The sequence below is a fragment of the Nelumbo nucifera genome, chromosome 1, assembly GCF_055504915.1.
Source record: "Nelumbo nucifera cultivar China Antique chromosome 1, China Antique-T2T, whole genome shotgun sequence".
NCBI lineage: Eukaryota > Viridiplantae > Streptophyta > Magnoliopsida > Proteales > Nelumbonaceae > Nelumbo > Nelumbo nucifera.
In genome coordinates, this window is record NC_142649.1 from 144,023,846 (window position 1) to 144,144,894 (window position 121,049).

Sequence of the window (121,049 nt, forward strand, 5' to 3'; positions counted from 1 at the left end):
GCTAAGGCAGCACTCTTAACCCGAGGAGTGGGGTGCAATTGATGGAGGATGATTTGACCCGACCTACTGAGACGATGATGCATGGATCTGACTCAGAACGAGCAACGGCTCAGCGTCATGGCCTGACCACAGCTAAGTAACGAGCCTATAGAGCAGCTCGCTACGTCATAGCTCGCTATAGGGGGAGCTCGCTACAACGCGAGCTCCAGGTCCCCTGACCGAGAAGAAGGGAATACTCCAAGACTATTTCAGCTCGCGAGCTAGGAAAACCAGCTCGCTCCAGCAAGAACTGCCCCAAAGACCAACCTTGATGAGGGTCACCGCGAAATACTCCTAAGAGCTTGCTACAAAGTAGCTCGCGACTAAGCAACACGACGCTCTCAGGAAGCTTCTATCTGACAAGACCGTACTCGTCAGGCTGCACCACATCTCTCGACTGACGGCGCAGCCCCTACCCATTTGACAGTCTGCACCCACGTCTCTCGATAGATGGTGGCGTGCCTGTCCCTCCAAAGTGTGTCACTCATCCAAGCGGGTAGTACATTGTAACGATCATCTGTGCAGCCCTGACAGGTAACGACTGCGGTAGGAGCCCAGTGGCGGTTAAGCCCAATTTGACAAGAACGCCCCTATAAAAGCCCTTTTATCGAGGGGGAGAACTCTCTCTCGAATTAGATCTGAACTTGAACTCTTACTTGCTCACGAGCTAATCTCGAGACACAGTGATCTAGCGCGACCTACACTCTTAGCCTTTTATACTCTTTTCTTCTTCCCCAGCGTTCTAACTTAAGTTTCAAAGTATTCCCACCGGGTAAATCCCCCGAGAATCCTTCACCTTCGTCTTCTTAGGTGTCATCCGTTACCAGTAAGGAGCCAGTCAGCAAAATACAAGATTTTGCACTCTATATATTTGTATTTGTACTGTTTGCAAATTAAACCTATGGCTGTGTTTTGCTACAGTGCAATTTTATTTGTACTAGTACAAATTCATGGGAGTGCGAATGAAAATAATGCAAATTCTAGTTTGGTTTTGTTTTGGGTTTTACTTTATTCTGCTTTGAGTCTTATTTTACTTTATTTGTATTGCAATCAAACAAAATAAGATAAATTTGAAATAAAAATAAATCATAATTTTGCACCAAAATCATTTGGACTACCATGGTTTTGCATCAGTGCAAATCAATTTGGATTGCAGCCAAACGTAGCCTAAGGCTCAGTTTGGAAGGAATAAAAATACAAATATGTAGAGTGCAAATCCTTACATTTTCTGTATGTATTTGTACTGTACACATTTGTATTGTACTCTTTCTAAACTAAGCCTAGGGCTCCTTTTGTTTGCAGTACAAGTGCCGAACCGGGGTATTTATGTACTGCAGTTCGTGTTTGCGAGCGTTTGTTTGACATGTAAAAAGTAATGATTATCGAATCAAAAATGTATTTTCTGATATTTTTGTACTTTGAAAAGAGAGCATTGTTGTACCTATTTTTTGGATACAATTTTGTATTCTTTTGATAATCAACTTTTTAACCAAAGTTAAGGCATTGGAGCATTTAATGATGGAGTCCACAGTTAACATTGATTTCAAACAAACAAGATGAGTGCAAAAATGGTTTAAAATCTGAACCATGTTTGCATTTATAAACCAAAAAGAGAGTAAATATGTAGTATATATATTTGTGTTTGCATTGCAACCAAACACAGCCTAGAGAACAAATTCCGGCCCAAAAGAGCTTGCCACATGATCACAACCACTCGGGATCTACAGGCATGATCCATTATTGGATAGCCAATGCAAATTAACCTTCAACCGTGATCCATTATTGGATAGCCAATGCAAATTAACCTTCAACCGTTTAACTACTGATTACCACATAAATACAGTATGCCATATTTCTCCAGATGATTGTTGGCTTGTTGCTAGTGTAGAGTTCCAAATCAGAAAATCTTCTTTCCTTGGCTCATGGAGAGGAAGAAGGGTATCAAAGCCCAAACCTATGCCTTTGAACCATATAATTTTTCCACCCTTAATTTATCGTTGCCTGATTTCTGCAAATTATATTTAGTTCTGGACCCTTCTGGTCCATCACTAACCCATCAAGGCAATAGCCTATAATTAGCGCATTGCAAGAAACTTCTGCCATATTGCTTTACCTGTATGAGCATCTCAAGTGTGGCCCATAAGATGTTCCTTCAGTACCATAAGGTCCATTGTTGCTCTCTTCCATTTACATGAACATCTCAAGCTTCTTATCATCAATGAAATCAAAGGTAATCAGATAATTTTCTAGCTCCTGTTCAACTGCAATGAAACCATTATGGTTTTTCATATCCTCATGAATTTCTTTCTTTCAATGTTTTGAAAACTGGACTCTGCCAAGGCCCAAGCGTGGCCCAAACCTACAGAATGATGTGGTAGTTTGTATTAATGTTACAATCAAACCGTTTTGTTCATCTGGTTCATCAGGTTTGTTATCAGACTGGTTCAATAACGAAACCGATCCGAGATGGTGGTGGTGCTTCTAGTCCAACCACTTGGTCTGTAGGAGTGGCAACCAGTCAGGTTTGGGTTGGTCCATGTATGGCATATGAGGTCTTTAGATCCATGTATAGAATAAATGACCATCTTTATATACATATATATATATATATATAACAGTGATTCGTGGATGGCCTGAGCGTAGAGTAAATAGAATCTACAGGAGTGGAGAATAAAGTCAGCATGCAAAAATATTCTTAGTCTCCTAGGTGCGACTCTCCCACCCCGTTTCTCTCTTTCCGCTTTTTACCCTGTCTAGGTTCGCTCCCCTTTCGTCAAATGACAATAGATTTTTCCTTAATGTATATATATACTTCATTCAAAATTCTCAAATTAGAAGAAACAAATATAAGCAATTTTATATAATTTATCAGCCACTATTTTTGGGTTGACGGTTCTACTGTCTAGTTTAAACGGATAGTCTATTTTGACAACAAAAATTATAGGCAAAAAATTATGGAACCGTTCTTGCCCCAAGTTTTTGGGTCGACAGTTTGATCATCCGGTTTGAATAGACGGCCCGTTTTAACAACAAAAATTACAAGTAAAAAATTGAGTATGTGAAGTCCATTAAATAGTACCATATGTGTTATGTCATTCGAGCATTTGACTCATATGACCCGAAAACGGAACCGTTCTGACCACCGGTTTTCAGGTTGATAGTTCAACCCTTTGGTTCGAACGGATGGCTCGTTCTGACAACAAAAATTTTAAAAATAAAAAACGGCCAAAAACCATTGAACGGGTCAACGGGTCGACGCTTCAACCACTCGGGTTAATGGGTTATTGACCCATTCAATGGTTTTTGGCCGAGGACCAGGATTGGGGTAAAATGGAACCGGTTGCTTGGACGATTCCCAATTAAAAAAAAAATGGCGGTTCGACCGCCCGATTTGAACGGACGACCTGTTCTCACAACAAAAATTACAAGCAAAAAATTGAGTATGTGAGATCCATTAAACAGTATCATACATGTTATGTCATTCGAGTGTACGACTCATACGACCCAAAACGAAACCATTCTAGCCATCGGTTTTCGAGTCAACGGTTCGAATAGGCGGCCCATTCTGACAACAAAATTTTTAAAAAATAAAAGAATACAGCCAAAAACCATTGAATGGGTCAATGGGTCGATGGTTCAATCACCCGAGTCAATGGGTCATTAACCGATTCAATGATTTTTTGCCAGGGACCGGGATTGGGATAAAACAAAACCAGTTGCTTGGACAGTTCCCAATTAAAAAAAATAAAAAAACGGCCAAAAACCATTGAATGGGTCAATGGGTCAACGGTTCGATCGCCTGGGTCAATGGGTCATTGACCGATTCAACAGTTTTTGGCCAGAGACCGGGATTGGGGTAAAACGGAACCGGTTGCCTAGACGGTTCCCGGGCCAAAATGTCCATTCGTCCAGGTCAACGGTGGTTCAAAAACCATGGTTTTTTATGCTTTTGGATTTTCACTATTCAAAGGTTTCTTCTACTATGGGCTTTATTCGAGTGTGTGCGGTATGTTACATTTTTTTTCATTTTCTACTTTTGTTTTTTTTGTGTTTGGTCTTCTTCTTCAAGATCCTCCAAAATGGTCTAGGATTTACCACCATTTTATTTCTTCCCTTTTGTTTTTATTTTTATTTTTTTGGGTTTTCTTGTGTAATGTTTTTATTTTCTTACAAGATGCTTTGTATCTTTCTTTGATTCCATGTATGTTTAGCTCCGTCTCAAAGCGGAACTTTGAACTCGATTTTTTTTATTTTTTTTCCTTGGTTTTTCCAGTTTGGTGGATTTATCGCCAATTTTCTTTTGTGTTTAAGGTCACTTTGGATTTATCTTTCAAGGTTTTGGGATCCCTTGCAATGCCCACCCTTCCCATGGCTATGAATACAAAGTTATCTCGTCTAATTATTGACATCTAGAAAAAATAACCCGAAAGCGGCACTGTTTTGGCCATCGGTTTCCAGGTTGACGGTTCGACCATCCGGTTCGAATGGATGGCCCGTTCTAACAACAAAAATAAAAAATAAAAAATGGCCAAAAACCGTTGAATGAGTCGACGGTTTGACTACCCGGGTCAACGATCATTGACTGATTCAACGATTTTTTATTAGGGACCGGGTTTGGGGTAAAATGGAACTGGTTGCCTGGACATTTCCCGGGTTGAACGGTCCTACCGTCCAGGTCAACTAGGAGTTCTCGATGTGAAACATAGGACAACTGTGAAGTAGAATTCAGAACTATCACTGTATGACCGTATTCTTTTATATGAGATGCTTTGCTAAAGCAATATTTAAAAAACGAGTACATGATGATCTCTTTTAAGTCTTTATATTAGTTTCAAGACTTGAGTACTTATAATTGCAAGTTTCTTATTAAGAAACCATTGTCTTTTTGGATGTAACAAATAGCAATGTTACAATTTCAATACAGCCCTGGCAAAGCAAGGCCCCTCCGCTAGTTTCTACTTAATAAACTAAAAACTTTGAATCTAGAATTTGAACATTATCAAAGACATATTCACAAAAACTAAAACCAAAGAAAAAGATACTTATTTTCCTTTCATGTATTTGAAAGTTCATGTATTCATACATTCTTTATCGGGTACCCACTAAAAAGTTCCAAACTAGACCTAATTCCAAATCGGTTGTTTGGACTTGAAGTGGACTCTGGACCCTATCATTATCGGGCCAACGCGTTGGATCCAGGTTGTAGTCATTTGGGCCAAGCATGTGGATGAAAAGACCTAGTCACTTAGGTAGTGGTTTGAAAAACTGTTAAAATAGTAATGAAACTGGAGACTCTAGATCTCCTGCCCACAACAATTCTGCCCACGTCTACCCACAACACAGTACCCCCCGTGAATTGGGAAGATCTCCCCATGCATAATACTATGTAGGAGGATGAGATGTTGTCCATGTGTGGCTGCGATATTATGTGGGTAGACGTGGGCAGAGTTTGTGTGGGTAGAAGATCCAGACTCGAAAACTGGAATGCATAAAAGATTCACAAAACTTAATCTAGGTGAAGGTAAAATATGAAGGGATGAAATATTTGCCGCAACGTCAAAGTTTGGATGTTGTACTTAAACCATTCTATCATTCTATTTTTATTTTCTTTCAAAAATATTATTTGATCAGTAGATGTTAGTGTATAAAATTTTAATTACCAAGCAACCAGCTATAACTAAGGGCCCACGGGAATAGGGGTTTGGACTTGGAATTAGAATGGGCTATTCTGATTTTAACTATTTGGTTGGGTGGAATTAGAATTTCATTCCCATTCCTGGTGGAAATGGTATTCTTCCATTTAAGGGAATTAGTAAGTGTACGTAATTTACACATGGTAATTCTAGATGATGATAATCATAATAATAATGTATCCAAAAATTTTTATAAATACATTTTTTTTTGTTTTTATATACTTTTTGCTTTTATTATTAATCAAATGCATATTGTAAAATCCAAATCTGATTACATAAACACCTCATCTAAATATGTGATAATCAGATTGAGTTGTAAAGTTTGAAATATCATTAAGAGGTCTACCTACTTGGTTAGATTCTTCTATTTATAATACTTTATCTTTTTGGTGTTTTTTCCTATTCATTTATCAAAAATGTAAGATTTAAATAAAGGGAATTGAATGAGGTGAAAAGTAGTAGTTTAATTTACAATTTAAACCTCACAATTAAATAGAGACTAAATTCAAAAATGAGTATTTTAGTTAAAAGAAAGTTCCATAATCTTATTTATATTTTTAATAGCAGGGTAAATATAGAACTATATATGTGTTCAATTTTTTATATTTTTATGTAAAAATAATTATGATATGTCACAGTTACTTTTTGTTTAATATGATAATTAATTAATATTATACATGTGCTTGAATGTATTTTGCAATATTTATGTATTTTTTTCGTTTTTTGTATTCTTATATTTTATTAATTTTTTATTAATTTATGACATTAAATGTTAATACATTTGATTATTGATCTTTGTCAAATAGTAAAGTAATTTCATTTTTTGTTAGTTCTAAAATATATGTATTTCATTTTCAATATCAATAAAGTTATTCTTTTTATTACACTTTTTTTTTAATTTTATTAATAAAAGTATCATAATTAAATGTGTCTAATTTTTGTAATTTTCTATATTTATTTCTATTTTAAAAATTTTATTACTTAGATAAAGAATGTTTTTGTTTTTTTAGACAGTTTTAAAATATATGAGTTTATATTGTTAAAAATATTGACATAGATCTAATTAGTACTATTTATTGGTGAAAATAACTTAAATATGGGATTTAATAAGAGAAAATAGGAGTTAATACCTTTAAGTATAAGACTTAATTAGAGATGATTAAATAAGGTGGAAAGTAATAATTGAAGTTATACTTTTAACCCTTATAATTAGAGATTGACTAAATACACAAATATGGCCATTATAGTAGCCATTAAAGCTGACATTAAATATATAATAAAATGACTTTTACACCCTTTCTCAAACAAAAAAAATAGAGGGTAATTTTAGTCCAAAAACAGTTTCACTACATTCACACTTTTATATATAGTATAGATGATTATTTCTTCCCCCTCCTTTGGGAATGAAATCTCATTCTAGCTGATTTCAATTGTCATTCCAATTATATTCCTATATAAATCAAACAATAGAAATAGACCATTCCAATTCTGATTCCAACAAATTTTGATTCTGATTTTGATTAAGTTCCAACTGTGAACCAAACAATTCTAAAATCCAGCCTATGCCTAGATGCTTCATAGGGCTACAAAATTCACTAGTTCTCTTGTTAATAGGAAATTGTTCATGCTGCAAACAAAAATATATTAGTTTTTATTGGTCTCATGGAGCTACTCAACAGGGTAACCCATCTCCCAAACCCATGAGATAAACTCCCTAGCCTAGGAGAAGGTGAGATTCGATCTAAAGTCTAAGTCTCCACTACGACCAACCAGAGACAAAAATATATTAGTTTAGGCTCAGTTTGGAAGGAATACAAATACAAATATGTACAATACAAATACATGCAAAATAATATAAAATACAGGATTTTATACTCTATATATTTGTATTTGTATTCCTTCCAAGCTTAGCCTTATGAGAGAGATTCCTCCCCAACATCCGCACACATAGGAGTGGGGCATATGATGGATAAGAATGAGTCATCATTAAATGCATCAAATCCCTTTCTTTTCCTTTACTTGAGTAAATAATGATAGCAGCCTATTTTATCTTTCAAGATCTATCATTTTCAAAGCCCAGATACCAAAAATCTGAACCTGAGGGGTGAAGTTTTGGCTAAAAAGAGATCATCTGTATTGTTGCAATCAGAGGGTTTGAAGGTATGATTAGAAGGAGATTTGTTGACAATCATTAATAGCATTTTGAGGACAAAATCAGTAAAACACCAATGAATCATTAAAAGGGCATTGAATTGTTTGATTCTAGATGAAGTATTATCAAGACTTACTAAAGGCTAATAACCAAGCTGCAAACTTCTTTGACCAACCGATAGTAGAACAACTAAATAGGGGCTAGTGAAATATAGGTTCTGTTTGGAAAGAGTATAAATACAATTATGTACAATATGAATACATACAAGATAATACAAAATCCAAGGTTTTAACACTCTACATATTTGCATTGGTACTCCTTTCAAATTGAGCCATAGGAATGTAAAATAGTTTTTTGTTTAATATAAATTTGCCTTGTGTATTCATAAAAAGGCCAAAAAGACCATTACCCAATATTGGCCCCACCTCACTGGGGTCTTGGCAGGGATAGACTGAGTACAGTCCTACTGTTTGCACAGTGGCTGTCCTGAGACTTGAACCCACGCTCTCATGTTTATCAGTATGAGATTTTACACCATTATTACACCACATACACCACATAATGATCCATGAAAGTTTCGTGATAAATATATCACGACTACATGACACAATATCACAGAATATCTTCAGTCATGTCTTTTAAAAATAACCAAGTTATATAATACAACATTGCCAAATATCTCCATCTCTTAAAATTAAATAAACAACATCACAACATCTGCCCACGGGCTTCAAAAAAAATCACAACATTTAAAACAAGATGGAAAGAAAAACTGAACTTGACTCAGCAGGGATATCAATATATAGGTTGGATTCGGTACAAGTTTTCCTCAACAAGAACCTAATCCCAAGGCCATGTTTAGTGCTTATGTTAAAAATAACTGTTTATTCAAATAATCATTTATTTAAATTTGGCATTCAATTTTTTCAAGTGCTATTAGATGTTTGATAGCTTTTTTCTCCAAATTTAAATAAGTATTTGTGACTATTTTGTCATTCATTTTTTTTTCAAAATATGCCCTTATAAAAGTATTCTTATTAAATTACTTTTATAAAAATACTTTTATGAAAGTACTTTTACGAAAATATTTTTATGAAAGTACTTTTACCAAAACACTTTTATAAAAGTAATTTTATGGATAGTACTTTTACATGAAAGCACTTTTATGAAATAGACATGTTCATGGGTCGGGTCGGGCATTGTCTGTGTCAACAAAAAAACATTTAGGCCCGAGCCCAAGCTCAGCCTGACCATCGGGCCTAGGTCTTGAGCCCAAGCCTGGCCCTCATATAAAGCCCGAAGCCTGGAAATAGAATTTTTTTTCTTTTGTATTCAATAAAATAGTGTTTTATTTATATTAAAAATCCTCAAAACTCAAAAATAATAAAATATCTCACTATTACTTGAAAAAAGAGAAGAGGAACAAGAAAAATACCGTATATATATTTTTTATTAAATATTTTTTTTATGTAATATATATTATCAAGTCGGGCTCAGGCTCAGGTTTTTTTGAGAAAGACCGAGCCCAAGCCTATACGCCTAAAACCATGTCCAAACCCAACTTAGAATTGATCGGGCCAGCCTGTCAGGCTACTCGACCCATAAAAAGGTTTATTATAAAAGCACTTTTATAAAAGCACTTTTATGGAAGTACTCTTATGAAAGCACTTTTATAAAAACACTTTTATAAAATTCAACTAGGGATAATTTTGGAAGAAAAAATTGAACAAGTGTTTATTATATAAGCACTTAAAAAAGCAAGAAATTTGGGCTTAAAAAAGACGCCCTTATTTTTAAAATAAGTACTTATTTCGAGCTTTTCCAAACACCAAAAAGTCTTTAATGGTATAGTCCCAATCCAAATAAGCACTTATTTCGAATAAACACCTATTTTTAAATACTCCCAAATATGGCCTAAATCCAATTAAAGTCAAGCCAAACCCAACCTAAAAGGGTCGGGTCAAGGCAGGTTTACCATTTAACCCAACCCATTTACATCCCATTGAAGTTATCACCATAAGACTAAGGGTGTAAGTTGAACAAGGTTAGGGCAGGTTGAGGTCAACCTTAGCCTGTTAGCCCAATCCTAGGTTCTGAACCTCCAACCTAGTCGACCCTAAACTCTAACCCAACCTAAAATCCCTCAACCCTAACCCAATCCAACACAATCAAATGTTTTAAAATCTCATAAGATGCCTCAAATTCTCTTAATCTTGGAGTAAGATATCTACATTGAGCTTTTATAATAATATACCGATTATTCTATTGATTTTTGCTTGTTTCATGTTTTTATTAGTTTTTTTAGTAGAAAAGTGAAAAGCAGGAAAAACTTTCAAATGATCATAATCTATTTTAAATTACAATAGATCTTCTATTGAAAATCTAAAATCATGAAATTAATAATAATAAAACATAAACTTAAGGTATAATGTCAATCTAAAATTGCTAATGTCAATGTCAGTGGGGTTAGGGTTAAGGTTAGGACTTAGGAGCTAATACAAATTGATATGATTATATGTACCGAAACTATAATACATATGTACATGTGCAATTGTAGAATTGAGTTCAGATTGGCAAAATTCAACCCTAACCCTAACTCAAGTGTCAATCCAACTTTTGTCGAATTGGGTTCGGGCTAACCCGACCCAAGACATCCGATTATTTGGTACATTGGCCACATGCACACCTGAATAAATCACTGCAGTAGGCAGGAGTGCAGTAGTCAAGTCTCCACCAAAGTCCCTACCTTGGATTCCAGAGCCAAGTATCAAGTATAACAAACCAAGAAAGAATTCAGCAACGCAGACAACCAAGAATCACAAGAGCCAATGTTAAGAAGGTCATACCGTAGTCCCTCCATGACTTTCTATATCGTAAAGACACCCTTCCTCGATAAATCCAAATCTCAGCATCTCCCCCCACTCATTATCACTGCCGCTGGACGTTGGTGTGTTGATTCAATTGACTCCTCACTGTAAATTTCATTCAACTGTTTGAGCCTTTGAGGTCCAAACCCGGAGCCGTTTTGTTTGTGCGGTGAGGCCAGTACTTAATAGCTACTTACCTACTCCATTAAAGCTTAATTGCAGATCTAATCAAACATTTTAAAATGAGTTTACCTTCAAATACCTTGCTTCTTCTCCCCGCCCTCTCTCTTTCTCTCTCTCTGTTTCTCTAATCGTCAGATCTCGTAGTGGGTCTCATTTCCTTTCATGTTTGGTACTGAGTAGCCATTAGAAACCTTAGTACTTACACTATCTCTCTCCCTCCTCTTTCTCTCTTTCTCTGTCTCTCTCGGGCATAAGCATCCGGATTTGCTCTCTCTCTCTCTCTCTCCCAGATAAGTAAAGCAGCAACTTTTGCTGTATTTTGCTCTCTGCAAAAGCAACAATGAGTTCGCAAGCTTCTAAACCGTCAAAATCCTCAAAACCTCCAAACACTTCGACGACATCAGCATCATCACCATCATCAATTACAGCTTCATCGGCTTCGAGATCCTCCTCTTCTCTTTCCTCCCACTTCGCCATGATTGAGCTCAAGCAGCGAATCCTCAACTCCCTTTCTAAGCTCTCCGACCGAGACACCCACCAGATCGCTGTCGAAGAGCTCGAAAAAATTATCCAAACCCTTTCTCCTGACGGTGTCTCCATGCTCCTCAATTGCCTCTACGACGCTTCCAATGACCCCAAACCCGCCGTCAAGAAGGAAGCACTACGCCTTCTTGGTTTCCTCTGCACCTCTCACGCCGATTCCACATCGACCCATCTCACCAAAACCATTGCCCACATTGTAAGGAGGCTCAAGGACTCCGATTCTGGCGTTCGGGATTCTTGTCGCGATGCCATCGGGGTGCTATCGTCGCAGTACCTTCAAGGCAGTGGCGATTGTGCGAATCTTGGGTCGGTTGTCTCATTGTTCGTGAAGCCTTTGTTTGAGGCAATGAATGAGCAGAACAAGGTGGTCCAGGCTGGGTCAGCAATGTGTATGGCCAGGATGGTGGAGTGTGCCACAGACCCGCCGGTTGCCGCCTTCCAGAAGCTCTGCCCCAAGATCTGCAAATACCTTAACAGTCAGAACTTCCTCGCCAAGGCCGCGCTCTTGCCTGTTGTCGCAAGTCTTTCTCAGGTTTGGTCAATGTTGGTTATCAATTTACTTTGTGCATGAAACTCAACTCTTCTGCAATTTTTTTTTCTATCTATTGTTTAAGATTGGATTGAAATGTGTTAGCCTTTAAGCGTCATGAACCAGTCATATCCATTTTTTCTTGATCCAGTTTCTAAAAACGATAACAAAATAGTTTGGTGATCCGAGAAGAATCAACCTTGCGCCTTTTGTGGCCTCAAAGAAAATTTTTTGTTTTGAGAAGGCTGTAGAACATGATTCAATAAATTAAGGCATATTAAATAGATGTTTGCATCATTTGCTAGTAAACTCATGTTTTAAGAAGATTTTTGATGAGATGTATTTGAATGAAACGAGTAGGATTATTCATTTTTTCCTTGATTTTACTATTTGTTTTTATAATGGTTTTTCTATTTGCACATGTATTATATGGTATTCACCCAGGGTGTTTGATAATGGTTTGTTAAGGCACTTCCGGTGATAGCTACAAATATATAGCAGGCAAATGATAACACCCTAATTGAATGCAGAATGAGCTAACCTATAACATGTATTACAGGTCGGAGCACTTGCACCTCAAAGCTTACCAGTATTGCTTCAAAACATTAATGACTGCCTTGAGAGTACAGACTGGGCAACACGTAAAGCTGCGGCAGAGACATTAACTGCCTTGGCATCTCATTCAGGTCATTTGGTTGCAGATGGCACCACTTCCATAATAGCTGCACTGGAGGCATGCCGCTTTGATAAAGTACCCTATTCCATCTGTTTTACCTAATCGGCTTCAATGACTACATTATGCAACTCAAAATCTTCTTTTGTTTAATATTTGCAGTAGTAAGATGCATTATGCTTATAGGGATGTATACCTTATAAGTTCTGATTAAAAGTGCTTTAATTCATATTGTAAAACTTTACACTTCTAATATTTTAAACTAGAATGTCTGCAGACACCCTGTGCACATTAGGGATTTAGTAATTGCCAAAATATGAACCATCTAACCACTTTCTTTCTATTGTTAACTCACATGACATCCCACGATTACTCACTTAAAGAATAGAAGATGGGATAAAGCTTCTAGACTTCCTTGTTGGCACATGGGCACACTATTTCATTGCTCCAATCAAGGGGGTTTATTGGGAAAGAAGTTAGTCAGGTTTATTGATCCTAGTGTTCAAATATGAGCCTTTCTCCCCTTTGGTATGTGTAATGCCTTGACTGAAGGAAAGGAAAATGAATTCTTTCTAACACCTTACAAGTTACACCAGTGATCTATATTTCTGACAAGAAAATACTAGCCTTCAAAACATAAAATCTTAAAAATTAGAGAGTTCATATTAACTTCTGGGGCAGTTGGTACATGTAGAATAAATTCATATACCTAGTTTCAGAGTAAAATTATAAGAGATGATTCCTGCTTTCAGGTGAAACCTGTTAGAGATAGCATGACAGAGGCACTTCAGCTATGGAAGAACATTGCAGGGAAAGCAGCTGATGGAGGAGTTCAGGATGAACCAAAAGCCATTTCTCATGGTAAGTAAAGAAATAATACTTTATTCTCATATAAGATCCTATAGTTTTCTCCTCTCTCTATCTTTCTCTCTTGTTAATTTAATTTTTATCAATACTCCAGATGTCAAAAGTTCAGAAACAACTAAGTTGGCAGAAAAATTGGAACCAAACAAGACAAATCCTAGTGAGAGAACAGAGGAATCTTCAGCAAAGGAGACATCTATTGGCTCTCCACCTTCTTCCAATTCCCTTTCCAAAGTTAAGGGTAGTAATATCTCAGACAAAGCAGTTGGTATACTAAAGAAGAAAGCTCCTGCACTAACTGACAAAGAATTGAACCCGGAATTCTTCCAGAAGCTCGAAACAAGGGGCTCAGGTGATTTGCCTGTGGAAGTGGTGGTTCCACGTAGATGTCTTAATTCTGCAAATTCACAAGATGGGGAAGAATCAGAGCCAAATGATACAGATTCTAGAGGCAGATCAAATCACCATGGGAACCCTGAGTCGGATGCTGTTCATGGATCTGGGAATTTTAAATACCAATACCTGGAAAGAGGAACTATTGGCATGTCTAATAAACAACAAGACTTTGACGATGTTGCCCGGGATAAATGGACTGAACAAAGAGTTGTTAGGGGGAAGGACTTGAAAACAAGAGGTTTTGATGCTGATGATAGAAGTGGAATTAATCAAAGGGACAGTTCGGGTGCCCGTGTGGGTTTCCCTAGAGCTGATGGTTATTCTGAAGGATCTTTCATAAATAACAAAGGAAATTGGTTAGCTATCCAAAGACAGTTAACACAACTGGAGAGGCAACAAGCTCATCTCATGAACATGTTACAGGTTAGTTAGTTAAGTTTCATTTAGAAAATGCTTTTTAAACTGGTTTTTACTAAAATGTTTCACATTGTAGGACTTCATGGGTGGGTCCCATGACAGCATGGTTACTCTAGAGAATAGAGTGCGGGGTCTTGAGAGAATTGTTGAAGATATGATACGGGATCTGGCAGTGTCATCAGGTAGGAGAGGTAGTAATTTTATGGTTGGTTATGAGGGATCTTCCATGAGGCCTTTAGGCAAGTATAATGGGCTCTCTGACTATAGTAGCAAGTTGGGTAGGGGTAGTGATGGACGTATCCCATTTGCAGATAGGTTCCTTTCCTCTGATGTTAATATTTCAGGAATGAGGGGAAGGGACCCACCTTGGAGATCTGATGCATCTGAAGCATGGGATTCTTATGCATATGGCTCTTCAAGAAATGGGCATATTAGCTCTAGAAGAGCTCTTGGTGGTGATGGCAGATCACCTAGGGAAGAACATGATAGTGATCAGATTAGTAACAGAAGAGCTTGGGATAAGGGACAAGGACCTGTTAGGCTAGGCGAGGGGCCCTCTGCAAGAAGTGTCTGGCAAGCTTCAAAAGATGAAGCTACTCTGGAAGCAATTCGTGTGGCTGGGGAAGACAATGGAATATCACGAACTGCAACAAGAGTTGCTATACCAGAATTAACAGCTGAAGCTTTAGGAGATGAGAACATGGGGCAGGAACGGGGGCCAAACTGGGCTTCTTGGAATAATGCTATGGATGCACTTTACATGGGAGATATGGATTCAGCATATGCTGAAGTTCTGTCCACAGGGGATGATCTCTTGCTTGTGAAACTGATGGAAATATCAGGCCCTGTAGTGGATCAACTCTCTAACGAGATTGCAAATGAGGTTCTGCATGCTGTAGGCCAGTTCTTAATGGAGCAGAATTTGTTTGATATTGGTTTGTACTGGGTTCAACAGGTATGCATATTGAACATTGTTCTACATCTCCCATTTTCTTTTGTGAGTTTGATTATTTTAACTCATGCCTGCCTAATTTCATATCATTATTATATTTCTAGATCATCATTATCATTATTATCATCATTGAAGCCTTGTCCCAACTATATGGGGTTGGCTGCATGAATTCTGTTTTGTTAGGATACAACAGGAGGGAGGGGTAAAATCCCTTAACCCTCCCAAAAGTTTACTTCAGATTACAAAGTTGCCCAGAAAAGAATAGCTCTTCCCACCCCTTGCTTAGCCAAAGTCCACTGAAACTGAACTTCCATGTTTTGAATCAAATGTTTAATTCTCTTTTTCTCATTTAGGTATTTCCACAAACTGAAGTCTTCCTTCTGCAACCACCTAATAACCAGGCTCGAATCACCTTCCACCACCAGTTTTCTGATATTCAGCTGCCGTGCTCTTTTAATCCCTTCCAAGACTGCCAGTATTTCAGCCCTCAGAGAATCCCCCCATCCAATAGGCCCCGAATACATTCCAATAATTTGACCTTCTTCATCCCTGAAGGCTCCACCTATACCTGAAGGACCTAGGTTTCCTCCGCTGCTTCCATCAAAGTTCAACTTAGTGTAGCCCAAGGGTGGAGGAACCCAAACTGGAGAAGGGGCAGTTCTCAAGGGAGCTGACCAAGCCACTTCCAACCAGTTCTTAATGATATCTCCTGCTGTGTAATCTTCAAAGAGCTTCAAGGTCTTAACCCAATGAGCCACCCTAATGGAAACTACTTCAATGATAGCTTCCTTATTTCTTTCTTTCTCAAGGGATATTCTTTGATTTCTTTCCTCCCACACTGTCCAACATATTGCTGCTCTTACACATCTCCACAGAAATTTACCTCTCTTTTTTAACTCTCTCACTAACAAAATGTTAAACAAGCTTAGAAATTCAAATATGATTCACTAGCAAGGTTTAAAATGTTGATGTCAATGGAAATGTCGCTTACCAAAATATAGGACATATGTCGGAAATGTCGTGGGGAAATATTGTAAAAATTAGAGACATTGTGGAAATATTATGAAATATGTGGAAATATGCAATGATATTTTGTAAAATGATAAAAGAAGCATTAATACATATTTCTAGACTATTATCTTATTCCCAACCATTATATAAAGCTAAGAAACTAAGATCAATAACAAATTAGTAAATGACGATTTACTGATTTATTATGCATTTTGATGTTTTTACAAGGTTATCTTATATTTTCTTTTCTTATTTTTAATTCTGATTTATTATAAATTCTAATATATTTATTTCACACTAGTAAATAGAAATACATTTATTCTGATTTTTTAAATATTAACGTTATAATACATTATGTTTTATTATAAATTTAATAAACTGATTGTCCTTTTTGTAGTATTAAGATTATGATAAACTCTGATTTCTTATAAAACGTAATGAATTTATTATGATTTTTAATACTAGATTTATAATAAATTATGATTTAGTATAAAATTTAATAAATTTATTCTGATTTTTTATATTAAATGTAGAATATGATTTATTATAAAATTTAATAAACATTTTCTGATTTTAATAAATGTTTTAAAAAATACTAACTAGTTAATATTTTATTACTTGAGAAATATTTTATGTTTTATATTATAAAGTAATTAGTTTATTCTTTTGTTTTTATATTTTGTTAATTCTTTTTTATAAATACTTTATTTGAAATATTAAATAGAAATTATTAATGGAATAATTTATATTAATATAATATACTAATATATTATATTATTAATGTACATTAGTCGACATCCTGTCGACATAATAGGAAAAACTGTTTTTTTTTTTTTTGTTATTTGGACCGATTTGGTCGACATTTCCAAAATACCGAAATAATGTAATTTTTATATTACCATCCATTTTCATGTTGGTGAGCCTCAACACCGACATATGTCGGGCGACATTAGCGACATTTGAAACCATGTTCACTAGCTTGTGCTCTTTTTGTTATTTAACCTTCTTTTGTTGATGTTTATCAACATTTCAGCCATACCATAGCATGTATGATGTTGATGCTGATATATGATTGCAAATGAGTGGGTAAAAACTGAAGTGTAATTTTAAAATTTTAAGTGTTATTAAATTGGTTGATTCATATAACCATTTTGACTGTCATGTCACCAAATTGAAATTCAAAGGAGCACCTATGTTTTTTTTTTTTTTTACTTTCAATTAATTAAGAACAAATTGCTACAGCTAACTGATCCATCTTTAATTGGGACTTGGCTGATTGTCTAGAAGTTATTGATTTTAAATATCTATTTAATTTAGGATAGTTGCTGATTGAAAAAAAAATGACATTTTATTTAGTAGAATTTCATTTGAAGCAGGAGGTATTTTTCAACTGGTTAAAAATAAGAGATCAAACTAATGAAATGGGATGCATGTGAATAACATAAAAGATAAAATACATGTTCTATTTAAAAAATTGGCATTGTTTCTAAGAAATTTTGCAAGTGAAGTTGAGATCAGGGACTAACATTTCTAATGGTACATTGCAAAAATCTTGTCTTTTATTTTGATTCTGTTCAGCAGTATCTATTTTTGTCTCGTGGGTTGCTCTCTATGTGACAAGGGGCATTCCATTTTAATATTCAGAAATACATACATACATACATTTATGTATTTATATGTCTTACCATATACCTCTTGTTTTCAATTTTTAATAATTTGCTGTTTTTAATATTCAGGTACATACATATTACAAGTATATGTTTGTATTATAGAAATATAGGGAATATACCAGACAAATGGATTTCTTAATACTTATCTTGATGAATACTCTTTAGGAGCACAAATCCATGCTCTTAATTTGCTAAAATATGCATATATTGATGGTTGTATTTCTATTTTTTTCTCAATTTATATATAACTGCACTAAAAAGAATAATCTGTTTCACATAACCATTGAATATTTGAATTTCGCAGTTAAGGGATCTGGTGATGGAAAATGGACCGGATGTTTTGGGCATTCCCATGGAAGTCAAGAGAGAGCTTTTGCTGAGTTTGCAGGAGGTGTCATCAGCCATGGACCCACCCGAGGACTGGGAAGGTGCAACACCAGACCAACTAATGTTACAGTTAGCTTCAGCTTGGGGAATTGATCTGCAACAGCTCAAGTAGAGTTCTGTGATTTAATATATGATCTCTCATGTTGGCACTTGTATATTTCTTTGTTTTTATTTTTATTTTTTATTTTTTTGGTGTAAACTTCTTGGAGGCTGGAGTCACTTAATCTGTTTCAAATGTAATTTGGATGATTTTAGCAAAAAAAATGTAATTTGGATGATCCATGAACATACTGGATTTAAAGCATTACATATCATTATTTCAATTAGAATTAGATTAGAACAGGAAAAGATTTTTCCTAATAAATCAGGTATTATTCTAGATTTAGCAGTTGGGATTTCAACATTCAAGTGTTAAAAGGCTATGCTGATGTGCTTGGGGATTTACCCGTGTGTACACGCGCAGAGAGAGAGAGAGAGAGCGCTAAGATTTGACATATTTCTATATTTCTAATAATGGATCAACATCTGAATTGCAAGTGTTCAGCCATACTGGATTTGGCGGAAGCCGTGGAACAATAAAGTATTTTTGATTTATGCAGAACAATAATGTAGCGATAAAAAAATAATAATAATGAGATCAAACCTTTATTTTTATTAAAATAAATAGCTTTTAAGGGATGATATCAGATGGGGCTTTAGGCACGACAAGAACAAGTTTTGGCAATTTATATGGTAGCTGAAAGGTATCATACCTAAATTTTTAACCAATCATAAATGATAAATCCACGTGAGTTTGAATGAATACCAGATGATTGGTTATTCAGCTTTTATTGGGTACCATAGTTGGACTCAGCATATTGTACATATTCCACCTGCTGGCTCGCTGATATGATAAACCACACTTGGCTAAAACTAACAAGTGAAAACACTATTGATCAAAAAAAAAAAAAAAAAACAAGTGAAAACACTCCATGAAATAAGTTGGGATATGAGGAAGTACCTAAGGGTAAATGGATTCGATCTGATCTTATTTGGTCGAATTCGGATCACCTCTAGTCAGATCTTTGGATCGGATTTGGATCACCCCTATCTGATTTGAGAAGATCCAATCCGATGTATTATATATTTATAAATATAAATATAATATATATATATTATTTATTTATTTATAAATATATTATTATTTATATTGTATATTTATAAATTTGTTATAATATTTATTTTTTTTATAAAAAACATGTATATATATGACGAAAATAATTAAAAAATACTTGTATTTTTTGTTTTTATTTAAATTGGTATACTTTATTTTTGTTTTAACAATTTATTAATTTTTAAAGAAATCAGATCCAAAGATCTAATAGGATTCAAATTCAGATCGAGTCCTATTAGATCCAATTGGATCCAACACATAGTATTAGATCGAATTCAAATATACCCTAATTCGAATCCAATCCGATCTGTTTGCATCCCTAGAACTAGAAGTACCCTTAACAAGATATGTTCAAAGTACCAAAACAATCAATGATTCTTAGGGTTGAACAATCGGTTTATTCAATTAAAAACCTAATCGAATAAATCGAATTTTTTAAAACCAAATTTTGTTGTTCCGTTTTTGGTTATTTTGGTTAAAACTAAATTTCTTTAATATATTAATATACATTAACATATTATTATATATTATATAATATATATAATACTATATTTTATAATATATAAATAATATTTTTATGACTAAGTAGGCTCCTATGCAACATGCATGGGCCTCAATTCATTCGTAGACTGCCCAGTACAATCAAGTAACAAAGTTGCAGACAAGAAATGAGGGCCCAGACCCCAAGTGAACATTCTAGGTAGTGAAGAGCTTTTTTCAGTGTTTTCCAAACCGGACTGGACCGGATGATCAAACCAGAAAAATCAGGAACCGGTCAGGCAAGCAATTCCGTTTCACCCCAAAACTACTTTTTAGCCAAAAACTGTTGATATGGTCAAGTGGCCCGAGCGGTCGAACTGTGGAATCAGACAACAGTTTTTTACCCTTTTTTTTTGTTTTATTTTTTATTGTTAGCAGAACAGGTCATCCATTTGGACCGGATTGTCAGACCATTCGACCCAAAAACTGGACCCCAAAATGGTTCCTTGTCCAGTCTGGTTTTAAAAACATTGCTCATTTTTAGCTAAAACATGAGCAGCTTCATTGCATTCTGGGTACCGAAATGACAGCATGAGAGCTTGCAATCCGCAATAATAGTTCATATGCGCCATGGAGAAAAATTTGCCCCCAACACTCTTGATTACCATACGAGAATCTCCCTCTATAATAACAGAAGACACACTCACAACCAACCTCCAATGCAAATTGCAAATTAGATAGAGCTGCCGTTGCTTCCACTTCCATGTAAAGGAATTTTTATGGATTTACCAAAACAAAAGTCGGTTATATTATAATATAATTTAAAGGAATTCATAACCTGAAAACCGAAACCGAAACCGAAACCAAAATTTTGTAAACCATATTATCTGAAAACCGAAGCATTTACCTGAATATTCCCAAACCCAAATAAAAAGAAAGATGTACACTGGGCAATCTGCCATACTTTTCTAACCTGCAGACTGCAGCATGAAATTATGAACGTCTGATGATATTGCTAATTACAAAATGCGGGAGACCCTCGTTTGACGTAAAGCAATATAATACAGTAACAACTCCCCCGCCCTTCTCTTCACTCACTAAAAAGATTTACAAAATAATTAAAAGGCAACTCACTACATGTCTGCATGAATTACAAAATGCCATAAAAGCAGCAACCAACCCCCAATACATCATGCCCACTACCTCAGGACTAACACGCAACTAAAAACAACTTATGTTTGACCGAAGACGCCAACACCACTGCAGAATACCTTAGCAACATCAGATGAAATTACAGCAGTAGCAGCAGCAGGAAATCTTGGATAATGCCATCCTGAGACCGGAAGAATAAGAGGGCATGGGCAACAAAGCACTTTTACTTAGCAGCATACCAATTCCTTGCACACTTGGCATCAACAGATAGGTCAACTTTGAGAAAATTGGTGCCATAGAAGGGTTTGGACATGCACTTAACAACAATGGCTCTAGCCTCCTCTGCTGATTCATTTGGTCCTTCAAGTATGACTTCATCATGAACCTACATTTATAATGATGTCAGTTCCAGTCAGTTTTGCCAAAAAAACAAATTCAAACTAGCAACTTTCAGTATTTCTACTCTTCCCTCTGTGCTTAGTGTTCAGTCTGGGGCCCAAGGAACCATGTATGGAATGGGCCCCCCATATCTTGTATTCCAGATCATATTCTGTTTTTTCCTCATTGTTCAAATAAATGCAGTATTTTTACATGGTGATAATCTATTTCAAGCTGAACTTTTCAAAAAGAAAGTATATTTTTACGGTGGTCCAGGTACCAACATTCAAAACTTGGTGAACCATGTTGACCTTAATCCATCCTAGTGATCCTATAGCACCAAGTTCAAAATATTGATCTCAATCAGATAAGTTGGGCTCATTAGGTAAAATAGCAACATTGAAATTGGTGCCAGTTATCCAAAATCCATAGCTAATAAGGTTGCACATAATACAGACAACATGGTGCTCTCTCTCTCCATCTGGTAGGGGGGAGGGGACGTGGGGTGTCAGTATTAAAAAGAGGAAACAAACCGAACCTGCAGAAGGAGTCTCCAACCAAGCTCCTTCAGACGAGCATTCCTTGATATTTCTAACATGGCACACATGGCAACATCAGCAGCACTACCCTGTTGAAGTTAGGAAGATCATTAGTTGGAGAGAGAGAGAGAGATTTCCTATTTCCTTTGCTTGCACAAAGGAAGAACCGAAGAAGTTGGGGACAGTGGCAGTAGTTGGCAAGAAACCTAGGGTTCCAGAAGGAACAGGGAATAACCTGAACTGGGGTATTGATTGCTGCTCGTTCAATATGTCCACATTGAGCATTACTAGCATGATCCATAGATGGAAAGCGGCGAGAACGTCCTAGCAATGTATACACACACCCCTTGGCTGCTTCCTGCTTACGTTCCTCTTGCCAATGTAAAACTTCCTGTCGATCTTTATACCAGAGCTTTAATGTTTCCTTTGCTTCTGTAACAGAAACCTGAGAATAGATAGAGATAACCATAACCACATCGATTAATTAAATTTAATCAAAATCTTGGGAATTGCCCATTTACCGAGTTTATAGAAAATGTACCTTCCAATCTCGAGCAAGACCAACTGGGGTTTTTCCATATGCAATGGAAAAGTTGAGCATTTTGGCCTTCCTTCTCTCAGAAGCAAAAGCATCCTGAAATGAACAGCATAAATAGAAAAGTAATGATCTACAATGAAGACTTCTTTTTAAATAAAACTATCATCAAAACAATTCCAGTAGTTTCTATGATAAAAGCTTTTCAGACCATTATTGATAAAAAATAATTTTATATATTCTTCAGCAAAAGGATGCACAAAAACATTAAGGCAAACCCATAGTGAACCAAATAAAACCAATTATGCAACATCCTAAGATTTGATGACCAATAAAGGACCAAAAACACACCCCCAATTAGGAAGAAAAACAAAAGAAAAAAGAAATAGGTAAACCAAGAAATTAGAACTTATTAAAACTAGTCCCAAGAGAAAAAGTCATGACCATCAAATAGCAAAGGCAACGGCATGATTCAATATGAGTTAACCCCAATATTCAAGGGAAATAGTATAGTACCAACCTACAGGGTTGTTGGAGACCTTAAATTGTCAACCTTGATAAAGGACAAATACATGAAGGTCCAGATTGAATTTTAATGGAAGAAAGCTAAAAAATGTTCTTGTGACTCAAGAGATAAAGCTAGGATGAAATATGCAAAAAGGAACGAAGCATTAAAAGCACGGTGAAATGATTAAAATCCTGTTTTTAGACAGTTTTGTGCAGTTTGTAGTGGTAGCTTTTGATTATTTATTGTTTAGATAGGAAGTAGGGACCACAGCACTCTTGTTGGGTCCCTTTTGAACAGTTATTTTAAGTGTTTTATGCTGTTTTTTGTGTTAGTCACCCTATAAGGGCATATTGGTCTTTGTACTCTTTATTATTTTAAACTATAAATAATAGTGAAGAGGGCAGCCAGAATTATTGCTCTCTTTTCTCTCAAATCTCTTCTCTCTTTCTTTTTCAAGAAATATTCTTTTTCTTTTACAGATTTTTATTTCAGCAATCTTCTACTTGTGACCAGAGCTCAGCTAGGATTTCTTGGAGTCCTTCCATGCTGTCCTAGATCAGCCGATTGCATGAGAAGATAAAGGGTTGATCGATCTACTTCAGATTGCCCAGTTCTTGGTTTTCTGGTGTTTTTTAGTCATCAGGAGGGTGATCTATTGGCATCAAAATCAGGAAGAACTGGAGTGTCGGGAAGAGTCCTAGTCAAGTTGGACTCTTCAATCTTGATATGATCTTGGGCGCTCAGGTATTGTTGGACTTCTCTAGGTCTTCTATAGGGACGGTTAGATTTCTGGGAATTTCTGAGCCCTCTGGAGTGACCGATTCATATTTCTCACTAGTGGGAGACAGTGGAAGGAGAGAGATTTCTCTCCAGATAGGGTTTTCTTCTTCTGGAAAAATCGGCTACCCTTGTGTGTGAGATCGATTTGATCTTGGAGGCTTTCTACCTAGTTATTTCCTGGTTTTGAGCTGTTTGAACCTAAATGGAGAGTTGGAGTACTGAACAGAAGTCCATCGGTAACATGGGTCTAGGTGCTAGAGGTAGTAGTGATATTTCTGGGTCTGGAATTATTACTACAGTAAATTTGATAGTACAAATTACCTAGAATGGGCACAATCAGCCAAGATGGCCATTGGTGCTTGTGGGAAACTAGGGTACATCTCTGGGGAGGAGAAGAAACATGATACAGATCCCTCCCGGTGGGTACAGGAAAATTACATGGTGATGGCCTGGCTATGTAACTCTATGTTACCTCACATTGGTAAAAAGTTCTAGTGGGCTAATACTGCAAAGGAGATATGGGATGGAGTGACTGAAACCTATTCACAAAAACAAATGTAGCTAGAGCCTATCAGTTAAGGAATCAGGTGATTAGTACAAAACAGGGAGATAGACCTCTTGCCATGTATTTCTCCACGCTAAAAAACTCTTTGGTAGAAGATAGACCACTTAGAAATTGTGATTTGAGAGAGTATGAAGGATGCAGCAACCTATCAATGGTTGGTAGAAAAGAATAGGGTTTTTAGTTCTTGGTTGGGCTGAACCCTGAATCCAACATTGCTAAGCAACACCCTTTTAGAGAAAGTGTGTCTCTTTCTCAGGCTTATGTGTTTGCCTATAAAGAGGAGAGCAGGAGCAATGTCATGTTGAGACAGCCTGGGATTGATCAGTCAACTATGATTAGTATAGTCAAATCTAAGCCAAATGGAGACAAGGGGAGTGGTGAGGCTAGGAGGGAGGACAAGAACTTGGCGTGTGACTATTGCAAGAAGACAAAGCATACCGGAGACACCTGTGACTTGTTGGAAGCTTTACTCTCATCTCAAGCCAGCACGGTTCAAGAACAAGAAGGGAAATGCAAATGTGGAAATTACATGAGACTCTTCTGGACCCCTTTCCCAAGTTGATTTGGAGTCCATTGTAGTAGCAGCAATGAGAACTGAATTGGAGAATTATGAACAACTTATGAACAAGAAGGATTCAGTCAGTTCTAGTTCTTCAGACGGGCAGCATAATGCAAGAGTCAATCACACTATTTCCTTTGCTCATATAGGTAGTTCATATGTGGTTGCAAATCATGCATCCACCTCAAGTAAGGAGGAGCCTCCCTAGATTATAGACTTAGGAGCATCTGAGCACATGACTAACATATCTACCCTTTTTAGTTCTTACCAGTTGTGCTCTAGTAGAGATAAAGTCTCTACAGCAGATGGTTCCCATATTCTCATTGTTGGAAAAGGGACTATTAGAGTGACTAATGACATTACTTTATCCTCTACCTTACATGTCCCTAGACTCCATACTAATCTCCTTTCTGTAAGCTCTTTGATAAAAAAATTGAACTGTTCAATGACCTTCCTTCCTGGTAATTGTGTTTTGTATGATTCGGAATCAAAGAGGACGATTGGGAGTGGTCGTGAGGTGAATGGAGAAAAGGAAGACAAGAAGAAGAGAAGAAGAGAAAAGGAAGAAAGAAGAAGAGAGAGCAAAGGAAGACCAAGAGAGTGAAGGGCAAAATCACTTACTGCCGCCCAAGGCAGCATTATTTATATGTTCAACATAACATTAGGTAAAAGGACAAAAATGCCCTGCTACCTATAATAGTACAAGTAAGTAAGTATAAAGACAAGAAATAAGAAATAAGACTGAACTTATGGGACCATATAAGCAAGAAACATCATGTCTAGTCCACTGTATCACTACACTCCCCCTCAAGTTGGGAATAGATATTTATCATTCCCAACTTGCACAAATCTGATTCTAATTTGACTCTGGTGACTTCTTTAGTGAAGAGATCAGCAAGCTGCATATCAGAGGCGACATAGGGAAAACAAACATCTTGAGAAGCAACTTTCTCGCGGATGAAATGACGGTCAACCTCAATATGTTTAGTTCTGTCATGCTGGATGGGATTATGAGTAATATTGATGGCAGCTTGATTATCACAATACAACCTCAAGAGGCTCACCCCCTTCAGCACTTATCTTATGATTCAGCTCAATGGGTGTGTCTGCAGGTTTAACCCCTAGTTTCCCAGTGTCCTTAAGAAGATCAAGAATATATTTCCTCTGGGAAATAAAGATACCATGTCTAGAGCGGGCCACTTCAATTCCCAAGAAATAGCGTAGATCACCAAGGTCTTTCACTTCAAATTCCTCATGAAGGAATTGTTTGAGAGAATCAATCTCATCAGGATCACAACCAGTCACAACAATGTCATCGACATACACCGCAAGAAGGGTGAGAGAAGCACCATTTCTCTTAATGAAAAGAGTATGATCGGAGTGGGCCTGTATATAGCCAAACCTTTCAAGAGCCAATATAAATCTATCAAACCAGGCTCTTGGAGATTGCTTTAAACCATATAAAGCCTTTTGCAATTTGCAAACTTTCTTTCCTATAGCAACTTCATAAAAACCAGGATGTAGTTCCATATACACTTCTTCCTACAAGTCTCCATTAAGGAAAGCATTCTTGACATCAAGTTGAAACAAAGGCCAGGAGAAATTTGCTACAAGGGATAGTAGAACTCTAATGGTATTCATCTTGGCAACAGGTGCAAAGGTTTCAAGGTAGTCAATGCCATAAGTCTGAGTATACCCCTTTGCCACCAACCGAGCCTTATACCTCTCAATCGAGCCATCTGCATTATGCTTCACAACACCCACCTGCACCCAACTAGTTTTTTTCCTTCCGGCTTGTCAATTAGCTCCCAAGTCTTATTTTTAATGAGAGCACTCATCTCTTCTTCCATTGCATTCTTCCACTCAGGTACTGCAAGAGCTTCCTGTAGAGATCTAGGAATAGGTATAGCAAAGATAGATGCCAAGAAGGACCTATAGGATGGTGAAAGATGATCATAGATGATAAACTGAGATGTGCAATGAGCAGTAGATGAAGTGCACCAACGCTTTCCCTTACGGACAGCAATGAGAAGGTGAAGATCATCTAGAGGGGGTAGAGGCTCAGAAGATGAGGGTAATGCATCAACAAGCAAGGAGGGAGAAGTACCTGAATCTAGAATTGCAAAGGGGAGAGGAACTAGCCTGGACTAGTTATGAGCACCGAAATCAACCTGCCTCCACCTCTTGTGGTAAACTCTCAACTCCCTACACCTCTAACAAGTACCCTCATTACACAACTCTCCTTCAATAATAAGGATAGGTTGAGGAACTCCAAGACAGGGACGATCCTTCTCATTATTCTCCCCCTGAAAAGAAACACCTGGGTAATAGGGGACAACCTCAAAAAAGGTAACATCCATGGATACAAACCGAGAACAAGAACTAGGATCATAGCAACAATATCCCTTTTGATTTTGTGCATAGCCAAGGAATATACATTTTGCAGCTTTAAGATCAAACTTAGAACGATGGGGTCCTAGAATTTGAACAAAACAAGTGCACCCAAAAACTTTAAGAGGGATAGCGTACAAATCTTTCTCAGGATACAACAATGAAAAAGGAGTTTTCATATCCAGAACATGGGAAGGGATTCGGTTGATGAGTACACAACTGTATTAATAGCATCCCCCCAAAAACGAATGGGAACATGAGAATTCAGCATAATACTTCTTGCAACTTCTAAGATATGCCTATTTTTCCTCTCAGCTACCCCATTTTGCTGAGGTGTATGAGGACAAGTACTCTGATGAACAACCCCATACTCAAGAAGATATGAATTCAAATGTTTAGTGAAATATTCTTTGGCATTATCAGATCTGAAATTTTTTATTCTAACCTCAAATTGAGTGAGAACCATTTGATAGAAGGCACGGGTTAAAGTAGGAAACTCATCTCGAGAATGCATAAGATAAACCCATGAGAAGCGGGAGTAATCATCAACAAACAATAAGAAATACTTGTACCCCCCCATAGCAGGAATATGATATGGCCCCCATACATCAATATGCACAATTTCAAAAGGAGTATTGCTTCTTTTATTACTCAAAAAATATGAAGATCTACAATGTTTTGCAAGTTCACAACTCTCACACTTCAAAAAGGACATATGAACTGACTTAAACAAAGTAGGAAACAAGTTTTTCAAAGATCCAAAAGACAAATGACCTAAACAATTATGCCAAAGCATAATCTGACTCACAGGTTGAGAAACAAAAGACTTCGCAACTCCTTTATCACTTCCAGGGGGTGCTCGAGCAGGTAGATTTCATTCATCTCATGGCCAGTCCCAATCACCTTCCTTGTTACCAAATCCTAGAAAATACAATGGTCAAGAAAGAAGGTTATTGAGCAATTTTGGCTTTTTGTAAGGCTACTGACTAATAGTAGATCAGTGCTAAGCTTGGGTACATGCAAAGTTGAGGATAAAGTAATGGCATCAGAGATTTTGATGTTTCCCTTGCCAGAAATGGGAACAAGGGAGCCATCAGCTATGGATACCTTATCCCTGCCTAAAGACAAATTGTAAGAAGTAAATAATGAAGACAAACTTGTCGTATGATCTGATGCACCAGAGTCAATAATCCAAGTAGGGTTAGTGTTACCTGGAGTAGTGGCATGAAAAACAGTGGCTCTTGTACATGAGTAGGCAAATGTTGATGTGGAGGAACGAGGTGTAGTAGTAGTAGAGACAGACTGAGATGATCCTACAATTCCGGTTTCATTCTCCAACTAAGTCAATTCTGCCCTGACTGCAGCAATGGCCTCTAAAGAAGTGGATCGAGGCCCCTGAAGAGAAGAACCATCTGATGTAACAGCAGCATTTGCATTCCCTTTCTTATTCCTAAGTCTTTCCGGCACAAGATTCGGGTGAAGCTTCCAACAGGTATCTTTTATGTGCCTAGGTTTCTTGCAATACTCACAAAACACACCCTTCTTTCCTTCATTCTTCATCTCTTTCTCCCTCTCACCACTATACTTGTGTCTTGCAGCTACTAATGCCACTTCCGTCTGAGAATTTTGAAACGTAACCTTCCTTCTACTCTCTTCACTATGTACCAGAGAGTAGGCTTGGGACAAGGTAACATTTTCCCTAGTGAAAAACTGTTGTCTGATAATGTCAATATTAGAATTCAGACCTGCAAGAAATTCAAAAGCTCTATTCCTTTCAACCAACTTGTTATAGGTTGCTGCATCTTTATTACTCACCCACTCGATTTTTCAAGGTGATCTATCTCATGCCATAGGGATTTCAGAGTGGAGTAATAAACTGATACGGGTTTCTCCGCCTTCTTCAGATTGTTAACTTCCATTTTCAACTCAAAAGCCCTAGCCACATCAAGTGGCTGGGAGTAAGTTTCTTTCACATTGTCCCAAGTATCCTTGGCAGTCTTTGCCCAAAGATAATTTCTGCTAATATGGGGCTGCATCGAATTGCACAGCCATGTCATCACAAGATAATTTTCTTGAACCCATTTGGAATGGGAAGAGTCATCCTTGGCTGGCTCCTTAGTATCTCCAGTCACATAGCCTAACTTTCCTCTTCCTCCAATTGCCATCATGGTAGATTGAGACCACTCCAAATAGTTAGAACCATCAAATCTGATTGTAGTAACCTAGAAAGGGTTGTTATCAGTCATACTAACAGCCCTTTCAGCACCCTCTCCAGTAGGTTTCTGTTCACCCCCAAAGAACTCCATGCTGAAACCAACACAAAGAAGAATAAAACCACTCAGCTCTCCTTCTAAGACAAAAACAGATAGAATAGAAGAACATCAACTATTCAGTCCAGGAAAAAACTTCAGAAAAATGAGCACACTGCTCAGATAAATCAGAAACCCTAATCAGTCCATACACTGCTCAGAGTAATCAGAAACCCTAATCAGTCCAGTGAACTCCCAAAAAAACTATCGCACCTTTCAGAGGTTTCAGAAAAGAGAAACTTCAGAACCCTAATCAGTCCAGTAAACTCCAAAAGGTAGCCGCACCTCTCAGAGATTTCAGAAAAGAACACCCTTCAGTAACAGTCCTTTGGAGGGTTAAGGAGAAATAAAACTACCCAGAAATTTCTGGGCGGCACCTTCAAACTGAGATTTAAACCCTAAATCTCACCTCAAAAATTTCTCTGATTCTTCCTGACTGCTGGGAAAACTCCAAGAACAGAAACGTCCTGGGCAAGGCTTCAAACTCCACCAATCTCCAAGAATCAGGCCAGGAACAGAACTAGAACTCCAGCCCTATCAAACTCTCATGTAGCCAGCTGGGAAGAGCCTACATGAGATTCACGAGCAGACCTAAACCTGCTCTGATACCAACTTGAAGTTACTGCTGTTAGCAGAACTTCTGGGTACAAAATAAAAACAGAAATCAAAGAAGAAGAAGAGAAGAAGAGAAAAGGAAGAAAGAAGGAGAAGTGAGAGCAAAGGAAGAGCAAGAGAGTGATGGGCAAAATCACTTACTGCCGCCCAAGGCAGTATTATTTATATGTTCAACATAACATTAGGTAGAAGGACAAAAATGCCCTGCTACCTATAATAGCACAAGTATAAAGACAAGAAATAAGAATAAGACTGAACTTATGGGACCACATAAACAAGAAACATCATGTCTGGTCCACTGTATCACTACAATTATAAAAGTAAAGGTGGCACATTGGGTAAAAACACTCTCTCTTCCACAATTTTATATTGATATAGCAAGGGAATGGAATGAAGTGGCACACTCCTCCAAAGAAAAGGAAAGAAAAGTGATGGAGTGGAAACCCCAAGCAAGCAACAAAATTAAGCTAAACTTCAAATAGGAGTTCTATGGGAAACCCGAGAATGGCAGGTATTAGTCGTGTCTTCAAAGACTCATCAAGCAAAGTGATGACCTAGCAGGGGACCTAAATGCTAAATTTACTTGGATAAGGACTGCAAATGGGATGGATGACACATTACCTAATCAGGGGGCCTATAGGCAGTGGTTGTTGTGGGCTTTATTGTTGTAATCCTTTGGGCTCTACTTCTTAGTTTTCTGTATCTTGGGTGAAAGGACACCCTCTCTTATGTAGCTTAAACTGTCGTACTGATTATATATTTCCTACATTTTAAGCATAACACATAAAACCCTGCTTATACCATACTATGATAATAAATTGATTTGTTGCTCTAGTGCCAACCATTTCTTTAGATAAGTTGGGGTTTTTCATATATTTACCTTCAATAGAGGAACAGGTGGTTTCACTTCACCAGTTTGAGGGTGCCATTCCAGCAGAACTTGTTTTTGCTCCACTGCTTTACGAATATGTGGATACATATTCATTGCTGTCCTTGAGTGGAAATCTCCTCCAGCTTTAAAGGCATCCAACATGCTCTTACAGTTTGCAAGATGTGCTAGAATCCTAAGTTCCAGCTGTAATTAAAAAAAAAAGTATATTTCTATCATGAGATCAAATAATTAAATGTCATGAAAAGTATGTCGCTAGTTGATATAACACCTGTCCATAGTCAGCAACAATGAGAGAGTTTCCGGGTGCAGCAATAAATGCTTGGCGGATTTTGTAGCGGTCCTTCTCCAAAGCAGGCTGATTCTGATTGAAAAAGGAGGAAATATCAATAATATAGTAACATCTAGGAGGCAAAGGAACAACAAATTTCTCTTTGTGATCTCAAGGATGAGGACATAAGGATATTTGGAAAACCAACTTGAAGCTGAGGGCAAATGGTGCAACTAGGGGTGGCCACAAGCCGAGCTTTTCATGAGCTATTCAAGCTCGACTCAGCTCAGTCTAAACCGAGCTTCGAGCCAAACTCAAGCCTAGTATATACTATATAGGCTTGTTTGCTAGTCGAGCCAAGCTCGAGCCTAGTAAAGCTTGGCTCGTGAGGCTCGCGAGCCTAATCAATCTTATACATACATACATATATGTATATATATTAATATGTATATAAAATAATATATTAATATGTATATATATAAATTAATATAAAAATAATATATGTATATTAATATATACATATAAAAATAATATATATAATTTTAATTTTTTATATAATAATAATTAACTTTTGTAATTCTTATTTTTTATGTCAAATAAAAAATAATTTTTTATTTTTATAAAACATTTAATTCACTGTCGTGCTCAAGCCGAGCTCGAACTTCTGAGCTTTTAACTCGAGCCGAATTCAAGCTCAAGTCTCTAGCTGGAATCGAGGTCGAGCCTGATAGTCTATTAGCAAGCCAAGCTCGAATAGCCAAATATTCGGCTCGGCTCAGCTCGAATCCACCCCTAGGTGCAACCCACAGTCCTTATCACTTTCAAAGAAGGAAGAATCCAGATTCATTTCAATTTGGAAAACTTGAATATCTTGATTCCATGAGATTCAGAATTTAGAGACAAGATGATCATTTCCATAGAGGACCATCTGAACTATAGTTTGGTTCTTTGGCTTGAGCTTAAAAGAAACTTCTGTATTTTGGTGATGTTAACCATTAGAAGGGTAAAGCATAAAAACTAATAGCAAGGTACAATCTATTCATGGATAAAAATTAAGGACATTGCAAGGATTTAAAAACTTGATCAAATTTGCAAACAAAGTTAGCCAACCCCATATAGCTAGGAAAATGTTTAGATGATGATGATTTGTAGATAAAGGCGTTAACATCTTTGAACATGTTTAGAATTTACCAACTTTGGGTGATGGGCTAACTTTGGGTTCGGAAACAGGTGGTGTAAGTGGGTGATGGGCTGCATCAGAAAATGCCATTACTCCATATTAGTAAATGGGACATTGGTAGATTTCTTTCCAGCTTTGAGAGGGATAAGACTAGGAGATCCCCTTTCCCCTTTTTTATTCACGATGGTTGCAGAAGTTTTGGGGAGACTAATTTCTAGAGCAGACTCCAGGGACTTGATAAGAGGTTGGAGAGTTGGAAGAGAGAATGTGCCACTCACACATTTGCAATTTGCAGATGACACAATACTCTTGTGTGAAGGAGGGGAACTTAATAGGATAAGAAACCTGAAGCTCACTATACAACTCTTTGAGCAAATGTCAAACCTTAAGGTGAATTTTGAGAAGAGTTGTATAGTTGGGGTCAATATAGGGGAGGGAGAGACGTCGGAGTGTGCAGACATTTTGGAGTGCGCAGTTTCTAGTTGGCCCTTGTTATAATTTGGTTCTGCCTTAGAGTTTTGTCTGTCTAAGATCAGTTATGTAGAAGGAGAAAGGTGGAAGAAAGAGAGAAAGAGAGGAGAGAAATTCTGGTTCGAACTGGAAGACTCAACATGACATCTCCCAGTCGGCTAGGCAGTATTTATATTATTAAAAATAATTGAAAAGACCTATGTGCCCTTACTTAAGTTAGGAGTGTTGGTTCCAACACAACATTACAGATCAACAACATTAATCTAGGTATAAAGACAGAAATACCCCTAAGCTAACACTCCCCCTCAAGTTGGTGAGTATATATCATATACTCCCAACTTGTTACATATGTAGTCCACTCTGCCCCGACTCAAGCCTTTTGTAAATAAGTCGCCACTGATTTCCTGCATTAACATGTGTAGTGTCTAACTCTCCATTCAGCACCTTCTCCCTCACAAAGTGACAGTCAACCACAATGTGCTTGGTTCTTTCATTAAACACTGGATTAGAGGAGATATGAATTGCAGCCTGATTATCACGATAGAGCTTCATTGGAGTGTTAATGTTGTACCCTACTTCCTGTAGAAGGTTCCTTAGCCACACTAATTCACAAGCGGTGTGCGCCATAGCCCTATATTCTGCTTCTGCACTGCTTCTTGCCACAACCATCTGCTTCTTACTTTTCCATGTCACCAGGTTACCTCCCAGAAACGTGCAATAGCCTGTAGTAGACCGCCTATCAGACATAGAACCGGCCCAGTCAGCATCAGAATACCCTTCTATTTCAAGTTTTCCACCACTCTTGTATATCAGACCGCGACCCGGAGCCCCTTTTAGATACTTCACAATTCTCAGAACTGCATTCCAATGAGGAATCAGAGGTTTTTGCATGAACTGGCTTACCACACTAACCGCAAATAAGATGTCTGGTCTAGTAATGGTTAGGTAGTTCAGTTTGCCCACAAGTCGTCGGTATCTGCCAGGGTCTTCAAACACTTCACCCATATCACTGCTTAGCTTGGTATTTGTGTCCATGGGTGTTTCAGCTGGTTTGGCACCCAACAAGCCTGTTTCTTTCAGCAAATCAAGCACATATTTTCTCTAGCACAGGTTAATACCATACTTGGATCTTGCTATCTCTATCCCCAAGAAGTATTTCAGCTTACCCAGATCCTTTGTCTGAAAGTGATCCTGCAGATAAGTCTTCAGCCTGTCAATACCAAAGTTATCATTCCCAGTAATAACAATATCATCTACATACACCACCAACAGTATTTTTCCTCCCGGAGAGTCATGACTAAATACAGAATGGTCAATTTTGCATTGTTTCATACCAAACTTCTTTACCACCTCACTGAACCTACCAAACCATGCTCGAGGAGACTGTTTAAGCCCATATATAGCCTTCCTTAGTCTGCACACCTTACCATCCTCCCTCTAAGCAACAAACCCTGGAGGTTGCTCCATGTAGACATCCTCGAGTAAGTCACCATGCAAAAAGGCATTCTTGATATCAAGCTGATATAGTGGCCACTCATACATGGCTGCAAGAGAGATCATAACACGAACTAACCCTATCTTAGCAACCGGTGAGAAGGTCTCTATGTAGTCAATACCATAGGTTTGGGAGTACCCTTTTGCAACCAATCGCGCTTTCAGGCGTTCAACACTACCATCAGGCAGATACTTAACCGTATAAACCCATTTACAACCAACAGCTTGCATCCCAGGAGGAAGAGCAGTGAGGTCCCAAGTATGATTATGATGAAGGGCTGAGAGTTCTTCTTCCATGGCTCGGCACCACCCTGGAGAGGCAAGGGCTTCCTGGACATCTTTAAGGACAACAACTAATGATAACAGGGTGACAAACTGGCGATGGGAAGCGGAAAGGTGAGTAAGAGAAACATAATTAGAAATGGGATGAAGGGTGCAAGTACGTTTACCTTTCCGCAAAGCAATGGGTAGATCAAGCTCAGATGCTAAGTGCGGGTCTGGTGCCGGATCCGTCGACGGAGATGTAGCCGGAGTAGTAGCTGGTGCGCGTGGGCGATGTGTATACACATGACGAATAGGTGGGCGTTCAACAGGTGGTGGCACCGGAGGCAAGGATTTGGTCACGGCTAGAACAAAGAAAGAAGGGTCGACAACGGGAAGTGGAAGAGGAGGAGGTGATGAGGAGGAAGAAGAATCACCGGACCCCAAAAAGAACGGAGTAGACTCAAAAAAGCTAACATCAGCACACACAAAGGACCGTCGAGAACCAGGATGGTAACACCTATACCCTTTCTAGGTCTGAGAATAGCCAAGGAAGATGCACTTGAGAGAACGGGCATCGAACTTGTCATTCCCGGGACCCAGATTATGGACGAAGCAGACACACCCAAAAACTCTCGACGTAAGAGGAAACGGAGACAAAGTGGGAAACAAGACCTGAAACGGAGAATGACCATCAAGGATGAACGTGGGCATCCGATTAATCAGAAAGCAAGAGGTAAGCACTGCATCACTCCAAAAAGGTTTGGGAACATGTATGTGATGCATGAGGGATCTTGTTGTTTCAAGGAGATGGCGATTCTTTCTCTCAGCCACCCCGTTTTGTTGTGGGGTGTAGGTACACGAGGTCTGATGTATAATGTCGTGTTGGTCCAGGTATTCCTGAAATGATGAGGATAAATATTCGCGGCCATTATCAGAACGGAAAACTTTGATGTGGGTACCAAATTGGTTACGAATCTCAGCATAAAATTTCTGAAAAATGGTAAACAGTTCACTTCTTTCTTTCATTAAATAGAGCCACGTCATCCTTGAAAAATCATCCACAAAAATGACAAAATATCTGTATCCATTATATGACCACTTTATAAGGACCCCAAACATCTAAATGAACTAAAGAAAAAGGACTCGACACACAGTTATCAACCCTAGAACTAAAGGGAACACGATGGTGTTTCCCAAATTGACACGACTCACAATCCAAAACAGAAAGCAGACTCAAGGACGGAACCAAGGACTTCAAGACTTTTACAGACGAATGACCAAATCGGCAGTGCCACTGGAGAGGAGAAAGAGATGACTGGAGAGCTGTTGAAGTTCTACCGCCACCACCGTCAAGATAATATAGTCCACCTGCTTCATGCCCTCCACCAATCTTCATCCCCGTCTTGAGATCCTGAAAAACACACATAGAAGGATAAAAGGTAATGGAGCAGTTAAGTGATTTGGTCAGCTTACTAACAATTAAAAGGCAATTTAGGAACATACAGAACTGAGGAGAGGGATACAGGATCTAGGTCAACATTACCAACACCACAAATTGAGGATGTGGAACCATTAGCAAGGGTGACAGATTGTGATGTTGAGCAATGAGATAAGGAGGAAAACACACCTGGAGTTCCAGTCATGTGATCGGAGGCTCCAGAGTCAATGATCCAGGGATTGGGTGTGGATGCCAGACAAGCCATACCTGAGTGAGCGAAAGTCGCCATGTTCTGCTATGATTGGATAAACCTCTCATATTCATCACGAGGAACACTCACCATCTCCTTCACGGGACCATCTGTGGATGTAGGAGGCATCTGATCAGATGAATGATTCTCCTGTCTAAAGCTGGAACTTGAGTCATCGGTCGTGGCATGATTGGCCCAGGTTGAGAGAGGACCATGTAGATCATAACAATAGTTGATGGTATGTCCATCCATACCACAATGAGTGCACTTCCTGAGCCACGTCCTCTACCACGGGCTCCCCCTGAATCTCTACCCCCAGTACGACCACCACCACGATTATGAGTAGACCCACCATTGCCACTTCGGCCATACGCAGAACCACTACCACCACCACGGCCTGACTAAGCTCCCCTAGCTCCACCTCTAACACCACGGCCTCTCGATACAGCAAAGGCAGATCTATCTGAGATATTAGAGTTCTCAGTAGATCCGATAGAAATTCTTGGAGTCGAGCAAATACCTCTTCTAAGGAGGGAAGAGTTGATCCTCCTAATATCTGAGCCTGTACTGGTTCATATTCAGACTTTAGTCCCACCAAAAATCTAATCACATCAAGCTATTCTCTCTGTTGTTGCTGAATCTTGACATCAGAAGTGAGGATGATAGACATTCAACTCATTACGTATGTTTCTCATGTTGGCATAGTACTCCTCAAGACTTTGATTGCCTTGTTGCAGGTTAAAGTACTCTTGATACAGCTGATAAACTCTGGTTGTATTGTCTTGCCCCGAATACAATTTCTTCGCATGGTCCCACACATCTTTGGCAGTATCAAGAAACATGAAGTTCACACTAATCCTGGGTTCCATACTGTTCCACAACCATGAGATGATCTGAGCATCCTCTTGCTCCCAGTCTTCATACTCGTGAGAGTCAGAGGAGGGTTTCTCCTCTCTGATGTGTTTTACCTTCTTCTTTGCCTTCAGAAAGACTTCGACGGATTTAGCCCAAGGCACATAATTCTCTCCATTTAATTTAATGGAGGTCATCTGAACATTTAGGTAGTCTGTAGGCACCACCACACTAGGTTTATAATCACTATTCTCTCCCATTATGTTATCACTGATTCTGCACACTTGCTGAATTCTATTATCACTGAGATCTGCACACTACACACCACTAGGTCACACCTGTCACACTGATTGCGGCACTTATTGTTGCTGGAATGTGTGCTCTTTAGACCACAAACCCTAGATAACACCTGCCACACTGATTTCAGCACTTGTTGCTGAAAAAGTGTGCTCTTTACACCACAAACCCTACTCCTACAACTACCTGAAATCTCACCACTATATGATCATATCTCTTCCTTCGAAATGCACAAAGAAACCAGCATAAACCCTAGCACATTACTGTCTGAAACCCTAGCATATGGTCTGAAACACACTTCCTATTTAATCCATAACAAATATCATTCACTGAGATCTCTTACCTTATTACTGAAGTAACAACCATACGAGCAGGAAATCAGTCCACACACGACAGCCACTGCACACACAATTCGGCCCTCTATTCTTCCTCTACTAGGAGAGGGCGATCTCAGAAATCATAGCAACCGACCACATACAACCCGACTGGAGGCATAGAAACCTCCAAGGGAAGAGGGCGATCACTCCTTTTCAGCCCTTTCCCTTATCTCCAATCGAATGCAGAAAAAAGAGGAAAAACCCTAGATAGGGTGCGCAGAGAATAGAAACCTAGGCAAGCAGAAATCTAGGCAAATTCAATGTAGCTCTGATACCATGTTATAATTCGGTTCTGCCTTAGAAAACTATCTGTCTAAGATCAGTTATGTAGAAGGAGAAAGGTGGAAGAAAGAGAGAAAGAGAGAAGAGAGAAATTCTGGTTCGAACTGGAAGACTCATGACATCTCCCAATCGGCCAGGCAATATTTATATTATTAAAAATAATTGAAAAGACCTATGTGCCCTTACTTAAGTTAGGAGCATTGGTTCCAACACAACATTACAGATCAGCAACATTAATCTAGGTATAAAGACAGAAATACCCCTACGCTAACAGCCCTTAAACTACCTTGGTTTGCCATTGGGAGATAGCCCTCAGAAAGATGAGTTTTGGGTTCCGGTTGTGGAGAGGTTTGAAAAGAGACTAGCAACTTAGAAGAAGAATTATTTGTCTTTTGGTGGGAGAATCACTTTAATCAGGTCTACATTAGCTAACTTTCCTGTCTACTTTTTATCAGTCTTTAAGATTCCAATTATGGTGGCTAGTAGATTAGAAAAACAAATGAGAGACTTTCTCTGGGAGCCGGGGGAGGAGAAGAAGGACCACAAGATTAGGTGGGAGATGGTTTGTAGGAGCAAGAGGGAGGGAGACTTGGGTATTAGGAACATAAGGAATAGGAACTTGGCACTACTAGGGAAATGGTTGTGGAGATTTTCATTGGAGAAGGATAAACTTTGGGTGAAGATAGTGGGTAGTCTTCATGGGGTAGCAGACAATGGATGGGATTCTAGGATTCTAGCAAAGACTACAAGAGCAGCACCTTGGAAAGCTATTCAAGATATTTTGCCATTGTTCTCTCCATGGATCAGGTATGACTTGCACTTAGGCAATCTCATCAATTTTTTGGAACATATTTGGATTGGGGATTCTCCCTTAAAAGACCAATTACCGAGTCTTTTCACTCTTTCCACATTTAAAAATGAACCAGTTTCCTCCTTCCTTGTTCCTTCTAACTCAGCTTTTGGGTTCAACTGGAGCTTGGGCTTTAGAAGGGAAATCAGGGACACAGACTTTGATTGTATTTTATCCTTGTTATCCATCCTTGAAGGGGCCTTCCTAGAGCCAACAAAGGCAGATAGTAGAATTTGGACACTTACCCCCTCGGGTTCTTTCACATGTTCTTCTTTCTTTAAAGCCCTAGCACAACCTTCTTCTTTGGGTTTGTCCTTCCCTGTTATAGAGGTGTGGTGTCTTCCTATACCTCCAAAGGTTGGGAGTTTCTGTTGGGAAACCTTTCTGGAAAGAGTTAATACAGGAGATTTACTTCAAAGAAAAAGACCCAATAGTTGTTTGTGTCCTCACTGGTGTGCTCTCTATAAAGTTGATGGTGAATCTGGATACCATTTACTAATTTCCTATCAGTTTACTAAAGTCATTTGGGAATGGTGTACTTTTTTTGGGTGCAGGTGGACCCCCCCTTTGAATGTGCAAAGTTTATTCAGTTCCATGCCGAGTTGGCCAACAAAAAGGGCCAATATTATGTCGAGATGTATGAGGGCTGCAGTTTGTTGGACTGTTTGGGAGGAGAGAAACTCACGGATCTTCTCAGAAAAGGAGAGAAGCTTGGAAGTAATATTGGAGGTCATCCATATTAGGGTGATACATTGGCTGAAAACTTTGGCATTGTTTGCAGAATTCTCAGTAGATGAGATGCTAAGAAACTGGAAGGAGATTGCAAAATTAGCTTCAGCTAAGAAGGCATCAAACTCTTGTTGGATTCCTCCACCTCATGGCTTTATTAAACTGAATTTTGATGGCAGCAGTATGAGTAATCCAGGGCCATCCGGAACAGGGGGAGCAATAAAAGGTGAACATGGGAATCTGTTAGCTATGTTTTCTAGACTAATAGGGGAAGGAGATTCCTTTAGGGCTGAGATACTTGCAGCTCTTGAAGGGGTACAAAGAGTCAAGGATATGCAATTTAGTAAGCTGATCATAGAAGGAGACTCTGAAGTTGTGGTGAACTGGTTAAAAGAGGATAACTCTAGGATATGGAATTACAGCAATGAAAAGAGAAAATTTAAGTGGCTGACTAAGGATGTTGAAATTCAGTACAAATGGGTAAAGAGAAGTGCAAACTCACTGGCAGATGGTCTAGCTAGGCAAGGGGTGAACAGAAACTCTATATTTTGGGCCGTATTGTAATTGTATTTTGGTGTTCAATGGTTGTTCTCGGGAGCTAAGATTGTTTAGCCCCCTTGCTTTGTAATTTTTCTTAATCTTAATTAATATAATTCACAGCTATTGATCAAAAAAAAATGTTTAGAATTTACCAACATCTTATATGGCAAGAAGTGATAAGCAAGAGAAACAATCAACCTGCAAATTTGGTCTCCTTGCTGACAAACGTCCAGTCTCAGTATTGATATTTAAGGAACAATGGACACGCCCATTTTTGCCTAATATGTGACTACCCTGCAACCACAGGAAAGAATCATGACCAACCACCTCATAGATTGGAAGTCAGAAACTTCCTGCTTAAACAAGCATAAGAAACAAGAGAAAAAGGGAAATTACAAGGGTTAAGATCTGTTGTGTCTAAGAGAGATGGAGAAAGCTGTCTCAAAATACCGAAATATAATTGGCTCTGCACCTTGTCGTTGATCAAGGCTCACCCCCATTCTGCCTGTATTAAATTTTGTTTTCAATCAATGCTTCCAGAAAGACATCATGTGACATAGACATGAAATAAGGAAGTTATGGGCTTATGGCTGGTTTACAGACATCCAATGAAACTGTGGTAGGATTTTTTTTTTTTTTTTGTTATTTTGAGTTTTAAGTTAGAGTTCTAGTAGTATTAAGATTTATTTTTGTAGGTAATATTTCCTTGCTAGAAATTCATGTCAAAGTTGTGCTTGGACGACTTGGAGTGGAAAATCTGGTAGTTGAAGGTGATTCCAAGGTCATAGTTAGTTGGTTGCAGAATTCAGACACTGTCACTTGGGGCTACAGGAATCTTCTGAGGAAAGTAAAAAGGATTACAAGCATGACAGTCAATTTCCAATGGGTCAGAAGGTAGCTATGCTTTGTCAACTCTTTGGCTAAGCTAGGGGTTTCTCGGGTATCTTTGTATTGGGCTAATTTATAATTTCACAGTGCTTGGGTTTGTACTCATACCTTTGGGGAGGTAGTATCTCGTGCCTCCTCCAAGGTTGACTCTCTTTAATAAAATTGCCTAATCATTCACCAAAAAAAGTTGTGCTTGGACAAAAGTCAATTTTTAAAAGGTTTATAGGAGTCATAGTCAGCTTGAAGTCAGTCCAACTAGACCGAGGTATGAATTGGAGTTATTAGACATCTTTCGATTATGGAAATAAGTGTACATAAGGTTCATATTGTTGCTCCAAAAGAGGATAACATTTGAAATATAATTTTGCCTTTAGCTTAATTTTCTTTGGTGCTAATGCCGAATTTTCTTTATGGTTTCGATCCCTCTCAGTGTTTTAAATGTGACCTAAAAACAGAACTGCTTTTCCCTCCACGCAGTGGGTCAGAAGTTAAATCATCCAGGTTAAATGGATTACCCCTAGCATCAAAAATCAAATAATAAAAAATATAGAAAATAGATAAATATGCAGAAAAATTGGGCATGTCTCTAATATATATATATATATATATATATATATATATTCATCATATTAAAGTGTGATAAATAAGAATTACTATTACTAATAATGGAAATGGATAAAAATACAAAAAAAAAACAGAAAAGAGAGAATTAACGTCTAACCTGTGTCTATGACCTGCTGACTGAGTCAAACAGTTCGACAGTTCAACCAGCCAGTTCACCAGGTCCTTGACTGAGTCAACATTTTTTTTCCAATAAATGGTTTGGGCCTTTTTCGAAAATAAAATGCTTTGGGGCTAAACAGACCCGGAAACCTGGCCCAGTGACAGGTCAGCCAGATCGATCATGGGTTGAAATTGTTGAATCTTCTAGGTGCTGATTCTAAGGTTACTTATTCTCTCTTTATCTTATTTTACATGCCCATCCTGCATCAGACTAGAGATAGGTTCCCCAGGGGGTACATATTAGGATAGAGGGGGTAAAGTAGCATGCTTTGTACTCTTGTTTTTGTTCCAGCACGTCACACTACACCATCGCTGATCCCTTTTTATTCAGTGGTCAAAAGACAGGCCTTTCCAGATTTGTACTGCCATGAATTTTTATTTTCATCAACAGGCATATGTTCCTATACATATAAAGTGATTCTATGAATGCATGTTCCCACTGAAATATGATGCCATGCTTGAGCCTGAATTAGTCCTATCCCCTTGGTCAAAGCAAAAGTGAATTAACAAGAATGTCAACCAATAAGAATTCAAGTTTCCTCTCAGTCAAGTGAAGGAACCATACAGGGATCTGAATAATAAACTACGTAACTGGAAAGTATAATATGGTAGAAGAAACAACCTGCAATGGAAGGATGAAGTTGGAAACCAAAGAGTCTATAGAGCAGACTTCACATAAAGCAGCAATGGCATGACAAGCCTCCCTCCCCTCCTTCCCCCCTCCAAATGCAGTGTAAGCTGTTCCATAAGCAGATATATCTGTTTCCTCTTCACTCACAGAGGTACCTTTTCTTTTCTCAACTTCGTTGACTGTTTGTTCGGGTAGAATATCATTACTTTCAGATGATTGAGAGCTATAATCAGTGAAGTCATATTCTGCTGAGACTTTTCCAGAAAGGTTTTTCAGAGCACCCATGCTAACTGAAGGCCAACCTGTAGCCGTGTACATCTCAGTTTGCATTTCATTCCCAAGTTTACATAGTGTGATATTACGATATTTTGGGGGCGCCTTCTTGCCCTTTTGAGTCACTTTATCAACATTAAGCACTCTAAAAGTCCTCTCCAGTGGAAGAGACTCATCAGGGTTCTTTCTGTAAAGGAAAAGAATAAGATATATATAAATGAGTAAATGTGTCTCAAAAGTAATTGGTAAAAGGATGAAATACATTTCAAGAGCAGTAGGAAAAATACAAAGAAGAAAAGAAATTGTTATGAACAAACTATCACTTTCAAGCTTCAATATGCAAACGAAAACAGTAACACCACTAGTACAGTGGGTTGGAGGAGCCCTATGGGAAATAGAGAAAATATATATCTTTGTAGAATTGGGGAGTAAAAAAATGGATATTTTTCTAGAGTTTTGGATTTAGAAGTTAACGAAGGTTGCTGAGAGGGGGAGAGGGTGAAGCAAAGAGAAGATTGCTGAGAGGGTGAGAGGGAGAGAGGGTGAGAGGGAAAGGAACTGTGTTTTCATCTGGTGCCTTTGTCTGAGTTGGTGAGAGGGTGAGAGGGTGAAGCAAAGAGAAGGTTGCTGAGAGGGTGAGAGGGGGAGAGGGGGAGGAGCTGAGATGGGAGAATTTGTGAAGGTAGGCCGTTGAAAAAAGTTTTGAAGATTGAATCTAAGGAACTCCTATTTGAGGAACAGAGAATAAATGGTCAGCTGAGCTTGAAGATCAGGGAAGCAAAGAGAGGGATGGTGCTGCTAGAAGGACTGGGGGTAATTGAAGGGCTCAAGGAGTTTGTGGAAGGTGCAAGTAACAAAGGCAAGCAAAATAATTGGAAAGAGCTTTTCTCAGAATCTGGAAGAAGGGTTGTTGTAGAGTGTAAGAGAAACCTTAAAGGTTATTTTATCTCCTTGACAGAATTTTTTGGCAAGGGTAGAAAGCAGATGATCTGCTTTCAAGAAGGAAGGAAGAGTCAGGGCTGGAAGGCAGTTCTTGACGCCTTATGTGAACTGCTGAAACGCATGGGTGTAAAAAGAGAAGCATTAGTTAAAAGGAAGATAAGCAGGTCTTGTAGTTTGGTGAACAAGACTAAGCAAGAGACTCCTTTAGTGTTAGCTGGGGCAGGTAATTTCAGAATGGGAGTAAACATACAGAGAGGGGATTGGGAAAGTAAATTGATAGTTGAAGCTTCAGCTCCCATTCTTGACTGGAGGAAAGCTGCAGATATGTTAACAGCAAGGTTAAAGTTGAAGAGCACATTTATTTTAACATCCTTTGAGAAGAACAAGGCTTTGCTGGATTTGCTTGAGAACAGAGTAGAAGTGGAGGCTTTAAACATCCAAGCTAAGCATGGAAATTTCACAGTATCAAGATGGTGTCCGGGATCAAACTCCAAAGACTTCTTTGTTGAAGATGGAGTGGTGGTGCGTCTGTTAGGTCTTCCCTTTCTTTTGTGGAAGCAAGAAACTGCTGAAGCCATTGCTTTGATGTGTGGAGGATCACTAGGAGGGGCCTTTTGGGGAGACCTTCGTTCAGCTTCCATTTTATTGAATGGAGTAAAACCTGAGGAGATACCTCGGAAGATAGAGGTGCTTGTCGAAAGGCAGTGCTACTCAGTGTGGCTGGCTTCATCCACTGAATCGATGCTCTGGAAAGAGGCTCGTAAGGAGGGAGATGAGAAGGTTGAAGAAGAAGAGCTGCGTGGCAAGAAAGGGTTGGAGAATTCAAACCAGAAAAGCACTTTCACTAAAATGGAAAAACATTTGCTGGAGAAACAAAAGGGTAGTAGGCAGGGGGTGGGATTTTCGCGTGTGGAAGAAGTGAGCAGTCTGGAGGGTGGCAGGACCTTTGCACAGGTTGTAACTGGCGCCAAGACTGTTCTGAACAGGGAAAAGGGGTTGGGCCAAGGAAGACTTGAACTTAAACCTGTTAGAACCAAACCGGGGCCGGGGCTGGAAGCGCATGACCTTATTAAAAATCACGTGAGCCCGCGGGTGCTTACAAATGGGCCAAAGCAAAAGCCCAGGTGGGCTGCTAATGGCATTCTTAAAGGCCCAAACAGGCCAGCGGGCCCGACCCAGTTTGTTTATAAGGCGCGTGAGCCACTAAAGCAACACGTGACTGGGGTTTCAACTATGATAGACTTCGGTTTCGGTCTATCATCGTCCCCAGCCACGAGCCAAAAGGGAGAATGCGCGCAGCGTCGGAAACCAGAAAAGAAGAGGGCGTTACAGTGGGTCTCCCGACGTAGCTTGAAGGAGCTTAGCCCCGTGCGAGGCTTCTCAGAGAGGCCGGAGCTAAGTTTCACTAGGGGAAGATCTGAAGAGAAGAAAGAGAAGTTTGAAGGGTGGGTGCAGTGCGGTGAAGACGATGGTGAACCGGAGGACTTTTCTGTCGATGGCTCTAGCGTGGGCAGTGTAAACGATGAAGGCAGGTGTGCTGGAGATGATATGGAAGGGTGGAATATTGCAAGATTATTCCAGGGTGAAGACTGCAATCGGATTATCTCATTCCCAAGACCACAGTGCGCAAGGTTTATCAGAAGGGGAAAACCGGGAGAACCGGAAGCAGAGCAGGAATATGCTATATAGAGGTGACCCAGGGGTAGAGTGGAAAGATCACCAAGTTGACCAAAGGACAGAAGTACTTCCCAACCAACTCAGGAAGATAATTGTTTACCAACCTTCGGAACAAGAGAAGGAGGCCGGGAGCAGTCCTATTCTAGCTTGTCCTTCAGTCCCAGGTAACCATGTGATTTCGGTTTGTGCTACTAATGTGTCTCCTGTGTCTTTGGTTCCAGATTCCATTCCTGTACCATGTCCTGTAGCCCATGAATATGCAGCCGAGTTAGTAGGCAGGCTCTCTGAGGAGGGGGAGAGGGGAAGGAAGGATTGTGGGGAGGCGCGGGAAGAAAGGTATAGAAGTGGACAAGTGTGGGAAATCATTGAAAGAGTGTTTAAGGATGTGGAAGGGCAGCTGATATGGAGGAGGGAAGGGGAGGAAGGAAGAGAGGAGGGGTTAATGGAGAAGAGGGACAGGAATGAGGGTAGAGATGGAGAGGTTTACGGGGAGGAAGCAAGGAAGGAGGGAGGTAACAGTAAGGGGAGGAAGGTTGGAGAGGAAAGAACTGAGGTGGGAATAGAGGAGAGGAAGGAAAGGCAGGTGGATAGAGATGAAGGGGATTCTGTAGGAAGGGTAGGGGTGGTGGAATCGATGAGAGAAGACACGATTGCAGAATTTGTAGGGAAGTTGGGCTATAGGCTGGAGGATTTGAACGAGTTGAAAGAAAGTTTACAGAAGAGGAAGATGCAGATCATAACAAAGAAGAGGAGGTTGAGTGAAGTAGAGAAACTAAAGAGAGATGTAGAAGGAGACAACAAGCTCGAGGTAAAAGGAGATAGAAGGAAAGGGGGAAAGTAGCGGGTAGGTGGCAAGGGGTTTGTAAAAAGAAGCGGAATGAAGATTCTTAGTTGGAATGTGAGGGGAATTGGGAGTGCGAAGAAGAGAGCAACAATAAAAGAGGTAATAAGACGGTATGACCCAGATATTGTGATGTTGCAAGAGTCTAAGAGAATGGAGTTTAGTGACAAATGGGCAAGGAGTTTATGGAAAGCCAGGGGGATTAGCTGGGTGGCGGCTCCATCGTGGGGTGCTTCCGGGGGGATTGTAACAATGTGGAAGAGGGATGTGGTTGAAGGGATGGAGGAGTTGATCGGAAAGTACTCGGTTTCCATGAAGTTTAAATAGCAAGAGGATGATTATATGTGGGTGCTCACAAATGTTTACGGACCGAATGATTACAGAGAGAGAAAGGAGCTGTGGGAGGAACTGGCTGATGTTAGAGGGTTGTGGGATGGGCCTTGGTGCATGGGTGGGGACTTCAATGTGATAAGGTTCTCGGAAGAGTCCAATAAGATTAACCAGAGGGTGACAAAAAGCATGAGGAAGTTTAATAGTTTTGTGGATGCCTTTGAGCTTAAAGAGATTCCCCTAGCGCATAAGGCATTTACATGGTCAAATCTCCAATCTAGACCCATTTGCTCTAAGCTAGATAGATTCCTGTTCTCTTTGGATTGGGAAGAACATTGGGGAACCTTGAATGCTAGAGTTCTCCCAAGGGTGACCTCGGATCACTGGCCCATAGTGTTATGCAAGGAGGAAAGAAGGTGTGGAGGTCCTACTCCCTTTAGATTTGAAAATATGTGGTTACTGCATCCAGGGTTTACTAACAAAGTGAGGGAGTAGTGGCATGAGTGTAACCCGTCGGTGGAGTGGGAGGGGATAAAATTCCATAAGAAATTACAATTCTTGAAAGCAAGAATTAAGGAGTGGAACTTGATGGAGTTCGGGAGGACAGAAGAAAGAAAGGGAGACTTGATGAAGAAGATTGAAAGCCTTGACTTTAAAGAGGAATGGGGAGAATTTGGAGAGGAAGACAATGACCTCAGAAGAGAATTGAGAAGACAGTTAGAGGATTGCCTGCACAAGGAGGAAATTAGTTGGAGGCAAAAATCTCAGTGTAAATGGCTGCAAGAGGGAGATAGAAACACTAGGTATTTCCACTCTCTAGCAGATGGCAGGAGAAGGAAGAGCTTTATCTCCAAATTGGTAATAGATGGAGTTGAGTTAGTACAGCAAGAGGAGATTGCCAGGGCCTGTGGGGAGCACTTCAAATCTATTCTAAGAAGGCCTGTGAGTAGAAGGGTGTAGGTAGAAGGTTTGGATTGGCCAGATGTAGGGGTGGAGAACAGGAGAAGGATGGAAAGAAGCTTTAATATAGAAGAGATTAAGGAGGCTATGTTTTCTATGGATAGAACAAAAGCTCCAGGGCCGGATGGGTTTACAATGGCTTTTTATCAGGATTGTTGGGATATTTTGAAAGATGATCTCTTGCGGGTGTTTGAGGAGTTTTTCAAGAGAGGAATTGTCAATCCGGGTGTGAACTCTACATTTATAGCCTTAATTCCCAAAAAGAAAGATGCATCCCACCCGAAGGATTTTAGGCCAATAAGCTTGGTGAATAGCTTATACAAGATCATTGCAAAAGTGTTGTCTTTGAGGTTGAAGAAGGTAATTCCGGATATCATTGAACACTATCAAGGAGCTTTTGTGAGTGGAAGACAAATTATAGACCAGATTTTAACTGCTAATGAGAGTGTGGAGAACTTTAAGAGGGATAAGAAGAAGGGAGTGGTCTGTAAGCTGGACTTGGAAAAGGCTTATGACCTGGTGGACTGGGAGTTCTTGAGGAAAGTTTTAACCAAATTCGGGTTTGGGGCTAGATGGAGCAAGTGGATCATGGGCTGTGTCCGGAATTGTCATTATTCAGTGCTAGTGAATGGGATAGTGGTAGATTTCTTTCCAGCCAGTAGGGGTATAAGACAAGGAGACCCCCTTTCTCCTTTCTTGTTCATTTTAATTGCGGAGGTTTTGGGGAAATTGATTCACAAAGCAGATTCTAGGGAGCTCATTAGAGGCTGGAGGGTTGGGAGGATGGAAACCCCCCTCACACATTTACAGTTTGCTGATGACACGATTCTGTTTTGTGAAGATGATAATGTGAGGTTTATCAGGAATTTAAAGTCGGTGATACAACTGTTTGAGCAACTGTCCAATTTGAAGGTTAACCTTGGGAAAAGCTGTGTAGTGGGGGTGAATTTGGAGGAGGGAGAGATTAGGGAGAGTGCTGAAGTTCTGGGGTGTGAAGTCACGGGGTGGCCTCTGAACTATTTAGGATTACCATTAGGTGATAATCCCAAGAGAGAGAGCTTCTGGAATCCGGTGATGGAAAAGGTTTGAAAAAAGATTGGTATCCTGGAAAAAGAATTACCTCTCTCTTGGCGGGAGAATTACATTAATTAAGGCCACGCTTGCTAACTTACCCATCTTCTTCATGTCGGTGTTTAAAATCCCAGTGAAGATTGCTAACAGATTAGAGAAGTTAATGAGAGATTTCCTGTGGGAGTCGGGAGAAGAGAAGAGGGATCATAGAGTTAGCTGGGAAATAGTGTGTAGGAGTAAGTCGTGTGGTGGTTTGGGGCTGGGGAGTATTAGGAGAAGGAATATGACTCTGCTGGGGAAGTGGTTGTGGAGGTTTCCTATGGAGAAGGAGAAGCTATGGGCTAGAATAGTGGCAAGTATTCATGGGCTGGAGCACAACGGATGGGACGCTGGAATCAGAGCTAGGATCACAAGCAATTCTCCTTGGAAAGCCATTCATGACCTGCTACTAGTTTTCATTCCTAATATCAGGTATGATTTGAATTCCGGTAACTCCATAAAATTTTGGGAACAAACCTAGGTGGGGAGCGCTCCTCTAAAGGATCAGTTTCCGTCTTTGTACGCTCTTTCTGATTTGAAAAATGAGCTGATCTCATCTTTCACCACCCCGTCCTCTTCCACTTCTGGGATTGGGTGGAACTTGGGTCTAAGAAGGGATTTGAGGGATTCGGACTTCGACTGTATTTCGAGCCTTCTTGCACTTCTTGATAATGTTGTCTTAGACCCCACTAGAGCGGATTCTAGAATTTGGACACCTAACCCCAATGGCATTTTCTCTTGTGCTTCGTTCTTCAAAGTCTTAAGTCAGTCCACCAGTCCTACCCAGTTCCCTTTTCCTGTTGGTGAGGTTTGGTGCAGAGCTATACCTCCTAGGGTTGGTAGTTTTTGTTGAGAAGCCTATCTGGAAAGAATCAACACTGGTGATCTACTCCAAAAGAAGAGACCCAATACTTGCTTGTCACCTCAGTGGTGTGTTCTGTGTAAAGCCGATGGGGAAACTGGTTTTCACCTAATGGTGTCGTGCCACTTCGCGAGGTCATTGTGGGATTGGGCTTTCTCCTTATTTGGATGCAGCTGGAATCCCCCATCAGACATGCAAGGCCTTTTCGCCCCCTCCTTCTTCAGGTGGCGGTTAAAAAGGGGAAGGACAATGTGGAGAGGACTAAGGGCTGCAGTATGTTGGACACTGTGGGAAGAAAGGAACTTCAGGATATTCTCAGAAACTTAGAGAGGGACAGCAGATTTGAGGGCTATCATACAGCTTAGGGCGGTACAGTGGTTGAAATCTCTGGAAATATTCACAGATTACACTGTGGATGACATGTTGAGGAAGTGGGGTGAAATTGCAAGTTGCACGCAGACCAAGTCAGTAATGAGCGTGGCTTGGACCCCCCCACCTAGTGGATTCTTGAAATTAAACTTTGATGGATGCAGTAGGGGAAGCCCGGGACAATCAGGGATCGGGGGTGTTTTTAGAGATGAAAATGGGGTCATCTCTGCTATGTTCTCAGGCCCAATTGGAGTGGATGACTCCCTTAGAGCTGAGATATGTGCAGTTATGGAAGGAGCCCGGAAAGCGAAGGAATTGAACATCAAGAAACTTATAATTGAAGGGGATTCAGAGGTGGTGATAGGGTGGCTGACCAAAGAACAAAATGATCTTTGGAAGTATAACAATGAGAAGCGGAAATTCAAATGGCTGGTGCGGGAAATAGAAGTTAAGACATGTTGGATTAAGAGATCAGCTAATTCCCTAGCTGACGGTTTAGCAAAACAAGGGGCAGAAAGGGATTCCTTGTTTTGGGCTAAGTTGTAATGTTAGTGTCCTTGTATCTTTGTATTTTCTTCTTTCCTTTCTTGAAGTTCTTTGTGACTCTTGGAAGATAAGTGTGTTTGTCTTCCACTTGTAAATTTTCTTGATGAATTAATGAAAGTGTTATTGATCAAAAAAAAAAAAAAAACAGTAACACCACTCTTTGTTTTCAGCAATCATCTGCCACTTAAAACAAAAACTGAGGTGCAATTTAGAAGCACAAAGAACCAATTCAAAAGCTCTTGTGGTGGCCAATAGCCCAAAAACATTTATCCTGCAACCAACATTTCAAATGCGACGAATTTTCATGAGAATGAAAACTGCCTAATAAAGACTGAGATACAATTTGATAATACAAGGTTCAGCAATGCTTCTTGGACTTTTTTTTAATATAAGTAAAAGTCATCAATTTTCTAGAATGAGGAAAAGAGAGGTGATTACTACCACTGAGGGATCTTGCAGCAAGGGAAAATACATATAAATGTGCAAACAGCAATAAGCTGAACTGAATAGAAACAAGAACAAAAAAAGCTATTACATTTGGATTGCTGCTCACCCCAAGGCCCAGAGCTGCCCCCCCACACACACATGCACAAGATTTGATCGCCCTACCCCCTCCTCTGGCTGGTAGGTCTGCCTAAACATTTGCTGATCATGGAACCCACTTGAACAAGATGCACATACTTCATAGTGACACAATAGATTTTGCCTCTGGTGGCAAATTTAAGTGCCCGAGGACCTTCTCCTGCTGAAACCATCCAATCAATGACTACCTAGCAGTGATGAATAGGCCAAATTTGAAGCCTTGAAAAAAGAGAGCTAGAAATTCTGCTCTAAGAGAGTTTCTTTCACCAATGGGCCCTTAGAAACTCAAAAGAATGGTACCAGAATTTTCTCTGAGAATATCCTCCTATGCTGGAAGGACCAGGGTCATCTAATGCAAAAGTCATCATAATTTGAAGTAATCATACCATCTTCTGGTGCCACCAGTTGCTCGACGACATGTTTTCTATGTTGGGCATAGCCTACCACCAATTTTCAACCCCTTGGAATAGAATACAAAGAAACAAAATCCATGAACTTGACTCTTCTACTTGGGACCATTTAATTTCCCTTATTAAGTCAATGGGACTTATTAACTTAATGGACCAACAAGCAGACCCTATTCATAAAAAATAAAATAAAATAAAGGAAAAAAAATTAGATGTAACCTGGTGTGTAGTCCCTATTTCTAGAAATACAGCCGACCATCAAGGATTGATAATTAAATTATATCAAAATCTAAATTCCACTTCAACAAATACAAACATCACTTCTTTCAAAAACCTTGGTTTTGTTAGACAATGTATGCCCTTAGCTCCAATCAAATTGATGTACAAATACATTTATTGTAAATAAATAAAAGTGCATTATTGTTTCATATTGATATCGGTATGTTTCTGTGAAATTACCCCTTGAACTGGACACTTATGAGACTCATGTTAGTTTAGAATGTTCTCAGCCAATGGATAGACTTGGGGAGTTTATCCTGCCAAGGCTGACACTGATGTGCTGCTAAAGAAGTTGGGGCAGCTTGCCTCATCTACTAGGGTTAGACCCAAAGCACATGCAATGTGTGTTTGGATGAAACACTAATCCCGAACCATTTTCCAGATATGCCCTGGACCTTGGAGATTGATGGGCAGAACTGGAAAGTTACACAACCCCTAGACTTGATTATGGTACTACACTAGGTGCTGGATTAGATTGTCTTTGATATGCCAATCAATAAGATCCATCAATGGTCAAAAACCTGAGTATGTTAGACCAGTCTAAGAATTCATCTGAGTGAATGATGGGGCTTACACTCTCTCTAATGGAAACCTAAATTGTCGGTAGTGGATTTCAACTGTGTTTGAGATTTGGTTTTGCAAAATATATATTTATATGATATATATATATAATGTTTTATGAAAATTGTTTGCAAAAGGTTTTTACTCATGGAATCCATCCGAGCAGAGAGTGTAACATTGTACCTTGCAACAAGAGGAGAGGTCATTCCCTATCAGGTAGTGTTGTGATCATTATGGGCCGAGAGGTTAAGTGTAAGAAACCATTAAGGGTTGATTACCTAATGGGCTTTATCTTACATAAGTTCATTATCCTTGGGTCTTCATAGGATGGCTGAATTCAATGATCATTTAAGTGTAAATGTTGGACCCATATTGAGCCCATAGTGACGTGCTCAGGGGTTCACTGCGTTTAGTAGTGAATTCGGCCAAGCCTTTCACAGAGGCTGGGCCGAACCCATGTAGACTTATATGAGGTCATTGTGGGGTCCCACGCCATACAAATCAAGCCTATGTTGGCCATGCAACATCTTGGATCGTGAGCCTTTAAAGGAAATGGGCCTAAGGCCCATAATTAATAAGATTAAGTAAGTTGTCACATAATAACGTGCTATGGGTCAAATCTGGGTTTGGAAATGGATATGGAGCACCCATCCTCTTAAGAGGATAAGGCTTATCACTTGATAGAGTCCAGATCCAAATTAGATTTGGATAATCTCCTAATTTGATTGGGAGAGTGCTCCATAAGGAGATAAAAGAAGAAGAAGGCAAACCAAACTAAAACACCACTCTCTCTTGTTCTTTCTTCTTCTCTTTTGTCTTTCAAGAAACCCTATCACGACCTAGGCTTTCAAGGACTGATAGAGATCAGTTTTCTTCTAATTTTTGCAAAAAAAATTCAGAGCAATTTCAGGCTCACCTTCCCAATTTGATCCAAGCAGTTGGGTTGTAGTTTTGCTGAAAACAGTGTTGCCGAATCAGCTTCACCTATACATTGCGCCCTCTTCAGTGAAGGCTGGTTTTGGGACTGATTTGGGTGTGAACTTCCACCTTGGGATCTGCGTTTGTGGTATCTCCCTCTTTGTTTGGTTTCAAATCTAGTCCGGTTCAGTGCAAGACTGATCTTGAAAAATGCAATTTTTCAAAACATAGGGAATTCGATTCCCAGAAGGATTAGGAAACTTTTGAAATTTCGCCCAGCCATCTAGCATGGTTCGGCCATCCATATGATGGATCCTAACCCTTCCAACAGGTTTAATGTTCTAGTGTGTGGAGAGACAAGGGTGAACTTAGCAGCCATTATAAGGGGCATATCCTGGGCACGACCTCACCTGGCCTGCACTCTGAGCCTGATATATCATATATAAGTCTGGGCATGGCCCTAATATTCACATATTATGTTTTGGATGCAGAAAGAATGGGAAAAAAGAAAGTGCAAAAAATAAGAAAACCAAAGAGAAGAAACACAACATTTTTCTGTTTGCCTAAACAGAGAAAATAAAAGACAAAAATAATTTTTCCTATTTTTTTTTGCATAAAGAAAATCATCATCACCATCATCTAAGCTTTGTCCCAACTATATTGGGTTGGCTACATGAATCCTGTTTTGCCATTCTGTTCTGTTCAATGCCCACAAAAGTACAAATCAGGATCCATGACCATGAAGGTTTGCAGAAGTTTTAGTGTTGGATGCCAACCTGTAATAACCCTCCTTTATCCGGGCTTGGGATTGGTGGTGTATGACAAGCTCACACCAGCGGAGTTGGTTGCATAAAGAAAGTAAAAGGAAGTTTATTATTTGGGTACACAGACATGTAAATATTTATATCTCTATGTGCCTATCAAAAAAAATCCTTTTATATCTCTCTTATTTTAATGAAGAAATAACCAAGTAATTCGATAGTCGTGTGCGAACATCATAATAGACCAGGTGATAATTATAGAGCTGTCAATGGGTTGGGTCCAGTTTGGGACAGGCCAAAACCCATTATTAATCAGTTCTAGAAAATAAACCCAGAACTGAACCAATTATTAATTGGGATAATTGGGTCTGATCCAATTATATTTGACATATATAATTAGCTATAATAAAAATTACTTTAGAACTTTCATTTTTTATAATATAACTTTAGTGAAAATGAAAGTAAAATAATAAGCTGTTTATATGTTACCAAAACAAGTGTTTTTAACCAAATTTATCTTATATACTCTATGAAATTACCTTCTATGTCAAAAATTGCAAGAAAAACAAGAGACCCCTATATTATTAACTATCTAATTGGCTCGGGTCTTAATTGATTTGGAACAGCAGGAACCTGTCCCAACCCAATTACTAATCGAGTCACAAACCACAGAACCAGGAACCAACATAATTGGTTTGGTCAGTTAGGTTCTGTTGGGTAGACCCGACATATTGCCAAGGGAGAGACCATGCAAATAGCATATTCATGCTGATTGCTGATGCAGACCACCAGGAATGGTGTAGGTGGGTGGGTGGGTAGGGGGGTGTGTGTGTGTGTGTGTGTGTGTGAGAGAGAGAGAGAGAGAGGGCCCAAGTATCTTAGTATCTTTCTATTTTCTTTTCCCTTCCAGTTTTGTTGGACAACCACACAAAAGAAAGAAAGTAGGTCTCCATATCATCTTCTTTTCCTTTCTTCCACTTTCTTTGCAACCAGAGTGTTTAACAGCTAAAAATAATCTGGTAAACAGCCTTAAATGGTATGGACCAAATGGTATCAATAAAAAACATTTTTTGATAGTAAATAAAAAATTATTAATAAGAAAAAAGAAAAATACAAACCGGTGATACAGAATCACCTCTAAAACAGAAAGAAAGAATAACAAGCCCATCCTCCCTTTCCCACTTTAAATACCACAGTTCAAGCACCCAATTCAAAAACCCAAACCTGACCATGGCACAGCCACTCAAAAACTAATAGGACTAAAATTCAACCCCTAAGATCTCAGACCTGCCACCTAACCACCCGATCCTCAAAGAAACAAACTGCCCAAGACTCAAACTCTTTTACACCCATCAACTCATAAAGCTCCAATATATCTGTTCAATCAATTTACCAATTACTTCACATTCACAAAAGCTGAAATACAGATCTCCTTACTTCTCTTGCACACTTTTTTTTGCCTTCCTTACCCTCTTATTACGACCAACAACAGACACCCGTCCAATCTGGCAAAAACTTTTGATGCCTGAACTATCCAATTGTTCTTCTGCAATCTGAACTTCCTCACTGCATTGGGAATAATCTCCTGATCCCTCAAACCTTAGACCTACTTCAATCCAAATCCTTCAGCTTTAGGTGACTTCCCAATATCTTGCTCCACCACATTTCTTACATTTTCATCAGCCTTGTCCTGGAACAAAATTCCATTCTCCCTCCTCTTTAAGGCATCCTGAATTTTTCTTCCATCTTCCTAAAAGTTATCCTTGCATATCCCCCCGCCCCCCAAACAATGTACAGACCCAAAACTTTACTCACCTCCACCTCAGTACTCACCACCTTTTCCAAGTCAACTGACCCCCCCCCCCCCAATTTCATGAGTTTTATCAATAACAATTTCATCCTAACTCGAGTCCAACTCTTCCTTCTCAACATCAGATACCCTATCTTCCATCAGTGGTTTCATTCTGTATTTTCTTTTCCTTTTATATACTTTTGAACCAGCAATCCCATAGTTTTCTTCTTCTTCGCTTCCCTCCTTATATCCAACACGTTTATTTTCTGTCTCCCCTAAACAAACCACACCCAAAACTAAGCCCCTTCTCAACCTCTAACCCATTTATTGTTTCATCTACCTCTCCATAAACCCCTTATTCCTTTTCTTCTTCAACCCCCCTCCCACCTTCCAACTTCATCCTCCTTATACTCTTTACTATCCCTCAGATTAGAGAGATTCTTTCCAGCAAAATTCTCCCTTTCACCCCTTTCCTTCCACCCTGCCCAAAGCACATTTATAATTACAACTTAATACGTTCCCCCCACTGCTAACGCCAACCTTTCTCCCTCTCCTTTTTTTTAAAAAAAGTAAATAATGTGTATTAAAGATCAAAGGGAAAACCCTGGAATTACAATTGAACCCCTTCGAGAAGAAAAGGCTAGCAGTATAGACTATTAACAACATATACAGAAACTTCCAAAAATATATATAAATATATTTATTTATATATATATATATACATATACATACATATATAAATATATTAACTGCCAATAATTTAATCCCATTGGGAGCAGAACTACTGAAAAAATATGTTGCGAAACTCCTTCCTGAGGACCAACCATTTAACTAGGAGCCTCTCAGCTTTGCCAATCACTGCTTCAACTGGCAATGCAGAATTTGTGAAAATACGACTATTTCTTTTCCCCCACAGAACCCAAAAGATCACCCGGGGTAGGCACACCAGAGAAGCTTGCCTTTTTTCTGAAACCACCCTCAGGCCAAGCCGAAAATAAGGAGCAAATATCAGGAGGGGGAACCAGGGCTTCCCAAAGAGACGAATGAAATGGTTCCACACTGAAAATGGATAATGGATCAACAAATGGCTGACTGGTTCCCAATCCATCTCACGTAAGGGGCACCAATTCACCAACACCATTCCTCTAGCCAAGAGATTGTCTATGATCTGAATCTTATTCAAAATTCCAATCCATAAAAAAATACTACCTTAGAAGGAACTCTGCATCCCAAATCCACTTCTAAGGAATTTCATTTACGTTGTGCATAGACAACAATAGAGAGAAGGATTTAACCATGAAAGCCCCATCTTTGTTTCCCTTCCATAACGTGCTATCAAACTCATTTGGGGAAGGTGAGTAGGATCTCAAGGTTGCCAGCAAGGAGACCAGATCCCCAGCTTCCCAATCTTGAATATTCCACCTCAGCCTTGGGGTCCAAACTGCTTGGCCGCCTACGATATCATAGACCCAAGTTGGATGGTTTGGAGTTTACTGGTTTTCCTTAGAAGATGCTAGAGACTTAGAAAAACCATTCATGGAGGAGGCCATTCAAGCTCTTGGGGAATTGGAGGGGGACAAGGTGTCTGGACCAGTCTTCAGCGTGAAAGAACACAACTTTAGTTAGTATAGGGATAGTGTTGCTTGAAGAAATTGTTATTAATGTATTGAAACATGTCTTGAGGTGGGAGGAAGGAGGGAATGGGTTCTTGACGACAGAGGAAGGGGGGTTACGCTGATATCGGATAACAATATAAGGGAAGAAGGGGATGGAGTTCATGCAGGCAGGTCAGTGGAGGAGATCCTTGAAGATAGAAGCAAAAAATCTCCTGTTCGAAGAGATGAGAATCAAGGGGAAGGTAAGCCTGAAGGTAAGGGAAGCGAAAAAGGGTACAATATTGCTGGAAGGACTAGAAGTGATCGAGTGGCTAAGAAAGTTCATAGCTGGAGCCTGTTCAAAAGGTAAGCAGATAAACTGGCAGGATTTTAGTACACTAGAAGGGAGAAGATATGTGGTTGAATGTAAGAGGAATAGAAAGGGGTTCTTCATAGCTTTGGCTGAATTCTTTGGTAAGGGACAAAGGCAACTGGTGTGTCTACCAGCAGGAAAACAGAACCAAGGCTGGGGGGGAGTTGACTGGTTGCTCAAAGAGTTCTTAGCTCAAAGAGTAGCAAATGAGAAAAAAGCCTCCATAAGGGAGGAGAAGGCTTCTCTCAGTAACAGCAGGATGCAACAAGGGCCAGTGGTCACGGCAAAAACAAAAGGCCTTTGCAGAATGGTGGGAGGTCTAGAGAGAGAGGAGTGGGATAGTAAGTTTGTGATACAAGCCAAGGAAAAGGTTAATGATTGGAGGAGGGTAGCTGACTTACTGGCAACCAGGTTGAAGTTGAAGAGTGTTTTCATAGTAACCCCCTTCGATAACTGTAAAGCCATCCTAGATCCATTAGAGAATGATTTGGAAATATTAGCTATCAATGTTCAGGCTGAGTTCGGATCATTCACAGTCTTCAAATGGAATCCAACATCCAACTCCAAGGATTTTTTTGTTGAAGATGGTGTGGTGGTGCGTGTAATAGGCTTGCCATTCCATCTATGGAAACAAGAAATAGCAGAGTCTATAGCTGTGTTGTGTGGAGGAATCTTGAAAGGTGCTTTCTGGGGTGATCTCTATTCAGTAGCAATCCTGCTAAGTGGTGTGAAGCCAGAAGAAATTCCACGAAAGGTAGAGGTACGAACAGAGGGGAGCTTTGTCTCAGTGTGGTTAGCTTCTTCCATTGAAGCAGGGATGTGGAAGGAGGCTCGTTTGGTAGGAGGGGCGAAGGAGGAAGAAGAAGCACTACGTGGCCTTGTGAGATTGGGTAATTCAAATGGGAAGGGATGTTTCACTAAAAAGGGCCAACAAATTCTGGGAAGCCAAAAAGTTTTGGGGCAGTTGGAAGGTCAAACCTGGAGAAAGCAAGAAGAGGTTATGACAAAGGGCAGATCATTTGCGCAGGTGGTGTTAGGGGAAAAAGACAAAAAGCTTCTAGTGTTGAAAGGGAGAAGGCTGAACCAGCAATTTCAGACAGGGAAGGATGCTGGTTCGACCATTAAAACAGGGGGGCGTGACTCTTTAAGTGGTCACGTGGGACGAAAAGAAGGGCCCAATCGAGTGGATCCCAGTTATGGTGGGCCGGAGAAGGCTTCTCAAGTAAAGGAGTTGGGCTACTATAGTCTTGAGCCCAAGGCCCATTATAAGACAGATGGGCCGAGGGTCACGTTAAGTAAACACGTGACTGGGAGGAGGGATGAGTTGATAGACGAGATAAAGCGTCTATCTTATTCAACCCCGAACCCTTCCTCTCGACCGAACAGATCAGGCGCAAAAAAGTCTGAAGACTCACAATCTCGAGGCTCTCTATAGTGGGTCCCTTCCAACCTGGCGAACCGTCTCTCACCAGATAGGCGCAACCCGAGATACCTGAAGCCCAGTGATGAGAACAAAACAGGGCTTGAAGATTGGTTGAGTGAACAAAACAGCAATGACGATTCTGATAGAGACGAAACGCTACGTTTGGGAAGTTTGTCTTCGAAAAGCAACAAGGATCTTCTTGAAACAGAAAGTTTGTATACAGAGTTGTTGTTTTTAGAGGAAGAGACTGAAGAGGCAGGTGGCGGAAAGACTAGGATTGGTGAAGAAATTGGTTCTAAAGCTGTGAAAACTCCTCCTCCCTTCGTCAAGGGAGCTGACCCTGAGTCTAATGAATTATAGGATGTTGGTGGAGAGGGACAAGAATCGGCCGTGAGGATGGATGCGGGTACTCCAGTGTCGGAAACACAGAGAAAGGTTTTCCAAGTGGGTAGGTCGTCAGGAAGTGATTCTTTCACCATGTCTACTTCACAACCTTGTCCAAAAAGGGGAATGGCTTTAAAACCATTTGCCGACTGTCAGCAAGTCATTTCCAGTGATTCTAGTCCTACCCCCGTTCTTTTAGGTATGGGTGTCAATTCTGTTTTAGGTATTGACTTGTTCGCTATGCCTGTAACAGATATCCCAGCTTCCCATCCAGGAGTTTCTGATGCAAGAGAGAGGGTGATAGTGGAAGGAGGAGAGAGGGTGTTGGAAGGAAGCAGTAAGGGGGAGGCGAATAGAATTTGGGAGATGATCTGTACAATGATGGAGGAACAAAATAAAAAGGAAGGACTCGTAGAAAGATGTTGTAGACAAAATAAGTGTGAGAAGGGTAAAATTCCTTCTCAAACATTGGTTGGAAAGGATGGAAAAATTGGGAAGGGGGGGAAAAGAGGAACAAATAAGAAAAAAATATCTGAAGTGGAAAGGCTAATTTCAGACATTGAGGGGGATTTAGAATTCAGTGGTAGAGGGGATAGGAGGAAGGGCCTAAAATGAGGAGAATATGGTCTCTTATTGGGTTCCTTTGCTATTTTGTATCGATGAAAATTATTAGTTGGAATGTAAGAGGGTTAGGGAGTGCAAGGAAGAGAAGGGCGATCAAAGACCTACTCCGAAGGGAAAAACCTGATATTGTGTTGTTACAAGAATCCAAACTGATGGAATTAGATGGGAGATGGGTTAGGAGTTTTTGGAGGTCTAGAGGTTTAGGTTGGAGCTCGTCTCCTTCTTGGCGAGCTTCGGGGGGGATTGTAACACTGTGGAGGGAGGATGTGGTGGAAGTAATGGAAGAATTGATAGGCAGCTTCTCAGTTTCTATTAAGTGCAAGAATGTAGAGAATGGGTGTGTATGGGTTTTAACCAATGTTTATGGCCCTAATTCCTATAGAGAGAGGAATGAGATGTGGGAGGAACTATATGCAATCAAGGAGCTATGGGATGGTCCTTGGTGCCTGGGCGGGGATTTTAACGTCATTAGATTCTCTGATGAAACCAATAATCCCCAACAGGTAATCTCAACAAGCATGAGGAAATTTAATGGTTTTATTGAAGATTGTGAACTAAAGGAAATACCTTTGTTGCAAGCCAGTTACACTTGGTCCAACCTTCAGGAAACCCCTTTGTGCTCGAAGTTGGATAGATTCCTTTTTAACCTTGCCTAGGAGAATAGTTTGGAAAACTTGGTTGCTAGGCCATTACCCAAGGTCACCTCCGATCACTGTCCTATCCAAATAGGAACTGAGTCTTTTCCTATAGGACCCAAACCTTTTAGATTCGAAAATATGTGGCTTACCCATCCAGATTTTGTGAAAAAAGTGAAGGAGCGGTGGGGTGAAGAGGAGAGGGGAGTAAGATGGAAGGGGATCAAGTTCCATAAGAAATTAAAAAGTTTGAGAGCTAAAATAAAAGAGTGGAATAGAGATCAGTTTGGTAGAATTGAGGAGCAAAAATTGGGCCTAATCTCTCGAATAGAGAATTTGGATATAAAGGAATCTCACAATGGGCTGACCGAGGAGGACAGAGTGCCAAGGAGACAATTAAAAAAGGAGTTGGAAGAAGTGTTATTGAGGGAAGAAATCAGTTGGGGACAAAAATCTAGACACAAGTGGATTAAGGAAGGCGATGGGAACACTAGATTCTTCCATGATTTGGCAAATGGGAGACGAAGAAAGAATTTTATGACCAAGCTAGAGATAGGAGAGGAGTTGATTACCAATCAGGATGACATAGCCAGAAAATTTGTGGACCACTTCAAATCGATTTATAAAAGGCCTTTGAGTGAGAGAACAGTCATGGAAAGGGTGGATTTGAAAGAATGGTAGGATCCATCCAATGGACGCCATAAAGGTTGCGGAATGGGTGGGCGAATTTCAAAAATTTCCTACCTTCTCCCAACTGGGAATCATATTCCCTAAATTTAGAATATATTATTCAAGGATCCTACTTGAACCATAATCAATCCAGATCTGTACCAAAAGGTAAATGGGAGGAATATACCTGATCCGGAGAAGCACTATCTCCCAAAGTTGGTGTTCACGCCCAAAGAACGCTCCAAGATCCGTTCCTGCTGAAGATGACACAGCTGTGGATGGAACAGAACCAGCAGGGTGCGTCCTACACACAGGATCCTTCACAAGAATCCTCTGGAAGAACTAAACACTGTAACCTTTTCAGTCTTTCTTGCAAGACTGATGTCAAGAACAGATTTCTTGACTTTCTTTTCTTGCAAATATCCAATCTTGCAATGGCAGATGGCGGCGGCAGGAGGAGAGAACCAAAACAAAAAAAGCTGAACTGCTTTTTCTCTTTTCTGGAGAGTATGAGATCTTATCTCAAAATCGCAGAAGGTATCCCTTGTGTATCCAAAGGATGGTTCGAAATCTGATGTATTTTCTTAGGGTTTCTCCTCTTTTCTTCTTGATTAAGAAACCTCCTAATCAGGAGTTATCCCAATCCAAATCAGTATCTGGATAGAGGATCATCTTAATCCTATCTGCAGATAAAGTTAGTTTACTCCTGATCTTATCAGGAAGTTACCAGATTCAAATCTGATTTGAATTTGGTCTCCCAGAGTGGATAAGGTTAAAAGCCCCATCCTTTTCACTAACATTAATCTCAGATTCGCCCCATCTTTTGGGTGATCATATCAGCCCAGTTCGAAATGGGCTTTTGGCCCATTAAGTATTCAGTGTTTAATTAGTTTCCAATCTGCTGCCCAGTTGGGCTTCTTTGTATGGCGTGGGACCTAAGCATTGATCTACACACCAGCCACATGGGTTCGGCCCAGCCTTTAAAACAAGGCCCAGCCGAATTCACTTAAAAGCTCAATGAACCCCTTGAGTCCATCGTATGGACCCTATGGGCCCAACACTTACATTAAGTGGTCCCTGGGCCAAGCCATCTTATAAAAACCCAGGGACTGTGGGCAGGTGCAAGATTAACCCATCAAGTATTATCCTAAATGGTCTTACACTTAACCTCTCAGCCCTTAATGATCAAGCACTGCCCGACAAGAGAGGACCTCTCCCTCGGCTGCAAGGAACAGCGCCGCACCTCCCTCTCATATGGATCCCGGGAATTAAAACCATTTGCAAACATTTTTGAAACCGTACATATAATATAAGTATATTAATTTTGCAAAACAAAATTCCAACGATTGAAATCAACTGCCGGCAGTTTGGTTTCCATCAGAGAGAGTGCATCCCCGATCATTACCCTTTGTCCAACAAAGTGGCTGATTCTGTCACTATGACCACCCACTCAGATGAATTCTCAAACTGCCCCAACATACCCAGGTTTTGATCCCCGCTAAGGATCTCACTGATTGGCATATCAAAGGCGGCCTGATCCAGCACCTAGTGAAGTGTCATAATCGAGTCTAGGGGTCAGGTGTAACTTTCCAGTTTTGCCCATCTATCTCCAAGGTCCAGGGCAAGACTGGAAATCTGGTCCGGTTCAAGGATTCAAGTAATCCCATACTGCATGTGCCTCGGGTCTTACCCTGATGGCTGAGACAGGCCATCCCAACACTTGGTGGCACACCAGCATCAGCCTTGGCAGGATAAATCTCCCCAGACTTATCCAACGGCTGTGAACATTTAAAACTAACATGAATCTCTATAAATGTCCAGTTTTAGGGTTTTACACAGAATTAAACCAAACAACATGAATCAAAACATGCACTTTATTTATTTCCACTAAATAACAAGTACATCAAATCAGATTGAAGCTAAGGGCATACATAAACTGTCTAACAGGATTAGCCAAGAATTGATGAAGAAATGGCAAGGTGGTTGGAAAGGGATTTCGAGGGCGACAAATAACAGATCAGATTCTAATTGCGAATGAGTGTGTGGAGGAAATGAAAAGGTCTAGTAGGAAAGGATTCATTTGTAAATTGGATCTTGAAAAGGCCTATGATTTGGTGGACTGGGAGTTTCTATTAGAGGTTATGCGAAATGGTGGTTTTGGGGACAAGTGGTGTAGTTGGATCTTTGGGTGTATCAGTACCTATCACTACTCTATTCCGGTAAATGGTGCGGTGAAGGATTTTTTTCCAGCTTGCAGGGGTGTCAGGCAAGGGGATCCACTTTCACCCTTCCTTTTTACCTTAGTAGCTAATGTGATTAGTACGATCATTACTAAGGCTGACAGCGAAGATGCCATTAGGGGTTGGAGAATAGGGAGACACCAAGTCCCCGTCACCCACCTTCAATTTGCAGATGACCTAATGATTTTTTGTGAAGGAGGTCTTAGTGAAAAGGTAGCAAACCTAAAGGAGCTAATAAAAGGATTTGAAAGTGTCTCTAATTTGAGAATAAATCTGGAAAAGAGTTGCATAGCAGGTATAAATTTGGAGGTAGGGGAGGTCGAGGCTATTGCGGAGTGTCTTGAGTGTTCCACCTCTGCTTGGCCTATGCCATATTTAGGGCTTCCTTTAGGGGCAAATCCTAGGGAGAGTAGATTTTGGACCCCAGTGTTAGAAAAGTTTGAGAAGAGATTAGTCTCATGGAAGAGGAACTATATCTCTTTAGGAAGAAGAATTACCCTAATAAGAGCTACCTTGGCTAACTTACCCACCTATTATTTGTTTGTCTTTAGGATACCAATTAGGGAAGCTAGGAAGCTGGAGAAGTTGATGAGAGACTTCTTATGGGAGCCGGGACAAGAGAAAAAGGATCATTTGGTTAATTGGGAAATTGTCTGCAGAAGTAAAGAAGAGGGGGGTTTGGGAATTGGGAGGGTAACTAGAATGAATCAAGCTCTATTAGGGAAATGGTTGTGGAGATGGCCTTTGGAAAGAGAGAGACTGTGGCATGACGTGGTGGGAAGCATTCATGGGAGGTCAGAGAATGGATGGGATGTTGGTGTATCGAGGCAAGCTAACCTAGCAGCACCTTGGAAGGCTATTCACAACACCCTTCCTCAATTCCTCAATTTGATCAGGTATGAAGTTTGTTCTGGCAACTCTATCCTTTTTTGGGAGGATATTTGGGTAGGAGACTCACCGTTAAAGGATTTGTTCCCTTCGCTTTTTTCTATTTCTTTGTACAAAAAAGAGGTGGTCTCAAAATTTGTCTCACCTTTGGGGACACCCTTAGATCCTACTTGGGATTTTGGGTTTCGTAGAGGACTTAGGGATGCTGAAATTGAGTCTCTTTCTTTGTTGCTTGGGTGTCTCAATCAGGTTTTTTTGGATCCCTCCAAGCCAGATAAGAGGGTTTGGACTCCTAGACCCAATGGAACCTTCACTTGTGCTTCTTTTTTCAAGTCCATCTCTCAACTTCCTACTCACCATCCCTTTTCGTCAAAAGAAATTTGGTGTAAGCCAATCCCCCCAAAAATTATGGCGTTTTGTTGGGAAGTTTTCCATGGGAAAGTAAATACTTTAGACAACCTACAAAAGAGAAGACCTTTTCTCTGTATTTCTCCTAATTGGTGTATCCTCTGTAGAGCTCACGGTGAGGATTGTTACCATTTATTAGTATCTTGTCCCTTTTCTGCAGACCTTTGGGCTTGGCTACTTTCGTTGTTTGGGGGTAGTTGGAGTCTACCAGCAGAAGTTCACATGTTCTTCAACCATTCTACCTTTTATTGGCCTACAAAAATAGGGAGAATTATGTGGAGATGTGCTCGTGCTGCCTTGACTTGGACTCTTTGGGAGGAAAGGAATCTCAAAATTTTTCAAGATAAGGAAAGGAACAGCCAAGATTTGAAGGGTGTTAAACAAAGCAATACATTGGCTGAAGACCTTGGAAATCTTTCATCAATTCTCCTTTAATGACATTTGGAGAAATTGGTCAGCAGTAGCAAGGTGTTCATCTTTAAAGGCCAAATCAATTACAAGCTGGTCTCCTCCACCCGAAGGCTCAATTAAGTTGAACTTTGACGGAAGCAGCATGGGTAATCCAGGATTATCCGGAGTGGGGGGTGCTTTGAGAAATGAGAAGGGAGAGATTTTGTTGCTCTACTCAGGTCCTTTGGGAATTGGGAATTCCATCAGGGCAGAACTTTTAGCTGTTGTACAAGGGATCCAATTTGCAAACCAACTGGGGGTACAACATCTAATAATCGAGGGGGATTCCAAAGTGGTGGTGGGTTGGTTAAAAAATTCTGAAGAGGCTATGTGGCGATACAAGAATGAAATGAAGAAATTTAGTTGGTTGACAAGGAATATGTTGGTCACTGTACAGTGGGTGGGGAGATCAGCAAATACCTTGTCAGATGTGTTAACTAAGCAAGGGGTAAATAGGGAAGAATTATTTTGGGCTCAGTTGTGATTCTTGTTTTTCTTTCCTAGTTTACTTGTAAGTTTCGAGGGGCTGCAGCTCGCGCCTCTCGTTGGGATGTTGTATGAACTCACTCTAATTTATTTATGAATCAATAAACTTATTATTATTCATCAAAAAAGATATCATAGTAACTGCGCACTGTAGCTTCTTTGTCACAAGACAATTCAAAGATGAGTGAAAGAGAATCAGCCAGTGGGGTCAAGCAACACCACACATCCTTCCAAAATCAAACTCTTTCCCCACTTCCCACCTTTAAGGAAGACCATTGAGAGAAGACCTCCAAGTTTTTCACAATTCCTTTTCAACAGCTTGAACCATAAGACTGATCAATGGGATTGGTGATCTAACCCTGCTTGTCCTCCCCATACTTAATCTAGATTAGGACTCTCCATAAAGCTCCCTCTCCGCCTTCCACCACCATAATCGATACATCTTCACTTCCCACCACTGCAATTCCTTTCAACCTCTTTTTGACCTTCTCCAACAATCTGCAACTGAGCATTGCTCTCTAAATCTTCCTTCAATTCATTAATTATATTCATCATTATCTTGCCACTGCCATCTGTCGTTTGAGTTTCCCTATCGTTAATACCTTCCACGAACAAACTCACCCCTTCACTATGTCGAGCATCTGAGACATTCACATCTTGACCCACATAAATTCCTTCTTGCCTTTCCTTTTGAGATGACTCTTTCTCCTTCTAAAAATATTGTGTTACATGCCAAGTATATATGTCCTTGTCTTATGATGAAATCTCAGTCATTTTCATTAAGGGTTTGTTCTAGGGGTGAGCATTATTCGGTTAAAACTGAACCAGAAATTTCAGTTTCAGTTTTTTCAGTTCAGTTATTTTGGTTTTTGGTTAATTTGGTTCAGTGATTTCGATTTTTTAATACTTCGGTTTAGGTTTCGGCTTTTAGAATTAGAAATTCGGTTAAGCAAAAAAACGAATTAACTGAACTTTGCTATATAACATGCAATATTTAATATTTAATATATTTACATATTGTTATATAATATAATGAAATTTGATTTCATAATATATATATATTATAATATATAATACATATAATATAGTATATATTGTATATTATTGAAATTCGGTTTTAACCAAAAACCAAACCGAAACTTTCAGTTTTGTTTTTTTACAATTTGGTTTCGGTTCGGTTTTCATTTTTTTTAATTCAGTTTTTAAAAATTTGGTTTATTCGGTTTTGTTTTTAACTAAATAAGCCAAATGCTCACCCCTAGCCTGTTCTCTCTCTCACGCCCTGCATTTCCTCCATTCAGCCCCATCAAAGACGATGATATACCCAACTACAATCTATCATTCACCCAGAACTATTCTACATCACATGCCTTAACCTCAAATTTTGATTTGAAGACCCACCCCTCCATTACCCTCCACATGACCACTTAAGTGGTCACATGATATTATTTGACCCTCCAGATGATCTGATTCACCCTGGGTTGGTCAAGCTCTTAACAAACCTTTCACCTTCACCATGTTGCTTCCATTTTTCAATAAGAAAACATGACTATATTCATTCTAATTTTATCAGATGTCTCCAAAGAGATAACATGGTTGTAGTCACATATGATATTCTTTTTTTTTTTTGAATTTTCCTTTTTATTAATTATAAGGCATCATGCATTTGGCACCTATCAAATAGAACAGCCCAATTTCCTATATGCAAACCAGATCTCTTCAAAATTCAATCATAATAGCAATTTACAATGATAATTGGACTTTACATTTTCCTTTTAAAATGAAGCTAAAAAGAGAAATTGCAAACCTGTTAACTGTACCACCAAAGAAGAGTTGACGTAGTTGTGCATCACTTCCTACATTCATGTATATAGCATCAGAGCAATATCTAGATGCCCATTTGCAGAATCTTTTTGCAGCAACTTGTTGCTCTTCTGTGGCCACCTTTTCCATTTCTGCAAGATATGCCCGATCAACCAGCATTCCCTCCGTTTCCATTTTCACTAAAAGCTCACCAAATGGCCGCCAATATTCCTCATAGAAGTCATACATGGTTCCTCTTTTAACACCATCAAGAACCCATTCCATGTTCTTTAGCTTTATTTTCAAGCTTTCAAAAAGCTTTAGAGTGCTAATTGAATCTAAAGTAGAATAAAAAATCCATGGTATCCTTTCTTCCCTCTGAAGTTCCTCAACAGGGGGAACTGTGACAACCTTGCCTTCAGATCCATCTTTCTTTATCTTTTTCTTTCCAAATATTGTCTTCATCGATATCTTACCAATCAATTCTCCTTCAGTGCACCATTTTTTCTTAATTGGTTCTCCTTTAGTGCATTGTTGAACCTCAGACATGACTTTAGGGTCCATCGTAAGTGCTTCAAGAGAGTATCCACCTTCTTTTCGTCTTGAAGAATCCCAAAGACGTGCCATATGCATTGTGTCAGCATGAAAGCCTGATATCTTAAGCCCATAATTCTCTATAACATGACTATCAAAGCTATAGTTATGCCATACCTACAAAAATGGGGTAACATACTATTATCTATTTTATATTTGTCGACTAGGAGCAAATGAGCTTAGTGAAAGAGCATGTTGACCAACATTTCAAGCTTAAAAAAAGTGAATGTATGGATCTCTTTTTTTTATCAAATGGATCTCTATTCTTATTGACAATAAATGTACAAATCTTCTTCCCATGCGGAAGTGGAAGAGTAAGATTGTCAGTGATATGCTTCCTACATATGGATATCTATACATGAAAAGTATGCAACCTTTTCTGTTCTCTTTTTCTTTTTTTTTTTTTTTTTTTTGCCACTCATAATATAACCTTCCTTTCACAGTGAAAAGAAAATGAGATGGTCCTAATTATGCTTTTTCTTTCTTCAGAAATAGCTGTTCACCTCATCTAAAAGAACAACCCTCATATGGAATGGACATGCAACCTATGCTATCTTTTTGAGCAGTAACACAAGTATGTGCATGCTGTCCACACAGACAAACAGAAAAATAAAATAAAATAATGTCCAATCGTTTTTATTCCCATCATCTAAAAGAATACAAGACTTGAACATTATGTCCTATGACATATTGATCCAATGGATTTCCTAACTTAGATCCACACTGAATTGCTCTGGCCCAACTTGTGTGGCCAAGAAATGTTATGTACTCATAAAACTATGTTATATCCAGTAGCCCATATTCTACTAACAGTATAATTAAATGTTAGATCATATTAATCAATACCCAATCAGTGCATATCAAGAGAACCATATCCTACCTTTCTAATGGAAGGGTCTTCAAAGAATGGAGCAAATTCCATCAAAATATCCCTACCACCACCATCAAGGACATCAACCCAGATACAAGACTTCCCATTTCCAAAATCCACCTCTGGCCCAGAATAAATACTGAAACATATCAGTTCTCCATGATCAACAGGTGTTTCCTGCTTTGCATCAATCTTGGCTACCTGTAAATATATGAGCTCAATGATAAATAATTTAGTAATATCGATTGGCTTTCCTAATTATATATTCCTTACAGCCATAATAAACCTATAATTTTTCTTGGTAGAAAAACCTATAATTTGATATGGAGAACATGCCTCTGTATCACATGCATGGACAAGATCTTTATACCGTGTTGTAAGCATTCTGACAATTTCCTTTGCAACTGCAATATTATCAACAACAAGAACTTTTTTATAGATGTGACTAAGCATCTCATGATACTCTGGCTGGTGAAAAACATATTCTCCTCTTGGATTTATAGATATAGTGTAGGTTTCAACAGATTCTTCAGCATTGGTAGAATATCTGCTATTTGATGGGATCCTTTCAGTTATATCATTGGTTCCCATTCCCAGTCCATCCAATTTGTTAAGTTGCCCTTCATTTTCCTCAAAAGGCTTCAGAGGGAGTGACTCACTAAGCTGGGCCTGGTCCCTTGCAATTTGCGTCGAATACAAACTAACTTGAGCCAGTTTATTGACTGTGAGATTGCAAGCATTATTAATAGCAACATTGTTGCAGCTTCTCGATTCATGTTGAGTTGTCACATGTGAAGCACTGCTAGATTTCATGGTTACCCTGCATTGACACTTTACAGTACATGTTTCCCTATCACTTGGTTTATATGGTGGCTTACAAGCTTGTACATTATCAAAGTCAAAACCCATGTTCTCTTGGTTAAATGAACATTGCAAAGACTTCTTTCCATTAATATTATCGAACCTCAAACCATGGAAGGGATCTGGATGCGAGTCAAAATTCCCACAGGAACCTCCATCATTAAAAGTTCCAAGTTCAATACTTCTGCGAACTTCTGATCTTATCTCTCTCAGTCTTCTTCTTTCTTCAAGCCATGAATCTATATCAAGGCTAGAGTTTCTGGAAATCATATTTTCAGTAGCCCTATAATTAGAAGTCTTATAATCACTGGACTGACAAGGTGGACTAACATCAACATCCTCTAATGGTGGTCCATGATGTCTAGGAGTCTGTTTCTCTTCTTCCTCAGAATTTCTCATGTTAACTAACCTCACTGCTTGAAGCTTTCGTTCAGAATCAATCTGATTTGAGTAGTAAGGGAACATTCGAGCTGATGAAGTAGGAGAGTGACTCATTTGTGTTCGCACTTCAAGTCTCCAACAATAATATGGATATGGGCAGCAACGTTTTCTTTCACATGCACCATCCTTTGTAATGACTGATCCAGTTGAATTACTCAAACCTCGTTTAAATTGAATAAAACTACCAGTGAAATTGCAATTGCAAACATTCTCATATTGAACAGAGTGAAATTCCTTCCTGCCATCCAAAAGAAAATTTTAAATATCAGATATAAAGATTGAAATACACACCTAAATGTCCCCCCGAGGGGTCACTCCTCACTAGCTATATATAAATAGTATAGAATTTGTAGAACTCCAATGGAGGCAAGAAGACTAGTGGTATAGTTTGGAAGAACTAAAGAGGAGTAATGGAGTTTTAAACTTTTAATAACTAAAACCTAAATTATGCTTTCTGAAATAATAGATTGCCTGTGTCCTAAAAAAAAAGGCATTATTTTACTTTAACTTTTTTTAGCAGATAATGCCCCTTTCTATTCTCTTACTAGTCTCCCTCCATGATTTCCTACTTTTTTCATCAAACTCCAACTTATATGTAGCAAAACTCTCTATCTAGCAGCTGCCAGCTGGGATACTTCTTTTTTTGTACAGCATCTTGCAAAAAAAAAAAAGCAGCACTGCTGATACAGTTTTTCAAAAGGTATTGGGGAAGATGTTTTCATGGCTGACTACACATAAACTATTAAAATGTAAACCTTACTTCTTTTTTTGTACAAGGAAATCTTTTTTGTGAATCAGGGTTTTGAGTACAGCATCTTGTTGTACATGATCTCATTTTATAACTTGCAATATAATATAATACTTATATTTTCTCTTAAAATAGCAGCTGGGATACTTGTCATGTAGAAATTATTACACAACCACCACCAAGATAAGAAAGGAACACTATTTTTTGTGTGGTAAAAGGATTATGCACATACAAGCATCAAACGAATCCCAAAAAAACACAAACACTAAAAAAGAAACATAAGAAAAAAGAATCTTCATGTAAGCTATAAGAAATAGCTGTAAAACAAAAAACCAAATGGTACCAACTACAAACTTCCTAGCACACACAAAAAAATGAAAAAAGAAAAACAAAAGAAGAAAGAAACAGTTGTAAGGCACAACACCAAATTGCACCAGCTTCCTAAGATTTTATAACTCAGGTTCATATTTTCACTGTTCAAACAAAAAAGGAGAATAGTCATCTACCTGGCCTCTCATTATAGTACTCATGATCACAATTTTAGCAAGTTCATGAAACTCGCAACTCATTTCCTATGTGAATTACTATCTTCACCTTTTTAGCCCCAACTTCCTACATAGATATTTGGATTAAAATAATGCCTCACTTCATGGCTATCCCTAATCTAGTCTACAACCAAAAATTGTTCTGTTGGGAAAAAAAAAGTGCATCCTCCTCCAGTTTAATTTTCCTGTTAACCACTTTATGGCCACTTCCAGCATCTGCAAGTTCCTTGTAAGTTGTAACATGAAAGTTTCTATCTTGCATTGTAGATATCATAGTTCTCAATACATGTAGTTCAATCATAAAGCACACCTGGCTTTTCTTTTCTTTTTTTCTTTGGGTAATACATACTACACATTACAGGGGAATCAAAGGTGGGGCAAAGCAGGATGAATGTGAGTAGGGGTGTCAATGGACCAGTTTTATATTGGATCCCATCCAAATCAAAATCAATTTGGAAGGATTGGACGGACCGGACCAACAAGATGTATTGAATTGGACCACCAGTCCAGACTTAATGGTCCAAAGTATTTATTGGATTGGATTGGACCAGGTCCATCCGTAATGAATTTATATTGGATTGGGTTGGATTGAGCCAATATCTGGTCCATTGATAGAAGATAGGAATATAGGTGTCAATGGACCAGATTTGGGTTAGAATTAATCTAATTAAAACAGATTGGGCAGTCCATTGAATTGGACCGGTCCAAAATATTCATTGGATTGGATTGGATTGGACCAAATCCAGTCCAATTGACACCCCTAAATGTGAGGCCCAATGGCCATACCGTGGAGACCGGAGAGCCTGAAATTCTGCAGGTTTAATCCCATGCCTCCTGATGTAACCGTTTCCGGTCACGTATCATTTTTTTGGCTAAGTACCTCGTCAGCTCGTCTGCTCCCAAGTGGCCTGTGACTCGGGGGCTGAAGTGGAGCTCCCTAGCGTAGTGCAACCCAGCTACTCCCTGCAGGAGGTGATCTGCTCATCTATGTAAGCGGCGGGAGCTGAGGAACCTGCGAAAACTAAATCAGAGAACCCGGGGGTGGCTACCCGGTGAGGTCACTCCGATGGCTAAGTTAGCACTTAGTGGAGAGCTGAGAATGATATTAGAGAATGAGGGAGCTAGAGAGCAGAGGTTACCCATCCTTTTTTCGCCTCTTCTTTGCCTCTGGGGGGTGAGGTCTTTATATACTGGAGTACTCATGGGTTAGGTGGAGCAGTTCCCGGATTCCCGTTGTGATGGGACCTGCTTTCGTGTTAGGTGGGGATAAAGCCACCAACTGGTAAGGTTGCCCATTTCCACCTGACTCAGCGAGTGGGTGAGCTAATATAACTGTTACAAGTCGCAATCCCGTAAAATGCGAGGTATGGTGGTGAGCTCCTCGGGGTTGTCAGGTTGGCGCCTGTGTCAGGCCGCCAGGTCGGTGCCTGGGCTAGGGCGCCAGGTCGCACCTGGGCCAGGCCGCCAACTCATGCCAGGGCCAGGTCGCGCCAATGGCCAGGCTGCCAGCTCGTGCTAGAGCCAAGTCGCACCAGGGCCAGGCTTCCAGGTCGTGCCTGTGCCAGGCCGCACCTGGTGGGACACCACCAACTTAGCAAAGGCAAGTTGTTGTCAAAGTGGTCCCAGGTGTTGCCTAGTTGTTCTGAGGTTCCATGCTACATGATGGCGAGCTGCCTGTAGCGAGCTGCCTGTGGCAAGCTGCCTGTAGCGAGCTGCCTGTAGCGAGCTGCCTGTGGCGAGCCGCTTGTAAGGGTTGCATGGTGGCGAGCTGCCTGTGGCGAGTTGCATGATGGCGAGCTGCCTAGTGGCGAACTGCCTGAGGCGAGCTCGAGTTGTCTAACTGTCAAGAAGCTGCACTTAGTTGGTATGATGTGCCAGGTGTCACAATGTCATTGGAGGGCCAAATCCGCCCTCATCATTTGCCCCCCACTCCCGAGCTGAAAGTAACTCAGTGAAGGGAGTAGATTTCTCCTTTTGGCCCGTAATTCGACGAGCTTGTAAGCGTTGATTCAGTTTCTTAGACTCTGGGAGCTGCTTGGAAGAGAGTTGCCCGTGAGGCGCCGAGGTTTCTGCCAGTTCGGTACTTTAGCCCTTAGATTCTGGGAGCAACTTGTAGTCCACTCACCTTGACTTTGCCCATGCCGACGAGGCGGTTGGGTCTTGTGCAATATTGTGGCCTTTAGGCTTTGAGAGCGACTTGTAGTCCGCTCCTGAACTTTGCCCATGCCGAAGAGGCAACTAGGTCTTTCAGCAGTAGTGTTGCCCATGCCGTAGAGGCGACTAGGTCTTTCAGCAGTAGTGTTGTCCATGCCGCAGAGGCGACTGGGTTTTTCAGCAGTAGTGTTGCCCATGACGTAGAGGCGACTGGGTCTTTCAGCAGTAGTGTTGCCCATGTTGTAGAGGCGACTGGGTCTTTCAACAGTAGTGTGGCCCGTAGGCTTTGGGAGCGACTCGTAGTCCACTCCTGAACTTCGCCCATGCCAACGAGGCGGCTAGGTCTTTAAGCAGTAATGTGGCCCTTAGGCTTCGGGGAGCGACTCATAGTCCACTCCTGAACTTTGCCCATGTCGTAGAGGCGACTGGGTCTTTCAGCAGTATTGTGGCCCTTAGGCTTCAGGGAGCGACTCGTAGTCCACTCCTGAACTTTGCCCATGCCGTAGAGGTGACTGGGTCTTTCAGCAGTATTGTAGCGCCGAGGTCTCTGCCTGTGAGGTGCCAAGCTGCCTGTGAGGCGCTGGGCTGACCAGGTGCCGAGCTGGATTGATGAGCTTCGGTGCTCTTTAAAGACCTGCAAGGAACTAAATGTCCGAGGACCCGGGGTGACTACCCCGGTAAGGTCACTCCGATGACTAAGTTAGTACTCACATAGTAGACTGCAAGCTAGAAATCACAATCTGAGAGCTAGAATTTGCTTACTTGTTTCTGAGGCTGGTGCCTTTTCAGTTCGTAAGTTCGCGCCCGTGCCAAGCCGCCATGTCGGCGCCCGTGCCAGGTCGCACCAGGCTGCCAGGCCGCCGGGTGGGCGTCTTAGAGCTACTTAGTCTGTTAGCTCCCTGTACAGTCTTTGAGTTCATAAAAAATGGAAACCATAAAGCGAGAGCTTCAATTCCTAAAAAGATGAGGACTTAGCTTTCTGGGAGAAGAGGACTTAGCTTTTTGTAAGATAAGAACTTAGCTTTTTGTAGGATGAGAACTTAGCTTTTGGTAGTGTGTTCCCACTGACGGTGCCAAATGATGTAACCGTTTCCGGTCACGTATCGTTTTTTTGGCTAAGTACCTCGTCAACTCGCCTGCTCCCAAGTGGCCTGTGACTCAGGGGCTGAAGTGGAGCTCCCTGGCGTAGTGCAACCCAACTGCTCCCTGCAAGAGGTGATTTGCTCATCTTTGTAAGCGACGGGAGTTGAGGGACCTGCGAGAACTAAATCAGAGAACTCGGGGGTGGCTACCCGGTGAGGTCACTCCGATGGCTAAGTTAGCACTTAGTGGAGAGCTGAGAATGATATTAGAGAATGAGAGAGCTAGAGAGCAAAGGTTACCCATCCTTTTTTCGCCTCTTCTTTGCCTCTGGGGGGTGAGGTCTTTATATACTGGAGTCCTCGTGGGTTAGGTGGAGCAGTTCCTGGATTCCCGCTGTGATGGGACCTGCTTTCGTGTTAGATGGGGATAAAGCCACCAACTGGTAAGGTTGCCCATTTCCGCTTGACTCGGGGAGTGGGTGAGCTAATATAGCTGTTACAAGTCACAATCCCGTAAAATGCGGGGTACGGTGGTGAGCTCCTCGGGGTTGTCAGGTTGGCGCCTAGGCTGCCAGGTCGGTGCCTGGGCCAGGGCGCCAGGTCGCGCCTGGGCCAGGCCGCCAGCTCGTGCCAGGGCCAGGCTGCCAGCTCGTGCCAAGGTCGCGCCAAGGCCAGGCTGCCATCTCGTGCTAGGGCCAGGTCATGCCAGGGCCAGGCTGCCAGCTCGTGCTAGGGCCAGGTCACGCCAGGGCCAGGCTGCCAGCTCGTGCCTGTGTCAAGCCGCGCCTGGTGGGACACCATCAACTTAGCAAAGGCAAGTTGTTGTGAAAGTGGTTCCGGGTGTCGCCTAATTGTTCTGAGGTGCCAGGCTACATGATGGCGAGCTGCCTGTAGCGAGCTACCTAGTGGCGAGCTGCCTGTGAGGGCTCCATGGTGGCGAGCTGCCTGTGGCGAGTTGCATGATGGCGAGCTGCCTGAAGCGAGCTCGAGCTGTCTAGCTGTCAAGAGGCTGCACTTAGTTGGCATGATGTGCCAGGTGTCACAATGTCATTGGGGTCATCTGCAAGCAACCCTGGCTTTTCAACTGTTTATTTACACACAAGGAAATTAAGACAAAAAGGAAAGAAGAAAAAAATGAAAGAAAGAAATAGCACTGTCCACTGAAATTCCATTATAAGACAAAACTTATAATAATCAAAAATAATACAATCTTTAGTATGCAATTAGGTCCCTATCTCTCTGTACAACGTCTAACGAGTTAGGAGGAAGTGGGAAGGAATTTAACCGCAATACTGACTTCCTTAAAAAATGAGGGGAAAAATATTCACACGTGACGAAGACTAGCAGCCCACAAGCTACTCAATACTTCTTTTGATGACCACGGTCCCATCCCTTCATTATTTACTACCAGTGCAACACTTACAAAATCGTTTATTATTTCCTTTACCGTGAGAAGTCTGAGCACCTATAACAGGCCGTGTGGCTCTATAAGAATACTAGTTTTTATGAACCAGACACAACTTTCAGGCATTCTCGTGTAAAACCCACGAACTGAACATGGAATAGAGAGTGTGGAGGAGAGAGGGCGGAGAGGAACTTTCACATGTCATCCTACCTACCTACGCAGAAAAAAGAAAACACCAGGGGAAAAAAAGGGAATCGAAAAAGAATAGGTCTTTCTACAGTTGAACTGCAATTTTCCTAGGAAAGTCCGTGAAACCCACCTAAAAAACGTGAATCACAAAATGCGAGAGAGAGAGAGAGCCGAAAAGTCATAAAAATTAAGTCTGAAACGATGAAGAATCCAAACCTTTGGAAACTTTTACTGGAACCGGAGCAGGCGTGAGGAGAAGAAGTCATCGAAGCCGAGCGGCGACAAGACGGAGATGACCAGAAGGGAGAAGATGAGCAGGGCTTCAAAGGGCCACTCTGAGTGGAAACCCCCATTGCCATTAGCTCTGCAGCTCTCCCCAGCTTGCTACAACTACCGTTACAAGGAGCCGTCTTGGACAGTGGTGTGAGCACTTCAAATATGCAATTTTTCCCGCTCTGAGCTTGTTTCTCTCGGTCTCAACTAGAGGAGAGGGGGAGAGAGAGCTCAAGCGAAGCTTGAAGCCCAGAAAGCCAACACCTCTCACTCAGTCTGAAAAAAATAATAATAATAAAAGAAAAAAAACCAATATTAACATTTCTCAGGTGGGCAAATCGGGTTCGCCCCTGTAGCCATAAGTTACCTCTTAAGTCTCTACCTACAGGGAACCAAGGAGAAAATGATTCCATATGACTACTACGTTAGGATAAAATCATAAAGTAATACCTAAATGACTTGAAATTACACCGTGTGACCCATACAGCCTCCTATTGCACGATCAATATGGTAAAAGTATGATCTCGGAAAAAACTGATTAGGAAAGCTTTTTATAGATAAACTAGCGAGGATCCGGGCGATGGGGCTGGGAAATTTAAAAGATTTAATAAATTAATTAATATTAAATTAATAATCAAAATTAACTAAAATATTTAAAGTTATTATTAATATTTAAAATTTTAATAATTGTATTTTTTATTTAATGTTGATTTATAAAAAATAATTATTGTTAATTTAATATGAATAAATATTTTTTAATAAACTTAGTTTTATTAATAATTTGTAGTAATTTTAATAATTATTATTATTATTCTTATTATTTTAAAATAAAATTTTGATTAACTTTAAATAAATAAAAATAATTATAAAAGCTAATATTTTTATTAATTTCACTAATAATTAACAATTATATAGGAATTATAACGGAGTGGGTTTAGGGCAGGGCACCCCATCCCTGTCCCTGCCCCATGGTCAAGACACTCTACTCCATTCCCGCCCTATCCCTGTGTGTCAGGCGAGTTCAGGGCAAGGCAACCACTCCCTAATGTCAGGCAAGTTTAAGGGCAAGGCACCCCACTCCTCATCAAGGATGGGGAATCCTAGAATTTTCCCGCCCCGTCCCCAGTATTGGGCGGTTTCAAGTAGAGGTGTAAATCGGGTTGTACTAGGCTGGCACGACACGACTCACATGTGGCCCGCACAAAGTATGGGTTGTGTCGTACTGGCCCACGGGTAGACCTATTCATGGGCCAGGCCGGGTCGGACTTTCACTCTGTATTAACAAATTTTTCTAAGGCCCGAGTCCGAGCCCGGCCCGACCATCGGGCCTACAACTTGGGCCTGAGCCCAGCCCTCATAAAAAGCCTAAAGCCCGGGCTTGGGCCCGAGCCCGAAATTTAGCCCATACTGTTACTATTGCTAAAGCGGCTAAATAGAGAGAGAGAAAGAGAGAGAGAGAGAGAGAAATTCTAAAGAAAAGAATAAAAAATGTATATATTAAATTATAAATATATATTTTAATAAATATTTTATATAATACATAAAATACATATTATATATTTTATAAAATATATAATGCTGAGTCGAGCCGGGCCGGGCTTTTTTAACAAATCCCGAGGTCATGCCCGCGGGCCTAATTACATGACCAAGCCCAACCGGGGTGTGGGCCGGGCCATCGGGCTACCCGACCCATGAACAAGTTTACCCATGGGGCATCCTGGGTCATGCCTCCCTCCCCTGGGATAATTTGAGGGTCAGTTCGGCATGGCCCATGACCCAAGCTCGCAATATATAATGCTGAGTTGAGTCGGGCCGGGCTTTTTTGACAAATCCCGAGGTCATGCCCGCGAGCCTAATTACATGACCAAGCCCAACCGGGGTGTGGGTCGGGCCATCGGGCTAATCGACCCATGAACAAGTTTACCCACGGGGCATCCTGGGTCGTGCCTCCCTCCCCTGGGATAATTTGAGGATCAGTTCGGCATGGCCCACAACCCAAGCTCGCACGGGCCCATGCCGTATCATGGGTCGGGTTGGTTCATGGGTCGAGCCTTAGGCCAAGCTATGAGAGCTCCATTGAAAAAAAGAAATTGAAAAGATGTTTAAATTTTTATTTCATACGATTTTTGATGTACGCAATTGTTTATATATACAATTAGACCTATTCATGGGTCAGGTAGCCCGATGGCTTGGCCCAGTCTGACTCGTTATTTTCAAGCTTGGACAAAATTTCAGGCCCATGGGCTCAAGGTCAAGCTTTCTCAAATAAACCCGGCCCGATACTATTACATATATAAAAAAGTACTTATGTTATAATATATATATATATATATATATATGCTTCTTAAATTATTAATAAATATCAATTTACTATTAGGAATTATAAATTAGTTTATTAATTTATTAAATTATTACTAAATTAATATAATATTAGTTTATAAAAGTATATTGAAAATAATAAATTTTGTGTATAGATTAGGCTTCGGGCTCGAGCTCGAGCTTCAAGCTTTATATAAGGGTTGGGCTTGGGCTCAAGATCTAGGCCCGATGGTTGGGTCAGGCTCGGGAGCGGGCTTGCACATTTTCTGTTGATCAGTTTTTTGGTTTGGTTAGTCTGTTCAAAAGATTTAAACTTAAAAATTCAATTTAATTTTAAAAATTACAGTGCGATTATTAAATAATAAATTTAAAAATTAGATTTATGATATAAAACATTTTAGACTAAGAAAAATGGGAAAATTCTCACTTTTTCATATTAAAATTTATATTTAAAATATAAAATATTAATATATATATATATATATATATATTCATGGTTAAGTCGTTCGATTTTGGTCGGTTTACAAATGGCCAAAGTGGAGTTGATCCAACTTGGTCAAATTGGGAAATTTTTTAACCAAAGCCAATCTAAAATACTAGAAAACCGACCAACTTGGGTCGAGTTAATTGGGTTGGTTGGTTTCATCAGTTTGATAAATAAACCTAAGTGAAATTAATTATTGTTATTTTTGTATTATAAAAAATTTATTAAAAGTAGTATATAAAATATGAATAATTATTAATTATTTAAAAAGTTGAAAATATAAGACAATTGTATACTCTTATGTGTTTCTATTAAGGTCATTTATTAGAATACACTTTTAGGGATGAAAATTTCCCATCCTCGACGGGGACCTGACTTCCTTGACCCAATGGGGCTGGGGATGGGGATTGAGGTCCCCCACCCCACCCCGACCCCGATTATATATATATATATATATCTGTGTGTGTATTAAATGTTATTTATATTAAATATATTATTATATTATTTATATTATATATATATCAAAACATATTTAAAACATTATTTATAATTTAAATTTTTTATTTATTTAAAAAAATACTATTATTTGAAAACATTTTAAGGATTCGGGTCCCCACAGGGAACCCATCCCCGTTAGGAATCGAGGGTGGAGGTTAATTTCAGAGTCGAGATCGGGGCCTTAGGCCCACGATTTCATTAAGGAGTGTTTGTTTTACCCTTAGGCCCATGATTTTTTATTCCGAAAATATCCCTAACATTTTTTTATATAAAAAACAAAATTGAACAAATGTAGCCAATAGAGTGGTTGCCCATGTCTTATTAAAATTTTTATTTTTATTTTCTTTTGATTAAATTTATTTAAATGAATATTAGGGTCAACACTGTCATTTTCCACTGTCATCTAATGAAAGATTGATTAAATCCATTGCAAATTATAAGTGGTGTTTTAGTAAAATGCTAACTATAAGGTAGATTTTAGTAAATCCATGAAACTATAAGGGGTATTTTAATGTATGACCCTTTTTATTATTTAGCTTTCTCTTAATAAATCCCGTGCGCACAGGTTCCCGCTAGTATTACTTTATAAAAGTATACTAAAAATAAGAAATTTTGTGTATAGATTGGGCTTCGGGCTCGAGCTCAAGCTTCAAGCTTTATATAAGGGTTGGGCTTGGGCTCAAGATCTAGGCCCGATGGTCAGGTTAGGCTCGGGAGCGGGCTTGCACATTTTCTGTTGATTAAGAGGCCCGTGTTAATTATAAAATTATGAGTTTTACAAATTAAAATTTTTATTTAATTCTAGTCTAGTATTAAAAAAATATATAACATTTCTATATATATATATATAATTTGTTATTTAAATATTATATAATAATATTTACCATATATGCGTATAAATTCCGAGTTGAGCTTATTAGGGGGTTATTTAGCTTGGGCCCTATCCACTAAAGCCATCACTGGACTCCAAAAGTTTGATACCCAATTAGACTTTGAATATGATTATCCCTGATAATGTGTGGACATGGTGCATATCTCAGCTAGACCTAATTCAAAAGAAAATAGTTGCTTGAGCCTACAAATTTATAGATTTAGTAGTTGCTTAAGTTATAAGAATTCGGCTTCTGCCAGGGCAACTCAGTGCTTGCACTGTTTGAGCAGCCCCTTGTAACCATGCATTGGGAATATTTCCCCTGAAATAAATCACATAATTATGGAGATATTCCCAATGTAAGGCTATAAAGCTTGTTGGAACGGGCTTTGCCCCGACGGAAGCCGGACTCAAGTTATAAATGATTTGTTAGTTTTTATTAATTATTAAAATATTGTTAGCTATTAAATATAGTAATTATTATATTTACTATATTTATTTTAAATATAGTAATTTCTAGAAATTACCATATTCTAAAAAAAGATTGCTAATTTCTTGGCTAAAACTAATTAAATATTAATTTTCTAGTAATTAAATATAACTTGTTGGTAATTAAATGTAATTTCTACTATTTATAGCTTAAATTATAATTATTGTTAATTATATTACAATTAATAATTAAAATGCATTTTTTTCATTGTTATTCAGTATTTTTTGCAATAAAATACAATTAATTTATTTTTTATTATTTTCAGTATTTAATAAAGCTTTAGGTTTTTCAGAATTTTCGGATTTTTAATTAATTTTTGGTGTTTTTTATTATTATTTAGTAATTTTTGTATATGAGTATTTTTCAATAATTTTCAGTATTTTTAGCATTTATTTTTACATATTAGTCACTACAAAATTAATTGGCATTTGCTTTCAGTAAAAATAAATTAAATAACTAAATAAATACCATACTTAATAAAAAATACAGCTAATTTTAAATATTTTTCAATAATTTATGGGCTGGGTATTTTTTAATAATAAAATACTATTAATTGTACTTTTTAATTATTTTTAGTAAATACCCTTATTAATACAAAATATTGTTACTTTTCAATAATTTTTAATTATTTTTAGGTTTTTCAGAATTTTTTGGATTTTTAATTAAATGTTGGTATTTTTTCATTAGTATTCAATAACTTTTGTATATGAGTAATTTTGCAATAAAATGTTGTTAATAAAACATGTTTTACATTTTAAATTTTCATTAATTTTTATCATTTTTAATGAGTTCATTATGCACAATAAAGGTCTCAACTCATAAAAAATATTAATTAATTAAAAATGCATTAATACAAACTTATCTAATAATATTATTAAAACTATCAATTAATATTTTTATATTTAAATTTCTTATTTTACTTAATTGTTGGAATTTTTTCATTATTATTCAGTAAAATATTGTTAATAAAATGGGTTCTGCATTTTAAATTTTCATTAATTTTTATCATTTTTAATGAGTTCATTATGCACAATAAAGGTCTCAACTCCTAATTTATCTAATAATATTATTAAAAGTTTAGAACTATCAATTAATATTTTGATATTTAAATTTATTATTTTTATTAACGTTTATTAAGTTTGATTTTTAAGTGGAATTGAAACACATTTTTAATATTTACTAAGTTTTGTTAATATTTATTTTTAGTGAACGTTTAGTGGATTTTTAAATTAATAATTTTTTGATTGTTTAACCTCAACCTATTTATATTATTTGATTTATATTATTACTATTCTCTCTCTCTCTCTCTTAAATGTAATAATAACATGCATTAAAATAAGAGGCCTTGAAAACCCAAAGGTCTCCCTCTAATAGTGTGCAACTTTATCTATTTTCCCCATTGAGAGATTATTTATCTATTTTCTCCTTTTTTTACATTTTTCTTATTTTCTTTTGTTTTAAAAATATATAATAGTAATCATTGTTCATTGCTTATAAATAGATAGATAGATAAAACACCTTACCACAAACTTAAAAACAATAACATCCATTCTATCTTGGGAAGTCAAACAAAACAAAAATATTCCCCACCAAAGATCTACCCTTTTCAGCAATAGAATGGGCTGGTTTAGTGAGAGTGTTGAACTTGTGCAAAATCTATATGGGGTAAATTTCTTAAACTATCCTTGTGGTTTAGTTAATTGACTAAGTGTATCTTTATTGTTTGAAAATTGACTAACACTACTACTATTTCTGACAATTGACTAACTCTACCCTTACCATTAGGTTTTGTTAATATTCCATCAAAATTCATAGGCACATGACATATAGTTTTTAAAAACCCAATTTTACCCTCCACATCTGACCTCTCTCTCTCTCTCTCTCTCTTTCACACACACACACACACACACACACACACATACACACACACACACACATTTTCCCTCTTTCTCTCCTTTACCCTAATAGGGGAGATCCGTAGTTGCTCTCTGCAGCTTGGTCCGACTAAAACACACAGGAAAAAAAGGGGAATAGGGGAGATCTATCGCTGCTCTTCATTGGTGGTTGTCGATGTTGCTGTTATTGCGGTTGCCAGGTGCACATCAGCACATAGGAAAAAAAAAAGGAGAATAGGGGAGATCTGCCGCTACTTTCCACCGCTTGGTCCTACTAAAACATATAGGAAAAAAAAAGGAGAACAGGGAAGATCTACCACTGCACTTTGCCGGTGGTTTCCGCTGTTGTCACTATTGCGGTTCCAATAGTTACGGCAAAGACAGTGAGAGAGAGGAAAAGATCTAAGTAGGAAACCCATATTTGAGTATCTCTCATATTTTCAAATCTGCAAGAAATCTAGATATGAGATCTGAGATCTGGTCATCATTCGTCATTCTGGTAGTTCTGGTGAAGAGAATGAGAGCGAGAGGGAGAGATCTAAGTAAGGAACCCAGATCTAAGATCTAAGAGATACTCAGATATGAGATCCAGTCATCATTTGCCATTTCGACAGTTCCGATGAAGAGAAGGAGAGGGAAAGGGAGAGATCTGAGTAAGGAACTCAAATCTGATATCTAAGTGATACTCAGATATGAGATCCATTCATCATACATTGTTCCAATAGTTCCAATGAAGAGAATGAGAGGGAGAGGGAGAGATCTGAGTAAGGAATCCATATATGAGTATCTCTCAGATATGCAAGGAACCCAAATCTGGTCATCATCCGTCATCCGACATTTTCGACAAAGAGAATGAGAGGGAGAGGAAGAAATCTGAGTAATCTATAGTGGAGGGTAAAATGGTCTTTTTCATATCTCCATTGACACACGTTAATGATTAAGAAGGATTAGTCAATTGCCAAAAACAGTAAGGGTAGTGTTAGTTAATTTTCAACTGAATTTTCCATCCCCCATTCCACCACTCCCAATTTGCCATCTTAGCACCCTTTCTCTTCATTCATCTCCCTTCTCATTGGGTTTTCTCTAGGGGTGAGCAATAAAAACCGAAGAAAATGAACTGAACTGAAAAAGTGATCGAAATCAAGTAGAAAATCTAGTTAATTGAATCGACTGGTTCGATTTTGGTTCATATTTTTAAAAAACCAAAGGTATCAATTCGGTTTCGGTTATAATTGAACCAACCATTATACATATATTTCTATATATTTTATGTATATTATATATTTTTATATTTTCTACATATTATAAATTAATAAGCATGCATTACATATATAAATATATATTTATATTATAATATATTATTTATTATTTAAAATATAATATTATATATATTTCTAGTTTTTCTTATATGTTTATATATTTTTTATAATATATGTTGTATATAAAAAACCAAAAAAAAAACCAATGAACCGAACTGATGGTTAACCGATCAGATTTAGTTTTCAAACCGAACCATGAGCACCCCTAGTTCTCTATCTCCCCCCACAACTCACATCTCTCACTTTCTATAACAACCTAACTTCTCTCCTAAATTAGCTCAATATATGTTTTATCCTCTCCTTCACTTCTATCTCTAATTCCCCTCTATTCTCTCCACTTTCCCATAAAAATAGGGTCATAAATTATTTCCAAATCAAACAATATTTATATCTATAGATGTGATTTCAAGCAAATTAAAGAGAGGGAAATAAGGGGAATTCGATGTTTCTTATATATTAATATATTCTTAAATAATCCATTAGTTATGAAAATTATTAAAAATTTCTAGAAAATATTATACCAAAATTATGAAATAATTATTTCAGAAATAGTCCATTATTTAATAAATATTACATAATACCAAAAATTAATAAACAATCCATTATTTAATAATTTTTTGTTATTAATTAATAAATGTTCAAATTTTCAATGTTTAGCGTAATTTACATTAATCATTGTAATTTAATAAATTTTCATTAAATTTTTACAATAATAATTTACTGATAAAAGATATTACTATTTAGTGTAATTTACTAATTTATATAAAATCAATAATTATAGTTAACAATTATCAAATAATTTAGGGAAACTCTTTAACTAATAATCCATAATTAATTTTTAAATAAGTAATTAAAAAATTAAGAAATTAATCTATGAAAAAATATTCTCTGAAACTATTTAAATAATAATTAATTATTATTATTCAACTAAATAATTATTAACAAAATTAGAAAATTAATCTATCAAAAATTTTTCCATAATTATTTAAATAACAATTCATTATTATTATTTCAATAAATAATTATTAAATTATTTAGGAAAATCATTAAGTCTATCCACACCGATCTAGATCACTTGGTTGACTTCAATCATACTTGGCTTTACATTAATTAACAACAAATGGTTTACTTTTAATTAAAAATAATGTAATTTACCATAATTACATTAATTTATTATAATTACATTTGATTTGATTAATAGTAAATAATTTACATTAATTGATTGTTATTGTAAATAATTAATTTACTATACATTACTACTAATTAATAGCAATTTCAATAATTTTTGGAAATTATCATAAAATGTTGTAATTTATTGTTATTTAATTTACTATTAGTTAGTTAGTTAGAGCAAATTATTAGAACTGTAGAGATGGCAGTTTTCCCTATAAAGTTGGGGCCCTACCCTGCCCGGCCCCGAATGGGTCATGTTTTCTCAAATCTTAAATGAGGATGGGGCAAATACGAGGTAGGATTTGGGAATTTTTTTCCCCAAATTTGCATATAATTCCTTGAACCTAATGTTAAATTAGTAAATATTGATTTATAAAATATCTCTAAGTTTTCCTCATATTTTTATAATCCTATGGCCTCACAATTTCATTTATAAAATACCCCCAAATTGTCATAATCCAATTCCTAAAATATCCCCAAATTTCCATAATCCTATTTGTAAAATATCCATGAATTAGATTTTTTAGGTGGTTGCCTTAGGGTGGGAAAAAATTGGGGATTCCCCATCCCCAGTGGAGAATGGGTGTCTCGCCCCAAACCCGTCCCGCCCCTATTGGGGTAAGAGACAAGGGGGGTGCCCCATCCCGTGCATCCGCATGACCCTCTACTATTATACAATAGGAAGAGGAGAGAGGGGAGGTGAGGAGTCCTCTCACCACAAAGCTCACATGTGCCTCCTACTCTCCTTTCTCGCACATGTGCATATTTATTTTTAAATGGAACCATTAAAAATATAACAAGTCAAAATTAAAATACCTAATGAGTCTTTATCATCTCTCATAAATTTCATATTTACTCCCTAATAACACCATTACTCTCTATCTCTCTTTCTCTCTCTAGCTTGATAGTCAATGTTTGTAACATCTCCTCTACCATTAAATCCCCCTTTTTCATCTTAAATCTCTTTTATTCCCTTTTGGTTCTATGTAATAAAGTAGGGGTGTTAATTAGATGGATCAGGTTAGATTAAGGGCCAAACCTAAATATGAACCCTAGTTTTGACCCAAACTAATATAAAAAACCCAAACTTTTCCACCAATACATGGGCTGAACAAATTTTCTTCTTATATAGAAGTCTAATGAAACCATTTCTCCTTTCCACGGGTTACTAGGTTTTTCTCTATTTTTTATTAATTTAAAGTAGATTTGTTTCATGGATTCTTATGGTTCAATAATAAAAATCACTTAACATAAGCCTTCGGTTATCTTCACCTGTTTAATTTTGAAATTGTTTTTTCATATTGGTTAATGATTTCATGTTAAGCATATATACATTTTTGCTATGTAAAAAGGAATGAGTTTGAAGCTTAACAACTAAAAAAGAAAAGAAAATTATTTCTATTATTTTAAATGTAAAGAACTAGAAGTATATAAAAACTTCGATGATTCACGATTACTTCATTTTTCCCTTAAAAATAATTTTTTTAAAAAAATCAGTATGTGCAATGCACGGGTCACCGCTAGTTACAATAATTTCAAGCTCACTATTTATACTAATTACCCTAATTACTATTTATAGTAATTCTTAGCTTCTTTATAGGGGTGTAAACATATCAAATTCAAATTGAATCAAGCAATATTTGAATTTGAATCCGATTAGAAAATTCGATATCCGAGGATATCGAAAATCGATGTCAGAATTCAAATGTGATTAAATATTAGAACATTCGATTAACTAAAGGCTCACCAACAATAATAAAATTTGTATGTATCTTATATCTATACTAGAAAGAGGAAAGAGGAAAGGTGAGGGAACCTCTCTCCACAATTTGCACATTCTACTTCTCTCTCTCTCTCTTTCTTTCACATACATGGTTAATTATTTTTAAATTAAATTATAAAAAAATAGAATACAAAGACCCTTTGTACTACGGGGTCAGTGACAAAGACCTCCTAAGCTTTCATTTGCAACAAAGACCCCCTGAACTTTCACTTTGCAGCAAATACTCTCATTTGTTAGATTTTTGTTAGTTAACTTTGAAAAAGATTCTCATTAGCTATTTAAAAAATTTTTAAATCTCCAAACTACCGTTTTGTTATTTATTTGAACAATATATGATTCAATTAGTTTTCTAAATATAATATTGAAGCCCTCTTAGTTGCTCTAAGCCTTATAGATCCTTGTAGATTTTTGGTTGGATTCAATATTTAAAATAAAATGATAGAGGTTTCTTTTGATACATATAAATTTTGGTTTTATTGGTTTATTGGAGAAAAGAGTGGATAATTTTTACATTTTAAGACAAAGATAGACATTTTAGTTGGTTTTATTTGGAGAAAATGGAGGTATTTTGGGGTTAATTAGGGTTTAGGAGAAAAGGGCAACAAATGTAAAACAAAGAAAGTTCAGGTGGGTAATTAGGTAATTTAATGCATTATGTCATCTAACTTAATAGCTAGGGGGTATTTGTTGCAAATGAAAGTTCAAGGGTCATTGTCATTGACCCCATAGTATAGGGTTCTTTTTTTGTAATTTTCCTATATAAGAAATACCCCCATGCCTTAATTTTCTCTAATGAAAATCCATTATTACTCTCTAGTGAAATCATTCTTAAAGCTCCACCCCATTAATTGTTGCTGTTTGTAACATCTCCCCTCCCCCATTAAATCCCTTTTCTCCTCTTAAATGACCCTTTTGACTCTTTTAACACAGAAATAGTATAAATTAGATGAATTTGGGTCAAGCTAAGAGCCAACCCATCTTAAATATGGAGCCTAGCCAATATATCCTTAATACAACTTTAAGGATCCTCTCATTACAGAAATCGCATAGACATCCTCCTCTCATTTTTTTTTTCAAACATGTGATTATCTATTTTTAAATTAAGTATTCAAAAGTATAAATCACAAGGCTCACAACAAACCATTTATATGTCTTAATTTTCTCTGATAAAACCCATCATTTACTCTCTTCAATAACATAATTCTTAAAACTATCTTTCCTCACACCTTAATAGTCAATGTTTGTAACATTTTCCATCTCTCATTAAAACTCTTCTTTCCTCTTTCTATTATAGGTTAGATGGATTTGGTCTAAGTTAAGAACCAACCCAAGACTAACATTACACATGACCCTAACCTTGGCCCAAATTGGTGTCAAACTCCAAATTTGCAAACCAATTAGTTGATTGATAGATTTTATCATTTTCGACATCTTCATAGTCTTCTTGCTCCCATACCTCCTTATTGTGAATAATAAGAAACAAGGAAAAGGAGAAGATATTAAGAGATTGTTGCTTTAATAATATCACATGCCAATTCTCTCTCTCTCTCTCTCTCTCACGAGACTCTTTATATAAAGTTATAATTGCCTAGAATCACAAGAAAGACCCCAGTGGGGCATTATTTTCTCCCTAAAATAGTTTTCTTTCTAAAACAATCCTTCTCCATACAAACAGTGTTATATGTTTGTATTGTTCATACGATTGAGGCCCATTAAAATTGATGATCAAGGAAACAGAATTTGTAGATGTGATATTACACTCTCGTGCATGTTCTCTCACCATAGAATGGAGGGAACTAGCTTCCCATGAACTGGATATAAATAGAAAAGTGCACACTACATGTAAAACTCTTCATCTTCATTGATATTTAGAAGAAAGAATTTAAGTGTTGTTCATATCAAACTGCGCAAATGTAAATGTTCTTCTTGAGGACTTTTAATGTGTTAACCATTAGAATTGAGCTGATCCACTACATGATATACAAACTGATTACAACTCAAGAATTGGAGAATAGAAAGCAACTGAAACAATCATGCTTGAAAATATGACAAGACTCTATATCTGTTTAGGTCTATTGTTTTCAATTTCATAATGCAGCCAAAGAGCAATTTCTTCAGCCTTGCTTCACTGAAGCTACACTCCATGGGATCCATATTAATTAACTTTCTTCTCCCATATCTCCAAAATCAGAGTATTTAACATCATCCTCAACATCTCCAGTGCTATCGCTATACGGAGAAGCAGAGCTCATTGTGCCTTCGACACCTTCATCTGTTTTGGGAGCAGCTAGATATGACAGAGCTGTTACAACATCACTGATTAAGGGTCTAGTGCTTGCTTCCTCTTGAAGACACATGGCTGCAATTGCAAGAGCTTGGTAAAGACCGTTAATGGGGTAGTTCCCTTCAAGCAATGGATCAGCCATCAATGTGAACTTCTTTCTATCCTTAAACAGTGGTTTTGCCTGCAAATGTATATCAAGAATAACTTGGAAAATCAAATCCATAAAACTGTACCATAAATGGAAGACTACAATCTCAGTATTCAAAAGAAAGAGAATTCATCACTGCAGGTAGTTGTAAAGAACAACTAAGCACTATGGCTAATGCTAATACATTTACATCAAGGAAATAAAACTGTATAACTATACATCTATACTTTAAGGAGATACAATTCTTTGATGACTTCCATATATATATCTATATATATATATATATATTCCTTAACTAATTTGGCTGATACCAATGTTTATGATCACTTATAGAGTTTTCTCTATATACAATAGCAAAGGTAGAGATTAAGTTCACTACAACATACCCAAGTAACAAGGTTTTGCTCACTCGTGGGTCTTGCATTGTCAATTGCTCTCCTTCCTGTGATAATTTCCAAAAACACAACTCCGAAACTGTATACATCAGACTTTGTTGTCAATTGACCTGTCTTTGCATATTCAGGTGCACAGTAGCCATAGGTCCCCATAACTCTTGTTGACACATAACTCTTGTCACCAGTAGGACCTAGTTTGGCCAACCCGAAATCAGAAAGTTTGGGATTGAAGTTTTCATCTAATAATATATTAGATGATTTCAAATCACGATAAATCACTGGGGGCTTGGCAATGTCATGCAAGTATTCAAGCCCTCTGGCTGCACCTTCAGCTATTTTCATCCTCGTATGCCAATCCAAAGGTTTCTTATTTGGTGGTAAATCTGCAAAATCAAGGTAGTTCATTAAAACCCAATTGGTAACATGAACTTTATCAAATAGCACATTATGTAGGAGCAAATTAAAGGTGCTTATTTGGTTTCTCAGAGATATAAGTGTTTAACCAAACACATGAACCCAATTGATGGTGTGGCTTTCATGCAGGAAAGACCATGCACCTTAGATTTCACCATGGAAGAATGTCACAATAAGGAGATAACATAATACAGAAGGACATACCTAGAAGGTGATCCTCCAAAGACCCCAATGGCATGTACTCATAAACTAAAATCCTTTGATCACCATCAGCACAATACCCAGTCAAGTTTACAAGGTTTGGATGGTGAAGAAGACTCAACATCAGAACTTCAACAACGAACTCTTTATTCCCTTGCAATCCATTTCTGTCAAGTTGCTTCACAGCCACCACCTGAATAGCATGGGTTATAAATGAAGCTAATTAGATAATTTGGAGAGAGAGAGAGAGAGAGAGAGAGAGAGAGAGAGAGAGAGAGAGAGAGAGCAAACTTGGTTTAATTTCTCAATCCATCCTTTATACACCCTTCCAAAGCCACCTTCACCCAGTAGGCATTCAGACTTGAAGTTCCTAGTTGCAGCTGCTAACTCACGGAAAGTGAAGATTCGAGAAGCAATATTTCCATTTCCAAATTTCTGCATCTCTTGAGCTACGTTCCTCTTCTTACTGCTATCTGCACCGGAAAAAAAAATGTATGCAAGAGTTCATGCAAAGAACCAATTATAGCCAAACCATTTCTGTCTTAGACATGGGTTTACAGAGTTCCTTGCCTCCAATGAAGTGATATGGAATGTTACCATTTCATTCTAATTTCCTTAGCAACCAAAGGACAACAATTTATCACCTAAAATGGAGTCATTATCAGAAGTTCCCAATTTCTAGCTAATTTATGGAAACATCTATTCTTCTATTGTTATGAAATGAAATGATATAATTCTATGTGGTTTCAAGAATAAAATGCTTCAGAACATTATGCAAGACGAATACCCATCCCTCATCAAATATAGGCTCAGTTTGGAAGGAGTACAAATACAAATATGTACCTTCCAAACTGAGCCTAAAGAAAAAAAAAGTAAAAATAAAGATTCAAAATCAAGGTTTATAAAATTAAAATAGATCAAGTACATTTCAAATTAATTTACAACTATCTGAAAATGAAGATAAACAAAGAAATTCTCGATTGACATACCGGATTTAAGGGAGATACTGGCGGTCACTGAAGCCAACCCATCTACTTCTTTATATTCATTCTTGCTCATCTTCAATGACTTCCTGTTGACCTCTGAATCCGTTCTACGACAACAAAAGCAACTCATTTTTCCCTTTGCCTTTCTGTGTTCCAGTGCAGCCACACCCTGATTAGTTCTAAGCACTAAATCAGAATTCTCTAATGATCACCACTAGAAGAAATCAATTGCAATTAGAAACTTAGAGTTGAAGCAACTAGAAACGGGAAAACCTTAGTGCTGGAAAGAACAAGTTCTCTTTGTTTCCCAGAAGTCAAGACCACACAGCGTTCGTATTGCTCGATCTCCCAAATTGATTGAATTACGAGTGGTTTTGGCACAACAATCCTGCTGAATTTATTAAGTCACCAAATCTCCGAAAAGAACGCGGAAATCGTTACTCCTACCCTGCTAACAGATTTTTTGCATTGTCCCTCCGCTGTCTTTCAAAAATTAGTTAGCATGGGAAGGAAGGTATAACGGTCATTGAGGTTGGTTTAACGCGGCAAAATGGTTTTGGCGCGGATTACTTGGATATACTTGGATTCCAATCCGAAGGTCAACATCTCGTGCTTTCGTATGTAGTGTGCTTCTCAGAATAATTTTCTGAGATACCTTCCTTCGGATTAGAATCAATTCCGATCCGGTTTTGGCGCGGCGGCAAAATGGTTTTGGCGCGGATTACTTGGATATACTTGGATTCCACTCCTCAGAATTCTGAATTCCACTCTCAGTTTGTGCGCATCTGCAACACCATTTCCATCCCGTCTCCTCCTCTCTCGACCACTTTCTCTCCCTTTCCTTCTCCTCTAACTTTGCTGTTTCGTCGAATCCATTCTTGTTTGTGCTTCGACCGACTTCATCTCATTGGACTCGAGATTCCTTTTCCCATCTGATTGCATTCCCAGGACCTTTGTTTCTGTCTTCTCCGCCATGGAAGCTTTCTCAGTCTGCTACGCCTCCGTATCTACCTGGCGAAGTTATTGTGGGAAAGGATAAAATTTTAAATCTACTTCGGAGAAGGAGTTTTCTTATCAATTTAGGGCTTTGTTCAGTTGCAGACCTTACAAATTTGATAAATGAGATTGATCAGAAAGAGTTGCGGAGTGGGGATGAGATCGGTGGCAGCTTTGCGGAGGGCTTTTTTTTCTTTTAATTTGCCGAATATGATTTGCATTAATAGAATGGTTTCTGTTTTCTGGTCCTTTGCTGTGATGGTATGATAATCTATATCTCGACTTGTTTATGGTATTGCCATGTGTTATAGGGCTATGTCTTTTGACTTTAGGCACTTAGAACTTGAATGCTCATACAGTTTTCTGAGTATAAAGTATTTGATGGAAAGGTGTTTCTCAACCTATGGACAATTGGGCATTGGTAATGAACATCTTGATTGTTCTAGTTTTTTCTGCCCACCGGGGAGGAGGGGGGTTGGGTAAATTCTCTTTTCTCCGTATTTAAACAACTAAGTATGTGGTATATAGTAATTACATTGGGGGGGGGGATATCCATAATTTGTTTCTTCTCTTTCAGTGAACAGAAGTTAGCTCTGTTTACTTTTCAGACATAAAGGTGGTTGGGGGAGTTGTTTTTCCAATTCTCGTTCATAATGATGATGCTCACCTTGGAGTTTCAGCCCTTACCTTATATACTTGAATAGGAATGTTCAGCTGGGGAAGCGGTTTTCCATCAGTATTGAGTAGGAGTAGTTTTGGCAGAAGTATTTAGTGGTAGTAGCTGGTAGCTTGTTAGGAAGGTGGTGAAGCAGAAGTCTGAATCCAGATGGCACGTTAGGTGGTTCTGCAGTTGGTGCCGATTTTCTTGAATGTTGATTGCAGTAGAGTTATTCTTAGCAAACATGTGATGCAGGACGATCATAACCGAGTGGTGTCTTTCTTCATTTGTTGGGTTGGCCATCTCTGGAGCAACTGACTGGGTACAAAATCTACATCTATTCTTTAGGCAGATATTGGGTGGGCTAAAATGATCCTCTTGCTGAAAAGGTCTATATTCAAAATATCTTTCATGTTCAACCTGGTGCCTTTGATTGATTGGCTTCAGTTCAGAGCTCATTCAGTCTGATGATACAGGTACTGATTTGCTTTGTTGCATTAGCAATGGTAAAAAAGGACATCCTCCAACGCAAGTAATTTCAAAATCTGGTTTCTATTGAGAGATAATCAAGTGTTTGACAAGTGCATCTATAAATAAACTCCATCTTCAGATTGTATATGTTCCCAAATTAATCAGCAATTATATCTATGATTTTCTCATGCATAATTAAAGTTGCACAAGCCAATCTTAGCTTTGAATGATGCTTAATGACTTTGTCTTTGATAATCTAGAAAGATTGAACCGGGTTATTTTGGTACACACTGTTTAACATAGAACTGGTTGTTGAACTGTTAATGTAATTTGGGTAGTCTAAAAGCAGTTTTAAGTTTTCACTTCATTTAGGGATTATTAGATTTAGTTTAGTGGGTGAAGTACCTTGTCAACTATTTTGCTTACTGGTCAGTGGATTAGTATGGACCATTCCCTCTATTCAATCTTTGGTAATCTATTTTTTCCTTGTAGAAATTTGCATGCCATGTCCAATTACTGTATCGCAATTCTATCCATTTGGAGGGAAGTGGTTGATCCATATTGGTATTATTGCATTTTTTTTTTCATCTTAACGTGTTGATGAGAACCACTGGTTTAGTTTTTTATGTGAAGCTGGGATGTTGGTCTAATCAGTGGAAAAGTTAGAAGGAAAGCTTGCTAAATTAGAACATCAAAAGCTAGTTTGCTTGAATTTTGATCTTGCTGCCTTAATTTATTTATTTATTACTTTCTTTAGTGGAAAAGTTGGTCTGATTTCATCAACTTCAATGGAGTGCATCCAGAGAAGATAGAACCCCTCTTATAAGCAAGGAAATCCTCAACATCCCCTCCTTCTGCTAGCAGCAGATCATTTAGCACATAATGTCAATCATAAAGGACGTCAGTAGGAAATTGTAGCCCTTTCGTAGCTTGCAGCACAATACATCTCTTTTGTAAATTATGATTTGAATTACCGATTTCTTTTAATTTGTCAATTTAATTTGAGAAATAGATTAAAGGAGGCCATAATATGAGATTGAGGAACTTATTAAGAGGAAGCAATCTATAAATTTATTGCAGGTTGAAAGGGGTGGGAAGGACTAGGGGCAGAAGAAAAAGGACATGAGGTCAAAGTAGTAGGAAATGATTTAAGTGCTCATCATTTATGGCACTAAGGGGTACAAAATGGCAAAGCAGGATATATGTAGCCAACCCTTGTTGGGACTTGGGACAAGGCTTGGACGATGATGAAGAGGATATGTCGACTAAGAATTAATGCTGACATTTTGTGGCAATTCATCATGATTCACCTGGACAAAATATTAATCAGGACTGAGTTTTTTTCCAAGATTCCCTTGTTCTGATATCCTAGTGTTTGGAAGACGGTTACCGGCTCAAATATGATGAAGATGCAGTATGCCTGACAACCCAACCTGTTTTATGTATGTGTCTAACAAACTACCCCATTCAGGTATTTGTGGAGTTGCTCTCCCTATCTTTCTCATTATGCATAAATCTCTCTTCCCTAATTAATGCAACCTTGTGAAGGGAAGATTACCCGCACTTTTTGTCATGTTTTCTAAGAGTGGCTATGCAGCCTATGCCTAAACATATTAATTAGGTTTAAGTGAATTGGGTATATACATATAAATCTCCATTTTTTACATTTTTTTTATTTTCTTTTGTTTTAAAAATATAAAGAAGTAATCATTGTCTATTTTGAGAGAGTGAGATTTGGGTTTTTCAAAGCCTCTTATTTTAATGCATGTTATTATTACATTTAAAAGAGGGGGAGAGAGAGACCTTTGGGTTTTCCAAGGCTTCTTATTTTAATGTATGTTATTATTACATTTAAGAGAGAGAGAGAGAATAGTAATAATTAATATAAATCAAATAATATAAATATGTTGAGGTTAAACAATAAAAAAATTATTAATTTAAAAATCCACTAAACTTTCACTTAAAATAAATATTAATAAAACTTAGTAAATATTAGGAATGTGTTTAAATTCCACTTAAAAATCAAACTTAATAAGCTCTAATACAAATAAGAAATTTAAATATAAAAATATTAATTGACAGTTTTAATAATATTATTAGATAACTTTGTATTAATGCATTTTTAATTAATTAATAATTTTTATGAGTTGAGATCGTTATTGTGCATAATGAACTCATTAAAATTGATAATATATAGAACCCGTTTTATTAACAGTATTTTATTGCAAAAGTTACTCATATGCAAAAATTACTGAATAATAATGAAAAATACCAACAATTAATTAAAAATCTGAAAAATTCAGAAAAACTTTAACATAATTAAGATTAATTTTTATTAAGTAAATAACTTTTAATAATTGCTAGATAGAACTTGCAAAATTTTAATATTTTTATTAACTTTAGCAGTTTTATTAATTATAGTTATTAGGCTTCACATTACATATAGATTGCATGTTATAGGTCTCTAGACGAACCGGAATCATTTTAGTATTGTATTCGTAATAAATAAAATAGTTTAATAAATACAGCTAATTATTTAAAAAATACTATAATAATTATTTATACTATAATAAAATATTATTTTGAATAAATAATGTATTTATTAAAATACTACTAATTATTAAAATATTGTAGGTGTTAAAATATTGAAATTATTAAAAATATTGTAGTTATTAAAATACTATATTTATTGAATATATGTCTAATTAATTAAATACTATTAATTAATAAATACTACAATTAATTAAGTACTGTTAATTAATAAACATTGTAATTAACTAAATACTATTTATTATTAAATACCATATTTGTTAAAATACCGTTAATTATTAAAAGTACTGTAATTATTAATTTACTGTTAATTAATAAAAAAATTATTTATTAATGTAATTATTAATACTATTTTAATAAAGATTTAATTTATTAAAATATTATTAATTATTAAAATACTATTACCTGTAATTTTTGGAAATTATCATATTTTCAGAAATATTGGTAATTTCTTGGCTAAAACTTATTTAATGCAATTTTTTATAATTAAATATTACTTTTTGGTAATTAAATGTAATTTTCTGCTATTTATAGCTTAAATTATAATTACTATTAATTACAGCTTAAAATTAATTGTTAATTATATTATTTTTAATAATTAAAATACATTTTTTCATTCTTATTCAGTATTTTTGAAATAAAATACAATTAATTTAATTTTTTAAATTATTTTTAGTATTTTAATTAAGTTTTAGGTTTTTTCAGAATTTTTGGATTTTTAATTAATCTTTGGTATTTTCTTCGTTATTATTCAGTAACTTTGCATAGGATTATTTTTCGATAATTTTCATTATTTTCAGCATTTCTTTTTGTATATTAGTCACTACAAAATTAATATGCATTTGCTTTCAGTAAAAATAAATAAATAAATAAATAGATAAATGCCATAGTTAATAAAAAATACAGTTAATTTTCAGTATTCTCAGTAATTTCTCGCTTGGTTAGTTTTTTATAATAACTTTTGGTATTTTTAATAATAAAATCCTATTAATTGTACTTAATATAATTAAATTTGTTTCATAATATATATGTTGTAATATATAATATATATTATATGTTATAATATATAATAGAGTATATATTATGAAAAATTGGTTTTAACCAAAATAACCAAAAACTGAACCAAAAATTTCAGTTTCGGTTTTTATTTTTTCACATCAGTTTTAAAAATTTTGGTTTATTCGGTTTGATTTTTAACCGAACAAACTGATTGCTCACCCCTAGGTTTTATCTAGCAACTATTAAAAATTAGTATTGATAGGATAATTGAAATTAATAATAAAAAGTAACAAACCGTTTATAACTTAACCTAACTCGATTAGATCTATAAATTTTCAAGCTCAATCAACTATTTTCTTTTGAGTTAGGTCTAGCTAAGGACTAAGGTATCCACCAAGACCAAATATTATTAGGGATAATCAGATTCAAAATCTAATTGGGTATCAAATAGACCTAGCAAAAAGTTGACCCAACCCGCAAACCCGATCCAACCCAACCTGAAAAAATAGGGTTAGGGTCTCATATTTAGCTACCTGAATGTGAGAATGACTTGACCCGACCCAACATGGAAAAAACTGGGTTGGATTGGATTGGGTCATGGATTAATCCACTGACCCGATTGTCAAGTCTAATTGGGACTGTTTATGCACTGTTAGAAGTTTCCACTCTTTAATTTTTTCTATTTAATCTTTACTCTGTATTGTTTACTCTTTAAATTGTTAAATGTTCAAGTTTTTTTATTTTATATTTGGAAATTTAAGGTCAATTCCTTTAATTTTGGCATTTCACATAATTTTTCTTTTTTTTTTTTTAAATTCTAGTTATTTTTTGGGATGACCCAAATTGACCCATGGGTCAACCCTAACCCGAACATTTAGGGTTAGGGTCTAGCATTTGATAACCCAACTCGAAATTCAACCCGGCCTAAAATCAACCCAAAGTGTTTTGACACAACCCGAATCCGACGCACCTAACCCAATCGCCAGGTCTAGTATCAAACTTTTGGAATCCCATGATGGCTTTACCAGATAGGGCCCAAGCTAAACAACCCCTAATAAGCTCAACTTGGAAATTATATGCATATATGGTAAATATTCTTATAATATATATATATGTTAGGGAAAGGGTCTAGTGCCACTTTGGTCCCCAAATTTTAAAATGCGACAATCCAGTACCCAAACTTTTAAAACATGACAATCTAGTACTTGCTATTAATTAGTTGTTTAGTGAATTTGAAAAAGACACAAATGCCCTTTGAGTGTCATCTAATTTTGTTTATCAACCATCCAAACATTGACCAAAAATTAACAGTCTCAAATCCTTGCCTCTTCTATTCAAGAAAGTTGGGGTCACCTAAATGCCCACTCAAATGTGACCCCAACTTTCTTGAATGGAAAAAGGCAACAATTTGGGACTGTTAATTTTTTGTCATCGTTTAGATGGTTAATAAAGAAAATCAAATGACACTTGAAGGGCATTTGTCTTTTTCAAATGCCACTTAACGGTTGGTTAATAGCCACTCAACAACAGGTACTGGATTGTCATGTTTTAAAAGTTTGGTTACTGAATTATCGCGTTTTAAAGTTCGAGGATCAAAGTGGAACTACACCCAAAGTACAAGGTACTAATTGGGAATTTTCCCTAAATGCTATATATATCTTTATATTAAACTAGAATTAAATAAAAATTTTAATTTGTAAAAAAATCATAGTTTTATAATTAACATGGGAAATCTTGTAAGCATATACAAATGTTATTACACTTAAGGTGTGGGTTGGGCTAGGCCAAGCAATCTTAAAAACTACTAATACACTATCAAAATTTAGTCCAAAATTTTTAATTTTTTGGTTTATTGGGCTACACAATGTGGGGCCCATACCTCATAGTTTCTTTGGCTTCCACATTATTTAAAATAGTTAAAAAAAACTAGAACTAATGCATGCATAGGTGCATTTGGTTTTGTGACTTTGGTCCAGTCCAAATACGAACGTTACGATATATGCAACTTGAGTTGGTTGGGTCAAGATAAAGATCAATCCAACCCTAATCCAAAGTCTAAAACCTTGAATTTGGGCTTAGATTAATTTAGTTAGTGACTAAACAAGTTAACTATATATTAATTTAATTATGACTATAGCCAAATTTTATATATTTACTGATATTTATTTATTTTAAATATTTAAGTGATATTTACAAAAAAATGAAACATTTAATCATTAATAGAGTAAAACAATATAATAGAACACTAACAAATAATGTGGAAAAAATAATTATTTTATTAAATAATTAGCAATAATTATTATTTTTTGCTAAAAAATATTAATATCAATAATCCAAATTACTAAAACATTTTTGTAATAAATTATTAAAATAAATTTTTAATTATTTTAAACAACATTGCATTATTTCCTTAGTTATATGTATTGGTTATTTGACTTTCCTTGATAAATCCCGTGCCCCCACTATGCAATGTGCCAATTTGGCACTTACATGCTTTATGGTTTTATTCTAAAAGCCACTTATCTCTCTCTCTTTTTTTTTTATTTCTTCTCAAAGATACCTATCTTTTTTCTTTTTTTTTTGAATTCTCTAATTTTAAAATTTAACAAAATAACTTAAGTGACCAATCACCTTTAAGAGTTTTAACACTCTTCATTAAAACCCCATTAACTCTCTCTCTCTCTCTCTCTCTCCTTCTCTTTCCCAATTCCAGTAAATTGCATAAAATTCATTAACTTTATCTATATATCATTTCAACTTAACTATATATAAATAGTTAAACTTTAATTATCAGTAAAAATTAATTATATTGAAATTGAGATATTCAAGGATATATTATTACACTAAATAATCTACTTCCACTTAAAAATATAATTCATTTATATTCCATTTGAAAATAATAAAAATTAATTAACCATAATAAAAATAAATTATTAAGTTAAATAAAATAAAAATAATTATTAATTATTGTTAATGATAAAATATCTTTATTAATATAAAAAACAATTTAATTAATAAAAGGAATAAGATAAATTAAAAATGAATAACAATTTAAAATTAATATAAAAGTAATACAAAATTATATAACAATTATTAGTTTCATAATTAAATTTTATTAATTTAAAACCAACTTAAGTTCCATTAAAAATAAAAATTTATATAGTTAATTAAATTTCATAAGGAATTTAAATTCAATAAAAACTTAATATACTTAAATAAATTTGATTTTATTAGTTTCAAAAATTAATAAAAAATATTAGTTTTAAACATAGTTCAATTATTTTAAAATCAATTTAAAATTCATTTAAAAATAAGGAAAATTATAAAAATCTCCTTGGGTTTTCTAACAATCTTATGAAATTCCGCGGTGTTTTGACCTTAACAAAAACCTCCCTTATTGTTTTGGAAAAAGGTGCAAATGCCTTCCTTTAGTCAGTAATGCATTAATTTTACTTCACTTCAGCCTTATTCTTTGAAAGTTGTCTAGAAAAATAGATTAGTGGAGAGTAAAGTTGAAACTTTAAATAATGTATGATAATGCATTAACAATTATAAGGGTATTTTGGTAACTTTAATGGCATTCTTACTGAAGAGTCAAGGGAAAGGAAGATTTGCACTTTTCCCCAAAACTATAGGGGAGGCCTTTGTTAGGGTCAAAACACAAAGGTGGTTTGTAGAATTGTTAGAAGAGGATTTTTTTAATTATTTTACCTAAAAATAAGAATAAACCAATAAAAATTAATAAAAAAAATCTTTTCCAAAAAAATAATAAAAATTAGCATTAAGATACATAAAATAGTACAAATTTATCTAGAGAATAGGAAATCGGCCACTCTCATTAAAGTGATCGGATAACTAGACATAACCCCAAAAAATAATACTTGATTAAATGGACACCATTTAATTGGAAATGTCATAGAGCTCCATCTTCAATTTTACTAATGAATAAAGCCCATGCATAGCATGGGTCCTAACTAGTATGCTATTAAGTGGTTAATGGGTAGTTGCTTTTCAACCCACTCAATTCAAGCTGAGGAAAAATTTCAGCTTTCATCAACCATTTAGTAGAAAATTGCAATTGGATAAGCGAAGCAAGGTATAGTGAGCCTTTAACACACATGTCTAAGAATCAAAACCTGGCTTTGATAGAAGAGAAAAAGCTTCCCATATTATTTGTTCTCATATCCAGTCGCAGGGTTCAATATCCCCCGTACTTCCATCCATGTGTTAAAAAAGGGAAAAAAAAAGAAAAAAAAATGGTTGAAGTGAAGATTTCTTCATGCCTTATATAAGAAGATGTAACACAGGATATATTTTTGGTCAAACTTTGTTCAACCTCCCCTTGTCTAGCGAAATTTATGTCATATCATATCAAACCAAACTTTTGGTTGAACCAGTTTGTCAGACTCAGAATGAGCTTTCAGCTAACATCATTTGGATGAGGGTTAATTAAGTAGTTAACAAATATACTTTACTTTTTTCTAAAAAAAAACTTATGTTGTTTTCCTTTTATATCCTATTATTTACATACCAACCTCTGCACGTACAAATTCTATCTGGTTTTAGGAAAAAACAGAGAATGTAAGTGGTTGTATTGGTATTTGCTGCTTTTTAAAGAAAAATATAGGAGCAGGAGAAAACCATTAGAAAATATATGAGAAAATAAGACTTATAATGATATTCTCATCTTTTACTACAGAGGTTCACATGTACAGCAACAGATTTTCTCTTCAATCTAGTTTCCTTCTTGTAGTTCCATGCATCATCCATGGTTTTTGAAACGTTATTGATGCAGGTGGTTGAACCATTTGGCCTAGGAAGCGGCCACCTTTTTGGGTCTGTCTACTACTTGGATCATTATTTTGCAAAAAATCTTTGATTTGGTCAATAAATTGCTTCACGAATAGTAGTGCTTGAGCTTTTGAACTTGGTGGGGGCACAAAGAGGCATGGGAAATGGCTTTTTTCCCCATGTGGTAGGGAGAAACATCTGATGCCTAATTAATGTGTTTAGAGAAATACGAGTAAGAAAGAGTGGAGATTGAAAAGGAGTCAAGAAGACATGGGTTTGACCCTTGTGGCAGAGAAGATGGTCCTGGTTGAGGGTAGTTGTCAAATACTGTCTACTGCATCCTGTGAGGAGATGAAGTTTCAGAGTGGAGGATACAGATATTTTGTATTGAAGAAGATGATTAGAGTAAGAAAATGGTAAGTGGCAAAGATATTGGAAGGATGGTGGAGCTTAGGAATTGAACTCGCTGTGTTTTTTCTAGGGGTAATTGGATAGGCCATGAATGCTTTCAAAGACTTGAGAGGGAAGGGAGGAGAGAAAAAAGGAAACAAGAGAAATTGAAAGAAGGAAAGACTTTGATGAAGAATCAGATTGGTTGGCTGAAATTCTGGAAAAGATTGAATACCGATATTCGAAAATAAGATTAAGGGAGGTAGAGGAAAATCGGGCCATCATCATGTAGGGATGAGGAGGCAGCAAAGGCAACAGGCCTTTATAACAGTTCACTTATTGAAGAGGAACTTTTTGTATAGTGCAATGCAAATTGACCTGATTGTTGGTGGGGCTTTTTGTATACTCCCCAATGCACTTATTGGGGAGTAGGGGCATGGTTTTCAAAACCAGACAGTTGGACCGGAAAAACCAAGAACCGGTCAGGTGACTGATTTCATTTTACCCCAAAACTGTTGTTTTGTCAAAAAATGTTGATTTGATTAATAAATCGTTGACCTAGGTGGTTAAACCATTTGAACCATCTAATGGATTTAATCATTTTTTATTTATTTTTGTTAAAACGAGCTATCCATTCGACTTGAACAATCGGACCAGTTAATCCAGGAATCAGACCCTTACCGGTTCATTGTTCGGTTTGATTTTAAAAACCTTGAGTAGGGGCTTTTGCTGGTTTAGGGTGATGGTGAGGATGGATCAATGTTCCTTTTGTTTGATCTTGTAGTGATTTGACATGGATGTGGGTATTCGGTACTGTGCTCTGGTGGATGTTCATTAATGCATTTGCCTTTTTTTTTTCTGGTTACAATTATTCTCTCTTCTTATGGTTGTGACTTTGAAGGTAGGAATGCAACTTGAACAGGCTTGGGTTGAGCATTTGATAAAACTTTAATGGTCTGGACCGTCTGGTCCGAGGGCCCGGTCTTGATGCGGCATAAATTCTTCAAATCGAGTACCTGATTTGCACCCCAAGTTGTGGGAGTTGGTACCTTGAGGAGGGTGGTGATTGTTTTTTGCTATTGGGCTCTATTGTATAGTCTCATTCTGGTTGAAGGTGGCCTAATGGCAAGTTTTTCCCCTGGTTTTACAATGTGTGTAATACTGTTTTACATACTTTTTTAGTTGATTTAAAATTGACTAGTGTAAAGACAATTGCTATGCAAGTAAATTGGTAAAGATTAGGGGTGGTTAAGAAAAATTCAACTAAAAATTTGATTGAAACCGAATTGAAAATCCGGTTAACTAAATTGGTCGATTCAGTATTTTTAAAAAATCAAAGGTATTGATTCGGTTTCGATTAACTAATATAGAAACCAGTGGTTAATAAATATGCATTATATATTATTTATTATTTAAAATATAAAAAAATTAACAAACCAAATCAATGATTAATTGATCGGCTTTGATTACCAATTTTCCAAAAACTGATAATACTGGTTCTGGTTCTGTAAAAGTAAAATACAGTTTAATATTGAAAGATAAGGGAGTAAATAAAAATAGGTATATGAAGCAGAAGCTTCTGGTTTACATGGGCAAGAAAAGGTTTATGGAGCACAGTACCTGGGAAGCAGCTCAGTGTTGGTTGCCAGATGGCCATTTTCAAGAAGCAATTTCACTAATCTGAAACCCATTGTGTATCTTGCAAGAGACTACAGTTAAAAACAAATTTGAGCTTGACAGCAGGGTTGGATGTATTGGCATTGGGATTTTAGGTATATGATCAGTATATCCATGGCTAAGCGGAAAACCAAAGGAATATGAAACCAGCAGTGGACGCAATATACGTGGGACAGTAGCTATCAGTCAATCCCTTAGAAAGCATACAGCGCCCAGAACTGTCGGACAGAGAACATGGTGATTCTCAAAGAAGAAGTAAGCAGTTAAGCAGAAACCGGGACGCGGAGGTGAAAGATGAGGCATCTTGTTAAACTCAAAATGTTGGAACTTTTTGGCGTTTTATCTATGGGGGTGTTCTTTTTTTGGATTTTGAGAGGGGGAAAAGTTGGTCAATGGAATTTTGGTTCCCATTGACCAAGAATCTCATGTTCTTTTTTCAGATTTATGTGGGGACTAGAGAAAGTTTATTTGGATAAATAACTTTTCCACCTAGGGAGAAGTTGACAACACTTGAATGGAACAAAAATGCCCCTTTTAATAATAGATTTTTATGGCTAAAATAGTCATTACCTTATTAATACGAGAAGTTAAAGAACGTGGGTAAATACACTTACCCAAGTAAGTGTTTTCCAGGAAAAACTTACCCAGCTAAAATAACCTACCGAAAAACAAACATGGCCTATATGTAAGAAAATCTGAACCCTGATTATCATATACAGGGCGTCTTTATCATTTTTCTCCTTTACCTTCACTAACTTGTTTTGGTACAATTCATCTACTAGACAGAGTTCACTCTTTTTTTTTTTTTCTACGTGATGATATGAAAGTTAAAATTCAACATATTTTAATAATATTATATAATGCCAATGTTTCTAAATGGTGATTTTTCAAACATTTAATCTTTAAAATTTTTGAGTATGTTTGATTATCTTTTTCCCATTTTTTAGTAGAAGGCAAAATTTATGGTGCATTCATTAACTACATTATAAAGGAAAAAACATGAACCAATGATAAAACTATACTCCATAGTTAATATCTTAACATTGTTGAAGTATTGATATTGAGTACACCCTTTGAAACATGAACCAATAAAAATTAGGTAAAAGTATGGTGTCTTTAATATTATTGGTTAAAATCTTGAAGGTGTGATGTATTTTAAAATGGGTAAATTTCTTAAACTATCCTTATGGTTTAGCTAATTGATGACTAAGTGTACCTTTATTGTTTGAAAATTGACTAATGTTACCCCTACTATTTCTAATAATTGACTAACTCTACCCTTACTGTTAGGTTCTGTTAATATTCCGTCAAAACTCATAAGCACATGACATATAATTTTTTTAAAAACCCAATTTTACCCTCCACCTCCAACCTCCCCCTCTTTCATTGTAGATCTCTGATCTCTCCCTTTCGCTCTCATTCTCTTCTCAAGAACTGCCAAAATTGTAGTTGTTGAATGCTATAGGGGAATCGCGGTTATGACCTTTCCCCTTTCGTTCTCTTCTCTAGAACCACCAGAACTACAGAGATCGGATGCCATACGGCCACTGAGATCAAATATATAAACCGATTTCCCCATGGATTGCACAATATTCAGATACTGCTTATCTATAAATTTGATAGCTATTGGCCCACCACTTTGTCCCGGATTTAGTTGTTTTGACCCACTTGTCAATCCCTTAAGATGGACCTAGTTGTTGTCACTTGCTTATCCTAGCACGACATCCCTTCTGTTTTGCTAGAGAAGAGCGATTGCATAGCTTCTCTTTGGCTGTACAAGATTTATGATCGATTAATGCTTCACCTCCCCAAACAGTTCTGTGAGCTCCCTTTATTGGGCTTTCTGGAGGACTTCCCAGAGTACCTGTCGAGGCAACAATTCATCTCTTACATTGAGTCATATGCTGCCAAGTTTTCTATGAAGCCTAGGTTCCGACAATGGGTCAAAATGGCTAAGTTCCACTCGAGTTGTGGACTCTGGAGGGTTCGAACCCAAGACATCGAGTACTTCTCCTGGTGGCTCATCGTCGCTACCGGGGAGAACATTGAGCCTGTAATTCCCAAGGTTTAAAGTATCGAAAACGTAAGGTGTATCGAAAAGATAATTTTAAGAAACATATCGGGATACACTTTGGATACGTATGGATACGGACGAAAAATCAAGATACGCATAAATATGTTAAAAAACTCAAATAAATCCTAAAAAATATATTAATAGCGATAGTTACAAGTTTTATATGATTGTAAATAAGTTATTTAAAAATAAAAAAATTGTAATTTAATGGTCTATATAAAATTCGAGATATCATGACACACTTAGTAACTATTGACAAATGATGGAATAACTAAAATGTGAAAAAACTAAAATGTATATTGATATACATCAGTTTTAAATTAATCAATATAATTTAAATTTTAATAATTAATTCTAACATTTATTGATAAACATACACTAAGAAAAAGATAAGTTTTACTTGAAAATAAAAATGCATAAACCTATAGCAAGCAAATAGGCGTGGTTTAGTGGTGAACCTCTAGTTGTTAAAGCCTAATGGCTAAGGTTTGAATTTTAATATTGCTAAGTTTGTAGTTTTATACTAACAAAATGAATTTAATGAGAAAAAGTGTTATTAATTAACGAAATTAATGAAAAGAGAATTCCAATTAGGCGCTAAAATTGAAATTAAAATTTAAAATTATGCATTAAGTACATGAGTAATTAACTAATTAATATATAGGAGTAAATACAAAATTAATAAGAGGTAATTCGGCCCTAAGTATAATTTAATGAAAATAATGAAAGAGTAGGGGACTTGTATTGTATCTCGGATAAAATTTCAGGAATTGACAAGTTCTGTGGCCCTGTTATGCATTCAAGTGACTATAAATCTGGTGCAGATTTTCAAAATCAAAAGGTTTTGGTTGTGGAGTTGCCCCTCTTGTTCTCTTCTCTGGAACTACTGCAACTGCAGAGGTTGACACTTTGAATTCCATCTTCGTTTTTCCACTTGCTGCGAAGCTTGGTTCATCCCGCAAGTTACTTGTGAAGCTTTGTTCGTCCCGTTTTATAGGGTTTTTCGACCTAACGTAAAAGAAGATAGATCCAATCATCATCTGTCATTCTAACAGTTCTAGTGAAGAGAATGAGAGGGGGAGGGAGAGATCTGAGTAAGGAACCCATATCTCAGATCTGAGATTCGGTCATCATCCGCAGTTCCAGCAGTTCTGGTGAAGAGAATGAGAGGGAGAGGGAGAGGGAGAGATCTGAGTAAGGAACCCATATCTGAGTATCTCTCTGATCTGCAAAGAACCCATATCCAGTCATCATCCGTCGTTAACTCATGTTAATGATTAAGAAGGATTAATTAATTGTCAATAAATGTAGGGTTAATCAATTTTCAAACAATAAAGATACACTTAATCAATTAGCTAAACCATAAGAATAGTTTAATTAATTTACCCTTTTAAAATTTGGTGAAAATTTTGATTTAATATATCATAAGTATTAGTCAATGCAAATTAACCTGGTGTGAATCAAAAGACATGGAATTCTTATCATTGATTTTAAAATCATTATTTTGTGTATCACAAATATTAACCAATTGATAGTAAATACATCTGATGAAACATGAATCAATATGATAAGATTGGATTTGCTCTTAGCAATACCATACTTGCACCATACTCACAATCCTTTGCAGCCTTGGATTGGGAATATCAAAACCATACAACTACCATATGTTTGGCTGTAAAAGCTTGGTTAAGTGAGTACAAAATCCGAACTCTATTACATCATTGATTGTAATTTTAGTGCAATTTGGCTGGGAAGCCCTGTGAGAATGGGAATTATAGATGTATCCTTAGAAATTTCCAAAGAGGGATTGAGTACAGAGATTCGCTGCACACAATAAATGTTGATGCCTTTTCTAAGAAGAATATGATTACACAGGAAGGGTGTGACTCTTTTTGATGGAGCAGTAGCCAGTTACCCACTACTTTGTTAACGTTTTATGAGATAATGAGATTGCAGTGCTTTTAAGTCTATTGACTATTGGAGCTAAGAAATTACTTACAACGTTCTCCACTTCTCTCTTTAACATCTCCTCTTATCGATTCAACAATGGCGAGAGTACTGGAAAACACAGAGCCATTAGGCAGCGACACCATTGTTGACGAGAGAGAGGAAACAATGGTGTCCCTTACAGGAGGACAACCAACGTTGAGGATGGCCAGATTCCTCAAACCCAGCACAGGTTATCCTGGTGAAGCCGTTCAAGTCCCCTCAGTTCCCCTCTTATTTGATACAGCGGCTTCTGGGCTCCCAAAATGGCCTATAAAGATTGCTTTCAAAGGGTGGAGGTGGAGAAATCCGCAGAAATGGAAAGAATGGATCGAGGGTTTGCATCCACATTACGGAGACGTTTGGAAGGATGTCGGTATACACGAAGCAATTAGGAGTTCTGCATGTCAAATTCGAAGAGATGGTGAACTCATACTCCGGTTAGTCGAGTTCTGGTGCCCAGAGACGAACACGTTTGTCTTCCCTTGGGGAGAAGCAACCATTACGCTGGAGGACGTCTTTGTTCTTGGGGGATTCTCGATTCTAGGTGAATCCGTAACAGGTAGCTTGCCGGAAGAGCTTGCAGCGATAGGAGAAGAGATGAACAAAGAGCGGAGGAAATTTTCGAAAACAAAAGCAAGGAAAGCCAGCCACTCGGACTGGATGAACTACTTTATGGGTCGTGGGGGCGAATCGGAACACGTAGCCTTTCTTTCCTTGTGGCTCTCTAAGTTCGTGTTCCCTGCGCCTCCCTTCAAGACCGTGAGCTCCGACGTGTTTCCGATCTCAATTCGTCTGGCCAAAGGCACCCCACTTGCTCTGGCTCCAGCCGTCCTGGCAAGCATTTACCGGGACTTGCGTATACTCAAGGAGCAAGTTTTAACTGCTGCTGCTTCCACCGATTCGGCCGACGAGAGCAAAGATGGTGTACCCTTTGCTGTTTGGGCTCCACTCCAACTAGTCCAGATGTGGGCATGGGAGCACTTTCCGGTTTTGCGACCGACACCAAATCCCCTCAACCAAGGTAAGCCAAGAGCAGCCCAGTGGCAGGATTTGAAATCGGAAGTGGAACCTGAAACGGTGAGGTCGGTTATTGCGAGCTTGCCTGAGAATTTTCTGTGGCGCCCTTACGTCGCCAACCTTGTTAGTAATTGGAAACCACCTTCCTTCTACAAGGAACAAGAGGGGTGGTTCTTGGATTGCCCAGATTTGAATACAGAACTGCGATCATTCGCCCGCTGCTTGAAAGCTTGTGAGCTAGTGGGACTCAAGTGTATAGAGCAGTATCTTCCTCACCGGGTGGCAATGCAGTTTGGGATAGACCAAGATCTTCCTGGTCGTTTCACTCGGTGCAATGCAACGTGGGAAGACGCCTGGAGAACTTATGACAACCCTCGAAGATATGCCAGGTTCTACATTCCTGCGCGACTCTTCGAGTCGGATGTCACCATGAGATATCTCGAGTGGTGGAAGCAAATGAAAAACCCACCACCACCTGAGAGATCACCACAGAGGGAAGGGAATACGGCAGAAAGCCCATGCTCCTTTGATGCAATTGCAAAATATACTTCCAGACGTTACGGGTGGGGAAGACAAGACTGTGCTGATGAAGAAAGCAGCAAAGAAGTACCCACACCTATACGTGATCTGGAAGCCCGAATAGCTAAACTCGAGAGAAGTTATGATGAGCGTATAGCCCAACTAAAGAAATGCATCCGCGGGTGAAGATGGTGAGATGGGCATTTATGCAAGTAATTGGCTGCGCTAGCTCCTACAAAGGCACAAAGCCACAAACCGTATCATATTCCGGATATTCTACAAACATGTGTGTGGCATTGAAAAACATTACAAAACATTACAAAACATTCATATTCCAGACGTTCAAGAGTTGCATTCTCTCGTCGTTTCATAGCAATATTTCTGATTTTGCAATGTAGTGAAGTCCAGCAGGTGAGGAGGATTTTGTGATAACAGAATTAACATACTAGAATATTAGGCCTTTTCTACAGTCAATCCTGTTCCGCTTTGAATTTGATTATAGTTTGAGTTGATTGGATTTACTAGTTTTTTGATATGACTGATTGATTGGATTTGTTTCAAATAGGTTTTTTTTTTTTTTTTTTTTGTGTTTGGTGCCATGCACCATTAATAACCCCTTTTTCCTAAATGCGTGGCTAAGGAATTGATTCTTTTATTTAGGCGGGAAACCTTATCAATCAGCTGATTGGCATCTTGCAAAAAAATTTATAGAAAAAGAAATAAGATCAAATCAAACCAGCTAACATATTAATTAACAGGCAATAAGTCACCCCTTGGTTTTTTTTAGTGGTGACCTTTTCTAAGGCAAATTTGTTTCGAAGCTTAAATTTAAAACCCAATACTTTGTCGTTTTACATTAAGAAAATTAAAATTAAAATGAATGGTGAATAAGAAGTAGGAAAACCAATGGTACAGTGTGGAATTGAACATGTGACCACTCTAGTGGCTCCACCACTGTATGGACAATGTAGGTCAACCACAAAATCTTTTCGCTTGCTCCATGAAGCTATCTTGTGCGTATATTGTATCTTGAGAAAAATAAAAGTGTGTAGTGAGTGAGATTGTGAAAGGGTGTTTTTTGGATGGTAAGATAGGGTCTGTGAAAGAGGCTGTAAACATTATAATTGATGTTCTCACTATTATATTATTTTATAGTAACTTAATTTCTTTTAAGCTTGTAGACATAGTTTATAACCAAAACCACGTAAATATCCATATGTATATGTATATGTGCTGCTTTATTTCTTGTTATATTGTTCTTTTTGGTTTAAGGCAAATATTTGATGATGGGTTTAATTTTTAATAATAATATAAATAAAACTTCATTTGGTTTTTTAGTTAGAGATCATGATAAGGTCCGCTAGTGGGCAAAAGGTGGTTCTTGTAAATCTGTTTCTCCTAAGGGATGGATTCGGATTGGGCTTTTTACAAAATTTGAATAGCGTGCTCTAGAGGTCTGCAATGTAAGAAATTATGAACCAATGTTTTTAACTGCAGTTGATTCAGATGATTGGACTGTTTGGCCTGGGAATCGTTTAGGTAATTGGTTTTGTTTTACCTCAAACCTGATCTTTGGCCAAAAACTGTTGAATTGGTCAACGATTCGTTAATTTGGATGACTGAATCATCAATCCGTTCAATGGTTTTGACTTTTTTTATATTAATTATTGTTTTTAAAATTTTGTCAGAACGGACCATCCATTCGAACCAAACAATCGAATAGTTCCGATTCTAGGTCGTTTAAGAAGACATCCAGAAAGTGATAATCTTCAGCGCGCTTATGAATTTACAGTCTTAATGATATTGAGAATTCTTGCAGCGGGATATCTATTATTATGCAAGGATATCTCGCTCTGTGCAGGCCGACCTGTGAAGTTCCAGTGGAGCCCAAGAGAATTAAATATGTCAATTCATATCTCCCATCTATGTTTATATTGACTACTCAACCTCCATGAGTTTGTATCCTGTATCTTGGGTCTAGTGTCATCTAATTCTCTTTACCAAATATAAATGTCTTTCGAGTGTCATCTAATGTTCTTTAATTATCAATGATCTAAACGTTGACAAAAAATGAATAGTCCTAAATTTTTGCCTCTTCTGTTCAAGAAAGTCGGGATCATATCTTAGTGGGCATTCTGGTAACCCAACTTTCTTAAATGAAGAGGCAAGGATTCGGTATTATTCATTTTTTGTCAATGTTTGGATGGTTAATAAAAAAATTAGATAACACTTGAAGGACATTTGTGTCTTTTCAAATACCACTTAACAACTAGTTAATAGGAGATACTAAATTGACACGTTTTGAAAGTTCAAGTACTGAATTGTTTTATTTTAAAGTTTAAGGAACAAAGGCATTGGGCCCGAAGTATAGGGTAATAATAAAAAAAAAATTCTTAATTAGTAATAGCTGGTAGATCACAATTAAGGGATAATGTAAGCATAAATGGGGGGTTGGTGACTATATAGTCAAAAAACCAATAAATTCTTTGAGGGAAAGCAAATCATAAATTTTATGTGGAAATTGCATCTTTTTGGTTTCCTTCGAGTTACCGGGAAATGTGTGGTCTTTGGCATTGAAAACCTACAAGGTAAATTGATGTGGGGGTGGGGCATGACAATTAGCCTAGGGCCCATCACTTCATGATCATGGCAACTAAGAATCCCTGGCGCAATGGGCCCTGGGCCCTAGGCTAATTGTCATGCCCCACCCCCACATCAATTTACCTTGTAGGTTTTCAATGCCAAAGACCACACATTTACTAGGGTTTATCCATGTCAACATGTATCTTCTTTGAGAGAAGTTATTTATCTATTTTCTCTATTTTTTTTATATTTTTCTTATTTTCTTTTGTTTTAAAAATATAAAACAGTAATCATTGCTTATCTTGATTAGATTAATAAAGTTGCACACTATTAGAGAGAGACCTTTGGGTTTTCCAATGCCTCTTATTTTAATGCATGCTATTATTACATTTAAGAGAGAGAGAGAGAGAGAGAAGTAATAATGTAAATCAAATTATAATAAATAGGATGAGGTTAAACAATAAAAAAGTTATTAATTTAAAAATCCACTAAAAATAAATATTAACAAAACTTAGTAAATATTGTGTTTCAATTCCACTTTAAAATCAAACTTTATAAACACTAAAAAAATAAGAAAGTTAAATATAAAAATATTAATTGATAGTTTTAAACTTTAATGAGCTCATTAAAAATGATAAAAATTAATAAAAATTTAAAATGCATAAGCCATTTTATTAATAATATTTTATTGCAAAAATTATTGAATAATAATGAAAAAATACCAACAATTAATTAAAAATAAGAAATTTAAATATATAAATATTAATTGATAGTTTTAATAATATTATTAGATAATTTTGTATTAATGCATTTTTAATTAATTAATATTTTTATGAGTCGAGACCTTTATTGTGCATAATGAACTCATTAAAAATGATAAAAATTAATAAAATTTAAAATGCATAACCCATTTTATTAATAGTATTTTATTGCAAAAATTACTGAATAATAATGAAAAAAAATACCAAAAATTAATTAAAAATCCAAAAAATTCTGAAAAACCTTAACATAATTAAAAAATATTGAAAATTAACAATATTTTATATTAATAAGGGTATTTACTGAAAATAATTAAAAAGTACAATTAATATTATTTTCTATTGACCATCAATAAAAATTGGAATGGTAAAAGTACAATTAATATTACCCCTTACCGTTATTTCTATTTGTTTTGTCGTTGTTTAAAAGTCCATTAGTTTTTTGTTTTGGGAATTCTGATTTTTATTTCCAAAATTACCCTCCCTATTTATTATTATCATTTATATGCTTTGCTCTTGTAACTATGTTTATTAATTTATTTTCTTCAAAACCAACAATAAGGGGTTGTTGTAGAGGTGTAAATCGGGTCATGCTGCCAGCGGCCCAATATGGTCCAACACGATTTTGAGCTGGCCCAGCCTGGCATGGCATGATCGAGCGGGCCATGTTGCCTGCAGCCCACATGCCGACATGGCCCAACACAACCCATATATATTTATATATTGTATATATAATATCTAATATGTATATATTATAATAATTATATAATATATTAATATATTTAATTTTATTTTCAGTTTTATTGTATTATTTCATTTTATTATTGAATAAATAAGCACTTGTATACATCAAATTTCATATAAAATAAAATTTTAAGATCTTTTTAGTTTTTTGTTTATATTTTTTAATTTATGTTAAAATTGTCATTATTTTTTCAAAAATTTAAAAAAACATGACTTGACCCAGTTTGTGGCCTGGCCTGGCCCAAGGTTTGGCCCGAAGAACGGCATGACACGGGCCCGTGTGGGCTTGGGATGTGGGTTGTGCTGAATTGACCCCCCAAAATATCCTAGGGGAGGGAAGCACAGCCTAACTCAGCCTGCAGGCCAACATAACACAACATGCACTTTGCACGGGCCGCATGCAGGTTGTGCCATGTTGGCCTAGCATGGCCCGATTTACACCTCTAGGTGATTGATTGGAAAATATGTGAATAGAAATAATATAGGTTTTTAGACACTTGGAACTTATGGAGTTCCAAGTGTTTTTGCTCTTTATTTTTGATTATATTCAGTTTTTTTGCCTTTCATCTCAAGAAGTTTCAACAGCAATATATGCCAAAATAATACTCAATATCATCTTTATCACAATTGCAAAGTTCTATTATCTCTTTCACTCTTTTAAGTTATGAAAATGCAATAGAAATTTATGTTTCACATTATGCTTTAGTTTAAAATTGAGTTTCTTTGATAATTATTTATGTTTAATTAATTTTAAGCATTTAGGGTTTTGGTTTATAAGTTTCAAGCACTTTTCATCTTTGGGTTTAATTCAATGTTTAATCTTGTGACTTTAGCAAGCTTACATTTGCCTAAATCAAGTTTATATTTGTAATTTCTAAGCATTTTTTGGTGTTTTGTAATTTGTAAGTTCTCATACACCTAATCCTCTTAACCATCAGTGAAATACACCATAAAAATCCCAAAACTTAGTGTTTATTCTACATGAAGATCCAAGTTGTTTGCTTTCAACATCTTGCACTTGTAAGCTAAGAGCAAAACCCTCATGCTGGTTTGCTTTTGGCATCCTCTAGGTTTTGTTTCAACATCTTGCATTGGAAAGTTGAGAGCAAACCCCCCTGTTGTTATGCTCTTTAATTGAACTGAATCTATACCACATTATTCCAACTAGGATTAGTCCTTGGATTTTAATTTATAACTGGCACGAACATTATGGTTGGTTCCATAGCCCTCTAAGCCATTGTGCTAATGTCGCAATATGGAGCTTTTTGCGTACTTATATAAACACATTACATATGTCAAATGGAATCTATGATCATGTTTTAAGTCAGTTTTGTTTTATTTAGCATTACCACTCACACTCAACTAGGATGAAGTAATTAAAGTATGATTTTATTTTAGGACAATCAAACAGATTGGCACTAACACAAGTGAAGAATCAAACAAGTGGCTATACTTAACTTGGTTAAGATCTATATCTGGTTGTAGTATCATTCATTGGTTCAAATATCCCGTGCATCACATATGCCATTCTACTAGTATTTATTATAATTAGATTCTTTTTTCGGCCCTCATTAATGCTGATTGCTAAAATATAAAGGATCCGACAAACATGCATCCATCTACTCTTGATTCTCTTTCCCTTCACAAATCACAATACCATTCTTTAGAATACTAGCGGGGACCCGTCGATGCACGAGATTTGTTAAGTTAAAAGTAAACAATAGAAACATGTAAGAATATACAACTGTTTTATATAATAATTAATAATCATTTATATTTTATATACTACATTTAATAATTTTTTTACGATACAAAAATAACAGTAATTAATTTTAGATAGGGTTGTTTATCAAACTTAGGGATGGCAATTTTCTCCATTTCCCCGATCCTCGTGGGAATTTGCCTTGAATGGGGGTAGAGATGGGGATGATTTTCCCCATGTGGGGATGGAGATGGGGAAATTTTCATCCCCTATTAGCAAGGACGGGGAGAGCACTCCCTGCCCCGTGTGGACCTGGATCCCTGCTAATATATATGTATATATACACATACATTTATATATGTATATATGTACACATACGTCTATATGTTAATATTTTTAAAAATATGGTTGAATATGTTTGAATCTTTTCTAATAAAATTGTAAATTTTAATTATTTTATTTTTATTTTTTAAATAAAATAAAAACTATAATGGTTGACATTATAAAGAATCACGGGGAGTGGGGATCCCCACGGGGATGGGGATAACATTGTCCCCGTTAGCGGGGATGGGGACGGGGATGTGGATGGGGATTTTCACGGGGACGGGGATGGGGAGAGCCTCCTTGTCCCCGCACTGCCTTGTTGCCATTCCGAATCAAACTAATGAAACTGACCAACCCAATTTTGAGTATTTCTAGTTAGCTTTGGTTCAATAATTTACCAATCTTACTGGGTTGGATTAGTTTCGCTTTGACCATTTGTAAACTAACTAAAATCGAACGGCCCAACCATAGATATATATTAATATTTTATATTTTAAATATATGTTTTCTAATACGAGAAAGTGGGAAAATTCCAATGTCTTAGGCTAAAATAGTTTATATCATAAATTTATTTTTTTAATAATGCAATTGTATTTTTTAATTTAAAATTAATTTTTTAAATTTAAATCTTTTGAACCGGCTGACCAAACAGAAAATTGACCCAAACCGATTTAACTTGAGTGACCAATCCCCTAACCTGGCCAGGTCGATTTGGTTGGCCAAACAATCTACAATTGAACTGAACCAACCCGTGAACAATAGTTTAATCTCCAATAATTATTAAAAAATTATAATGAAAATACACGATAAATTAAATTTAAAATGCTAAATAATAGTAGTTTCAACTCCAATAATTATTGAAAATTTTCTATTAAATAACAAAACTAAAATAGATGTATACATAATTATTGAAAATATATTTATCACAAAAAACAATAAATAATTACTAAAATACAATAAATATTAATTTTAGTATAGATAAATATATAATATATAAAGACTGAGTTTTTAAAATTTTTAATAAAAATAAAATTTTGAAAGTTATTTTCTACAATTATTCATTGGTACAAATGAAATTAGTTATTTACAATATTATTTATTTATTGAAATAATATCACTATTTAAATTTTAAAATATTAATTACTTGTCGAATTTAATAATTCATAAAATTATAGTATTATTAATACATAATTTTTTTATTTTAACTATTTAAATTCTAGTTATGTTATATATTTAGTTATTTAACTAAATATTTTGTTATTTTAAATATTTAGTTATTTAACTAAATATTTAAAATCTTAATCTATTTATTATAATTGAAAGTTATTCAGCAACTATTTAAAATATATTATTAATTTATTAATTTTAATATTTTGTTATTGAAATATTTAAATAATATTTCATTTTTAATGTTAGATTTTTATTATTTGAATAACATTTAGATTGAATAATCCAAAAAATCATAATTTATATTCTTTGTACATAATTTTGTGATGAATTTTGTAAAAATATATAATTATTAAAAAATTGAATATTATTAAATCGATTATTATTATTTTTTGTCTTTTTAGTAAATATTTTAAAGTTATTATATAATTTTGTTAGAATATTTAAATAATTCTTAAGTTTCTTAATTCAAACTTTCTTTAGATAGATGTAGATAAAATGTGGGGGAGAAGATAAATAATAATTAGAGATAATTTAGGAGAGAAACTCTCTTCTAAAATAGAGATAAATTAGGAGAAAGTTGGGGATAGTGGAGGAGGTTGTTTAAGAGAAATTTAAAGATATTAGATTAATAGGTTATTGGAGCGTGTGGGGGAGATGGGGAGAGAGAGAGAGAGAGAGATTTTAGTTTTTAGGAAGATTTATATAATATTATAGATGTGCCCAAAATTGTTTCATATTTTTTTGTACTATAATATTTTTAAAAACTATTTTTAATTATACATCACGGGTTAACCTATTTGACCTGAAAGGTTGAACCACTAACCCACCCCCTAGATAAGAAGATGGTTTAATTTCCCATCGATTTTAAGATGTATATTTGATGTCAATCATTAATAAAACTATGTCTATTTTATCATATTTATTTTTAATTTGAAAAATAATAATAGAAACATGTCCAATTTTCTTTAAAATTTTTTTTTCTATATTTTTTGTAATTTTATATTTATAAATTTGTATTATTTATTTATGATATCATGAAATAATCCATTTGACCCAAATGGTTGAAGTACTTCCCCACCACCACTTAGATGGAAAATATGATTTTTGATGGAGGATGATTTGGCCCGACCCATTGAGACGATGACACATGGACCTGACTCAGCACGAGCAACAGCTCAACACCACAGCCTGACTGCAACTAAGTAACAAGCCTATAGAACAGCTCGCCACGTCATAGCTCACTGTAGGGAGAGGCTCTCTTCAACCTCACCTACGACACTAAGGCAGTCATCCCAGCTGAAATCAAGGTTCCCTAGCTACGACTGGAGGCATATGACGACAAGGCAAATGAAGACAAGCTACGTACCAACCTCGACCTAATCGACGAGGTAAGGGACCTTGCATATATCAGGACCACAACTTACCATCAAAGAGTAGCTCGGTACTATAACGCCAGGGTCAAGAATCGGAACCTCCGCATCGGCGACCTGGTCCTTCGAAAGTTATGGTACCTGAGCCCGGCGTTGGCAAGCTCGGACCGAATTGGAAAGGACCCTACCGAGTGAAACGGGTACTTGGGGAAGGAACATACGAACTCGAAACCCTTGAAGGGAAACAAGTACCTCAGGCATGGAATATTGTCAACTTAAGGCAATATTACCTGTAACTATTGAGTAGACCACGAGCCACTCTCAGAGCCTAAGGGCCAGAATGCCGAGCTAACACGACCTCGGCGCAACAAGACCCAGTCGCCTCTATGACATGGGCAAACTACTGAGTAGACCATGAGTCACTCCTAGAGCCTAAGGGCCAAAATGCCGAGCTAACACGATATCGGCGCAATAAGACCTAGTCGCCTCCATGGCATGGGCAAACTTCAAGGGCAGACTATAAGTCACCCCCTCAGCGTAAGGGCTAAAACACCGAGCTAACTAAGACCTCGGCATCAAGAAAGACTTAGCCACTTCAGAGGTGAAGGCAAAATATGAAGTATCAGAGGTGTAAGCAGCTCGGGTCTGAACCTTACGAAGCATAGCTCGTCTCAGTACATCGGTTGGACCAAGTAAGGAACAATCTACAAACATACAGTTTGGGCATGCATAGTAATCGCTTTGCGGTATGCTATAAAGGTGCCCCGAAACACTAAGGGATAACTCGGGATAACAATTACCGAAAAATCTTACTTCGGGTATGCAACTCTAATAGCTCGAGTGATGAGATCGCTTTGGCAAAAAAAAAATAAAAGAGCACACCATACTTAGAAGAAAAAGAGAAATTTCATTGCCATTCCAAAAAAAAATCGACCTAAACAGCTCGAGAAAGTTTAACAAGAGATAAAAAAGGGCACAACCGCCCAAGAAAATCTTTCCAAGACCGGGTTCTGGCACCTGGGAGCCACCAGTAATCAGAAGAACAGAAAAGCAGAGCTGCCAGCCTCAGGGGTCCACCTCCTCCACCTCGTCCTCGTCCTCCGGGGAGTCAGGCTCTTCCTGCTCCGCCTGGTTCGTCATCTCAGGAGTCAGGCCCTTCATTGTGATGCCGTCAAGGTTGAGCCCAAAGAATTTCTTTCGGACCAACCAGCGGCAGAGATTGAATCCGGAGCGGTACGAGCTCGAGCTGTACTCCACTTGGAGGTCGTGATACTCCTGGGAGTCCTTGAAGTCCCAGACTGCCTTCTCCCACTCGGCCTCCACCATAGTGTCGAAGTTCCGAGTTCGGTCCAGAAGTGTGGACTCCAAGTCCCGAACCTATTGGTGAAGGAGCTCCCTCACCGCTGCCACCCTCGATGACTCCTCCCTGTAGCGCGCGCTCTCCTCGGAAAGCCTGGCGATCTGCGCCTCCTGGTCACGGACGAGCAACTCCTGGGCCTCGCTCCCCTTGCGAGTGTGAAGGAGCTCACCCCAGGTCCGGTCAAGCTCACCTTGGAGCTTCTGAACGATGACCCTCTGATTGCGAGCGTCGCCAGAGTGGATGTTCGTCTGGAGGGCCATGGCGTGGATGGCGGAGTTCACCTGCCAACAAGAGATTAAGGTTAGAAGACAGCAAAAGGAAGCAAAAAACGAGAAGAGGGGAGGGACCACTTACCACTATACAATGAGAGGCGGCGAACGCGGTGAGCTCCATCTCCCCCCACTTAGCGATCTCCTCGTTGCAGATCGCCCTTCGGCTCTTCCACCTGGCCACAACATAATAATTAACAC

At 37.5% G+C, this 121,049-nt stretch overlaps 3 protein-coding genes across 12 annotated transcripts; 1 reads left to right on the forward strand and 2 right to left on the reverse strand.

Moving 5' to 3' along the window:
• The first annotated feature begins 11,023 nt into the window (after positions 1–11,023).
• On the forward strand, positions 11,024–18,683 carry LOC104610894 (microtubule-associated protein TORTIFOLIA1-like). Its single transcript, XM_010277735.3, has 6 exons — positions 11,024–12,009; positions 12,566–12,757; positions 13,432–13,540; positions 13,641–14,362; positions 14,433–15,311; positions 18,294–18,683. Exons 1-6 carry the CDS (start codon positions 11,275–11,277, stop codon positions 18,486–18,488), a joined length of 2,832 nt encoding a protein of 943 aa, XP_010276037.1. The 5' UTR covers positions 11,024–11,274; the 3' UTR covers positions 18,489–18,683.
• Positions 18,684–20,863: 2,180 nt separating this feature from the next.
• On the reverse strand, positions 20,864–77,534 carry LOC104610895 (DNA polymerase I A, chloroplastic/mitochondrial-like). Of its 8 annotated transcripts, none has more exons than XM_088894558.1 (14): positions 77,121–77,529; positions 75,611–76,370; positions 72,955–75,434; positions 69,816–71,019; positions 69,489–69,680; positions 68,019–68,725; positions 42,818–43,286; positions 40,723–40,818; positions 31,501–31,593; positions 31,221–31,415; positions 22,620–22,712; positions 22,314–22,523; positions 22,078–22,167; positions 20,864–21,546 (listed from the first exon to the last, which is right to left on the reverse strand). In XM_088894558.1, exons 4-14 carry the CDS (start codon positions 70,833–70,835, stop codon positions 21,385–21,387), a joined length of 3,327 nt encoding a protein of 1,108 aa, XP_088750684.1. In that variant the 5' UTR covers positions 70,836–71,019; positions 72,955–75,434; positions 75,611–76,370; positions 77,121–77,529; the 3' UTR covers positions 20,864–21,384. The 8 variants fall into 8 exon arrangements, with proteins under 8 accessions (XP_088750684.1, XP_088750685.1, XP_088750683.1 ...); XM_088894559.1 differs by having other exon boundaries at positions 74,991–75,434; positions 75,611–75,716; positions 77,121–77,238; XM_088894557.1 differs by lacking the exons at positions 72,955–75,434; positions 75,611–76,370 and having other exon boundaries at positions 69,489–69,676; positions 69,812–71,019; positions 77,121–77,531.
• A 12,372-nt stretch (positions 77,535–89,906) lies between these two features.
• LOC104610959 (putative serine/threonine-protein kinase PBL23) lies at positions 89,907–93,831 on the reverse strand. 3 transcript variants are annotated; one of them, XM_088894562.1, is made up of 6 exons: positions 92,711–93,831; positions 92,441–92,583; positions 91,743–91,924; positions 91,455–91,644; positions 90,828–91,219; positions 89,907–90,474 (listed from the first exon to the last, which is right to left on the reverse strand). In XM_088894562.1, exons 2-6 carry the CDS (start codon positions 92,565–92,567, stop codon positions 90,169–90,171), a joined length of 1,197 nt encoding a protein of 398 aa, XP_088750688.1. In that variant the 5' UTR covers positions 92,568–92,583; positions 92,711–93,831; the 3' UTR covers positions 89,907–90,168. The 3 variants fall into 3 exon arrangements, with proteins under 3 accessions (XP_088750688.1, XP_088750687.1, XP_019055568.1); XM_088894561.1 differs by having other exon boundaries at positions 92,441–92,606; positions 92,711–93,830; XM_019200023.2 differs by having other exon boundaries at positions 92,441–93,830.
• Positions 93,832–121,049: the final 27,218 nt, after the last annotated feature.

Coding starts and splice junctions, on each gene's coding strand:
- LOC104610894 (XM_010277735.3), top strand. CDS start 11,275: ATGAGTTCGCAAGCTTCTAAACCGTCAAAATCCTCAAAACCTCCAAAC. Junction 13,541..13,640: donor ACCAAAAGCCATTTCTCATG/GTAAGTAAAGAA, acceptor TCAATACTCCAG/ATGTCAAAAGTTCAGAAACA. Junction 14,363..14,432: donor ATCTCATGAACATGTTACAG/GTTAGTTAGTTA, acceptor TTCACATTGTAG/GACTTCATGGGTGGGTCCCA.
- LOC104610895 (XM_088894557.1), bottom strand. CDS start 77,263: ATGGCAATGGGGGTTTCCACTCAGAGTGGCCCTTTGAAGCCCTGCTCA. Junction 43,287..68,018: donor TTTGGTGGTACAGTTAACAG/GTTTGCAATTTC, acceptor TTTCCTTTACAG/AAAGAACCCTGATGAGTCTC. Junction 31,594..40,722: donor CAAGGAGACCAAATTTGCAG/GTTGATTGTTTC, acceptor TTTTTCAATCAG/AATCAGCCTGCTTTGGAGAA.
- LOC104610959 (XM_088894562.1), bottom strand. CDS start 92,567: ATGAGTTGCTTTTGTTGTCGTAGAACGGATTCAGAGGTCAACAGGAAG. Junction 91,645..91,742: donor GGATTGAGAAATTAAACCAA/GTTTGCTCTCTC, acceptor CATGCTATTCAG/GTGGTGGCTGTGAAGCAACT. Junction 91,220..91,454: donor TTTGGAGGATCACCTTCTAG/GTATGTCCTTCT, acceptor TTGATTTTGCAG/ATTTACCACCAAATAAGAAA.